The sequence below is a fragment of the Peromyscus maniculatus genome, chromosome 23 (assembly GCF_049852395.1).
Source record: "Peromyscus maniculatus bairdii isolate BWxNUB_F1_BW_parent chromosome 23, HU_Pman_BW_mat_3.1, whole genome shotgun sequence".
Classification (NCBI taxonomy): Eukaryota; Metazoa; Chordata; class Mammalia; order Rodentia; family Cricetidae; genus Peromyscus; species Peromyscus maniculatus.
Genome location: NC_134874.1, coordinates 54,856,234 through 55,000,412, shown reverse-complemented (window position 1 = coordinate 55,000,412; position 144,179 = coordinate 54,856,234). Strand labels below are relative to the sequence as shown.

Genomic DNA, 144,179 nt, shown 5'->3' with positions numbered 1-144,179 from the left:
AAGAGACCCTGTCTCAAAAAATAAGGTTAGACACATGTGTACCCAACCCCCACGGCTACATACAAACACGTACCACATACATCACCAGCAGCAACGAAAGAAACAAAGAAAGGAAGGAAGGAAGGAAGGAAGGAAGGAAGGAAGAAAGAAAGAAAGAAAGAAAGAAAGAAAGAAAGAAAGAAAGAAAGAAAGAGAGAGAGAGAGAGAGAGAGAGAGAGAGAAAGAAAGAAAAAGAAAGAAAGGAGAAAAAGGAAAAGGAAGGAAAGACTACAAGCTGCATGTGGTGGGGATATACCGTTAATTTTTTAAAAAGAGTGCATAAAATATTTGCTAATTGGTTTTATTGCTTCGGTTAGGTTTTTTGAGAGAGGCATAACATATCTGTTTATTGATTTTTATTGCTTTGGTTGTTTTTGTTTGTTTGTGTTTTGTTTTAAGGCGGGTTCCCACATTGTAGCTAGATCGGCCTTGAACTCTCAGTAACCCTAAATCTCCCCAGTGTGTGGATTCTGATGTGAACTACCACACCCAGTCCAGTGGAGAAGAGCTCTGGCTTCTCTGGAGGGGGTGGCGAGGAGGTCCCATCCCCAGCACCCACGGGATGGCTGACTATTGTCTGTCACTTCAGCTCAGGGGGTCTGACGCTTTTCTGGCCTCTGCAGTCACCACAAGTGTGTGGTGCACACACATACATTCATCCAAACACTCGCACATGTAAAAATACAGTTTTTTAAAAGAAGTGGTAGATTCGTTTCCATTGTGCAGAAATGGAATTAGATGGTGAATCTGAGTGTTCTTTTTCACAGCACGTGATCGGTGGAATGCAGTCCTGTGGAGGAAATGTGCACCCTCACTTCCAAGGGCCAAACAAGAAGAGGGGGCAGTCAGCTGTGTGGGAACACGGTCCAAGAAGGGAGTCGCGTGAGGTGAGAAAACTCTAAGAAGAAAAGACAAGAGTCTTGGGAACCTCACTTTCTTCAAAAACACAGAGTAATTCTTGGAGTTGCTTCCATGGTCTTCCCAGGTGCGGCAGATAGGAGTGAGTTCTTTCTACATCATTCATCACAACTGCCCTTGTTTTTTGTTTATATGCCTCTGTGGGAAAACATGTTTGCCACAAGGACAGGATGTGCAGCTTGTCCTTGTGATTGTATGCCTCCTTACTCATTTTTCTTAACCCTCAGAGTATAAATTGTCTGATGCTCTGAATAAAGTTGGCTATTGCATGAGACTTTAGTCCACTTCATGTTTAGGCTCCCTTCTCCTAGGTCCCACTGCCTCTATAGCTGTAAACAAGCTGACCCTTGGGATCTTTCTAGAAACTGGCTTTCATCAAGTACTCATTTACCCAACAGGGGCTCCAGAAAAGGTGAGATAACCATAGATGAAGGCTGACCTGTGGGCATTCTGGGAGCGGAAGGATACAGTTGGATCCCCAGGCAAGAGAAGGCCCGAGGTGTGTTTTAATGCTGCTTCTTTAAAATGCTGAGCTTCGGGGGCCTGGGGTTGGTTTCCTTGTTTGTTTGTCTGTTTGTTGTTTATTGAGATGGGATCTCACTGTGTTGCCCAGTTGACCTTGAACTCACGGGCTCCCTTCCTCCCATAGTGTCCCAAGTAGCTGGGACTACAAGTCCAATCACCGAGCCCTGTTTTAAAACGCTGGGTTCTCTGCACTCAAGCAGCAGAGGCAGGAGGCTCTCCATGAGTTCAAGACCCCCTTGGTCCACATAGCAAGTTCCAGGCCACCTGGGGCTGTCCCCAAACTAAAACAAAGAACTACTAGACTGTGAAGAGCCTGACAAGACGAAGTAGTGACAAACACAGGCTGGGCCACTAACCTGCTCCTGGGATCTGTCACCATACACGGGGTGCTACAGGGAACTGTCACAGCCGGTAGTATTGGGCAACGTGGGCTCGAAGTTCATACCGAGTGACCGCTTTGCTGGCTTTGGACAGCCCACCAGGTATGTGGCTGTTCCCTGAGACTGTCATGGCGTGAGCAAGGAAGAGTGGGCTATCCAAAGCCACGTTTTCTGAGCCAGAATTTGTGTTTGGCTGATCACGACGTCATGCTTCCTACAATGTTACTAAAGTCGGAAGGTCAAAAGGTATGGCTAACGCAGCTGGAGCTGTGCCACTTGGAGCTGAACTTGCTCTCTTGTGATCCGTCCGGCCCCATCTTACCCGTACCCCAGGCATCGCAATCAGTCAGACCGGCAAGATGGACCATCGAGTCCTCCCAACCCCAGCCCCTGGCCAGCAAGAGTTATTTCCTTTCTTTCTTCTTCTATTATTACTATTGTACCCTGGCATGTTGTTGGTTGTTTTTGCTCTTTTGGGGGGCCGGCCACCCAATTCCCAAATAAATCATTTTTTTTCTTTTTTTAAATTTTTTTATTTATGGACACTGGTATTTTGCCTGCATGTGTATCTGTATGAAGGTGTCAAGTACCCCAGAACTTGAGTTACAGAGAGTTGTAAACTGCCATGTGGGTGCTGGAATCGAACCTGGGTCCTCTGGAAGAGCAGCCAGTGCTTTTAACTGCTGAGCCATTTCTCCAGCCCCTGAAGATGCATTCTTAATTATAAATGCCCGGCCTTAGCTTGGCTTATTTCTAGTCAGCTTTTCTTAACTTAAATGATCCCATCTACCTTTGCCTCTGGGCTTTTTCCTTTTCTCACTTCTGTAATCTTAGTTTCACTCTTACTCCATGACTGGCTGGGCAGCTGGGTGGCTGTGCAGCTGTGCAGCTGGGTGGCTGGGTGGCTGGGTGGCTTGCCCCTAGCATCCTCCTCTCCTTGTTTTCTTGCTCTTTCTTCTTTTCCTCCCAGAGTTCTCCTTCTATTTATTCTCTCTGCCTGCCAGCCCCGCCTATCCTTTCTCCTGCCTTGCTATTGACTGTTCAGTTCTTTATTAAATCATCAGGTGTTTTAGACAGGCACAGTAACACAGCTTCACAGAGTTAAACAAATGCAACATAAAAGAATGCAACACATCTTTGCATCATTAAACAAATATTCCACGGCATAAACAAATGTAACACATCTTCCACTAACATTCTGCAACACTGGCTGGCCTTGAGCTCATAGAGACCTCCCTGCCTCAGCCTCTAGAGTGCTGAGAGTCAAGGAATGTGCCACCACACTCAGCCACAGTGGTGACTCTAGCCACCACAGTCACATTTCACGCTGTGCCTGCGAAACTTATTTATGGACCCGCCTGTCCTGCCATGAGCTCCTGGAGGGCTGGGTCCGGGTTTCTGCGGCTTTAGGATGTGAAATGCCTGCCACAGAGAGGCCACCTAATAAATGCTTAATTAATTAAATCAAATATAAATGCCTAACTAAGTAATGAATTACAATGGGTAATTACACACTGCCGGAGAATCGGGATGACCTGGAAACCCTGTGTGAGAGAAGCTCCCTTTAGCTGGGTCTGGCCTACTCTAGGGTCAGGTCAGTGTGATTTAACTGCAGACCCTTGTCACGTGACCTCCCAGAGCTCTGCCTTTTCTAGTTCCTAGCTGTCCCCTGGAAGGGCCCCAGTGTCCTCCCCAGGGCACAGGCTGCCTCCCAGGATGCAAGCTGATGTCTCTGTGGAGCCTGTGAGCTAAGGGCGCAGCCCTGTGGAGGACACTCCCTGAGCTTTACCAGAGATGCTGGGCTACTGGACCAATCAGAGCAAGTCAGTTTTCTCTCAGGGCTGGACTAACTTCAGGGTTAGGGTGAGCCCCTGGGGACTGCTGGGAGCCCTGGGTGCTGCTCCCCCAGCTCTCACTGCTTCCTGCCCTCAGCCCTAGCCTGCGCTTCACACCTCTGCAGATGTTCCCCTCCTGCAATCACACACACACACACACACACACACACACACTCACACACACTCACACACACACTCACACATGCACACACTCACACACTCGTACATACACGCACATTCATACACACCTACACACATTCATACACACACACATAAATACACACATATACACACACCTACATACATACACACACATAAATACACACATCTGCACACACACACACACTCGTACATAGTCATACATGCACGCACACTCACACACACCTATACATATGCATACACACACATACACATATGTACACACAAAAACATACACACACACACACACACACACACACACCTGTCAATGTGGAAACTGGGTTCAGGTCTCAGTTTCCTGGGGACACGTTCTTTGACTCTCTTTCCCACTGCCCGTGGTTCCCAGAAGTTCTGTCCAGCCTTCCTGGCTTCCGTCCCAGAGCCCACCACTCCACAGTGACCCAGGACACTCAGGATAAGGAACAGGTTCTTTCAGTGTCACACAGGCCCCCCCAGAGCCTGCCCAGAGGCAGTGGTCAGTACACAGTGCAGCCAGCACTTGGAGGAGGGCTGTGTGGCCCCGCCAAGTCTAGGTCATCCAGGAAGCAAGGATGGCAGCCAGGGACTCCGCTTTCCAGATGTGGTGGCCACCTGCTGTGGCCTCCGGTCCTCTCTGGGGACGGACACGTGTCCATTCTCCAAGACAACAGACAGCTTTGGAGCATTTCTTTCCCCGCTTCAGCTAGAGAAAGGAAAGCCAGAAGCCTGAGAACTAGGTAAATGAAGATCTCCCCTGCAAGGACACCAGCACGCTTGGCTAAGAGGACAGGATGGTTCATCCCAGGAAACAGGGAGCTCAGTGCTGTGACGGTGGCAGCCGGCAGCGTAGAAGAGGGTCCGAGCAAAGGTCCCCGCGGACCTGACAAAGGGAAATGAAGAGCTGGACAGCAGGACACCGACCTTTTCACAGCGTGCCTTCCATTAAAGGTTGTTCAGGTGCCATTTGCTTCCGAACCTCTGCTAAGTCCGACCGTTTCAGAGAAGTTATCTTTCAGGTCTTAGAAGAGCATCCAAAGCCCTCCGCTCCCACCGTGATCCATTCATTTTAGCCGTACCGGGCTGGGTGCTCACAACATGCCGCGCAGGGGGACACCATAATGGCATTCCTCAGATCACACAAAAACCCTCACAGATCCTAGTTGGCCTCTTCAGGGTCAACTTGGGAAATGTAAACACCGTTGCTTACCATGTACTCCGCTGTGCTCTAAACACGCTCTCTGTACCGGGTTATCTGATGTTCCCTGGCCCCAGACAGTGACATGAGATGGCAGGGAGACAGCTGAAGTGAGGCCAAGTCATATATTATGAAAAAGACAAGCCACACCGGGTCTCTGGGACTTCTGCTGGCAGTTGGAGGGAGCTAGTGCCGATCAAAGAGGGGCTGGCTGAGCAAAGGGGTGGCGGGTCTTTACTGCATTTCTGGGGTGGGCTAGCCTTTGGTAATTATTCACTGGCCATAGGTATCGCTTCAAATGAGCTTTTCTTTTGTGCAGGCTGTGTTAATTACTTTTCTGCTGTGATAAAGCACAGAGACCAAGGCAACTTACAGAAAAGGGAGTTTATTTGGGGCTTATGGTCCCAGAGTGATAAGATGTCATCATGGTGGGAGACAGGGCATGCAGCAGGCAGGGCATGCAGTAGGGATGGCATGCAGCAGGCAGGGCATGCAGCAGGCAGGGTGGGCAGCAGGCAGGGCATGCAGCAGGCAGGGCATGCAGTAGGGATGGCAGGCAGCAGGCAGGGCATGCAGCAGGCAGGGCAGGTAGCAGGCATGGCGGGCAGCAGGCAGGGCAGGCAGCAGGCAGGGCATGCAGCAGGCAGGGCAGGCAGCAGACAGGGCATGCAGCAGGCAGGGCATGCAGCAGGCAGGACATGCAGCAGGCAGGGCAGGTAGCAGGGATGGCATGCAGGAGCAGGAAGCTGAGCTCACATCCTCAACCACAAGCACAGTGCAGAGAAACAGACTGGAAGTGGGGTGCAGCTTTACGCTCCCACATCCCACCCCAGTGACGTACTTCCTCCAGCAAGGCCACACCGCCTAAACCTGCCCAAATAGCACCACACACTAAGGCCCAAGTATTCAATACCATGTCCTGTGGGGACGTTTGGCATTTAAATCGCCTCACAAGCACCCCGGCATTGCAGGCAGAGACAACCCAGAGCCTGCCGAGTTACATCATCTTGCAGAACCCTCAGGCCTCTGGGATGGTCTGAGCCTGAAAAGGCTCAGTGACTGTAGGTGCCTGAGCTCTGAGAAAGCTCAAGGTTGGGGTAGGAGAAATCTATCAGTCTCACCGGCCAAAGGAGAGACAACTCCGTGAGTCTCCTTGGCCAACAGCCCAACTCTGCGTGTCTTGGACAAAACATCCCTTAAATGACCAACATGTCTACATGCAGACCCGGGGAGACTCTGACCCATGCGCTAGGACTGTGAAGGAGACAGGCACAGTATGACAAGACTTCATCCCATGTCAGTCACCCGTCGGGTATCTGTGAGCTAAAATGAAGTTACTGTTTTCAGCAGAAGGAGGCCGCCAGAGTTTGCCAGGCAATCTGAGCACACGCCATCACTGCCCACAGGCCATCACTGCCCACAGGCCATCACTGCCCACAGGCCATCACTGCCCACAGGCCATCACTGCCCACAGGCCATCACTGCCCACAGGTCATCACTGCCCACAGGTCATCACTGCCCACAGGCCATCACTGCCCACAGGTCATCACTGCCCACACGTCATCACTGCCCACAGGTCATCACTGCCCACAGGCCATCACTGCCCACAGGTCATCACTGCCCACAGGCCATCACTGCCCACAGGTCATCACTGCCCACAGGTCATCACTGCCCACAGGTCATCACTGCCCACAGGCCATCACTGCCCACAGGTCATCACTGCCCACAGGCGCGGCCTCCAGCAGGCTGCTGGGAAGACGGTGGCCTTCGCGGCAGGGAGTTTGAAGTTAACGAGAACAATCCAAGCTGGAAGACTTGCGTAGGTTTGTCTGGTGACAATTCTCCCTTGTCATTTGTGCAGCCATCTTGAACCCCATCGATTTTCGCTTGGCTTGGTTACAGGAGCTCCCACTTGGCAAGTAAGAGTCTGGCCTCATGGCCTGATGGCGTGATTTCTGACAAAGCTGTTTACAGGGCCCAGAGCTGATCTGCTTTCTGTTCCTTCCTGTTGCTCCCTACCTGTCTCTCCATTAAGAGCCCAATTTTAGGCTTGGTGTGGTGGCACTCGCCTTTAATCCAGCATTTGGGATGCGGAGGCAGGCGGATCTCTATGAGTTGGAAATCAGCTTAGTCTACATGGGCAGTTTTCAACCTGTGGATCGTAACTTCCACAGGAGTTGCGTATCAGATATTTGCATTATGATTCATAACAGTACCAAAATTAGTTACGAAGTAACAATAAAATCATTTATGGCTGGGGTCACCACAACACGAGGAACTGTATTAAAGGGTCCCCGCATTGGGAAGGTGGAGAAGCACTGGCCTGTACAGTTTCAGGTCAGCCAGGACTGCAAAGTGAGAGCCTGGCTCAAACACAATAATAACCCAACACTTTAGAGAGCGCGATGCAGCAGATCGGCTCACTGATTTGCCCTGGTCACTCGGGGAGAAAGGGGTGAGGCTGAGGATGAACAGGGCAGCAGCTAGGCTCCCCCCTCTGCCCCTCAGGGTAAGGACCACATAGAAAGACACGAAGGTCGGAAAGGGTCATGGCCCCGTCTTCTGGGGCTGCATAAAGGCTAAATTGGATTCTGGGGTGACCACGGCTGAGCGAGGATGAGTGACAAGAAGAAATGATGGAAGGAGGGGGCAGGGGCATCCAGTGATGACCCAGGTCTAAGAGCAGCTGGTGACCAAGGACAGCGGGGCAGCCAGCATCGATGGACCCAATGGGGTGTCAAGGGCACATATCACCATCTGAGGCTGGAATGTCCCTCACAGCCTTACGCTCGAGTACCCCGGCACCAGCAGGTGGAGCTGTTTTAGGGTCCGAAGGCCACAAGAGACATCGTGACTTTGGAAGTCACACTCACTTCCGGCCAGAGTCTTCCTCTCTACTTCTGGTCCTGTCTGCCACAGAGGAGCCACGCCACACCACGCTCCCACCACGCCACACCACATCTGCCCCGCCATGATGGGCTGCACCCTCTGGTACCATGATCCATTAAGTAAATTCTATCACAGCAATGATAAAAAAGAAGAAGAAGGCCGGGCGGTGGTGGCGCACGCCTTTAATCCCAGCACTCGGGAGGCAGAGGCAGGCGGATCTTTGTGAGTTCGAGGCCAGCCTGGGCTACCAAGTGAGTTCCAGGAAAGGCGCAAAGCTACACAGAGAAACCCTGTCTCGAAAAACCAAAAAAAAAAAGAAGAAGAAGAATAACTAAATATAGTAGATGGGACACGTGGAAGGCACGGGAAACCCCAAAGCTGAAGGGCTTGACTAACGTGTGAGCCAGTACAGGGCCCAGGGAGCCCTGGGTGATGAGCAAGGTGACATCCCACGTGGACAGGCGTGGGAGGCCCCAGCATGGACTCCTGATGCAGGACAGATGCAGCCACCCGAGGCCACAGGGTGAGGCTGGCCAGGAAGGGGAGGCCTGGCCTTGGGGAGGGAGCGTCTGGGGGAGATGACTTCAGAGGTCTAAGCCCCATAGAAAGCTGAACCAGGATGGACTCACGGACCTGTGTGGTGAGGAAACGTTGCTGGGGTCGGGGTGGGGCGCTCTGTGTCCCTTCTGGACTGGGAAGCTGGGGTCCAGCACTCTGCCTAAACATCCCGGAGGGAAACTTCCTTCTGCAGTCACACCTGCCATGCTCTGGCCTCACCAGCTGGCCTCTTCTGCAGTCTGTGCACAGTCTGTGCTCAGGGTCACTTGAGTCACGAGCCTAATGCCACATCCCACCACGGCCTGCAAATTTGGGGGCACTGAACAGTAACATAACTACAGAGTGAGAACAAAGAAATCACGACCAGCATCCAGGAATCTCATGTCACCGTTATTTTCCAAATAAACAATTTCCTCTGCCTCCAACCACGACCCAGACCAGTGTGACCGGGGAAGCTTTCTATGTATTCCTAGCCAGGCGCTCAGATTTACATCCCATTGTGACAGGGACCTCTCACTGAACTTCAACGCACGCTTAATCAAATGGTCGACTGGTTGACCCTGGTGTGTCTTGAAGTGGGGTTATTTATGGATATGCTTTCTTGGGTAGGGTCACCGGGAGGCCTAATCTGCATATGGCTCTCAGAGGAGCTGGGCAGTTATTTGCATAAGAACTCAGTTGTTAGTCTGAATACCCAGCAGCCCGGTCACTCCCCCTCTGAGCTCTGCCCCAGGGAGAAGGGATATGTTGCTTGTAAGTCAGGAGACAACTACAATCTACTCCCACCACCTTTAGATAAAGCCATATCCTGAGCATTTCATGGGGCAGGCAGTATGAGAGAATAAGGCCCTTGTGACCACAAAAACTCAGAGTCCAAAGAGGAAGAGAAATACCATCAAAACAGAGCAGCAGGTGCCGGAGAGATGGTTCAGTGGTTAAGAGCACTGGCTGCTCTGGCAGAGAACTCAGGTTCAATTCCCAGCACCGACATGGGAGACTCACCGCCACATGGAACTCCAGTTTCCAGGGGATCAGACGCCCTCTTCTGGCCACCCTGAGCACTGCATGAGCCTAGTACATACTATGCAGGCAAAACACTCATACACGTAAACTAATAATTCTTTTTTAAAAACAGAGCAGCAGTTTCTCTTGTCTTCTTGGCTTATGTTTTTCCGGTGTCTTGAGCCTTCAAATGTTATGAAAAGCCCACTTTGCGTCCAGTAATTTTCTTTGCTCTGGTCTCTTTATTATAGTAACAGAGCCCCTCTTATCTCTTTAAAATCAACGTTTACATAGAATATCTATAAATAGAGACCATCCCTTAGCCCAGGGGTTCTCAATCTGTGGGTCATGACCCTCTTGGGTCGAACAACCCTTTCACAGGGCGGCATATCAGATTTCCTGCACATCAGATCTTTACATCACAATTTGTAACAGTAGCAAAATCGCAGTTATGAAGTAACAATAAAAATGATTTTACGATGGGGGGGGTCACCACACCGTGAGGAACTGTACTAAAGGGTCGCAGCATTAGGAAGGCTAAGAACCACTGCCTTAGAGCTGTTCTGGAAGCCAGTTTGCTGGCTAGACATTTTTCTCCTGGGTGTGTCTGCCAATGTGTTTATTACCCTTCCCCTTCCACCGTGGAAAGGAATTTCTGCTGCCCGTGGAATTTGTGGTAAGCCACTCTTTTCTTTCAGATTTTTTTTTTTTTACATTTTCATTTATGTGCATGTAGGTATGTGCATGTACAGTACTCATGAAGGCCAGAAGAGGGCACCAGATGCCGCCCTGGAGCTGGAGTTACAGGCATTTGTGAGCCAGCTAACTGAGTGCTGGGAACCAGACCTGGGTTCTCCGCAAAAGCCATGAGCGCTCTTAACTGCTGAACCATCTCTCCAGCCTTGGTCTTTTCTTTCGATACCTGAAAAGGCTTACAAGCTTCTCCTGGTGTGATTTCAGATGGAAAGTCCCCGGCCACGTAAACCCGAGCTCCCCTATAAGGAAGGGAGGGATCTCTGCAGGCACCTCCCGCTCAAAAACGCCGTTTTCTTTTTGTTTTGGTTTCTAGTCTACGGCTTTAAAAAGCTTAGTGCTGCTGTGTTTTGGACTGGGTTGCACATCGTTTGGGTTTATCTGTCTTGCCTCTCTCTAAGCCTCTCCAGATTTCTTTCTGGACTCCATGAATACCTTGCTAGGAAACAGAGGACCATCCATTCACACTGCCTCACTGTTTCCAAGGGTGAGTATGAGCTCAGTCTTCCCCCCCGCCCCCGTTCCCGTTGACATCGCTCACGCCGCTGCCTGCTGCAGGGTTAGGACAGGTGCTCAGCTCCTTCCTCGGCCTCTGACACCGCAGAAATGGAAGAGCAGTCAGCGCGCACATCCTTCTGCCTCTCTGGTAACAGCTAAATGTACAGCTCGGGTAGCCCCTTATTATGGCCTCCCATAGGCGCGTGTGCTGGACATCAGGTACCAGCTGAGAGCACTGTTGGAAAGGTCTTGAAACCTTTAGGAGGTGGGGTCCGGCAGGTGAAGGAGGGTCACGGGGTGAAGTGGGGGTCATGAGGTGAGGGGGAGTCATGGGGGCTGGCCCTTTGAGAGTTACACCCCACTTCTCTTCCTGATCGCCATATATGTGAATGAACTGGGCTGCAAGTTATCGCTGCTGCCACGGACTTACCGGCATCCGCGGCCACGCCTCCTCCACCGTGGTGGACTATACCCTCCAAAACTGTGAACAGGAACAAACCTCTCCTTCCTTGAGTTGCTTCTGTGGTATCTGGTCACAGCAACAAGAAAAGAAACACACCTCTGGATTCCATAAATATCCCCCGGCAGGGTAATCAGAGCGCTTCCGGCTTCTACAGAGCAGAGGGTAGGAGATCAATTGACCACCATGCCAATACAGCACCCAACAAGTTCATCATTTAGCTCACCACACCAGAGAGGAGAGAGGATGCTTCGGATGCACTTGCTTCCCGTCGTATCTGTGGAGACACAAGGGATGTGGTTTTCCATCGATCTTCAGCTAGAGCAGCGGCTCTCAACCTTGCTGACGCTGCGACCCTTTCATACAGTGCCTCACGTCGTGCTGACCCCAACCATAACATTATTTTCGTTGCTACTTCATAACTGCAATTTTCTTCTGTTATATGAATCGCAACATATTTGGTCACACTGTGAACTCTGAGATTCAGTTAAGTAAATCAAAACCTGAGGTCAGGAGGCGGAGCCAACGGCTAGTTGACAGGAAGTAGCCGTAGAGGGTAAAGAGGGAGTCAGGAAGACAGATAAGGAAGCATACAGGAAGTAGATGGAAGGGACGGAGAGTTTGGCCGCTCCTTTCGGGTTGGAACAGTGGCAGACGCTCTCTCTTTCCACGATGCTGGCTAAGGAGGAGGGTCAGCTAGCTGCTCCTCAACCTCTCTGACCTCAGCTTTTTTTTTTTTTTTTTTTTTTGAGTAAAACTGAAATGTATTATAAGCCACAGTCGTCCTAGGGACCTCCATGCTATATATATAGCCTCCATGGTTCTATGGGTTGTGGTGACCTCAGCTTTTTATTTGATTGACACAATCTCAGGGTTCACAGTGTGATCCCATATCCTGCAACAGTAATGCGAAGAATATCTGTGATTTCCGACGGTGCGAGGCGACCCCTGTGATTCATTCCCCGGCAAGCTGAGAACCACCGAGCAGAGGCTGTTGAGATGTGCTGGAAAGAGTTTCTGCGGTGAGGCCAAACTTAATGCTTTAGCAATGAGGGTGTGAGTGAGTGGGTGGGGGTGGGTGAGTGGGTGGGGGTGGGTGAGTGAGTGGGGGGGTGAGTGGGGGGGTGAGTGAGTGGGGGTGGGTGAGTGGGTGGAGGTGGGTGAGTGGGTGGGGGTGGGTGAGTGGGTGGGGGTGGGTGAGTGGGTGGGGGTGGGTGAGTGGGTGGGGTGGGTGGGTGGGTGGGGGTGGGTGAGTGGGTGGGGGTGGGTGAGTAGGGAAACTCTGGCTTTGCTTGGAAACATTTCTTGGAGGTTCTGCTGGAGCCCTGTCTGGAATAAGAAGTACCCAGGAGTCACCACCATGTGATGTAAGGACTCAGGAAAGACATGGCCTCTTTCTTCCATTCAGAGTTGTCGTATGCTTCTTTCTGACGTCATCTTGAAACTTCCAAGAAGCAAGATTGGTGAGGCACAGGGCGTCTTCATCTGCTCGGCATGTTTAGGGAAGGCGAGGGGTGCTTCCGGAGGCCTTTGGGGGCCACAAGGACAACACTGGATTTCCTTACGATCAAATGCGATGGAGAAGGAGCTGAGAGAAAGATCCAGTGAGCTGGCCACAACTTGGCTGTGACGTGGAAGGAAGAGATTTTGGTTTTTTTGTTTAAATTGCTCTCAGCAGAGCGCCTTTCCCACAAATTAAAATTAAGTGCTGATTTGGGAACCTGCATAAGGATCCCATTTCAAAACATAATGTATGAATTTTGTAGGACACAGCTCACTTTGAAGAGCCCAGGAATATGAGAAATTATATGCCTAGAGCCTAACCCCTTCTCGGGGGTCACAGAGCCAAATAAGTCTCTGTGGCCCTCACTAGTTAGAAGGTTTTTTTTTTTTTTAATATCCCCAAGGTGTTTTTAATAAAGTTGCTTCTGGTTCATAGACTTCGGTGGTCCTGCTCCAAGTTATTTGCTTAATTCCAGGAGCCAGCAGCTTCCCCCATGTTGGGCAGATGCATTTAGTTACTGTTTGCCATTCCTCGGAGAGCTGCCCAAGGTGCTTCAGAGAAAAGCACCCTTGGAGTCCAAAGCAAGGCGAGACCTCTAGATCCTTGCTTGCCTCCACGGTTCCTTCACTGTGGGCTTTGCAGTCTTTGTCCTCGAAGGCTCCTTACAGAACCTCACACACACAGCACACCATGGCAACACCCAGGCATGCCAGAGCAGCGAGCGTGGGGAATTCTAACGGACTTTCTGGGAAATGTGGGGGGAAGCGACCCAATCAACAAGGCAAGCTTTGATGTGCTTCAAGAAACAAGCGACTCTTGTCCCCGCTTCTGACGTCTCTTTTAACACGGCGTGTCTAAGCACCTACTTCCAAGGCCGAACAGGAAGTCTCTGAGTAGCTGTGGTGTCACGTGGGCAGCTACGGCTTGTCTCCATTTTCTAAAATCCCATTCGATTTTTTTTTTTCCTTTTAAACAAGCTCAAAGCCAAGCACTTAAATGTGGGGCAAATCTGCAAGGCCACTTTTACAAATGGTGTCATGAGCACCACTCAAGGACTCCCATTTTGGCAGGGGATGAAAGATTGCTCTACAAACCCGCCGGAGCATCTGTTAGGTGTCCCTCTTCTGGGCACCCCCTTTGAAGTTACAAACAAACAAACAAACAAAAAAAAAACAACTCCTGATCCTTTGACTGGTCAGCCTCAGCGCTGTTTCTGGTCTCGGTCAGAAGCTTGTACAGCTTGAGTGGACTGTGAATTGTACGCGCACGTGTGTGTGTGTGTGTGTGTGTGTGAATTTGTGTGTGTGAATTTGTGTGTGCAGTAGTGGAGAGGTCAAGGTAGAGTTTTGTTTTTTTCCTTGATGAAATCTGTGAGATGCCATATGGCAGGGTAATCTGAGAATGCCAGGTGTGCCTGCATCAGGAGCTAATGTACCGTTGCCATGGAGACCGGAGACCCTTCCACAGGGCAGGGCCTCTACCTCCCCGCTCTGAGGAGCCTGCCTGGCTAAGAAGAGCCTGTGCTTTGACTGCAGGAGAATTCAGCCTTGAGGGCAAGCCTTGAGCAGTTTCTGATTTCTTTTTCCTGGAGCCTGCCGGGGAGTTTGTGCCCTCTGGACGTACAGCTCCGCCTCCGTAGAGAGTAATCGTCTTTACATCTGTAGAGGCAGTACTTTGTGTTACACACACCGACACTGAAGTGTTTTATCTGTGTTTACAAGGAAACCAAAGGCTTTCGAGAAAGTGAGACTCGTCCCCAAGTCGTAACTCTGTCCGAGTCAGGATCTGAATCCAGAACCATCATGCTTCAGCTGCTAGTTTCCCACTGAGTCAGATGAGTGGTTAACGAAACCAAACCTTTTTTCTTTTCCTAAACCCATACCTTCCTCATAGATGGGAACACAGAAAGACTCTAAATACAAAGGAAGTGGATGTGAAGTGGCTGCCCTTTTAGCCACGTCGCTGTGACTTATTAACGGAACATACGCCACCGCCGCTGCCGCACTGAGAGTGAATGGCTGAGGCTTATCAATCATCTTCCTGTCATTCAGTCTTTCAACAAATATGTATTGGGACAGCGTGAATAAACAAAGTGGACAAAAGCAGCTGCCTGAGGGGACTCCTCTGTGCGGCTGTGTCCCTGGGAGTTGGTCAGCAGGAAACGGCTCGAACGCCAGAGCAGCAGACAATTCAGGAGTCGAGGCGGAAGCATAAATTACCCCCTGTGGAGCACAGCGCCTCAGTGCTGGACTCCGGAGACAGACGGTGCAGGCGCTGCGGCTGGGGGACAGCAGGGTCTCACCTCCGAGATGATGCTCTCCTTGGCGGATTCCAGTTCCGCTGACCTCCTAGGGCTTCTCTGGTGACCTATGGGAGGGACGCCCTTACTGTGAGCCCAGGTTCCTCATTTCATTCTTTACACTTGGCTTCGTTCATTTCGACTCAGCTCTTCCCTGATTCTGCGGAGCCATTTGTAAAGATTGTTTTCAAAAACCACCCTCGCGGGTCGGGGTGGGGGCAGGTCAATTTCTGTGGTGTAAGCACAAGGGCCTGTGTTACACCAGCAGGCGAGGAGCCTGGGGGCTCACTGCCCCCCACTCCCCTCAGCCCGGCTAGTCTAATTGCCCCAGGCTAATGACAGGCCCTTTCTCAAAAATGAGGTGGACAGCATTCCTGAGGTTCTCTTCTGACCTCCATATCGCATACACACACACAAGCACACACACACACACACACACACACATGCACGCACGCACACACACACACACACATGCACACGCACACACACACACAAGCACACATACAGATCTTGACAGAAAAAAAACCAGGAGGGTCGAGAGAGATGTCTGAGCAGACTCACATCATCCATAATTCCAGCTCCGAACACTTCACCCCTTCTTCTGGCCTCCACGAGCACTGCACACACATGATGCACATACATAAATGCGGGCAAAACACCCATATGCATAAAATAAAAATAAATATGCCTTTTTAAAAAAAAGCCAAGAAAATCACAATATCTTTTAAATCAAATCTGTGAAGTCACACTAGCCATCCCTCTGCCCACGCTGCCCACCTCGGGGATGTGGTTTCCACGTGGGCTTTGCAGCATGGTGTCAAACAGGAGTGAATCAGGACCGGGCAATTGTGCCTCTGTTGTGTTCCTCTGTGCGCAGACAGGCCTGATATCTAACTCACACACACAGAGTCCAATGTCAGTGCTTAACAAAACTTATAACACCATGAGCCTAATACATATTAATGATGTCATGACAGTGTTGTGTGGTAATTAGATCGGACTGAACACACTCAGTGGAAGTTGAATTCCTTCAGGCAAAGGCCTCGGGGCACAAACTGGGTGAAGAGAGGTGTGAAAAGAAAGGGATCAAGATTTAGGAAGTCACACCAGGGACGACGATAAGATCTACGGTAGAGGGGACTTCTGCCCTTCCTTCAGCCCAGCAACTCCAAGGGCTGTCACATGCACCTTTGTCCCAGGGTTTCCAGTCCGTGGAGATAGCAGAACTATACACCAAGGACTCTGAGCAGAGAAAACAGAGTCTGAGGATTCTGAAAGAATGAACTACTTCCCGGGATGCTGGGCCTGATGTTCTGAAGACATTCATGCGCAAAACAAGTACCTCCACCCACTCAGATGAGCAAGAAGAGGGGCCACCTCTTAGGCAGGAGTTCTTGCCAAGGAAGTCCATTCAAATTCTCTGGGGGTGGGGGGGAGATGTCAGGCAAGATGGCGGCGGGGGGGGGGGGGGCATGCTCAGCAGCTAAGTGCACCAGCTGCTCTCCCAAAGGACCTGGGGTCAGTTCCCAGCACCCACACGATGGCTCACAACTGTCCATAACTCCAGTTCCAGGGGATCCAACACCCTCTTCTGACCTCCGTGGGTACTGCATACACATGTGCACAGACGTGCTGCAGGCAAAATACATATGAGACCTCAAAGCCCGCCTCCACAGTGACACACTTCCTCCAACAAGGCCACACCTCCTAATAGTGCCCTCCCTATGGTCAAACATTCCAACATAGGAATCTATGGGGACCATTCCCATTCAAACCACCACAGTAACAGACCTTAGAAGGTCGCGTAGAGTGGCTAAGAGGCAGATGTCCATCCGTGGGTGCTTGTCCAGGGACTTCCCGCAGAGACAGACCACATTATTGTTGAGACACGTGACAGTCACCACTCAAGTTTCTTTTTATCTGGAGGCCTCACTTCGTAGGACCAGGTGCTTCTCTCTCCACCGCCCCCTCCACAACTGAGACGGCTCCCACTCTGACTCCGCCCGACTTCCACCTGGGATCTTTGTGGTACCCACCTCATCCCATTTCCATCAGTCCGTAACCTCAGAATTTGAAATCTGTGGAAACCATGAGGTGTGGTGTTGGCAAAGTCAGAGACTGAACCAAAGATAGCCATATTTCATGCAGGCAATGCCAAGCTTTGTTATTTTTATTTTATTTTATTTCAGATGAAGGACTGAAAAGAGAAGCCGCTCACAGCAGATCCCTGAATAGCTCCTGCCGGCTAACATCACCAGTGTTGAGTCACCTCCCCCCCCACACACACACACCTCTCAGAAACCGGGAGGAATCATACCAAGCTCTATATACACGTCATAGCTGAGGTCAAATTAGCACATTGTTCTATTTGCAAAATAGTGATGCAGCCAGGCGGTGGTGGTGCACGCCTTTAATCCCAGCACTCAGAAGGCAGTGGCGGGTGGATCTCTCTGAATTCAAGGCCAGCCTGGTCTACAGAGTGAGATCCAGGACAGGCACCAAAATTACACAGAGAAACCCTGTGTTGAAAAAAAAAAAATCGTGATGCAATCTGCCCTGGCATGAAGTGTAACTTTATTAAAGTATGAGACAGTTCCTGGGGCTGTGTTGATGCTATATAATACACTTAAGTGAGTTCCTAGTAACACAAATAGAGCTGGAAACATGGTGTGGACAGGAAACTAGGTTAGTCTTCATTTCCAAAGTGACCACTCAGGTTCTGTTTCCTGTCTCTGTCTCCCAGAGAGGTGTAGCTTCAGGAGCAACAATACACCTTGGCTGGCAACACGCCCCCAAGTTGATGTGAAGAGGTGCTCATTTGCTCCCATGACCTCTCACGCCCCCTTAGAAACACGACAGTGTTCACCTAGCTCTAGAACTTTCTGACATTCCAGTCTTTAAACTTCCAAAGACGGAAATGTGGGAGCTGGGGCAATGGTTCTGTAGGTACAGACGTTTGCCATCAAGCCGATTGCTGGGGAATAATCCTTTTGGACACTGTGAAGATTTGTCTCTCAGATTGGTTTAATAAAGAAGCCGACTGGCCAATAGCTGAACAGGATAAGGTTAGGTGGGAGAGCCAGACTGAGAATGCTGGGAGAAAGAAGGGCAGAGCTGAGGAGTCACCAACAGATGCAGAGAGAAGCAAGATGGGCATGCTGTAGTGAGAAGGGGACCAAGCCAGGTGGCAAAGCATAGATAAGAATATGGATTAATTTAAATGTAAGAGTTAGCTAGTAGCCGGGCGTTGGTGGCGCACGCCTTTAATCCCAGCACTTGGGAGGCAGAGCCAGGCGGATCTCTGTGAGTTCGAGGCCAGCCTGGGCTACCAAGTGAGCTCCAGGAAAGGCGCAAAGCTACACAGAGAAACCCTGTCTCGAAAAAACCAAAAAAAAAAAAAAAAAGAGTTAGCTAGTAACAAGCCTGAGCTACTGGCCGAGCATTTACAATTAATGTTAAGGTTCTGAATGATTGTTTGGGAGTAGCTGCCAGCAAGGAAAATTTCTCCTACACCTGATAACCTGAGTTCAATTCCCAGGGCCCCCACATGGTATAACAGAACCGAGTTGTCCTCTAACCCCTACATACACACTTGAGGGGACACACACACACACACACACTGAACATAAAAGAAAAAAATTAAGTTACATAGAATAATCTCATCTGCCAGAGTCCTGAGTAAGGAGTACTACTGCATGGAGAGATGGGCACCTCCTGTGGCCAAGTGTGCTATTACGCCTGTCTTGGTGTTGTGTTGCTTTAAAGAGACACCATGACCACAACAACACTTATAAAGGAGAACATTTAATTGGGAGCTAACTTACAGTTTCAGAGGTTTAGTCCACTGTCATCATGGCAAGAAGCATGGCAGCAGTCAGGCAGACACGGTGCTGGAGAAGGAGCTGAGAGTTCTACATCCGGATCTGCAGACAGCAGGAAGAAGGAGAGCCACCAGGCCTGGCTTGGACTTCTTAAACCTCAAAGCCCACCCCCAGTGACACACTTCCTCCAACAAGGCCATACCTCCTAATCCTTTCAAATAGTGCCACTCCCTATGACTAAGCGTTCAAACATATGAGCCTATGAGGGACTTTCTTATTCAGACCACCACAGTGTCCATTTGTCCATGGCTCACTGTGGCTGAGGAGGCAGGAGGAGGCACAAAATTGGGGCCAAAGCCAAGTAGCAGATCACACAGACACACACACACACACACACACACACACACACACACACACACACACACACCCAAGAAACACATCTTGGTTATTGGAAACCACTGGCACTTGGTCCTTGGGAATGATCTGTTAGCCCACACCAAGTGTAGAGAATAAATATTCAAAATCTGGCAGGCAGAGCTAGATGACCACGGGCCTGCAGACAGAGGCCCCCAGCAGCAGAATTTTCAAGTACAATAGTGCTGTGAGCATCAGAGAGGCAGAGCCATGCAAATGTGTAGTGCTAAGCTGCCTACCATGGGAAGTGGGAGGCAGCAGGGTGAAGCGATCCTGACCATCCCCCAATCCATCCTGCCTCCTGTGGGAGTGCAAGAGATGCAGAGGACCCTGCACTTGTCACCCAGAACCCCAGCTCACTCCCTAACCACTAAACCCTTCAAAGTCAACTTTGGAGATCAGTCAGGTGACCTGGTAGAAACAGTGATTCACTATCCAGAGGTCATTTTTATGGGACAGACTGTGTGTGTATGTATGTGTATGTGTATGTGTGTGTGTGTGTGTGTGTGTGTGTGTGTGTGTGTGTGTATGGTGTGTGGAGAGAGAGAATGAATCTGTGTTTGTTCATCAAAATGAAGGTGCAATATTTTATCATCCTCATAGAACAAATGGACTGTAGCTTAGTCTATGTGATACTGAACAGAAGATCAAAGCACTGTCCAATCTGGACATGAGCCTTGCCCTTTCACATGCAGATTTCATGTCTGTTAGAGGCATACATCAACTCGATGCATCAAACTAGGGCAGGGACAGACACACACACACACACATACACACACACACACACACACACACACACACACACACACACACACACACATACACACAGAAGAGTTTTCCAAGTGAATTGTCGGATGATATAGATGACCACGGTTTTTGAGAGAGATCCCCTTGCTTAGCAGGTGTTTGGAGAGCAATGTCTATGCTACTTTAAGAGAAGAAGAAAAAAGGAAAAGAAGACACAACATATAGAGAAGTCGTTAGATTTATAATCTGTGAACAAAGTCAAATTAAAGATCCCGAATCCATTTTTCCCCTTCTATGTAGCCTGAGGGCGATGGCCAAGAGAAATTACCATAGATGGTGTGAATTCCTATCTGAAATGTGTGAATTTAATATACAGCTGTAAATTGGGAAGCGCCTTTTGATTTTGCAAGTAGACTAGGTTCACAGGTGGAAACATTTCTACCCTACTGACAGCTCTGGAGGCCCGGGAAAGAGAAGGGTGACTTCAGAGACTCAGAATCCAACAGCTTACAAAAGCTGAGCTGTAGCTGGGGTGCGTGCCTCTGGGGACTGTGGTCCCCTCCCCATGAGTAGGCACAGTATGCTGGGGAGCCCACAGACAGACAGCCCAAGGAGTTCCCTTTAAGCCATAGGACAAAAGGAAATTCATTTCTGTAGCTGTCCAGGGCCCAGCTGGACAATGTGGCTTTAGCTCTGAGCTCTCCGCCCAGAAGAAGGTCAAGTCCACAGTCTTGTCAAGGTCAAGTCCGAGGCTTTGCTGTGGTGAGACTTCTGCAGGGAAGGTCTCAGCTTACAGGGAAGACACTTCCAGGTATGACGCCAGATTGGCGCTACCCTTTGCAGAGTAAGTACCTATGATCCTCAAACCCCAGAGGGTTGTAGGAAGAGGTGGCCTCAGTTCTCACTGAGCTGACTGCTTGTCAGTAACGACCAGCGTTAGAGAGAGACCTCCCCAGCACCCATACAAAACCATTGCGACTCGGACAGTAATGTCTGCTGGACTGATGTCCCCTCCCTCTGCAGCCCGCAAGCTCACTGCGGCCTTCACACGGCTGGAATATCCTGTTTCCCATGTGAAGTGCTCTCCATCCTCTTCCAGAGCGCCTCCCAGCCACACGCTCGCGGCTCGGACAGCAATCAGTATTCTCTGCTTGGCAGGGCTTCCTCCACCACGCTGAGCTTTGAGAGCGGGGGGCAGGGCCTCGGATCTGTTGTGCAATCAGTAAGTCGAGCTGATCTTATACACGTCTAAATTTTAGACTTACATCCAGATTCAAAGGAGACGGGAAAATGAGTCCCGGCTCGAGCCTCCAGCCCCTTGTGTAAGGTCCTACCGGTTACACATTACACTTCTGGGTAGGAGACCTTAGGGAAAGTCCTATGGAACCTGAGACCCTCACCATCATGCAATGTGGTTTCTTTCTTTATGGAAAGAAAACGGGATGAATATGTGTCACTCTAGTCTGTGTCTCTTAGGCAAAGTGCACAGAAATCACCGGGGCTCTCTCTGAAGGACAACACCAGATCTACAAAAAGGAGAAAACATGATGGTTGTAATTCCCTAAAGCTCCTCTTTATTGAGAAATTGAGGTTGCTGTCTAGTTTATGGATGCCCTACTGTGTGCTCCGTGAGGGAGAACAGACCCTCTCTTCTCACCGCCTCCTGGCCATTGCTGGGAAAACGACCCAGCCAAACACTTCTGTGTGCTGTGACCCTAGGTGAGCGGCCCCAGCTGGGGGCTTCGGGAGCTGTTGGACAAAGAAAGCAGTGTGGGCTAGCCTAAGTGTCGGCAGGGACGACAGCCGAAGGCAGTGTGGGCTAGCCTAAGTGTCGGCAGGGGACGGCAGAGCCGAAGGCAGTGTGGGCTAGCCTAAGTGTCGGCAGGGGACGGCAGAGCCGAAGGCAGTGTGGGCTAGCCTAAGTGTCGGCAGGGGACGGCAGAGCCGAAGGCAGTGTGGGCTAGCCTAAGTGTCGGCAGGGGACCACAGAGGAGCTCACACTTCACTCTCCGTGTCCTGCAGTTTCTGTGACACAGCAGAAAATACCGAGTGTCCCTTAGTGTTGACAGCTGCCAAAGTCGTCCCCATCCCACAGGTCAGAAATGGTGGCGAATGGTTCATCACCACATCTGCTGGTTTCAGACGACAGAGCCGAGGTGTTCGGAAGGTAGCTAACAGCGGCATGCTGATGAGGAGCCCTCCAGGGGGACCTGCCCTGGCCGCGGTTCCACCACATCGGGGATGCTCTCACTACCAGGCATCAACGCTAGGGAGGCCGGAAGCGTCCCCTAATAACCAACAACTGGCTCTGGCCTAGTCCACACCAGGACTAGCACACTCCAGCCGAGGACTCTTGTTGGACAGAGGTTACTCTGGCATCAGAGCTGGCAGACTCGTGCGTGGCAAGCACCTCACTTAATCTCAGCAGAGATATCAGAAATGATGGGCACATGTATCTCCATTTTCGGGTGGAATAAAAGGCACAGAGAAGGTAAGTCACTTGCCCAAAAACCTCACAGCTGAGAAGCGGTGGAGCTGGGGATAGAACCCAGGCCTGACCCCAGAGCTGACGTTCCCACGATGCCCGTGCCTCTCACTATCTGATGGGTACAGTAGGCATCTCACGGAGAAGCAGGGATGACTCTTTGGCCAGGGAGGCAGCCTGCGTAAGACCAAACATCCGTGGGTCCCTTCGACCTTGCTCTCCCAGTTCCATAATGCATCCCACCATCCTCATCCTCTTTGCAGCCGGTCACCCTCACAGTTTTCTGTTAGTAAAGCTCTGTCATGCTCTTGGAATTGTGAGAGTCAGAGTTACATTTTAAGTTTTAATTACTGTGCCTAGAGATCCATGAAACAAAAATGCCTCTGATGTGCAAGCCCCCTGCCCAAGGACAGACAGTTTCTGAAGTGCTGGAGGCTGGTGTTCATGGGAGATGACAAGTCACATGGTCTCACTCCCATAAACAAGTTTGTTTGACCCATCTGCACCAGAGGCGCTTGATCACGTGTGGACGGGAGGTCCACAGGCAGGAAACACACCAGGATGTACATTTGCCCCAGCCCCGCCCCCCACATTGGATGGAGGCTGGAGGCATGTCAGCTTGCCGCTGATTGGACATGATGGGAAATGCAATGAATTATGGGTTTTCCTTCTTAAGCCCTTGCCACACTTGATTCAGGGCCATTTCCCGGGAACCTGGGTACGGACCTGGCCAGAGTCTGTGCACCTGGCAATATTTCATTAAAGCTTGCTTCAAATTTGGCTTTAAACTCCTGTTAGTGGTCTTGTTTTCGATCGGTCGCATTTTGCAGGCTGTGCAAGAGAAGACACCATTCCTGTTCATGGTCAGCAACGGCCAGCAAGCAGCCATCTAGATGTTCCACTCTGACATGAGAGTCCCCGTCCCCTGCCACCTCCCCAGAGGACATTGACATGATAAGGGGAAACACAGACATGAGCTCAAGGATTGCCGATCGCTGACTGGTTTCTGAAAAGTGAAACTATCCTGATAATGACATATCCATGCTGTTAGTTTTATACGTCACTGTTTTATTCACCAAGCGGCACTGTTTACTGTGTGAGAAAAGCCACAAGGCACAACAAAACCCCCTATAAGAGTTTAGTAAGAGAAGGAACAGAGAGGTGTGTGCTTGGGCCTATGGAGATTGTGAAACGAGAGAGAGGAAGGAGAAAAGAAGAAGAAGAAGAAGAAGAAGAAAGGAGGAGAAGGAAGGGGAGTCTGTGACCTGTTTTTTTAAGGATTCCCCCGCACATGCGTGTATGGGCTCACATAGTTATGCCATGCATGCAAATAGATTGCATGCTCACGCTGCGCGCAAATTATACCATCACACTGTGCATGGATTACGTAGGACGTAAGGCCCCAGGATGACCTAGCCTCCTGCCTGGCTACTGGACAGGGCATGCGCGGCCATGTAATAACACATGTCCCATCTAGATGTCAGGAGTTTATGACTGTGGAGAAATGAATGTTTGATCCGGAATCAAACTTGTCCCAGGTATGGGCTGGAGAGGTGGCTCAGAGGTTAAAACCACTGGCTGCTCTTCCAGAGGACCCAGGTTTGACTCCCAGAACCCACATGGCAGCTCACAACCATGTGTAACTCCAGTTCCAGGGGATCCAACATTCTTTTCTACCCTCTGTAGGCACAGACATGCAAGTGAGACACCCACACACACAAAAATAAAAATAAAACAGCAAAGCAAACCCCTTGGCCAGGCCATCCAAGGACAGGGATGGCTGGGCGGAAGAAACCCAGTTCTCAGGCATAGAAGTGAGCGAGGAGGAGACAGACGCCCAGGTCATCCCCTTGAGAAGTGTGTCGTGGTGGCGGGGGTGGGGGTGGGGGTGGGGGTGGGGGTGGGGGGGGACTTAAACAATAAATTTCTTCCTGAGGACCAGTTGGGAGCACATGGCGGAGCACAGTCAGGGCGTGGGATTCTGGTACTCCCCAGCCCACTTCTAGAATGGGCCACTGCGGGTCCAGCAGACACACTGAGGGGCTGGGGCTGTTCATCCAGATGGGGTTGTGCATCCAGATGGGGCTGTGCATCCAGATGGGGTTGTGCATCCAGGGGCTGGCTGGGAAGGAGGTACCCCATTTCCTACACCAGACCAGGCAGTTTTAGAAAAGGAATTCAATGGAGATCATTGCCTTGCCTCCCACATGGTAGGGGCAGACACTGGTTTTTATTAAACTCCTGCATGTATATGTATTCATGTACAATGAAACGCTTATCTCAATTGTCTAAAATTTGATTCTCTTAAAATGAGGAAATAATGATCATTTTAAAAGGAATTTGTCAGATGGAGACTGATGTTGAGAAACGTTCCCACCGTTACAGGGTTTTGTTGCCAAAAGCATTGTGTCTCTTATTAAAATTCTTAATGTGGGCAACTTACATTTGAAGCAATTTTCCTATTTGTTTAAAAAAAAAAAACAAGTTTGGTGGATTTTGCACAGTTAATACAAAACTGCGACCTTCCAATTAAAGTGAGGGGACTGAGGAGCATCGAGAAGAACTGGAAAGTTAAACAAAAACTTCTCATAATTAGTGGGCACAGTTCACAGCGAAGCTCATTAAAAAGTTGATCTCTCACGGAAGCGCGGAATAAAACAGCTTTCCAGAGCGGGGGAGGGGAGAGAAGGGTGCGGGAAGGGCGGCTAATGGTGTGGGTGCGGGGCTGGGTGAGGGGGTAATGGCAGGTTCTGTAGCCCGCAGTAGAACTGCGGTTGGCGACAGCTAACCGAGGGATTTCACGGTGACTAGTCAAGAGGACCCCGAGGGTTCCTGACCCAAAGAAAGGCTTGAAAAATGATGTTCGGGGCTTACGGTTGCAGCCAGCGATTTCCGTGTGGACCTCTGCCCTGTCATAAAGCAACTGTGTGAGCGTTACAGCCACTGAGACTAAGCGCTGATGAACAAAATCAGTGTCCCCAAATTGTTATCCCCCCCCCAAAAAAAACCAATGAAACGCATTTACCCTCATGGCTTTCAACACAAATTAGTCATCACATTTGTAAAAATTTTGTGCCAATAACGTTCTTCTCCGCGTTCACAAACCTCACCTTTAAAATTTCTACATTGTGTTGTTAGAAATCATATACGAATGCTGTCAGTTACAAATGTTTCTATCGGCCATCAACAGAGTGGCCAGAGGTAAATGTCTGTGTGTGTTGGGGCGGTGTGCTGTGTGGGTGGAACCCGGGCCTTGCACACGAAGACAGGTGTCACCTACCACTGAGCTACATCTCCCAAGGTCACACTGTGCAGTTCTGTATTCGTTCCTGGAACTTCCTATGTAGCCCAAGCAGGCCTTGAACCCGTGATCCTCTGGGCAGCTCCCGAGAGCCGACATTAGGAGGGCACACTGCCAGGCTGGCTGGTTGGAAGCGCCGTCAGAGCTGGGGCAGACTGTCTAGGTTAGTGAAGAGGCTGGCACGATGCTGCCCCAGCAGTTGAGGGAAGAGTACTGACAGCCATGGCTGGGAGAAAGGAATAAGCGGCTTGATTTCCACAAACACCGCTCTCCTTACATAAAACGTGTGTATTTCTTCTGTAAAGTAACCACATGGAAAAGTACAAAGAAAAAGGTCAAAGAAAAAAATCTCTTGCTAAAGTTGATATTGTTGTAGTTTCAACCAAGTCTAAGTTAGCCGAATTCTTAAATCCCTCTATCACTATAGTTTCCCTGAAATACTAAAAAGCTCTTTTTGTGGCACAAACTCTTTTTGTGGTGAGTTTATGACGCTGAGTTACCCTGAAAGGCACAGAAAAAAAAAGTCTCTACTAAATAAATGCTAGGGAAAAACATTATCAAGGGTGGGGTGCCAGGTGCGCTCTTGTGGTCCGGGGACGCACATTTTGCAGCTCTCTACAGGATCTGATGGGAGTGGCATCGGTCATTCTCCGGCCTCGGCTCTGGGCGGTGACTAGCTGCCTTGAACAAGCCCCTCCCTTGTTACCAGGCTTCTGCAGGTCTTCCCCAGTCGCTGAGGCTGATGATGTTCTGTCCAATTAGCTGTCAGCACACTTCTTCCCTTTACCTTCACTGCCGCCGTGGCCTTCCTTTTTCTACGGAGACTCCACACCATTAGCTGCTTCAGTCAGAGCTAAACAAAAAGCTGTTCTCCAAAGCCCACTGCTAGGCAACGGAGACCCGCTGAACTAGATCTCCGGCGGAAAATACTTCTGAAATACAGATGAGAACAATTATTGCAAATTCACAATAAATTATTAATTTGGTTGAGGATAATACCTTGTAAAAAAATTTCAGGAAGAGTTGAGAATTGAAATGTGAAAATGGCAAATCTCAAACTTTTGAGCACTGACATGATGTTTGTTCCAGACCCTGGACCATTTTGGATTTCGAAGTTTCTGACTGAGTGTGCTCCGTTAGTAAAGTCTGTGCAAACACCCCCAAATGCAAGCAGCCCCAAACTCGGGATCACCTTTGGTCCTAAGCATTTCCGAGAAGGGACACCCAACCTACAGAGGTGAAACTTAGGTTGACCTATCAGAATTCAGCTCTCATTTCTTTAGAAGCCAGGCTCTCCCGGAGTGAAACCTGGCCTCAAACTTGTTTGCAGCTGAGGGTGATCCTCCTGCCTCCTCTGCCTTCTGAGGACTGTAGGTAGGCCTGTTTTCTTGTAGTGCTAGGGAATGAAATTGGGGCTTCACACATGCTAGGCAAGCAGTCCACTCACTGTGCTGTCTGGGCCCCTTCCTGCTGAATTTAAGTGAGTCTCTTCTGGTCTATGTGGATGGGTGACAAGGAAGACACCACCCGTGGGCACGATGAGTTAGTTACTCGTCCAATTCGCGTGCTTGAGTGCGCATGCTTGAGCAGTTCACCTCCACTGAGTGTGCCGGGCAGCGAGTGTTCTGTGCGTTCACACACACACTGTGAAAGTCCTTTGCTGGTGTTTGCTTTGAGAAACGGTGAGTGAAGCCAGCTCTCACTGTGAAGTCAGACTCATTTATCATCATCCATCCGGGCGGGGCTAGCTTGGAGTTCAAGCTCTGTAGCTCCAACTGAACGGAAACACTTCATCCACATCCATCATGGGAGGAAAAGTTATGATTAGGGAGAAGGCTTTTAAAGGCTAACTGAATTCATGAGAAGGGTTCTTACAGCTTCTTAGAAAACAAACTGCTCTTAAAAAACAACTTTGATGAGTTAAGTGCAAAATGAATGAGAAACATATGGGTTCTATTTCCCTAAAGATGCACGAGAGTTTAAACACTACAGGGAATGTGTTTGCAAAGTGTGTCTGAGAAGTGTTACAAAATAGATTTCAAAATGCTTGAAAAATAGCCCGAGGTAGTGGGCGAACCTCAGATGGGGCGCAATAGTTCATCTACCCCTAACTGCGGTGAGAAGTGTGAGTGCTACAGCCCAAGATTTATGTTGTAGAAGAGCAGTCATACTGTGGTTAGCTATTTGTGTGAGAAATTATTGAAGTCGTGCTAACCGAAAGGGAAGCATTCAGTGCAAGACTGGGCTGTGGAGCAGGGCTTCGATGGCACCCCGGGGCTAAAGACAACGATGCACACAGCCAGGAGAAGGAGGCTGAGAAGCCGAGTGCGCAACTGCTGGAGAGCCACGCCGCCTCCATGACGCTCTAAATGCAGCTCCCTGAAACTCTCAGGACGCTTAGTGCACTTTATAAAGCCTTGCACGACAAAAACAAGAAACCTGCACCCGCACTCACTCGGACACAGCAAGTGGCCAAGCGGCCGCAACAGCCCGGGTGCATTTACATCTCATGACCCGGGAGCTCCTGCTTCCCCACCCCCATCACTAACATAAAAAGCAGCAGGATGTGCTATGACAGCCTTCTGGAAACGTCCTGGTGAAAGAGCCCTGCCGGTGACCTCAGAAAGCAGGGCAGGGCTGGCGGGTAGCTGCCAGAGCACTCCAGAGGCTAACCTGAGCGAGCCTGGGTTCCAGTGCTCCTGCAAGACAGCCATGTACCTGCAGCAGGTCGCCGCTCTCCAGCCGGCCTCCTCTTCTGCAGAAGGCCAAGTGGAAATCTGATGACAATCAACGTACATCAAATATCCTCGGCACTGCGGGTGTCACTTCAGTTCTTCAAGGTCAGGTCTTAAACTTCAAGGTCAACTGCTGTCCACCTGAAGGAATCAGCCGAGCATCCCCAATCCAAAATGCTCTGGCATCGGAATGCCAGACAAGATACGGGCAAGTGGAGCCCACCACACCCAGCCTCGTGACAGGGCACACCCAAAATAAAGGGACAGTAAGAGGACTGCAGGGCCTGAGGTCACCTTCAGACCTCATCTATAAAACAGGTACAAAACACAGAGTCTGGGGCTAGACTTTGGTCCCGGAACCAAGACACGCACAAATACCCTCAAGTCCTAAAACGGCCCGGCTCCTAAGCACTTCTGGCCCCCAGCGTACGGGGTAAGGGATACTCAAGCTGCGGACCTAACAAACATTTTGCTCTCTGTCGAGCTGACTTGCTTTCCATCTTTAGCAGCATGCTTCACGCGGAGAACCGCAAGTGTGTTGGTTCCTAGATCAGAAAATCATTAAAATCTCTGGCCAGCTCTTCACCGCAGAGAGAGGTTTGGACCACCACTGGCTCCTGATTTCAGCTCCGGGCGGTGGTGAGCCACTCACACATACATGGAAGGCAGTATTGGGAGGGGTAAGATTGAGGGGGAGACCGTAAAGAGGACAAGTCACGGCCCCCTTTCCCACCTGTTTGGGGTCGGTGGGAGCAAGGGCTGTGACGAGTGAGAGCTGGAACCAGCCAGCTGAGACAGGGATCCCCGTTCCTCTGTCTGTTCATTGGAAAGGAAGTAGAGGACGTAGAGGTCGAGACAGCCAGGCAACGCTCACAGCTTTCTCAGCTTCTCGATCAACTCCTGGTCGCCTGGGAAAACCCACAGCCATGAACGCTGCTCTGCCCCATGCCATCTCCCGACTCCAGGCTGCACTGGCCCTCAGCCCTGGGCAGAGGAGCAAGGACTGGCGGGGTGCAGTGTGACAACCCGGCCCTCCCTGGCCTCTTCTAGGGTGGTACCACTTACCTAGCTCTTCCCAGCTTACACTTCAGAAGGACAAAACTTCCCTTGTGGTCACAGGAAGTAAAAAAACAGCCACAGAGCTGTTTCCAGGGACCTTCCAAGCTGCCACTGAGACCCGGTGTGTGGCAATGTAGCCATGTGCAGACCCCGGCTTCACACTTGGTCTACCCAGAGCACTTCTGGGAAGCAAGTGTCTTAGCTTCTCTCCTGTGGCGAGGATGAAAATACTCTGACAAAAGCCGCTTAAAGGAGAAAGTTTATTCCAGCTTACAGCTCAGGGGTAGAGCCCACCATGGTGGCGAGTTGGGGTGGCAGGGATGTCAAGCACCGGTCACCTTGTGGTACCCACAAGCAGAAAGCCAAGAGCAGCAGGATGCTGGTGCTCCATCTGATAACAGCCAGGATCCCAGCCTGGGACTGGGCCAGCCCACAGGGAAGAACATCTTCCCACACCAACCGACGTGACCAAGCCAGTGTCTCAGACGCTCACTCTCCGAGGCTAGCCTTAACGCTGTAATTCCTCCCAGACACTCCAGAAGCTTGTCCCCTAGGTGACTGCAGTCGGGATGGCGACGGCCACTAACCATCAGGCAGAATCACAGAGAACCCAGAGAACTGACACAGCCAGGTTCACACCCCACAACCTGACTCCTCCCATCCCCAGACAGCTTGCGTCATTTCCCATGATTCTCAGCAGAGGAAGAGAAGCCGTGAACATGACACAGGTCGGTAGGAATATTTGAAAAACAAATGCCATAGAAATGCTTGGAGCCCATAATTCTGTACCACAAAGAAAAGGATAAATTACATCTCTCACTTAGGAACCCAAAGCAACAGTGTGACATGGCTTGGCTCCAATTATATCTCATTAAAATTAGTGGGTGGGGCTGGAGAGATGGCTCAGCAGTTAAGAGCCCTGGCTGCTCTTCCAGGGGACCCAATTTTCAGTTCTCAGCACCCCACTGTGGCTCACAACCATCTCCAAATCCAGGGGATCCAATACCCTCTTCTGGCCTCTACAGGACTGTATACACATATATAAATGCAGGCAAAACTCTAACATAAAAAAATAGTCGTTTTAAAATTAATGAGCATATATAGAAAGATGCCCAGCATCAGTTGTTATTAAGAACAAGCAAATTAAACAGGTATTACACACTTACCAAAATGGTAAAATCCAAAAAAACCCACAACCACCAAATGCAGGTAAGGGTTTGGAGCAAGGGGAATACACATTCTCTGCTAGTGTAAGTACAAGATGGCCTTGGCCACACAGGAAGACAGTGTTGTAGTTCTTTATAAAACGATTCTTCCCATGCTCAGGGAAGAACTCACCACAAACTTACATAAAAACCTGTACATGAACACTATAAATATGCAAGCATGGTTTACAGCCATTTTATTCATAATCGCTGAAGTTAGAAGTCACTGAGACCTCTTTCGGCAGGAAGCATATAAACAGAGAAAAGTCAAATGTGTAACTGATGCATGGATGATGCACAGAGGTCTGAAAAGCTACGTATTCTGATCTAAATGGACTGAGATCTGGAAAGGGTAAACTACAGAGACCCAAGAGTCTGGCTGGAGGGTCTGGGAGGTGGTGGGAAAATGAACAGCAGGCGGCCCATGGGTTTTTGGGGCAGTGACATGATTGTCCATCAAACAGGTACGGTAGGTAGACACACTATGCTCTTGTCAAAATGCACACTACTACGCAGACTGACGCCCACTGCAAGCTCTGGACTTCCATACAAGAGCACTTGAACCACGGCAATGCCACACGCTAATGAAGGAGAGAGGATGGAGCCTGTGAGAACCATTTCTGCTCCCGGTCTCCTGAAAGTTCTCTAAAAATAAAGTCTGGGAATTCAAGAGTGGCTTTGAGAGTGTCATCAAATAAGACTCATGATCTGGAAAATTCACCATACAGAACATCCGTTATGCAATAGTATCACATAAATATTTATTGAAATAATTAATTGGAAAACCACACACATTACCACATCAACCTTAAAATTATTAGTACATTACACAGAAAACAAAAGACCAAGTTGCCAATATGTGATTTCATGAGGGAAGTCTGAGAAGGGTCATTGCCAGCTAGTGAGGGGTATGTTGTTCCTGTGGTCGCAAGGAGCACACGCCACTATATATCAAAATCCAGCCACGTGAAAAGCCACCAACAGTCAGCTGTAGAAATTTATTACGACATCACAACTTACATACACACACAACAAGGCTTGAGACCAGCGAACAGCCGTGTGAAAAGTGAGAGGGAACAACATCTAACAGATACAACTTAGAAACCTCTTCCTACTTAAATTAGTTTCAAATACTGGACGACAGACACTGGAACCGAATCCTAGCAGCAACCCCAAGCCACTCTGACTGCAGGGGTCCTGCTGCACACTGTGTCCACAGCGTGGCCACTGAGGGCAATGCTCCACAGCCACGCAGCCACACAGCCACGGGTTTTCCTAAAGTACTTAGTTCCCAGAGGGTGGACAGAGGAAACGCTAGGCTCCAAACTGTTTAACAGCATCACGTTGATTCGTATCTGCAGAACTCTGAGATGCCAGCAGAGGATGTGCTATGTGTGGATCTGCTCCACGGGGTGAAACACATTCAAGGAGGCGGGCCACGCAAGGGGAAGAGCAGCCTCACACTTCCCAGAGGGCCATTGGAGAATCTGGCTTTGCCAGAGGAGGAATGGCAAAATGTGTTTAAAAACAAAATTCAAGTTAAACTGGGTATGTGGCACACGCTTTTAACCCCAGCACGTGGGAGGCAGAGGCACGTGGATCTCTGTGAGTTCAAGGCCAGCCTGGTCAACATTGGAGTTCCAGGACAGCCAGGGCTACATGGCGAGACCCTGCCTCAAAATAAATAATAATAATAATAATAAAAAATTTTAAAATTCTAGTTTAAAAATTGAAAGTTAACAGGAGGAGGCCAGGCCAGCAGAGAAGATGGTGCCTGGAAACACAGACCTGCAGAAGCGGGGACTGGGGCCCTCGGCGCCCCTCCCCATGGTGATGCCTGCTCAGCTCACTGACGGCAGAGACAGCGTGCTTTTCGTCCACTCAGTCAAAGCGGAAGTCCCTGCATCAACCCCCATCTGTGGTGCCAAACGAACCAATCCACACCACTAGTGATGAGCCAATATTCAGGTTTTAGCTTTTGTTTTTAGTTTTCTCAAGGTTTGAGAAAAGCAAAGCAAAAAAAGTTTTATAGCATCATCTTAATATGGTTTTATTAACAAGGCACCTGAAATGAGAAATATGACCAAAACTAAAGTTTTCAGAAGAAAAACAACTAGTAAAAAGTCAAAGAATTACTACTAAGTAAATATGTAAAAATATATTACCATACAGATTTAATTTTTAAATACTTAGTTCCCACATTAAGAAACAATATCAAAAGCAAATGATCCAAAAGTTAAATAAATACGAAAATCCTAAATTAAAAGTATAAATAAGTAAACATGTAGTAGTTAAAACAAAGTAAACAAACCACGAAAACAATTAGTGGCAATGAGAACTAAGCACTGGGGTTTAAGTCCATCCTATGTCTCCTTCCACTCTGTCCTGTTCGCTCCACGCTGACGGACTCTAAGAGCCACATCAACAGTATATGCATGACACATGTAAACTATTGTACGCTCAAAACACTAAAACAAAACAAAGGTACAAAAAAGGTGGACTATTCCTGATTCTTTCCTCACACTTGCAGTTAAATGACCTTTTCTTGGAAAAGGCCGAGTCTCCTAACATCCTGTCCCAAAGCACAGGGCAGACCGTACGTAGTGTGACCTATACTTAATGAGACAGCAGTGGACAGGACTACTGTGGAGAAAGAGACCGAAGAAGACAGCACCAGGGAGGCCCAAGCCAGCCCACTGTGCACAGGACCTGTCCGGCTCTTCTATCTCAACTGTCTATGCTCGGGCGGATTCGGGATCCGGCAGTGTCTCCAAGGAAGGAGACTCCTGAACTCAGACACCCAGGGAGCCCAGTGATTCCTGCACAGTCGGGGTGCACAGAAAGACAGAAGAGCAACAGCTAACACTATGAACCGGCCTTGCCTGGACCTTCCTGGCGGCTGCTGGCTTTCGAGCCCAGGCCCTGCCTCCCTTCTCCGGGGTCCTGGTCAAGTGGCTCCTGTGGAGGCCCCGGCAGGTGCCCTGCAGTGTCTGAGGATTTCTGATGACACGAGGCGGAACCCAGTGCGTCTGGGTCACTGCTGAAAGAGCTGTGACGTCACTGACTTCCGCAGCCATTTGTCTGGGACATTTCACCAATATTAATTTACTTTAAAAAAAATATGGAAGCAAAACATTTACAGCAAACGCATTACATGGGTACATCTTATCATAACTCCATGTAATTGTGGCATGGAAAAATAGAAATGGGTGCGTTAAAATCCATCTGTAATAGCTTTATACTGTTTAAAACTTCTCATTTTAAAAGCAGTCAAAAGGAGAGGGCAACCCTCCCTTTCTGTACGTTCTCTCCCCTGACACAGACGGCTGTGTCTCTCCATCATGAGCTAAACCCGTGCTTCAGCAGCAGAAACCAGGAGCGACTGCTGTCACTGAAGAAGGTGTCCAGTCAGAGCTTTGCCTGCTGCACAGCCTCGGCCTGCCCTCTGGTCCACACACAGTGACCACCCCACCCCCACCCCCGGGCACAGTGAGCCCACGAAGGGGCTATCTCTGGAGCTTCTGGGAAACAACCACATACAATACACACTGGTCACGGGCTGCAGTCCCAACCACTCCTGCTTCCAAAGGAGTTGGACCCAACCACCTCTACTGGGATGGCGCGTCTGTCTGCCAAACAAACCAATCCCTACTGGATCCCTACTGGATCCCTACTGGATCCCTACTGGATCCCTACTGCATCCCTACCGGATCCCTACCGCATCCCTACTGCATCCCTACTGCATCCCTACCGGATCCCTACTGGATCCCTACTGGATCCCTACCGCATCCCTACCAGATCCCTACCGCATCCCTACTGCATCCCCACTGGATCCCTACTGCATCCCCACTGCATCCCCACTGGATCCCCACTGCATCCCTACTGCATCCCTACTGCATCCCTACCGCATCCCTACCGCATCCCCACTGGATCCCCACTGGATCCCTACTGCATCCCCACTGGATCCCCACTGGATCCCTACTGCATCCCCACTGCATCCCTACTGCATCCCTACTGGCTGGGCAACATGTCTGCTGCAGCCAGGACAGTGGAGGAGAGACATCCGCAGGGCCTCTTCCAGATCCTTTCAGGGGTTTAAGACATGCAAAGCCTTTGCCATCCGCTGACAGACACATGAGAAAAGAGGGCCGGCCGTAGGAGCACACACCTGACTCGGCTAACGCAGCTGCTGCAACGCCCCACCGGCCCCAGGGCAGACGCACAACTGTCTGCACAATTCCATGAAGAATTCAGGGAAATTAGGTTTAGACAGAGATAAGTAATGCAACACCTGGAAAGTTCTACCGACTCAGTGCTGCATAGAAGGGTTTGTTTGTTTGTTTGTTTGTTTGTTTAAGTACAACGCTATGAGGTGGTGATGGTCTGCAAGAGAATCTGAGCGGGAATATTTATTTGTTTGTTGAGACAGGGCCGTGCTACGCTACACAGGCTGGTTTCAGGCGGTGTGTGCGGGTGCCTGGGGCCATGGGAGTCAGAGGCTGCGCCACACTGTCCTTACCAATTCATCAGGTGGAGGACATTTGTGTTTCCATCCCTAGGGATCCTCCTGCCTTAGCCTCCCACATCAGTTGTTCCTTTTAAATGTTTATAGATAATCTGGGGGTGGGGCCTGGAGTCCCAGCCACTCAGGAAACTGAAACAGGAAGATCGCCGGAGTCCAAAAGCTGAAGACCAGCTCAGGCAACCAAGTAAGACCCTTCCTCAAGATAAATAAGTAAAGGCAAGCTTGCTCATAAGTCTCTCATTCTAATTTTTCAAGAAATATTCCTATTACAATTAAATCATGTCTTTTGATTTGAAATTTTATATGTGTCTCAGAAGAAAGAAGGCAATTTATAGGAATCAGATGACTCTAGGAGTTTAAAGACTTGGGCTTACGTTACCTGAAAAGAACATAACACATTTATAGGTTTTAGTAAGGAAAAGAGGGCAAATATCTTAAGCAACATACTAAGCGTTTTTTAAAGTGCCTCTAAGATGTATATACTTTAATACAGTAGGCCTGAGAATCAAGATTTCAGGCTATATCACAGACACACTTTTTAAGTTGACTATGAAACATGAACTGCCTGGTGATCCAAACAGACAGGCATAATTAATTACAGAGAACCAACACGAGGGAGGCATGGGGCTTGTGATTAGATCCATGCATCTTCCTCTCTGAGATCTTCCTCCTATCTACTGCCATGTCTGATGAGCATGTCAGATGTCTAGTGTACTCCCATTGCATGCACAAGTTCTTAGAAGGAAAACTTCCTACTTTTTAAATGAGCATTCGCTGTTGGGATTCTGTTTTCCTAAACCAGCTGTGTGAGAACCTTCAGAGACTTTATTTGTGGGGTGGGGAGAGGGCTCAGCTGTTAAGAGTGCTGAGGACTCTTGAGGAGGACCTGGGTTCTGTTCCCAGCATCCTTCTGGTGACTCACAACTGCCTGTAACTGCAATTCGAGGGGAGCCAACGCCCTCTTCTAGCTTGCTCAGAAACCGTACATGTGGTGTGCAGACATGTCAGCAAAATACTTGTGTACGGAAGAAAAAATGTTTGTCTTCCATTAGCCTAGAGACTAGACTTGTTTTGAACTCAGAGTCCTTATCTTAAACACTACAGTCAAATTCAACAAAAAAGCACACACACAGTGTCAGAAGTGGGAAGGAAACAATCACTGTGTTGATTTGAGCGAAGGGCAGGGTGAAGACGTGCTGCTAACAAAGGAAGTATGAGAGGCACAGCAAACCCAGACTGTGTGCCGGGGAAAACCATAGATCACAGACTAGTCCTTGATCGACATGAGCCAGCAGCTAACGAAGAACTGGCAGAGCGAGGAGTGAGAACTCTAACTCCTGTTAGACTGACACTAAGTATTAAATTCTACAGATAGGAAATTCATTCTTTCCTTCAGAATTGACGACTATCGTTCTCAAAATGACAATTCACGAATTTGACAGAAACCAAGTTTTGCTGCAAAAAGTGTGTGTGTGTGTGTGTGTGTGTGTGTGTGTGTGTGTCCTTTATGGTCAGAGAGCAAAGAACTGGGGAAAACAGAGACAATGACAAGGGAGAGGAAGAAAATTTTGAGGACTCCCTGCGAGCCAGGCCCCGCCCCAGCCCCGCCCCCTGGCTGGCGTATTCTGGGAGAATGAGGTTTGCTAGCAGGAAGTCAGCAGCCTCCATAAGCGTCTCATTCCTCAACTGCATCTCTCTCTAGCTCTAGACAGTTTTGTTTTGCTTTGGCCTTTGAGTGAAATTTCCTCTGATTAAAAATTGCAGATTTTTTTTAAATTTAAGGAATTCCTTCACATTTATAGACAAGAACACCAGAAACGAGACAGCTGACAAATCACGCAGATCCAAACTCAACCATCCACTTCTCGTACTTCTCCAAGTCCGCAGCTGAGACCGACTTGGCAATTTTCTTCAGTGCCAGCTCAAAGTCCCCTCTGGTGACAGGCATCTGCAGCTCCTCCTTGGACAGGGCCCTGATCTCTTCTGGACTCAAGCCGCTGATGCGCCGCCTCATTGCCATCAAAGACGCATCCCTGGAATCAGGCAGAGCAGTCCTTAGCCACGGCAGCACGTGCTTTCAACACTTCCGGTTATTACAAAGTTACGGCAAACGTCCCAAGGGCTGTTTTATATGTGCGCTTATGATGCCACTCAGCAGGACACACTTGAGTCACATCCTGAAGTGTTAGAAAAGCTAAAACCAATGCAAGAGCTGGGGAGATGGCTTCGCTGGAACAGTGCTGGCTATGTGAGCGCGAGCACCATGAGTTCAATTCCCACCATCCCCTCAAAATGCTGGGAACATTGGTACATGCTTGTAATCCTAGTGCGAGCCTCACACCATTGAGACCCTGTCTCAAAAAACCAGGGAAGGTCAGGTGCAGTGGTGCACACATTTAGTCCCAGTAACCAGAAGGCAGAAGCAGGCAGACCTTTATGAGTTTGGGGCTAGCCTGGTCTACACAGACAGCTAGAAAAACACGGTGAGACACTATAAAAAAAAAACACCGGGCAGTGGTGAGCACATCTTTAACCCCAGCACTCAGGAGGCAGAGGCAGGGGGATCTCTGTGAGTTCGAGGCCAGCCTGGTCTACAGAGCGAGAGCCAGGGACAGGCACCAAAGCTACACAGAGAAACCCTGTCTTGAAAAACAAACAAACAAACAAAAAAAAAGTACTCATATACACCATACAAAGAAAACCAGGTGGCCAGCACCCAAGAAACTGCCAAGGCTGACCTCTGACCTCATGTGCGTGTATACACGTGTATACACGTGTACACACACACACACACACACACACACACACACACACACACACACACACACAGGCTAGGAAGACTTGAGAAGTAAGTTTACTTTATCACAGAAGCCTGGGACAAACTCAGCTAGCACTCAGTTTTCTTTGATTCTCTGTGCCTCAGAAAGAGGCAGGAAGTTAGGAAGAAGAAGTCAGATTTGGAATACAGAACTGCATACTTGGGATGAATATTTGGCTAATGTTAAAATAACTCAAGCTGTGTATTAGTGAGTTTGCAGCCCAAGCAGCGGGAGTAAAAGGCAGGGGCATGAGCATGTCCACAAACCAGCAAGAGTTCCTACATGGGATGCTTGTGGGGGGCCAGCAGTATAAACTCGGGCGTCTCCGGACCTCAGTCAGCCCCGTTCGCCCAACTATAAATAAACAGGAAAGTTGAGAAGAAATGGCTGGGTTCTCCTCAAGACCTACTTGGAAGGACAAGCCAGTCACACCTTCAGGTGTGTGGTGTTTTACCAGAGACCGTGAAAACTATGGCAAAAATTATGGCCTTTGGACTCAGACACACCGAGAAAACTAGACGCCAAAGCGTCAGAAGACGCTGCTGAGACCAACTACACAGATTTCTCCATCTCAGAACGGAAAAGTCTCCTTCTCTTGGGTGAAGTGTCTTAAAAATTATGAAGTCCTTAAAGGGAAAGGGAAAGAAATCACTTGTTTCTTCCACCGATGAAATGGATCGACATCATTCATCTGCGTGTGGTCGCGATTTGCCCAGCAAAGCTACACAATATTGCTTCCGTCAGTATGGCTGGGCTCCAGCCGGAAGGTGATTAGCCAGAGGCTGCTCAGCCATTACTGCCAAGTAAGACACAACGGCTCTTAGGACAATCAAAAGTCTAAGTGAAGATGGGGATAGACCTCACTGGTAGAGCACAGGCCTAGCATGTGCAAGACCCTGTGTTGGATGCCCAGTACCGTAAGTGAGAGTCTGTAATTCTAGCACTGCTGAGACGGGAGGACCATGACCTCACAGTCTGGGCAACAGAGGACCTGGTACCCAGAGCAAAAATCATCATGTTATGGACTTGTCTGTCTGGCAGCCAATGCAGGTGTATGCTGAGGGAGAAACGTCTGCACAGTATTACGTGTATGTGTGTTTTCAGGGCTGACCATTTGGCACTGGATAACCAATTGGTGTGCTTCTCCACGGGGAAGACTCTTTCTCCTGCTCTCGGCATTCCTCAGGGGCCTTCCAGTTCCCTGTCTAGGGCTGAGGCCTGCTGACTTGGCCGCCTCCATATCAACACGCCTACTGTTGATCAGTTCATGTTTAACCAGTCATGGGTGGAAGAAAAGAGAAAGGAGAATGATGGAATTATATCATAGCCTCAAAAAACAAATAATTTTTTTGTAAAAGAAAGTAAAGCTAGTTGAAAAGAAGAAACACGTGCCCAGTGAGAAGTGGGTCGCTGCCTTCAGGTTTGGGGTCAATTCCACTGATTTTTAAGACTAGTTAGTCATCCTTGCCGGGCGGCGGTGGCACACATGCCTTTAATCCCAGCACTCGGGAGGCAGAGGCAGGCGGATCTCTGTGAGTTCGAGGCCAGCCTGGGCTACAGAGCGAAATCCAGGACAGGCACCGAAAACTACACGGAGAAACCGTGTCTTAAAAAACAAAAACAAAACAAACAAACAAAAGACTAGTCATCCTATAAAACTAACGTCTGGGTCCCGGGTCCCAAAGACACACCTGCAGACGTTAGTTATGTCGGCACCGGAATAGCCCTCAATCTTGTCCGCGATGTCCTCCAGGCGGATGTCAGGATCCAGCTCCACCTCCCGGAGGCTGATCTTCAGAAGCTCGGCTCTTCCTTTTGCTGCCGGAAGATGAAGCGCTTTGTGTAAGTTTACAGATCATTTTGCTGAGGAACCTATATGCATCCGGGCAAAGAGAGCAGTGTGAAAAAGAGTCAGAGCGGCCCGTCCCCCAGTGCTTCCGGTCTGCCACACGGCCCGTCCCCCAGCGCTTCCGGTCTGCCACACGGCCCGTCCCCCAGCGCTTCCGGTTTGCCACACAACGCAGAGGCGTTCTCCTTTCTCTACGTGGTCCCTGAAACCCGAAGGGAATTCATTCTTCTTAGAGATGCGAGGCCTGCTTGGAGAACCGAAGATCTGAGTTCTCCATGAAAGATAAACACTGGATTCCAAAGCCAGAACTGCTTCTAGGTAAAAACATTTAGGGGCGGGTGGGGTGGGGCAGGGGGGATGGAGGGAGAGGTGAGCAGTCAAGAGCACTGGCTGCTCTTGCAGAGGACCTGGGTTCAGTTCCTGGCACCCATGTGGGGCTCACACCGGCTGTCACTCCAGTGCCAGGGGATCTGACGCCACAGTCTGGCCACAGGCACTGCATGCTTTGACACAATGCACGTAGTGAAGTTTCTACTGAGAGTCAGTCCAGAGACACTTGCTGCCGGCATGGCTCCCTGCCAGGGCTGGTGCGGACAGGGCTCTCTCCACTGAGCTACCCGACACTGCGCTCTGCAGTGTGACAGACCTGCTTGAACAAGATGCTGTGACAGACCAAACGGGTTTACCTTGCTCTCTAGTTCTTAAGATACAAAATAAATTTCATCTCCCTCCACTGTTATTTTGAAAAATTTTAAACATACAGGGAAAAAAGTCCTTTACTTCTCCTCAAAGTTCTCTGGTTATAATAGTGCTACCCTATCTCCTTCTCCCGTCCACACACACCTGTGACTTGAGAGCTGGATCCACACAGTCACGGGCATGCGTCTCCTGAGAGCAAAGACATATCCAGATTTTTCACTATTATTAGGAAATACAATCGTGGTGTCTAAGTAGTACCTGACACACAATTCAAAGTGGAGGTCCCTGTTTGCCTGGCCACGTGGCTTCTAACCCACCTGCAGTCACACCGTACCCCATCATCGCCTCCCGTTAAAGTCAGACCCTACGGCTTTGTTTCTGTTAGTTTTCTCTTTCGTGACTCAATTCTTCCCCCAATTCAGAACATCAAAGCATTTCCATGAAGTCTGAAGAGGTCTGTTTACAGAATCTGATGGCAGATTCTGTATGTGTATGCATCTGGAGAGAACCAAGAACACCCGAGATGTTCTGGAAGAACAGCGACGTGGGAAGCATTGCCATTAACAATGTATAAGACAGCCTGCAAAGCCACAGGGCCCTGCCAGCGGACACTGTGCAAACAGGTCAGTGGGCAGAAACGAGAGGGAGGTAGAGTTAGACTCACTCTGGGTTATAACAGGTGGTTCAGGCAATAGGAAATGTGAACCTATCCTCAGGGAAATGAGATCCAGCTTTCCCTCATATATACATGAAAATCAGTGTCAATACATTATAAGGAAAATAAATGTAAAATTATGAGCATTTTAGAAAATAACCAGGATACACATCTTTAAAGAGGAGAACTGGGGCTGGACAGACGACTTAGCAGGTAGACTGCTTGCCATGAAATCATCGGGACCTGAGTTTGGATTCCTGCACCCACATCAAAATGGGGGCGGGGACAGAAACAGGGATCTTTAGGCTCGTTGGCCAGCCAGTCTACTCAGTCAGTGAGCCCCAGGTTAGTGAGAGACCCTGTCTCAAAATAAATAAGGAATGACGGAGGGCACCCGACCCCAACCTCCGGCCTCCAGAGGCGCGTGTACAGCACTCACTCGCATGCGCGCACACACCCCACATACAAGAGAGGTGCAGAGGAGAAGCTAACCAACCCTGCAGATAGTGCCTGAGTTAGGGACGCCCATTCGCGAGACCATGTCCCCAAACTTTCTTACGCTGAGGTCCTCACTCCAAGTCCTCGGAACGTGACCACACTTGGTGACAGAGGTTTTTAAAAAGATGTAACGAGGTCACACAGGTCTGCCCTAACCCAATATAGCCGATGCTCTTCTTAAAAGGTGAGGACACAGACCTACTCAGGAGGAAGGCCATGTGTGGACACCAGAGGAAGGTGGCATCGACCAGGCACAGACAGATGACTCCACAGCCTTGATTCTGAGGATCACAGCCGTCTCCTCACTTGCTCAGGAGACCGGACAGCATGAATTCTGGGGACACCCAGCCGGGTCACGACGCCCCAGTGGCCTTGCTGGAGAGCACCTGAACCCTGAACCGTGCGCTACTGCTGACAGGGCCCTCAGCTCCCTTCCTTGGCAGGCAGGCGCCTTGGAAGGAAATCCTGTCTTCTCCTGGGTCCGCAGACACCCGTGACTAGAACAGGACGAGAAGGCTGGCATCTCTGCCTTCATCCTGTGGCTCTCCTCCTGACTGTCCTATCTCTGAGCAGATCCCACCTGCCCTGCACATAGACAGGTTGGTCCAGAACTATAATTCAGGGTTAATCTGACCAAGATGTACCTAGTCTCTCATCCCCTTCAAGGTAAAGTCATCTACTGGCCACGCTGACCAGAAACACCGGCCCGTCAAAGGACTGAGGAAAGGTGGCCCTGTGCTCCCAGAGACCTCTGTCCGCCTGGGCCCAGAGGAGCGGGGGTGTGCCTTTCTCCTTCCTCACTCCTTCCCTGCATCCAGAGGCATCTCTCTGTCACAGAGAAGCTGGCTGTCCACAAAGCTTCCTTTTTTCCTTTCTTCCACTGCTAAAAACACGTTTCTGTATCATCACAAGCACTCACATCTGGGAGAGATCCCCACATGCACCACACCTGGCTTCCAGGACACCTTCATCTTGGACTTTGTGACTTACACAGCTGTGACAAGTGGATTTCTGTTGATAACTGCAAGTGGGCTTGGGTGCTTACCCCTAAAAACCAAACACAGCAGAACACCACAGGCACCAAGAAGAAACTACATCTACCTGTAGGTGGTAACACAGAGTCTCTAAAACACACTGGGCAAAAGCAGCAAGACAAATAGACACCGTTTGGTGACTGAATTTATGTAAAATTGCAAAAGAAATAAAGCTGTTTGGAAATATATTAAGTGATACAATTACGAGGAAAATAATAAATCACTTCTATAACAGGGCGGCAGCGGTTAGCAGTGGTCTGGAAGGGCGTGTGCCGGCGGGGACACCGTGGGGCTGCTCAGTTCTCAGGACGTCCTGTTTCTTTCCTAGAAGCAGCGACAAGAGGGTGGGACTTGCCGATTACCGAATAAACATAGAATGCTAACAAACGATCCTGCCCTCAGCTGTTGTTCACGCACACACAGCCTTGGGGGACCGAACAGCAAGGCTGGTTACCATGGGAAGACAGCAGGCAGGCATTTTTGGAAGTTTTCCAGAAGAAAAAAAAAGAGAGGGCACAACTTGGAAACCTTCACCTCCAGATACAGTGTTCTGGAGATGAAAATGAGCTGGAGCTTTGGGACAAGCGTGTTCCAGTCACCGGTGCAGAGCTGCGACGTGGTGTGGCAGTGCAGGCGGCTGAGTCTCTCCATGAAGTCCCTTCAGCTACGGCTGCAGGTAAGATGGCTTCATAGCGCAACCAGAAATTCCGCAGCGCGGTATGAAAAAGGAGCCGTTGGACATCCTACGATTATCAGTGGCAGGACAGAGAGCCGCAGCCAGGAGAGCCGGCATGAGGCCGAGCCTGGGAGCTGCAGTTCTACCATTAATTACGTTCCACAGCCCGGAGGCCAAGTCCCAAGAGTGATCAAGTAATGTGTTAGAGAATACACTTCCAAAGTTCATGGGCCAGGCTTCCCTTTCCAGCCACAGAGACTAACCGATGCCAGCCCAGCCCTCCTCTGGTAAACATCTCTAAACGTCGATGAAAACACGAGACCAGGTATTTTCATGTGGGGGGTTACCCGCCTGTATGGCTGTGCACCCCGTGGATGCCAGAGATGGCACTGGATCCCCTGGGACTCACGTCACAAATGTTGGTGTGGGGCCTCTCCAAAAGCAGCCAGTGCTCTTAGCCACTGGCCCTCTTTGCAGCTCCAATAATTTTTTTTTTTTTTTTTTTTTTTTTTTTTTTTTTTTTTTGGTTTTTCGAGACAGGGTTTCTCTGTGTAGCTTTGTGCCTTTCCTGGAACTCACTTGGTAGCCCAGGCTGGCCTCGAACTCACAGAGATCCGCCTGCCTCTGCCTCCCGAGTGCTGGGATTAAAGGCGTGCGCCACCACCGCCCGGCTCAGCTCCAAGAATTTTAAGATGGGTTTTTCTGAGTTTTGCCTCTGAGTGCCTGCAGGAACATCCTTTATAGGAAACCAATACCCAACTCCCTACATTATAGAGTGTATGATATAACTCACTGACATACTAATAAACAGAAAATGCACATAAATCAAGAAAAAGAAAAACCAGACAACAGAAACAGGTGGTCTAAAGGTCAGAAGGGGCTAACATAAAGTGAGAGGTGGCAAGCTATTTCGAGAGAACATTAAAGTTCTGAGGTTTAAAAGAATGCTTTATTCCCACAGTTTCTGTGAATCAGAATCTGGAAGCAGCTTATCTGGAAAGGTTTGGCTTGGGGTTTGTGCTGACAACTTCATTTGTTCAACTTGGCCGGGGCACAGTGCCCGACTCTTGTGTCAAACTTTATTCTGGAGCTCAGTATTTAAATTAGCAGACTTTGAGGATGGCAGACCACTGCCCCACAATGTGGCTGGCCTCACCTGATCAGCTGAGGGTCTATATAGCTTAAAACATCGGCCTCTCCCAGGAAAAAGGAACCTGGAGGCAGGCAGCTTTCTAGCTCAAGTGTCTGTGACATCAGCTCTTCCTGGGTCTCTAATGTGACAGCTCAGCCTGCACACTGTGGACTTGCCAGGCTCCGTGATCACATGAGCCATACCCTAAAATGATTCCATCCATCGGTATCTCTTTCTCTTCCTGTCTCCTCTTCTCTCTCTTCCACGCCCCCAACACACAGTACCCCAATACACTCTCTGGGTTCTTTTTCTTTGTATAACCCTAAGAGAAGACGACCTAGCTGCTTTCTGTTGCTGTGATAAACATCCTGACCAAAAGTGATGTCTCAGAAGAATGGGTTTATCTGGCTCACATTTGCAGGTCACAGTCATCACTGAGCAAAGTCAGAGCAGGAAGTCAAGCAGGAAGCTGAAGGCAGGACTGCTCATTACTCCATGAAGCATTATCTCTGACCAGCAACTCACAGCCCGGAAAGTTCAGCAGAAACATGTTGGCTCCCAGGCTCACCCTTAGCTAGCTCTCCTATACAGTCCTGGTCCAACTGCATAGGGATGGTGCCACCCACAGTAGACTAGGCCCTACATCCACTAATAATCAAGACGATTCCCCATGGACATGCTCACGGGCCAGTCTGCTGTTAAGAAGACACCCTTCTCAGGTGACTCTAGGCTGTGTCAAGTTGACAGCTAGAGCTCACGGGGACAGAGCTGGCAAGTGATGGCTGTTCCCATGTGGGCTTCGCCAGGGCTGCCTGAGTGACCTCATGTCATGGCCAACGCCCTCATGGGGGGAAGTCATGAAGCGAGGTTTAGAATTCCTTAGCAGCACTTCTGCCACACTCTATTCCTAGACACAGACCACCCAACCAATGCGGGAAAGAATTGCAAGAATTAAAGGCCAAGAGAGACAAAAGGGAATGAGTCAGCAATGAAGAACCCCAGCAAAAGAACAGAAACTATTTCAACTGGAAATGAAAGATGTGCAAAATAAACCCAAAATGGAAATCCACACGACAGATTTTAAGTAGAAAAGAGATGGCAGAGGAAAGGGTCCGTGAACAAAGACAGAGGGGGCTATCAGGAAAAGCGGTCAGAAGGAACAAGAGTGGCCCAGTGACGGTCACCGGAGGACCGCCATGTCCAACACACATGCAGAATAACAAAGAGGAACCCACGTACGGCCACTACTGAAACACAAAGGCACCAAATTAACAACAGTCGTTGCTACAGCAAAACCTGTGCCACCACGTCACGACTCGGCACTGATGCAGCAGAGGCTAGACCATCTGCCACACGACCACCCAACCACCCATGCTCACAGCGCCTCATTCACGATGGCCAAAAGCCAAAGACAGATTGTTGCAGGAACCTTAAAAGTTCTTATTAATAAAATCAAACCCGAGGCGAGTTATTGGGGTCCATGCTGGTAGATCAGAGAGACAGAACAAACCACAGCTATCTCACCTTGCCAATTCCTCAGCTGGTCCTGTTTCCTCCGACTGGAAGCTTCTGTGTCCTCATCCCAATGAATTTCAGCTGAACTGCTGCTCAAAAGCCTGAAGCTTAACCAGCCACATGCTTAACCAGCCAAATGCCTAACCAGCCAAATGCCTCTAGTTTCTGGTCCTCACGCCTTATATATCTTTCTACTTTCTACCACCACTCCCTGGGATTAAAGGCTGGCTTTCTGGGATTAAAGGCGTGTGTCACCATGCTTGGCTATTTCCAATGTGGCCTTGAACTCACAGAGATCCAGAGGGATTTCTATCTCTGGAATGCTAGGATTAAAGGCGTGTGCTATCACTGACTAACTAGTGGCTTGTCTGTTCTCTGACCCCAGGTAAGTTTATTAAGGTACACAATATTTTGGTGAACACAATACCACCACAACAGATGACGTCAGTGAGGAGGAGGAGGACAGTCTGATGTCAGTGGGGAGGAGGACAGTCTGATGTCAGTGGGGAGGAGGAGGACAGTCTGATGTCAGTGAGGAGGAGGACAGTCTGATGTCAGTGAGGAGGAGGAGGAGACAGTCTGATGTCAGTGAGGAGGAGGAGGACAGTCTGATGTCAGTGGGGAGGAGGACAGTCTGATGTCAGTGAGGAGGAGGAGGACAGTCTGATGTCAGTGAGGAGGAGGAGGAGGACAGTCTGATGTCAGTGAGGAGGAGGAGGAGGACAGTCTGATGTCAGTGAGGAGGAGGACAGTCTGATGTCAGTGAGGAGGAGGAGGACAGTCTGATGTCAGTGAGGAGGAGGAGGACAGTCTGATGTCAGTGGGGAGGAGGAGGACAGTCTGATGTCAGTGAGGAGGAGGACAGTCTGATGTCAGTGGGGAGGAGGAGGACAGTCTGATGTCAGTGAGGAGGAGGACAGTCTGACGTCAGTGGGGAGGAGGAGGAGGACAGTCTGATGTCAGTGAGGAGGAGGACAGTCTGATGTCAGTGAGGAGGAGGAGGACAGTCTGATGTCAGTGAGGAGGAGGAGGACAGTCTGATGTCAGTGAGGAGGAGGAGGAGGACAGTCTGATGTCAGTGGGGAGGAGGAGGACAGTCTGATGTCAGTGAGGAGGAGGAGGAGGACAGTCTGATGTCAGTGAGGAGGAGGACAGTCTGATGTCAGTGAGGAGGAGGAGGACAGTCTGATGTCAGTGAGGAGGACAGTCTGATGTCAGTGAGGAGGAGGAGGACAGTCTGATGTCAGTGGGGAGGAGGAGGACAGTCTGATGTCAGTGAGGAGGAGGAGGAGGACAGTCTGATGTCAGTGAGGAGGAGGAGGACAGTCTGATGTCAGTGAGGAGGAGGAGGACAGTCTGATGTTAGTGGGGAGGAGGAGGACAGTCTGATGTCAGTGAGGAGGAGGAGGACAGTCTGATGTCAGTGAGGAGGAGGAGGAGGACAGTCTGATGTCAGTGAGGAGGAGGAGGACAGTCTGATGTCAGTGAGGAGGAGGACAGTCTGACGTCAGTGGGAGGAGGAGGAGGACAGTCTGATGTCAGTGAGGAGGAGGAGGACAGTCTGATGTCAGTGAGGAGGAGGAGGACAGTCTGATGTCAGTGGGGAGGAGGAGGACAGTCTGATGTCAGTGGGGAGGAGGAGGACAGTCTGATGTCAGTGAGGAGGAGGAGGAGGACAGTCTGATGTCAGTGGGGAGGAGGAGGACAGTCTGATGTCAGTGGGGAGGAGGAGGACAGTCTGATGTCAGTGAGGAGGAGGAGGACAGTCTGATGTCAGTGAGGAGGAGGACAGTCTGATGTCAGTGAGGAGGAGGAGGAGGACAGTCTGATGTTAGTGGGGAGGAGGAGGACAGTCTGATGTCAGTGAGGAGGAGGACAGTCTGATGTCAGTGAGGAGGAGGACAGTCTGATGTCAGTGGGGAGGAGGAGGACAGTCTGATGTCAGTGAGGAGGAGGAGGAGGACAGTCTGATGTCAGTGAGGAGGAGGACAGTCTGATGTCAGTGAGGAGGAGGACAGTCTGATGTCAGTGGGGAGGAGGAGGAGGACAGTCTGATGTCAGTGGGGAGGAGGAGGACAGTCTGATGTCAGTGAGGAGGAGGAGGACAGTCTGATGTCAGTGAGGAGGAGGAGGAGGACAGTCTGATGTCAGTGAGGAGGAGGACAGTCTGATGTCAGTGAGGAGGAGGACAGTCTGATGTCAGTGGGGAGGAGGAGGAGGACAGTCTGATGTCAGTGGGGAGGAGGAGGACAGTCTGATGTCAGTGGGGAGGAGGAGGACAGTCTGATGTCAGTGAGGAGGAGGAGGAGGACAGTCTGATGTCAGTGAGGAGGAGGAGGACAGTCTGATGTCAGTGAGGAGGAGGAGGACAGTCTGATGTCAGTGAGGAGGAGGAGGACAGTCTGATGTCAATGGGGAGGAGGAGGACAGTCTGATGTCAGTGAGGAGGAGGACAGTCTGATGTCAGTGAGGAGGAGGAGGACAGTCTGATGTCAATGGGGAGGAGGAGGACAGTCTGATGTCAGTGAGGAGGAGGACAGTCTGATGTCAGTGAGGAGGAGGAGGACAGTCTGATGTCAATGGGGAGGAGGAGGACAGTCTGATGTCAGTGAGGAGGAGGACAGTCTGATGTCAGTGAGGAGGAGGAGGACAGTCTGATGTCAGTGAGGAGGACAGTCTGATGTCAGTGAGGAGGAGGAGGACAGTCTGATGTCAGTGGGGAGGAGGAGGACAGTCTGATGTCAGTGAGGAGGAGGAGGAGGACAGTCTGATGTCAGTGAGGAGGAGGACAGTCTGATGTCAGTGAGGAGGAGGAGGACAGTCTGACGTCAGTGAGGAGGAGGAGGAGGACAGTCTGATGTCAGTGAGGAGGAGGAGGAGGACAGTCTGATGTCAGTGAGGAGGAGGAGGAGGACAGTCTGATGTCAGTGAGGAGGAGGAGGAGGACAGTCTGATGTCAGTGAGGAGGAGGAGGAGGACAGTCTGATGTCAGTGGGGAGGAGGACAGTCTGATGTCAGTGAGGAGGAGGAGGACAGTCTGATGTTAGTGAGGAGGAGGAGGACAGTCTGATGTCAGTGGGGAGGAGGAGGAGGACAGTCTGATGTCAGTGAGGAGGAGGAGGAGGACAGTCTGATGTCAGTGAGGAGGAGGAGGAGGACAGTCTGATGTCAGTGAGGAGGAGGAGGACAGTCTGTTGTCAGTGAGGAGGAGGAGGACAGTCTGATGTCAGTGAGGAGGAGGAGGACAGTCTGATGTCAGTGAGGAGGAGGACAGTCTGATGTCAGTGAGGAGGAGGAGGACAGTCTGATGTCAGTGGGGAGGAGGACAGTCTGATGTCAGTGGGGAGGAGGAGGACAGTCTGATGTCAGTGAGGAGGAGGAGGAGGACAGTCTGATGTTAGTGAGGAGGAGGAGGACAGTCTGATGTCAGTGAGGAGGAGGAGGACAGTCTGATGTCAGTGAGGAGGAGGAGGACAGTCTGATGTCAGTGAGGAGGAGGAGGACAGTCTGATGTTAGTGGGGAGGAGGAGGACAGTCTGATGTCAGTGAGGAGGAGGAGGACAGTCTGATGTCAGTGAGGAGGAGGAGGACAGTCTGATGTCAGTGAGGAGGAGGAGGACAGTCTGATGTTAGTGGGGAGGAGGACAGTCTGATGTCAGTGGGGAGGAGGAGGACAGTCTGATGTCAGTGAGGAGGAGGAGGACAGTCTGATGTCAGTGAGGAGGAGGAGGAGGACAGTCTGATGTCAGTGAGGAGGAGGAGGAGGACAGTCTGATGTCAGTGAGGAGGAGGAGGACAGTCTGATGTCAGTGAGGAGGAGGAGGAGGACAGTCTGATGTTAGTGGGGAGGAGGAGGACAGTCTGATGTCAGTGAGGAGGAGGACAGTCTGATGTCAGTGAGGAGGAGGAGGAGGACAGTCTGATGTCAGTGAGGAGGAGGACAGTCTGATGTCAGTGAGGAGGAGGACAGTCTGATGTCAGTGGGGAGGAGGAGGAGGACAGTCTGACGTCAGTGGGGAGGAGGAGGAGGACAGTCTGATGTCAGTGAGGAGGAGGACAGTCTGATGTCAGTGGGGAGGAGGAGGACAGTCTGATGTCAGTGAGGAGGAGGAGGACAGTCTGATGTCAGTGAGGAGGAGGAGGACAGTCTGATGTCAGTGAGGAGGAGGAGGACAGTCTGATGTTAGTGAGGAGGAGGAGGACAGTCTGATGTTAGTGGGGAGGAGGAGGAGGACAGTCTGATGTCAGTGAGGAGGAGGAGGACAGTCTGATGTCAGTGAGGAGGAGGAGGACAGTCTGACGTCAGTGAGGAGGAGGAGGAGGACAGTCTGATGTCAGTGAGGAGGAGGAGGAGGACAGTCTGATGTCAGTGAGGAGGAGGAGGACAGTCTGACGTCAGTGAGGAGGAGGAGGAGGACAGTCTGACGTCAGTGAGGAGGAGGAGGAGGACAGTCTGATGTCAGTGAGGAGGAGGACAGTCTGATGTCAGTGAGGAGGAGGACAGTCTGATGTCAGTGAGGAGGAGGAGGACAGTCTGATGTCAGTGGGGAGGAGGACAGTCTGATGTCAGTGAGGAGGAGAGGGACAGTCTGATGTCAGTGGGGAGGAGGAGGACAGTCTGATGTCAGTGGGGAGGAGGAGGAGGACAGTCTGATGTCAGTGGGGAGGAGGAGGACAGTCTGATGTCAGTGAGGAGGAGGACAGTCTGACGTCAGTGAGGAGGAGGACAGTCTGATGTCAGTGAGGAGGAGGAGGACAGTCTGATGTCAGTGGGGAGGAGGAGGACAGTCTGATGTCAGTGAGGAGGAGGAGGAGGACAGTCTGACGTCAGTGGGGAGGAGGAGGAGGACAGTCTGATGTCAGTGAGGAGGAGGAGGACAGTCTGATGTCAGTGGGGAGGAGGAGGACAGTCTGATGTCAGTGAGGAGGAGGAGGAGGACAGTCTGACGTCAGTGGGGAGGAGGAGGAGGACAGTCTGATGTCAGTGAGGAGGAGGAGGACAGTCTGATGTCAGCGGGGAGGAGGAGGACAGTCTGATGTCAGTGGGGAGGAGGACAGTCTGACGTCAGTGGGGAGGAGGAGGACAGTCTGATGTCAGTGAGGAGGAGGAGGACAGTCTGACGTCAGTGAGGAGGAGGAGGAGGACAGTCTGATGTCAGTGGGGAGGAGGAGGAGGACAGTCTGATGTCAGTGAGGAGGAGGAGGACAGTCTGATGTCAGTGAGGAGGAGGACAGTCTGATGTCAGTGAGGAGGAGGAGGACAGTCTGATGTCAGTGGGGAGGAGGACAGTCTGATGTCAGTGAGGAGGAGAGGGACAGTCTGATGTCAGTGGGGAGGAGGAGGACAGTCTGATGTCAGTGGGGAGGAGGAGGAGGACAGTCTGATGTCAGTGGGGAGGAGGAGGACAGTCTGATGTCAGTGAGGAGGAGGACAGTCTGACGTCAGTGGGGAGGAGGAGGAGGACAGTCTGATGTCAGTGAGGAGGAGGAGGACAGTCTGATGTCAGTGGGGAGGAGGAGGACAGTCTGATGTCAGTGGGGAGGAGGAGGACAGTCTGATGTCAGTGAGGAGGAGGAGGACAGTCTGATGTCAGTGGGGAGGAGGAGGACAGTCTGATGTCAGCGGGGAGGAGGAGGACAGTCTGATGTCAGTGGGGAGGAGGAGGAGGACAGTCTGATGTCAGTGGGGAGGAGGAGGACAGTCTGATGTCAGTGAGGAGGAGGACAGTCTGATGTCAGTGAGGAGGACAGTCTGATGTCAGTGAGGAGGAGGAGGACAGTCTGATGTCAGTGAGGAGGAGGACAGTCTGATGTCAGTGAGGAGGAGGAGGACAGTCTGATGTTAGTGAGGAGGAGGAGGACAGTCTGATGTCAGTGAGGAGGAGGAGGAGGACAGTCTGATGTCAGTGAGGAGGAGGACAGTCTGATGTCAGTGAGGAGGAGGAGGAGGACAGTCTGATGTTAGTGAGGAGGAGGAGGACAGTCTGATGTCAGTGAGGAGGAGGAGGAGGACAGTCTGATGTCAGTGAGGAGGAGGAGGAGGACAGTCTGATGTCAGTGAGGAGGAGGAGGACAGTCTGATGTCAGTGAGGAGGAGGAGGAGGACAGTCTGATGTCAGTGAGGAGGAGGAGGAGGACAGTCTGACGTCAGTGGGGAGGAGGAGGAGGACAGTCTGATGTCAGTGAGGAGGAGGAGGACAGTCTGATGTCAGTGAGGAGGAGGAGGACAGTCTGATGTCAGTGAGGAGGAGGACAGTCTGATGTCAGTGAGGAGGAGGAGGACAGTCTGACGTCAGTGAGGAGGAGGAGGAGGACAGTCTGATGTCAGTGAGGAGGAGGAGGACAGTCTGATGTCAGTGAGGAGGAGGAGGACAGTCTGATGTCAGCGGGGAGGAGGAGGACAGTCTGATGTCAGCGGGGAGGAGGAGGACAGTCTGATGTCAGTGGGGAGGAGGAGGAGGACAGTCTGATGTCAGTGGGGAGGAGGAGGACAGTCTGATGTCAGTGAGGAGGAGGACAGTCTGATGTCAGTGAGGAGGAGGAGGAGGACAGTCTGATGTCAGTGAGGAGGAGGACAGTCTGATGTCAGTGAGGAGGAGGAGGACAGTCTGATGTCAGTGGGGAGGAGGAGGACAGTCTGATGTCAGTGAGGAGGAGGAGGACAGTCTGATGTCAGTGAGGAGGACGAGGAGGACAGTCTGATGTCAGTGGGGAGGACGAGGAGGACAGTCTGATGTCAGTGGGGAGGAGGACAGTCTGATGTCAGTGAGGAGGAGGAGGACAGTCTGATGTTAGTGAGGAGGAGGAGGAGGACAGTCTGATGTCAGTGAGGAGGAGGACAGTCTGATGTCAGTGAGGAGGAGGAGGACAGTCTGATGTTAGTGAGGAGGAGGAGGACAGTCTGATGTCAGTGGGGAGGAGGAGGAGGACAGTCTGATGTTAGTGAGGAGGAGGAGGACAGTCTGATGTCAGTGAGGAGGAGGAGGAGGACAGTCTGATGTCAGTGGGGAGGAGGAGGACAGTCTGATGTCAGTGGGGAGGAGGAGGACAGTCTGACGTCAGTGGGGAGGACAGTCTGATGTCAGTGAGGAGGAGGACAGTCTGATGTCAGTGAGGAGGAGGACAGTCTGATGTCAGTGGGGAGGACAGTCTGTGAAACAAACAAAGGACACACAGCTCAGGCAGGGGGAGGCAGGCAGACTGGGAAGGGTTCCAGAAGTCTCTTCAGGAGGACAAGGTGCATTTGCTCCTGGTGTGTGGTCGCACAGTGGTATACAGCTGCCATAGCTCAGAATCTTATGTGGATAAAGTCTCCTGTGTCTAAGCTTTTCCTCAGGAAAACTGGTTTTTAAAAGCAAAGAATTAGCCGGGCGTTGGTGGCGCACGCCTTTAATCCCAGCACTCGGGAGGCAGAGCCAGGCGGATCTCTGTGAGTTCGAGGCCAGCCTGGGCTACCAAGTGAGCTCCAGGAAAGGCGCAAAGCTACACAAGAGAAACCCTGTCTCGAAAAACCATAAAAAAAAAAAAAAAAAAAAAAAAAAAAAAAAAAAAAAGCAAAGAATTAACCAGAGAGGGAAAGACACACCTCAGCATGCAAGGGGACAGTGATATGAGTGACAGCTGACATCTCGTAACAACAGAGGCTGGGAGTGCCAGCAGCACTGGGAAGAGGCCCCAGATCTGTTCCTTCTGTTGACCACGGCTCAGAAGCCAGCTAGCAAGCCACTGAACAGGTTCGCCTGGAGTGTGCACTTCACGGAAATGGGTGAGAAATGCCGCCTGGCTCTGCAATCAGTTCTTCCCCAAGCTAACAGCTCCTAGAGACCAGGAGAAGAAGGCCAACTTGCAGCTCCCCTTGGGAGGGAATGAGAAGAGGGAGGTGTGTGCCCCATATTCCAGCTTCCCAGCACAGCCAGAGGACTTGACTGTGCTGGCCCAGGCTCCAGGCACAGAGGAGGAATGGGCACACCTTGGCCTGAGGGCTGCCAAACAGAACTCGGCAGCTGCTGCGGCACCAGACCTCTGGCACCTTGAAGAAACGCCTGCACAGCTCCTCAGGGAGGAGAGAGAGGAGCGGAGCATGTGTGTCTAATACTCGGCCTTCAGGAAAACTGCCCAGGGCACTGATTTCCGGCTTACTAGACTGTGGTGCAGGTAGATTATTCTTTAACTTTCTCCTTTTCTGAAAGCAGAATTCGAGGACTGAGTTGAAGCCTTTCTTCTTTAAGTGCAAATGCTGTGACTCTTCCACCCCCAGTGACTCCCCTGGTCTCCTGCACTGAAGATCACTCAGGCAGGGTCCACTTTCACTCAGCTGACATCACCTGGCCTTACTGCATTTCCATTGCTGTCTGTAAGATCCGTTGTGATGACTCCTTCATGCCTAACGCTGGTAACTGTGCTCTGTTGTTCTTCATTGTTCCTCTAGAGATTTGTCAACATTCATTTAAAAAAACAAACATTTGCTTTGTTAATATTCTATTTCATATTTCACTTACATTTTTCTAATTTATTTTCCCTGCGTACTGAGACTAATTTCTGTTTCAAAGGCTAACATAGATCTACTCAAACTTTTTAACACACACATTTACAGACCTTAAAACAACTACGATACAGGCCTGGCAGTGGCCCACAGAGGTAGATAAGCCCAGCGGCAGCGGATGACAGGGACATACAGGCCCCTCGGCAGCCGGCAAAGGTAGACAGGTACTGCAGCAGCGACAAGCAGAGGCAGGTAGGCCCGCGGTGGCAGCCGCCAGGGACATACAGGCTCAGCTGCGGCCACCCACAGAGGCAGGGACACCTCTAACCCCAACACCTGGGGAAGAAGCTATCTCCGTGGGTCGGAACCAGAACGAATCTGAACACTCCATCTGAGGACAACCTAGGGCCCAGCTGCTGATCCTGTGAAACCCAACAACTTGGAGGTGTTGGTGAGACTACCTCACTCAGCTGAAATCCATCCGGGAGAGGATTCAGATCCCTACAGTTTGAAGTCTGAAGAAACAAGATCAGCTGAGGAGTTGACAAATGAACAAAATGTGACCTGGGAACACAGAAGAAGGCACTGCCAAACCAGATCACCAAAATCATAAGTATATACTTCACCGACTGAGATCAGCTGCCCCTGAAGAAACAGCCCAATAGCACCAATTTAACCAAGAACTCCTACTGAACCAAGACTAAAAATTAGAACAAGGAAGGCACTCTCAGACACAGACACCACCTGCACCGAGCAGAGGAAGAGATGAGTAGACGCCAGTGCAAAAATACAGGCAACAACATAAAGACCTATATGGCAACATCAGAACCTAGTGATTCTACACCTGCAAGACCTAAACATACCAAGACAGAAGAAATCAACCCTAAAAAACAACTTTAAGAAGATGATAGAGGCCCTTAAAGAAGAAATAAAACATTCCCTTAAAGAGGAAATAAAAAATTCCCTTACAGAGGTAATGAAAAACTCCATTAAAGAGGAAATAAAAAACTCCCTTAAAGAAATGGAAGAAAAGAATGAACAAAAAATGGGAAGAAATCAAAGAAAGCCAAGAAAAAGCAATTAAACAGATGAAAGAAACATTCCAAGATCTGAAAAATGAATTTGAGACAATAAAGAAAACACATGCTGAGGGAATGCTGGAAATAGAAATCCTGACTAAACAAACAGGAACTACAGAAACAAGCATAACCAACCGATTGCAAGAGATGGAACAGAGAATCTCTGACACTGAAGACACAATAGAGAAAATAGATTCATCAGTCAAAGAAAACACTAAAGACAAAAAAGTTGTAACACAAAACGTCCAGGAAATTTGGGACACCACGAAAAGACCAAACCTAAGAATAATAGGGATAGAAGAAGGAGAAGAATACCAACTCAAAGGCACAGGAAATATATTCAACAAAATCATAGAAGAAAACTTTCCTAACCTAAAGAAAGAAATATCTATGAAGATACAAGAAGCTTACAGAACACCGAATAGGCTGGATCCAAAAAAAAAAAAAAAATCCCCTCGCCACATAATAATCAAAACACTAAACACACAGAACAAAGAAAAAATATTAAGAGCCACAAAGGAAAAAGACCAAGTAACATATAAAGGCAAACCCATCAGAATAACACCAGACTACTCAATAGAGACTATGAAAGCTAGAAGATCATGGACAAATCTTATGCAGACACTAAGAGACCACGGATGCCAACTCAGACTATTATACCCAGCAAAACTCTCAATCAACATAGGCGGAGTAAACAAAATATTCCAGGATAAAACCAGATTTAATCAATACCTGTCCACAAACCCAGCCCTACATAAAGCACTAGAAGGGAAAATCCAACCCAAAGAAGCTAAACACATCCATGAAAAATCAAGCAATAGATAATCCCACACCAACATACACCACAGAAGGACAACACAACCACAAAAAATAACAGGAATTAACAATCACTGGTCATTAATATCCATCAACATCAATGGTCTCAACTCACCTATAAAAAGACACAGGCTAACAGAATGGATAAGAAAACAGGACCCATCCATCTGCTGCATACAAGAAACACACCTTAACTTCAAAGACAGACACTACCTCCTAGTAAAGGGCTGGGAAAAGTCTTTCCAAGCAAATGGACCTAAGAAACAAGCTGGTGTAGCTATCCTAATATCTAATAAAATAGACTTCAAACTAAAATCAATCAAATGAGATCAGGATGGACATTACATGTTTATCACGGGAAAAATCCAAGAAGATGAAGTCTCGATTTTAAACATTTATGCTCCAAATACAAAAGCACCCACATTCATAAAAGAAACACTAATAAAGTTTAAAATGCACTTCAAACCCCACACATTAGTAGTGGGAGATTTTAACACACCACTCTCACCAAAAGACAGATCTATCAGACTGAAACTTAACAAAGAAATAAAAGACCTAACAGATGATATGACTCAAATGGACTTAATAGATATCTACAGAATATTCCATCCTAACACAAAAGAATATACCTTCTTCTCAGCACCCCATGGAACCTTCTCAAAAATTGACCACATGCTTGGCCACAAAACAAATCTCAACAGATACAAAAAAATTGGAATAACCTCCTGTATCTTATCAGACAACCATGCCTTAAAGTTAGACCTCAACAACAACAAAAATTATAGAAAACCCACAAACTCATGGAAACTGAATAATGCCCACATGAAACATCAATGGGTCAAGGAAGAAATACAGAAAGAAATTAAAGATTTCCTAGAAGTCAATGAAAATGAAAGTACAACATACCCAAACTTATGGGACACTATGAAAGCAGTGCTAAGAGGAAAATTCATAGCTTTAAATGCACACATAAAGAAGATTGAGAAATCCCATACCAATGAAGTAACAGCACAACTGAAAGCTCTAGAACAAAAAGAAACAAACTCACCCAGGAGAAATAGACGCCAGGAAATAATCAAATTGAGGGCTGAAATCAACGAAATAGAAAACAAGAGAATAATACAAAAAAAATCAATGAAACAAAGAGTTGGTTCTTTGAAAAAAATCAACAAGATAGACAAACCCCTAGCCAAATTAACCAAAAGGCAAAGAGAGAGCACCCAAATTCACAAAATCAGAAATGAAAAGGGAGACATAACAACAGACAATGAGGAAATCCAGAGAATCATCAGATCATACTTCAAAAACCTGTACTCCACAAAAAATGGAAAACCAGGAAGAAATGGACAATTTTCTGGATAAATACCACATACCAAAATTAAATCAAGACCAGATTAACCATTTAAATAGACCAATAACCCCTAAAGAAATAGAAACAGTCATCAGAAGTCTCCCAACCAAAAAAAGCCCAGGACCAGATGGTTTCAGTGCAGAATTCTACCAGAATTTCAAAGAAGAACTAATACCAATCCTCTTCAAAGTGTTCCACACAATAGAAACAGAAGGAACACTACCAAACTCTTTTTATGAGGCTACAATTACCCTGATACCCAAACCACACAAAGATGCAACAAAGAAAGAGAACTACAGACCAAGCTCCCTCATGAACATTGATGCAAAAATACTCAACAAAATATTGGCAAACCGAATCCAAGAATACATCAAAACAATCATCCATCACGACCAAGTAGGATTCATCCCAGGGATGCAAGGATGGTTCAACATACGGAAATCAGTCAATGTAATACACCATATAAACAAACTGAAAGAAAAAAACCACATGATCATCTCCCTAGATGCTGAAAAAGCCTTTGACAAAATCCAACACCCCTTCATGATAAAGGTCTTAGAAAGAATAGGAATACAAGGAACATTTCTAAACATAATAAAAGCAATTTATAGCAAGCCAACAGCAAACATCAAATTAAATGGAGAGAAACTCAAAGTGATACCACTAAATTCAGGAACAAGACAAGGCTGTCCACTCTCCCCATATTTATTCAATATAGTACTAGAAGTTCTAGCTAGAGCAATAAGACAACAAAAGGAGATCAAAGGGATACAAATTGGCAAGGAAGAAGTCAAACTTTCACTATTTGCAGATGATATGATAGTATACATAAGTGACCCCAAAAACTCTACCAGGGAACTTCTACAGCTGATAAACTCCTTCAGTAAAGTGGCAGGATACAAGATCAACTCAAAAAAATCAGTAGCCCTCCTATACACAAATGATAAAAGGGCTGAGAAAGAAGTCAGAGAAACATCACCCTTTACAATAGCCACAAATAATATAAAATACCTTGGGATAACACTAACTAAACAAGTGAAAGACCTTTTTGATAAGAACTTTAAATCTCTAAAGAAAGAAATTGAAGAAGATATCAGAAAATGGAAGGATCTCCCATGCTCATGGATAGGTAGGATTAACATAGTAAAAATGGCAATCTTACCAAAAGCAATCTACAGATTCAATGCAATCCCCATCAAAATCCCAACACAATTCTTCACAGACTTGGAAAGAAAAACACTCAACTTCATATGGAAAAACAAAAGACCCAGGATAGCTAAAAGAATCCTATACAATAAAGCAACCTTTGGAGGCATCACCATCCCTGACCTCAAACTCTACTATAGAGCTATAGTAATAAAAACAGCTTGGTACTGGTATAAAAACCGACATACGGACCAATGGAATCGAATTGAAGACCCTGACATTAATCCATGCACATATGAACACCTGGTTTTTGACAAAGGAGCCAAAACTATACAATGGAAAAAAGAAAGTATCTTCAACAAATGGCGCTGGCATAACTGGATCTCAATATGTAAAAGATTACAAATAGATCCATATCTGTCACTATGCACAAAACTCAAGTCCAAGTGGATCAAAGACCTGAACATAAATCCAGTTACACTAAACTTAATAGAAAAGAAAGTAGGAAGCACTCTTGAACGCATTGGCATCAGAGACCATTTCCTAAATAAAACACCAACAGCACAGACCCTGAGCACAATAATTAATAAATGGAACCTCTTGAAACTGAGAAGCTTTTGCAGGGCAAAAGACACAGTCCATAAGACAAAAAGACAGCCAAAAGAATGGGAAAAGATCTTCACCAGCTCCACATCTGACAGAGGATTGATCTCCACAGTATATAAAGAACTCAAGAACCTAGACATCAAAATACTGAACAGTCCAATTAAAAAAGTGGGCTAAAGAGCTAAACAGAGAATTCACAAAACAATAAACACAAATGGTTGAAAGACATTTAAAGAAATGTTCAACATCCTTAATCATCAGAGAAATGCAAATCAAAATGACTCTGAGATACCACCTTACACCTGTCAGAATGGCTACGATCAAAAACACCAATGACAGTCAATGTTGGAGAGGATGTGGAGCAAAGAGAACACTCCTCCACTGTTGGTGGGAATGTAAGCTTGTACAACCACTGTGGAAATCAGTATGGCGGTTTCTCAGAAAATTAGGAATCGAACTACCTCAAGACCCAGCCATCCCACTCTTGGGCATCTACCCAAGGAATGCTGATTCATACCATAAATATACATGCTCAACTATGTTCATAGCAGCACTATTTGGAATAGCCAGAACCTGGAAACAACCTAGATGCCCATCAACGGAAGAATGGATGGAAAAAATGTGGTACATATACACAATGGAGTACTACTCAGCAGAGAAAAACAATGAAAGCATGAAATTTGCAGGCAAATGGATGGAACTAGAAAAAAATCATCCTGAGTGAGGTAACTCAAACCCAGAAAGACAGTCATGGTATGTACTCACTCATAAGTGGATTCTAGATATAAAATAAAGAACAATCAGACAACAACCCATAGAACCATGGAGGCTATATATATAGCATGGAGGTCCCTAGGACGACTGTGGCTTATAATAAATTTCGGTTTTACTCAATTATTGAAAAAAAATAGCCAAATGAATAGAAACACATGAACTATGAACCAAAGGCTGAGGGGCCCCCAGCTGGATCAGGCCCTCTGAATAGGTGTGACAGTTGATTGGCTTGATCAGTTTGGGAGGCAACTAGGCAGTGGGACCAAGTCCTGTGCTCATTACATGAGTTGGCTGTTTGAAACCTGGAGCTTATGCAGGGACACTTAGCTCAGTCTGGGAGGAAGGGACTGGACCTGCCTGGACTGAGTCTACCAGGTTGATCTCAGTCCTCGGGGGAGGATTTGCCCTGGAGGAGGTGGGAATGGGGGGTGGGCTGGGGGTGAGGGGAGGGGGTGGGAGGGGGGAGAATCGGGGAACCCGTGGCTGATATGTAGAACTGAATGGTATTGTAAAATAAAAACAAACAAACAAACAAACAAACAAACAAACAAACCCCCAAAAAAACCAACTATGTTGGCTTCATATCACAATAGTTAGTGTGACGTATTCTTTCTACCAAGATAATATTTTCAATTTTTCCAATTTTCTTTGGTTCTTCTATTATCCAGAGCTAACTTGTTCAGTAGTAAAATATTGGGGGTAGTCTACACATTTTATTGTTAGTTCCTAATTCAACTCCATTACTATCAGGAATATACTCTGCAAGATGCCAGTTTTTAAGACTTCTATGAACTGAGAACTGAATATACACACGGAAAAATAAAAGCCTACCCACTACCCTGCATACAATTAATTCAAGGAGAATCACAGAGCTAAATATAGAAGTAAAGAGAAGAAGAAAGCTTTACAGCCTAGGGGTAAGCAGATACTTCCTAAGATACAGGAAGCCCTATTAATAAAAAACCAAACAAAAAACCTTGTAAAAGGTCTTTACAAATTAAAGCCAAATTAAAATACTTTGGCTATCAAGAAATATTAAGAAAATTGAAACTAAACTACAAACTGGAAGGAAAAATTATAAAAATATAAGTAAAGGGAATTTATATTTATATTTATATTACATTAAATATTATAAAATGAGAGACACACTACATAAGTTCCTGAAAAGGTGCTCAAGATGTACATCATCAGAGGAGCAGAGATTGACCATAACGAGATGCATTTCACATTTTACACCGAGCAGAGCAAGTCAAGCGGAAACACCGGCAACAGCAGCTACAGGCAGGCTGCGGCACCGGCAACAGCAGCTACAGGCAGGCTGCGGCACTACCTTCCCGTGCACTGACGATGACGGGCACCGGCGCATGCGCAGTCACTCTGGAGGACGGCTGGGTCTTTCTTAGAAAGGTGAGTACAGGTGCCTGATTAGAGGCGAGCAGAGCACCAGTCTTGTAAAGTTGAACATACACCTCCCCAACGACTGATCTGCCTATTCATCCTATCCAGAGACCTAAACACAGTCATCCATAAAAATATGTACAAGCTTTATAGCTCTACTCTGAAGAGCAAAAACTAGAAGCAACTCCTGGGCCCATCAGCAGGGAATCAGCACACAGTGACCCCATCACACGGAGAAGAAAATGCTGACAGGGACACTCACAGGTGCAAATCTCAGACGCTCTGCAGGACGAGTGTCTCCAGACACTGTCTGCTGTCACCACACTGTTGACACTAAGCTTAGCAAGAGAGAAACGGTCTGTGGTGACGGAGGACGAGGCAAATTGCTTATGCAACAGAGATTTAGGTGAACTGCGGAGGCACCCAGAAGCCTTCTGGGTGACAGAAAGTTCCCACATCCTATCTAGAATACTGCACTGATTCACCTGATGACATACTTCAGAGAACTCATCCAATCATAATACACAAGACATACACCTCTCACTACATATAGATTTATCACAAAGGAAAAAAATAAAAATAGCTTAAGAAAATGTCAACACTCAAGAGAAAACCACTTTTGAACATTCCCCAAGACAACTTTTTTAATATTTACATTAGGGTTACTGAAATCCAATTTTAGAAGTCAAACCCGAGCGCTGCCAAACTCATCAGCACAGACGCTGCTGTGAGGCTAGGGGTCTCTCTGCAGTGTCAAGGAGTCGCCAGGCCTGCTTCCATCACTCGGACTGGCCTCCAATGCCACAGAGCTCTGCAGACCAAGTCACAGCGAGACAGAGATGTGCATAAATAAAAAGAGAAGGGTTAACAGGAAATGACAGGAAGTTCCAGATCCAGTAAAAGGAAGGCGTCATACCTGTTGGGAGAGGGATGTAGATCCTTTTCTCTAGTCTCCTTCGCAAAGCTTCGTCGATGTCCCATGGGAAGTTAGTGGCAGCCAGAACCATCACCATTTTGGACGGATCATCATTTTCTAAGGCTCCCCCAACTCCTGTGCAGGGAGAGGGCTGTCAGTGTCCTGTGATGGCCATTTCAGCCCTTCCCTCAGCCAGCCTCTCCAAGTGTCAGCCACGGCTCTTGGTGGAGCCTCGGTGAGCAGCTTCCCACACCTGTGACCTTGATGGAGTGGAAAACCAGACACCAACACAGAACAGGACAAAGGAGCTAAAGAATTTGACACCCAAGGAGGGATCTTCCAGCCTTTATGGAGAAAACAGTGCATGTTGCTTCGGAAAATTCAGACGGGAATGTTTTCACTATAAGTTGCCTCTTTTTTTCCTTCTTAGTTTTGGGTTTAATTTCATTGGCTTTCTCAGGAAGTGAGAACGGCTGACACACTGCACAGTGTTTTATGATCAGAACAACCAAGAGTTTGTGTGCACTGACTGCTTCTTCACAATTAAAATTACAGGATTAAAAACTTTATCCCGGCATGGCAGTGCACGCTTTTAATCCCAGCACTCGGGAGGCAGAGGCAGGGGAATCAATGTGAGTTCAAGGCCAGCCTGGTCTATGTATCAAGTTCAAGAACAGCAAGATCTACAAAATAAAGAGAACTTGTCTAAAAACACAACAACATCATCAAAACCTTTGAGAGTAAAAACTGGCTCTGGGCAATACACAGGAAATGTTATTCATACATTAGCTCACAAACATGATGTTTATCAAAGCATATTAGCCCAATGCAACATGCATAATAAATAAATCATTACTAAATGTCTTTTTAAATCGTTCTTATGAGGAATAAATCTCTCCATCTAACAAGCAGCCATGATACTATTCAATGAAATCCTGCTGGCTGAATGTGTACTCAGTGATGCCCTGGCCCCAATTTTAAACACCTCATGTTTTCTGTAATGCTTTCCTCCCAAATAAAAATATTCCTTCCTTTCATATATAAGCAAGAGTTGAAATGGCACACTGACTGAGGGACAGGTCTCCTAGCACACAGCACCACTGTTGGTCTCTCAGTGCCTGGCACTGTGTACCATCTGATGTTAAGAACCCATCCTAAGGGTAGTATTTTGAATGAGAATGGCCCCCAAAGGCTCCCCAGTTAGAGGAACTTTTTGGGAAGGATTAGGAGGTGAGGCCTTGCTAGAGGAGGTGTGTCACTAGGGGTGGGCTTTGCAGTGTCAAAAGTCCAGCCCAGGCAGAGTCTCGTCTCCATCTCTCTCTCTCTGTGCCTGCAACTTGCAAATCAGATGTGAGCTCTCAAGTGTTTCTCCAGCACTACGCCTGCCAGGATCCTCACCAGGATAACAATGACTAACCCTCGGAAACCGTGAGCGAGACCTAGTCAAATGCTTTCTTCTAAAGTTGCCTTGGTCGTGACGCCTCTTCCCAGCAATAGAACAGTGACTAAGACATGGAGGCCACAACTGGTGGGTGATCAAACCAGCACGTGCTGAACATTTTAGACACGTTTGTATCTTTTCTTGTGGACTGCTTCGGCTGCCTGCTGCTGTCCATCACACAACTACCAGACTGAGCTGAGCCGAAAGAAGTGCTAGCGAAGCCCCACCTCCCCTTTCCTCAGGCTCCCCAAACGCTTCTCCTCTTTGCCCAGACACCTCCAGCCGTGTGTCACAGCCCTCTGCCTCCCGTGCCGCAGCCCTCCCCTCCTGACACTGCGACTGCTACCCCCAGAGGTCCCTCTGCCACAGAGGAACCTTGTGTGACTTCTGGTCAGCTGTTTGCCTCTGCCATAGCAGTTGGTCTCAAGACCTTTGATGCTCTTAAAAGTTCCTATCACAGTGTGGAGTATGTCTATCAGTGTTTTCTAGAAACAAAACACGGACAGGCGGGAGTGGCTCAGTGGTGCTGCCCATCAGACACAAGGCTCTAAGTTCCACCCGGCACCATAAGTAGACAGATGATAGACAGACAGACAGACAGGTAGAGTGCTCAAAGTATTAATTCATTGTAAAAATAAGACTCCATGACTCATCTAATTACAGTTTATCTTATGAGAAACAATCATAGTTTTCAAAACCTCCCAAGTCTTAATTAGAAGACCTTTTTTGTTGTTTTGTTTTTGTTTTTCCAGACAGGGTTTCTCTGTGTAGCCCTGGCTGTCCTGGAACTCACTCTGTAGACCAGGCTGGCCTTGAACTCAGAGATCAGCCTACCTCTGCCTCCTGAGTGCTGGGATTACAGTCATGGGCCACCACCGCCCGGCTATAGAAGACTTTTTAAATGGCACCACGTCTGAGTAAGTAAGAGCACAGCTGCACTCTCCCACCTGCTTCTGCCCTCCATCCTCTGGGACTCTGCGGGTTCTGTGGACCCTGGATCCTCTACTACAGACTTGGGAGAGGATTAAAGCAAAACCAGTAAACGGGCCTTGATGTTACTACTGAAACTGTGCAGCCCTTGTGGAGCCCTCCGGTGGTCTGGAGGCCCAGGGACTCCCAGTCACACCTCAGAGCCTTGGCTCTGCCAGCAAAATCCTTGGTGGCCAGAGTGGTCCCTTGCTCCATAGCCTAGAACCTGGACACTGGCACATGGTTCACTGCGAGTACTCAATGAGTCCTTCCAGATGCATGAACAAGTGGGTGGATAAGCAAGTGACTAAAAAGAACTCCCAGCTGCCTCCTGATCCTCACTGAGAACTTACAAAGCCTGGGTCCAGCCATGCTGGAAGGAGTGATCATGGGAGAGTCTTTAAATGTCAGTTACCGTCCATCTGGACAAGCAGCTCAGACTTGACTCTGCGACTTGCTTCATGCTCGTCCGATGTTCCTCTTCGACTGCAGATAGAATCTATTTCATCAATGAAGATCGTGGTGGGGGCGTAGAACCTAGCCTTGGTGAAAACATTGAAAGTAATCATTCAGTGATCTCATAAAGCACTCCGTATTTTTAAGTCATTCTAAAATAGCGGGAAATGAAAGCTACAATTTCTGTTTATTAAGTGCTACCCCTGTCTTGTCCCTGATAATCTTTTTAGGAAAAAAAATCCAAAATTAAAACTTACATAGTTGGTGACATTAGGTGAAAGATACACAGAGATTTGATACTATTTTTTATCAGGGACTATGGGGGTCCAGCCCCTCAATAGCCCCCTCCCAGGGTCCGGGAAGAATCTACAACCAGCTGATAATTATTAATCTTTGATGAGAAGAAATGAATCTATGTACACAAAACTCCTTAGTCCATATACTTTATTATTCTGTGACAGTTACAAGCTTATATTCTGCTCTCATATTTAGGTCATCTTTAGCCTGATTTCTCTCTGCACTTGTCTGCGATCCCCTCTAGGTTCTATCTTAATTCCTTCATCTAGTTCTGCCCCTTCTAGGTTCTCATCCATCTTGTTCCTTCCCATATCATCTCCTCTCCCGTCTCCTCTCTCCTCTCTCCTCTTCTCGTTCTACGTCATCTTGTTCTTCCCCATCTGGCTCTTCCTCATCTTCCATCTCGTTCCTCTAGTACTCTCCTGTAGCCCTTCAATCTACTTCTTCCCCATCTCAGTTTGTTCCTCTCAAGTTCTTACCCATCTAGTTCTTCCATTCTCTTTTTTCTCTCTGTCCCCTGTGCCCTGGAAGTCCTGGTATATATACACTTACAAGCAGTATTCCCTTAGCAGTGCAAAACCAGGCTTCCATGGTCAAATGGAGGGGTGATAAGAATTACAAAGAGGGGTACTAGTTGTTAATTACCATTTGTGACCCAAAGAGGAAGTGACTAATGAATTAACTAAAGGCTAAATACGGGTAATATCTAAGAAGAGGGATCTTATGTGCACAACTATAATCTTAAATGTGTTTGGTAAAAGATGTTAAAAATCTATAAGTTGCTTGGTCAATGGGAGAAAATAAAACTGTCTTCTTTTTTCCTGTGGCTCCTATCTGTCCAAGCTGTCTGCCATTTTTCTGCAGGGTGGGGGAAAATGTGCTCAGTCTCTAGGCAACCTGTGTACAGCTAGATGCCTCAGGTGATAGTTAAAGGGAGATCTGGAACTGGAGGTAAGGTTTGGGAAAGGAGGAAGTTAAGCTTAATTAGCACATCCACCAGGCCTTCTCAAACAGGTAGCCTGGATGCTTAAGTCTGTTCTTAGAGAGTACAGAGGTATCTCTGATAAGGTACTTTCTTCCATCCGGTGATGGACCTGGCCGGATGCTACCAATAATGATAATTACAGGGAGGCTTGAACTGGGAGTTCTGGCTGAGCATAGCTGTTAGCACAGAAGGTTATCTAAATATTCCTAGAAGTGGTTAGGTAAGTAGTTAGAGGTCTATAAAGTTAGTAAGGCTGTAAGAAAGGAGGAGTCTGAGCTAAATTGTGTAAAGCTATTACTTAATGTCTACCTGACCTAGGTGGTGTCCCCTTGTGGAATTTACCTTAAGTCAGGAGACTCGCCTGTGGGTTGTTATCACTGTTAATCCTCGGAAATTGGGTGACCACCTGGGTGGTGTTTCCTGTAGTCCTTGAAAGTGGCTAAGGGAGATAACTGGTTCCAGAGAAAGCCTTTCCTGAGGCTGTTCTCCAAATGCCTGGAATGTGTATGTCTAGAGAGTGATCAGTCCACACTGTTAGCCCTTCTTAGGGAAAAATCAATTGGGAAAACTATGAAGGCACACATGATTTTCATAACAGAATCAGCTGATATATAACAAGCCAAGTAACACCAAAAACTCCTTGGGATTTGGCTTCCTCTGGAGGAATTCCCTGATTCCTCCAGGTAGTGACTTTGCCATAACCAGCTGAGTTCTTATGATATTCCTGCAGCCCGCAGCAATTTTTTCTATGTTTTAATTATTATTCTTTTGAGACAGATCTTACTTGGGAATCCAAGTAATAGCACACTTACCATTTCAAACAATAGACGGACTAACTTCTCAGATTCACCTCTGTACTTCGAAGTCAGTGTAGAAGAAGAGACATTGAAAAATGTTGTCCCACATTCAGTGGCAACCGCTTTAGCTAGCATGGTTTTCCCAGTCCCTGGAGGTCCAACCATCAGCACACCCTGAAAATCCAAAGAGGGATTAAGCAACACACTAGATTTAAATGCTTTTCATAAACTACCATCAACTGATCACGCTGATGTACATGAGGATCCCCAGCAAAATGTAAACTCGGTTGTCATGGTGAGACTAGTGCATTTAGCAAGAGCAACAAGAAAATGATAAAAGTGATTTCTCCAAGTGTTTCAGGTCAGAAGTGGCCAGAGATAAGCTCATAAAAAATGGCTGAGCAGGTATGGTGCTCACGCCCATAATCCTGGCACGTGGGTAGTGTACATGGAGTGTTCGGAGATGGAGGCTAGTGTGGACCACAGAAGAGACCCTGTCTGGTAAAACAAAAGGTAAGGAGGGGGAAAGGAGGGGAGAAGGAAGAAAGGGGAGAGGAAACAGAAGCTGTGGCAGCAAAGAGCCCTTTTATGCATTCAGGGGGATTCACCTTTCCTGAACTCAAGGGGAGACAATCCTATAATTCTGTGGACTACTTAGAGCGACCCTCCTGGGGCTGGGAAGATGGCTCAGTGGTAAAGAGAATGCGCTACTCCTGCAGAGGACCTGAGCTCAGTTCCCAGCACCCACATAAGGCATTTCACAACCACCTTTATCTCCAGCTCCAGGGGATCCAGTGCCCTCTTCTGGCCTGCAGAGGCACCTGCACTCACATGCACATACACAGACACAGAGATACACATAATTTAACTTGTGTAACTTTTTATTTACAGAAATAGACACCCAAAAGCTCTTAAAACTAACCTCTCGCTCAGCCACTGAACCCCATGACTTGGAAGGCGGCAGCCCCGCTGCTCTAAGAGCTCCCCGCTCTCTTGCTGTGGGGTTGGCTGCAGCACATCTCACTACAAATTCACAAGCAGGTGTGGAGGGGGTGTGAGCTGCCCAGTGTACCAACATTGGCAACACACAGCTCCACGGCAGGCTGCCCTTTGTTATGACGAGTCCCCACGTTAAGACTGTCAGACGCACTCACCTTCCACGGCCTTCGAATCCCTTTGAAAAAGTCAGGCATCCACATGGGAAGAACAACAGCTTCCCGGAGCAACTTCTTTGCCTCCTCCAGATCTGCGATGTCATCCCTTGGAGAGAACAGTTGCACGCTTATTCAGGGACACCTCTGATTTATGGCCACTGCCAATTACTTTAAATTTATTTACTTATAAAACTATCTTATAGTAAGGCTGTATTCTAACTCTTACTATTAAAAATGACCAGTGAAAACACACTGGGTCACTAATTAGAACACGTTATGCAGTTAGCAAACTCTGTCAGCAGCAAATGGAATGTCACGTCCCCTGTTGGGTCCTGTCAGAACTGTTGTTACAGACGAGGCATTATCGGGAGATCGATGGGGAGGAGAGAAGAGCCACACAAGCCGGCCTTAGGACTTGTTTTCTTCTCTGCTGTAACTCAGGACTCTCACCAGTGAATGCTAGGGTTCCGAGACACAATGTCCCTCTCCAGGGCTTCCACCAGATCCTTATCGTATCCAGCGCCGTCAAATTTGGGGATTTCACCATCACTTGCACCATCTTGCATATTTTTCCTTCCCTGGAGGTATGGATAAAAAGGTTATGGTCAGCAATAAAAAAAAACTTTGATATCACTAAGTTTTCAACACACAATGTGACTGTATGTGCGTGTATACATGTGTGTCCATGTATACATATGTTTGTGTCCATGTGTTTATGTGTCTGTGTATGCAGAGAGCAGGGACCAGGGAGGAAATCCAGAGCCTAGCATGCTGAGCAAGCACCCTAGCACTGAGCCACCTTCCCAGCCCAGAGGCATCTCTTTAAAAATATTTTCTTCGGAAGGGTGTGGTGGTGCACACTTTTAATCCTAGCACTCGGGAGGCAGAGGCAGGTGGATCTCTGTGAGTTCAAGGCCAGCCTGGTCTACACAGTGAGTTCCAGGACAGCCAGGGCTACATGGAGAAACTCTGTCTCGAAAAACAATATATTTTTTCTTACTATTTAAAATAGTATCCTCTGGTTGCTTCGATGTCATCCTACCCAATTAATTCATCCCCAAGTAGACCATCCTCACATCTATATTCTTGGATACAGCTGCAGGTAGGACTTTGCCAACCTTTACTGGATCCAGCGGTCTGGAGAAGCCTGCCTCTAACTCACTGGATACAAAGTGTTGCCCTTCTGCTAGAAAACAGACAAGTGACATACAAGAAGAAAACTCATTACTGTGCACTTGCCTTACAGCAGAATACCTCACACAGTATCTCACTTGACATGCCAGCCCAACACCACAGACTGCTTCTCCTTTTCTATGGATAAGAAAATGGGTCTCAGAAAAGCCAAGGAGCTAAATGCTTCTCAGCCTTTTGACTAAGTGTAGAGGCTAAGTCCGACTCAACTCACCAGTAAATTTTGGGCAGAAAATGTGGCTCAGGCCTTCCTGTCTTCCTAAAGCAACATGTTTCTATGGCCATCCCAGTTCACAGCTGACTGTGTTGCTTCATACTTCAGAACAGAGGCTCCAGGCAAGATGGAGCTGGGATTTTTCCTGCACTTCCAGAGCCTTCCTTTGCCACTCTAGGCCACCACCTGGGACTCAGTGGTCCCCTTCAAGACAGCTCTCTGGGCCCCATCACAGAACTGCGCATCATGGTATCCCACACTGTAACATCCAAACACCCTCTCATCTCTGCCGCCTCTTTCTTCTGCTCAGCACCTTCCAGGCTCATGCCCAGAGGACCTTGTTTCACTCATAGTATTAAGACCTAAGGAAATGTTTGATCTACCTTAAATCCTTTTACTAATATTGTGGCTTAAAAGGAAAAAAGAATTCTAGGCTACTGCTCTATGAGCTCCTGGGCTCTGCCAGGATTCATTCAGTGCTGAGGAGGTGAATGTGGAAATGCTCCGCCTTCTCAGAGATTTCAACCACGGCAACAGCTTTAATGAGCAGAGCCGTGCCGTGTCCAGAGCATCGGCCCCTTCTGTCTGATCTAAAATTGAAAGGCAGAGGGTCACGATGAGGAGACAGCGGAACACGATGGACTTGTCAGGTTGTACTTCGGAGATAAACGGAGAGGCACAGGCCGTACCCACAGAGAACCAAATGGCTCCTCTGGCAGACGCTCTGGCCCTCTGAGGCACTAGGTGAAGAGCCAAACAGTGTTCTGGTGACCTGATGACGAAGACTGACTTCCATGGGCAGTCTAACAGTAGGGCTGGGCTGAAAGCTTCATAGGAGCCTTGCAGTTCAGATAGCACATATTAAAACCGACTCTTAAGGTAAGCAGACTTCTGGCACACTGACACAACCCGACCTCGGCCAATGTAAATCAAGCTCTGCCTCGGATCACATTTTACGACACAGCTACAAGCCACATTCAAGCCAGTCCCTGGGAGCTCTGTGGTCATTTTAGAGTGTTCTAGAAACAAAGCAGCAACAGGCATCAACAGAAACCAACCTATCTGGCTCCTACCAAGCCTTCACAAGCCTTTGTAATTGAGACTTGCCAAATTAAAATGAAGTTCACATTTTCCTTTCACATAAATGTCCACATAACAGGGAGACGTGAAGCACACCAAGAGGAAGGAAATGGCGTCTTTGTCTCAAAGAAACAGGAATCATGGTATTCTAAGAAAGTAGCTGTAAGCAGTGATTACATGGCTGGTCTGATCCCAAGTGTGGTTTCCGGGCAGGAGATGCAGATGCATTGCGTTGCCCTCACTGAGCATCTAGTCCTGGGGGGTGGGGGGGGGGAGGAAACGAGTCATCAATGTGAGTGAATGAAGAGCCTGGAGAAATGGGCAGCAGTTGAGTTTGGCCTTTATAAAAAAACAGCATGGATTAGCATAATGTGACCTGCATTTTGGATGACCCTCCCTGCTACCGTGGGCAAGAATGCTGGGGTGGAGAGCGTTGTGGGACTAAGTGATTGAGGTCCTGTCACGTCACGGGGTAAAAGCCTTTCACTACAGGGGAGGGGAAGTGGGTGTGAGACCCTGAAGGTCCTGCCCAGTACATCCATCCCGGCAGAGATGAACTCCCCCAGTGAGGGCCAAATCAAATCAAGATGGGGGAGAGAGGGAGCGGGAAACCTGGTGAAGCCAAAATGAAATCATCAGTAAAAAAGGGCAGCAACTGTCCTCCTAACAAACGTAAATTAGAACAGGAGCAGGCAATATAAACACTGTGTGCCGGAGGGAGGCTGCCGACCAACTGCACACGTTAATGAAATGGACAGCTTTAAGCAATAAAACTAAGACTACCACTTGGGACGTCGTGACTTATACCTAATACTAGGCTGGACTGTCACAGGGTGATCTCGAAGTCTTTCCTTAGATTTGCGCACGTTGTTTAGGTCAGAATTAGCAAGAATTTGGTAGTATGAAGGCTGGCATACTTTTTTCATTAAAGCAAAATACTTAGCATTTTACTAATTTCTCAATTATTCAAATCAAGACAACTTCCTTAAGGATCTTTTATGAGTAATGCCTAGCCATTCTATCTGAAGGAAAGGAGGCTCTAGGTGATGAATCAAGTATTTAAGCTGCAGCCAATGACTGGCACAGCCTGTCCCCAAATGCAAATGGTACCTGCATTTGCCTTGGCGGCTTCTCGCACTGTGGGACTAAGTGATTGAGGTCCCGTCAATTACTGGCTCTGGGCCCCGGGTGTTTTACGGAAACACTGTTGAATGAACTATACGGAGGAACAATGACCAGATGATAAATGGCTCACACGTCATGCCACTGGAGGGGGACTCCAGGAAACATGTGCCACGTGAGCAGAGGGGACACTAGTGAGGCAACACCACCCACCAGCCGCTCTGTCACTGCGGAGGAAGAGCCGGGGCCGGTGTGAACACACGAGAGGTGGATTTCAGGTCAGCACAGGATTTCCTGACAACGGCTCCTGTTCAACAAAGACACCGACTTTCTTGTCAGGCAGTGACGATGTACAGTCAAGAACAGAACGTCTGGCTGAACTGGAGATGGCCTGTGGTCTGTTCTGTTGCTTTTCCCATGTCCAACTTACTCTTCTCTACTGCCTGGCTTCAGTGGCCAAAAACTAGTGCAAAATTTCTTGAACATTTTATTATTTCCTTCCTTCTATCCTTCCCTCCTTCCCTCCCTCTCTGTCTCCTCTCCTTCCCTCCCCCCTCCCTCTTTCTCTTGGTGCTAGGGGTCAAACCCACGGCCTTACAAATGCTGGGTAAGCACTCTTAACACAGAACTACATTCTCAGCCTCAATATATCAATTATATTTTTAAAAATAGTGTGTGTGTGTGTGTGTGTGTGTGTGTGTGTGTGTGTGTGTACACATACATGTGTGCAGGTGCTTGAGGAAGCCAGAGACATCAGATCCTCCTGGAGCTGGAGTTGCCAAGCCCAGGTCCTCTAGGAGAGCAACATGTGCTCTTAACCACTGAGTCATCGCTCAGTCCCATAGTCTCTTCTGTGAAATACGAATTTTGTGTCATCTTTTTCCTGTTGTTATTCGTCTCCCACTGTCGGGTTGGCTTAACAGCTAACATCGTCTCCGCTCTGTGTGTCAGTGTCCTGGGAACTTAGCGTGTATCAGCATATTCGTTCTAAAAGAGGAATGAAGGAGGGATTCTTCCTTCCATCTCACAGACGAGAAAGCTGAAGAACACAGTCCGTAGCCTGTCTGAGCATGAAGCGCAGCCTCGGCACTCCAGCTGCGGGCAGCGCCTGCACTCAGCCTGTTCACCGGGCACACTGCTGCACTGCGGGCCGCTTCCAGCCCGCAGCGGAAGCAAACACAGGAAATGTTAGATGCCCCCAAACTGCAGCCCACCATAGCTCACGGTTCCACAAAGTCAAGCAGGCCGATAAACACAAAACAGCGCTTACTGATCTGGGTGCTGTGCCCTGCACGATCCTATCGAGACACAAGATCGTAACAACAAATCCCCAGCAAGCTGCGTGCTTACCAATGTGCACGTTCTTTACACGGTATTTATGACCACGTTTAGCATGCCACACTCGATTCTAGACACAGAGAACACAGCAACAAAGCAAACAGACAGAGACCTCTGCCCTCCTCACAAGGCTTAGGCTGAGGTTAGAGGCCGCAGTCCACAAGTCACACTTAGTGAAGCAGTTAGGGTTAGAACATCCCGAGCAGACGCGTCAAGTGTTGTGTTCACACGTTCCAAGAACAGGGGCACACAGAAGCACCCCAAGCAGTGGGCTGAGGGCACAATCAAAGAGGTAACAGCAGGCCGGCCAGCCGGGCCTTGTAGGCACTGGGGGGGACACTGGCCATTAGGCTAAGGGAAGGCAGGGGAAGGCTGTGAGCAGAGAACATAATGTGAGCTGCGTCCCCGGCTGCAGAGGGCAAACAGACCGGGGCAATGGCTTCCCTGGGTTCGGGCTTACACTTCTGTAGTGTACAGAATGGCCAGAGTGAAAAAGGAGGGAAAATGAAATATGGTTACTAAGATTTCACATTCAATTTTCCTATTTATAAAATACATTTAAACCAGAGCTCACAAACCCTTGGCAACTTGATAGCCTTGAAACTGGGAACAATTTAGCTCAACAAGAATATACAAATCCTAAAATCTAGAGACTGGAGAATGCTCACTGAGCAAGGGTGCAATCCAGTAAGGGAGCTCACCCTGAGGAAAACACATTGACGAGGCACACCCTTCCCATATCCTAAGAGCTCATCTCTCACAGACCAAGACGATAATAAATCAGAAAAGAAAACCAATGTGGATTTTAAAAAGACAGTGCCAACGCCTACATATGTGCAGTTCAGCCACAGTTAAAGAGATAAAAATGTCGCAGGATTACACAAATGAAAACCCAGAGTACTACATATTAGCTGATGTGAGACTAAAAAAATGGATGGCTGATTTAATGTCTGATGGCCAGAATAAGCCAGCTCTTAAAACACATCACTGATCAAAACAGAGCCAATACACATATGAAGCGTTTTCAGTCCCTAAATTATAAAGTACTTCTACAACACACCTTCAAGAGACAGCCATGCTGACCGTTGGCAACAGTGTGGAGACCTGCAGCTCGCATCCTGTCAGCTACAGTGTAAACTGCTAATTACACCCGCTCACAAAACTATTTAGTGTGACCGCCCAACGGCTGACTTACACACCTCCTATGAGCCCACCGTTCCGCCCCAGTGAACTCACTAAAAACAGATGCGTATACACAAAGAGGAAAACAAAATCTACCCAAATTGGCACTATTCAACAGATCCAGACTAGACAACCCAAAAACCTACTAGCAAGGAAACAGATTTAACTGTACGTAACAATATGTGACTATGAGAATAACTTAAGTATCTGCAAAAGCATGGAGGAATGTCACAAGCATACACTAATCCGAGAAAGAAAAGAAAAGAGTAAGAAAGAGAGAGAAGGTAAAAACAAAATTCACAAGAACAGAGGGCTGCAAACCAGACAACTACTAACTGGGCATCAGAAGACAGAATGGGGGCTACTATGGGCTTCCCAGGGGAGGGGCAGGGACTGGGGGCGAGCAGGACCATGGCACCCAACTTCCGAGGTGCCAGTGTTCTTTTTGACCTAGCATGGACACATTTATGGCAAGAAAGCTACAAGGGTTACTACAGAAACTGTTCCTTTTTGCCTTATGATAGACTATTATTACATTTCCAAGAACTCCATAAGCCAGTTGTAAAACACACTAAAAACCAAACCTCACAAACAGCTTTATATATATATAATCTCCTCACTTCCTGATTACCACTGCCTGTGCTCTAGCAGCTTCTTAAATCTCTTATGTAGGGAATGACCCATCTCATGGAGACGGAGTGGAGTGAGATGCTGACCCTGTCATAGTGGAACCAACCACACCACAGAACTCAGCACTGTAAGCTCGGGCTCGTTTTGTTGCTGTTGACTGTCTACACTGTAGCTAGAGTTTTTCTCTCTGGGTCCTGCCAAACCCCAGCAGTCCTGCAGCCCACTTATAAAATAAACATACAGACACTTATATTATTTAAACTGCTCGGCCATTAGCTCAGGCCTACCACTGACTAGCTCTTACACTTAACTCAGCCCATTTCTGTTAATCTATATGTTGCCATGTGTTCCGTGGCTTTTACCTGTTGCCTTTACATGATGCTCACTGGACAGCAGGCTGACGTCTCCTCCAGGCTTCCACCTGCCAGCCTCTCCTCTCTGTATATCTGGCCTATCCTATACTTCCCGCCTGGCTACTGGCCAATCAGCGTTTTATTTATTTACAACACTACACTTTCAGAAGTGAAGGTAAACATGTCAATGCGGAGCCAACTTAAAAGTACGCCACTGGAGGCTGGGGAGACAGTTCAGTGTCACACAGACTAAAGCAAGAAGACCCAAGTGCAGATGCCCAGCACCCAGGGGAGGGCTGGGAATGGCAATGTGCACTTGTAACCAGTAAAGAAAGGCGGAGGCAAGAGGACCCCAGAGCTCGCCAGCCAGTCAGCCTAGCAAACTAGACCCTCTGGAGCAGGCTTTCTTTTGGGCCACCAACCAGCACCCAAATCATGACACCGAGACTTATTAGTTACAAATGCTCAGCCTTAGCTTAGGCTTGTCCCACTAGCTCTTATAACTTAAATTAACCTGTTTCTCTTCATCTACGTTTTGCTTTGGGACTTTTTACCTTTATTCCATTCTGTATGTCCTACTCCATGGCCAGCCCTGGGCATCTCTCCCTTTTTCTCCCTTGTTCTCTCGTGTCTTCTTCTTCTCCTCCTCCTCCTCCTCCTTCTTCTTCTTTTTTTTTTTTTTTTGTTTGTTTTTTGTTTTTTGTTTTTTGGAGACAGTGTTTCTCTGTATAGCTTTGCGCCTTTCCTGGATCTCACTCTGTATACCAGGCTGGCCTCGAACTCACAGAGATCCGCCTGGCTCTGCCTCCCAAGTGCTGGGATTAAAGACATGCGCCGCCGCCGCCGCCGCCACCACCACCACCACCCAGCCCTTGTGTCTTCTTCTTGTTCCTAGATTCCTCCTATTTATTCTCCCTGCCCATCAGCCCTGCCCATCCCTTTACTGCCTAGTTATTGGCCATTCCCCTTTCTATTAGACCAATCAGGTGCCTTAGGCAGGCAAAACAACACATCGTTAAACAAATCCAACATAAACAAATGCAACATACCTTTACATAGTTAAAGTAATATTCCACACAACCCTCCCTCAAAAGATAAGGTAAAGAATGACAGAGACACCTGGTGTCAGCCTCTGACTGCCATACACATCTGCACTGACCTCCACACACATCTGCACTGACCTCCACACACATCTGCACTGGCCTCCACACACATCTGCACTGGTCTCTCCACACATCTGTACTGACCTCCACACATCTGCACTGGCCTCCACACATCTGTACTGGCCTCCACACACATCTCCATTGACCTCCATACACATGTGCACTGGTCTCTCCACACATCTGCACTGGCCTCCACACACATCTGCACTGGTCTCTCCACACATCTGCACTGACCTCCACACATCTGCACTGACCTCCACACTCATTTGCACTAGCCTCCACACACATCTGTACTGGTCTCTCCACACATCTGCACTGACCTCCACACACATCTGCACTGACCTCCACACATCTGCACTGACCTCCACACATCTGCACTGGCCTCCACACACATCTGCACTGGCCTCCACACACATCTGCACTGGTCTCTCCACACATCTGTACTGACCTCCACACATCTGCACTGGCCTCCACACATCTGTACTGGCCTCCACACACATCTCCATTGACCTCCATACACATGTGCACTGGTCTCTCCACACATCTGCACTGGCCTCCACACACATCTGCACTGGTCTCTCCACACATCTGCACTGACCTCCACACATCTGCACTGGCCTCCACACACATCTGCACTGGTCTCTCCACACATCTGTACTGACCTCCACACATCTGTACTGGCCTCCACACACATCTCCACTGACCTCCATACACATGTGCACTGGTCTCTCCATACATCTGTACTGGCCTCCACACACATCTCCACTGACCTCCATACACATGTGCACTGGTCTCTCCACACATCTGCACTGGCCTCCACACATCTGCACTAGCCTCCACACACATCTGCACTGACCTCCACACACATCTGCACTGACCTCCACACACATCTGCACTGGCCTCCACACATCTGCACTAGCCTCCACACACATCTGCACTGGCCTCCACACACATCTGCACTGACCTCCACACACATCTGCACTGGCCTCCACACATCTGCACTAGCCTCCACACACATCTGCACTGGCCTCCACACACATCTGCACTAGCCTCCACACACATCTGCACTGGCCTCCACACATCTGCACTGGCCTCCACACACATCTGCACTAGCCTCCACACACATCTGCACTGGCCTCCACACATCTGCACTGGCCTCCACACACAACTGCACTAGCCTCCACACACATCTGCACTGGCTTCCACACACATCTGCACTGGCCTCCACACATCTGCACTGGCCTCCACACACATCTGCACTAGCCTCCACACACATCTGCACTGGCCTCCACACATCTGCACTGGCCTCCACACATCTGCACTGGCCTCCACACATCTGCACTGGCCTCCACACACAACTGCACTAACCTCCACACACATCTGCACTGGCTTCCACACACATCTGCACTGGCTTCCACACACATACGCACTGGTGTTCACATGCACAGGCACATATACTTAGACAAACAAACATACATATATGCATACACCACACACACACACACACACACACACACACACACACACACATACACATATGCCATTTCTGTTGTTTTTACATTATTAAAAAAACACAAAAAATGAGTATTCTTCCAATATTTGAAAATTATCCTATTTGTCAATGTTGCCCAAGTTGTGGATGAAGGAGTAAAATTCCAAGATGCTTTCTTTTTCATGGCTTTACAACCATCTTACTGATGAAAACAAATTATCAACCAACGTTCACATCTATACTGCATTCCTCCATCAATGCAGTCACAGGTCAAACAGCGATATGAGCGTGGGCCGGAATCAGTGAAAGCATTCTATTCAGTCCATAGGGAGCACTGGACAATTGTTATTTCTAAATTATGGGCATATAGTTGTATATGCCTTATGTCGGTCAGATCTGTAATAGACTCACATGTGAATGTATGTGCATGAATTACATGTGAACATATATTTTTTCCAGAAAAGTAATTCTTAAACACACATCAGCACCCCATGTGAGATGGTCATTCATAAAATAACAACTATGGTTCATGCACCCTCTTACGTCACTGCTCATTTGTGCAGCTGTCAATCATCAGGCATCAACAGACTACCCCAGTCTTGTTTCCCACATCTCCTCATTCCTGTATCTCAAAGCCAACCATGAGAAGGAAAGCGTTCGCCATGGCCATTTGCCATATCTGATGTGATGAGACAATACACTGCAGGCCGAATAACCGAGCAGTGAGTCCAGTGAGTGAACTTGCCCTCTGCTTAGAGTCACATGTAGCCAGAATAATGGGATCATGAAGGACACTGCTCATTAACCACAGATTAGTTAAGCCAATACGGCTAGCCTAACACATTTGAGAATCGGCGTTTTCTAACAAATTTATTTTTATTATAATATAAAAATATTCCTTCTACTCCCTCGTATTTACTTTCAGTATATCCTTTCTAAACTAGAAAAAGCATTTGTTATTGCTACATAAATCTCTGATTCTCAAATATTGTTAAGAATATAACTCATGGTCAATTAACTCTCGGTGAAAACAACCAATGTTCCTCTATCTCATGACTAAAGCTACACATCCTTTTCACTAGAATTCAGGTTAAAGGGGGCAACTGACATTTCTCAGCAAACTTCTACGTTGACTCTAAGCTTAAATGACAGAACAGTCAATTCAATTTTCTGTGGGCTATAGTCTGGACAGACAGTCTTCCAAATGTCACATCAAAACCCAGCCCCAGTACACTGCCATTAGGAGGTGGGGCCTTGTAGAGGCCGTCACCAGACACTGCCGGGGGTCCCACTGCTTATAAAATGACCTGGTGTTTCAGCATCAGCCCAAACAGACTGAGACACCTGGTGCATTCAAACAATGCTCACAGCCACTCCCGCCAGCAATGACAGCCGGACAGATGTCAGTCGGAGGTCCTTTTCTAAGACAAAGTCTCACTACACAGCCCAATGGCACCAAACACACGGCCATCCCATCTCGGCCTTCTGAGTGCTGGCATATAGCCAGGTACCCTTTATTAGCGTCTATTCCTGACTACACAAAGTGCGCACCTAGGGAAAATGTACTAAGTAAATTAAGGTGCACACTGCCATTCGGACACCCCTGTGGCCCTCGGGATTCAAAAAAAAAAAAAAAACCAACAACAACAACAACCACCACCACGGCTTCGACAAGCAAGCATTGTGCATAATGGCTGGGGCTTACTCAACAACAGAGCTTTAAGCTCAGACCTCGTCTGAAGCCGACCAGATGCTTTAAAAGAAGTGGCAAAAAGATGTAATCTCACAAAATTTACCAGAATTTTTTATAAAAAGTGTTTTCTTATGACAGAAAAACGAAAAATTTTAAAAAAGAGACCCTTTGACAGTGCTCACATCATGATTTACAGCTCAGGTGCACAGTCCCGACCCTCTGAAGCCCAGTCCCACAGTCCCAGTCCCTTCAGGCTGTGCTCACGGACGGAATCGAAGAAAGCAGCCCCCAGTTCAACAGAGTCGTGGCACTCGGGGAGAGCACCGCCCCTACTGCTGCGGTGTGCCCGTCTATCAATCAACCCTCCACACGAGCTAAGAGCAAGAGACCAGGAACCCTTCCCAAGACCGATCATAAAGTCCTTCACCTGACGAGCCACTTCATGGGCCCACATAAATTCCTCTTATCCTCATTTTTTATACCTATGAAGCTAAGTGTCTGGAATATAGAAGGCTCTCAGAATTCTATACACAAAGTAATAAATCTACTAGATTATGAGAATACACAAGCATGTGTATATAACTAATTTTGTTTTGTTTATTTTCGTGGCAGGGCCTCAAGTTACTATGGAGACCAGGCTGGCTTGAACTCATAGAGATCCGCCTGCCTCTGCATCCCGAATGCTGGATTAAAGGTGTGTGCCACCACCACACTGTGCCTACACCTGGGCTCTTAATGGAGAGACAGGTAGGGACCAACAGGAAGGAACAGAAAGCAGATCAGCTCTGGGCCCTTCACCTGCTCATCACAAGTGTGCTGTAAACAGCTTTGTCCGAAATCACGCCATCAGGCCACGAGGCCAGACTGCTTACCAAGTGGGAGCTCCTGTAACTAAACAATTATATACTTACTTAACTAAGTATTTTCAAGGTAATTACTATCTTTATTTTGGGCAATACAGTCTGGTTTTTCCTGGACTATTTTATTGCATCTTTTCAAGCCTATTGTAACATACCAACCAAATGTTTTTAAAAAGAAGTCTCTAATACCCTCTTCATTTTCAGATCAGCCTTGTCTAGGAACCAGTCTCTGCTAACTTCTGGGTGGCTATGGTAGTCAGATCAGAGACAACTACACCTTTCATGCTATCGTGACACTTCCGTGTTTGGTTTTTAATAGTCATTCCTTTCATCTCTACGGTGACTCACAGTACCTCTTCTACCTCAGCAGCTGCAGAAATAAGAAGGGCTGATTTGCAGTGATGGTCTGAGTACTTAGCATGTCAGTGAGAGGGTAGGCCTTGGAGAGTTATTCTGAAACACTACAAATGAGAGCCATTTACAGCCTCCAGAGGAACACATCTGCCATCAACAACTGTCGCTTGGTCGCCTTGTCCTCGGTTTACAAGTCACACTTAGAACCCGAGATCTATTCAGTTGTGGATTTCTTTCCTCAAATCCAATCCAGACTCTACCAGTGAGTGGGGGGAGGGGAGGAGAGGTCTTCAGATTCCAGCCCTCGCTCTGAGAGGACCAGAGCTCCCTGTACCTTAGTTTTTTACTCTGAAAAGTGGAGAGGGGATGTCTCATGAATTCCTGATTCATGAATGGTGCCAGAGCCGTCCAGCAACCCACAGCCAAGGTTACTCCTGGTCTTTCTCTCTCTCTTGTGTGATGCTGCTGCAAAAGGTCCACTTTACTAAGTACATCTATACGTACGTGTGTGTGTGTGTGTGTGTGTGTGTGTGTGTGTGTGTGTGTGTGTGTGCAGTGTGTGTGTACTTTACTAAATACCTCTGTACCTCTGTGCACATTTACTTTACTATTGAAAGATAATCCTTTTGTACACTGTGAAGATGGGTCTCGACCTAAGGCACCTTCTGACTGGTTTAATAAAGAGCTGAATGACCAATAGCTAGGCAGGAGAGGATAGGCAGGATTTCCAGGGAGAGAGAGGAACTCTGGGAAGAATCTGATGTGTGTAGATTAAGCCATTGAGACTCAGAGTTGGACATACAGTATGGAGGAGAGGTAACGAGCCACATGGCAGAACATAGATTAATATAAATGGGTTCATTTAAGTTATAAGAGCTAGTTGGGAACAAGCCTAAGCTAAGGCCAAGCATTCATAATTAATTAGAGGTCTCCATGTCTTTATTTGGGAACTGGAGGTCCACCGACACTTTACTAAATACATCTGCAACATCTGTGAGTGTGTGTGCAGGTACTTTAGGGACCCCTGCAAATTCAACACCGATTACAACATCCCCCAGAGCCCGGCCGCACAGCCGGAACCACGGGGCCTTGCCTTGTCGTCTCTCCCTCTCGCTCTGCAGTCCTTGTCCCGACTGGCAGGTTTGTCGCTCTTGGATATCGGGTGCGCTCGGCCCACCAGTCCGCGGGCGCCTGCTCCCACGTCTTTCCTCAGGGGCCTCACTTCTCGGTTGGGACGTCTGATCTGAGGCGGAGCTCTGACAAAAGAGAGACAGTAAAATAAAAGCCAATCAAGGACAAGCACGGCGGCGGCGGCACCTCACTCAAGCTGCCCGTTTTCCCTCAGGTACAATGGCTGACACAATCACTAGACAGAGGGACACACATGGAGCGATTTCTCTGCCAAGAGCATCTGTCCATCACCAACAGAGGCCACACAGCCTGCGCTGCCTGTCCACCTCAGCAGCCCGACTCCACTGACGGTCTTAGATCAAGAATAGTTCACTTCGACGAAATTACAACCTTCTCATTAAAGGACGGGATTTAAAACCCAACTCCTTGCATAGTTTCAACGCTTTCTTTTTACAGCCAAGATGACTCTCTCCACTTAGCTGGAAAGGTCAGCATCTCACTAAGCACACTCCCAATGGCAGGGCTCGGCCTGACGTGGTCTTACAAACAAAGCGTTTCTGTGGGAAACACTACCCAGGCGCCAGGCCCCCAGGTGCGATTAGTCAAGTCAGCGAGTCCAGATGTGAGTCAGCGAGTCCAGATGTGAAGCCACCGTGTCCCAGCAGCAGGCTTTGCCAGTACAGCGCAGCTTCCCCGTCCAACCCTGAGCCTCCCAGGGTTGCTCTCAGCACAGCCGGGTGTGGACTCTCTGGGTGGGGACTTGGTCACTTCCTAGCTCCTCCCTCTTTCTCAAACCATCCCTCCCTCTGGTTCCCTGCCTTTCTCCTGCTCCCAATAAAGAGTTTCATTAGGGTTGGTTGCAGGACCACGTGCACCTGACCAATGACCACACCACTGAAAAGGCCCCTCCTTCCCCATTAACTCAGGGAAGAGGGGGGCCCTAGGAGCACCCCCTTCCATGACGGAGTGCCCACAGGTCAATCTTGTGAAATCTCGTGCACACAGTCCCAGCTGCTATGGGTTCAAGGGCACAAGAAGTCATGGCCCGCCTGGAAGTGAGCACTCCACAGTGCTCCCACCTCCCTCCAGCTCTTACATCCTTCCACCCCTTTGTCTGCAATGGACCTGCAGGCTTGGGGTTCAATTCACCTGCTCACCAGAGCTGCCTTCTGGCATCCTAGAAGGTAGCACGGTGACAATGAATTTGACGAGAGAGGAAAATGGACGACGCTCCGTCCCCTCAGGGAAATGGCGAAGTCCTGTGATATTGCAGTTCTTCTGCAGCGCTACAGTTTAATGTAAAGTGATTCCGTGGGTTACTGGGCTCCCTAGGTCTCTGGTTAGTGGAACAGCTTTGGAGGTTGTGAACCTTTGAGAAGTGAGGCCTGGCTGATGGCGTGGGCTGCTGGGGTAACTCTGTGCCATCTCTGTTTCTTGATGAAGAGCCGCCTCACACTTCTGCCTACCTGCCTTCCTCCCTCTGCCATGCCTTCCCTTTCATGCTGAAGTGAAATCCCCAGAAACCCGAGTCAAAATAAGCCTGTCCTCGTTAGGATTCTGTCAAAAGTAACCGCTGCAGAAAGCATATTCATAGCCGGGCGGCGGTGGTGCACACCTTTAATCCCAGCATTCAGAAGGCAGAGCCAGGCGGATCTCTGTGAGTTCAAGGCCAGCCTGGACTACCAAGTGAGTCCCAGGAAAGGCGCAAAGCTACACAGAGAAACCCTGTCTCGAAAAACCAAAAAAAAAAAAAAAACCCCAAAAACAAAGCATCTTTGTCAGAATCTGCTAAAAATGAAAATGCTGCTGAGAGCCGCACAGACGTCTACTGGCGACTCCCACGGACATCTCACTCCCCAGAGTGTAGTCCGGTTCCACATTCATTGACCAGCCGTTTTTAGCATACCCCTAGTGACACTGCTGGCCCCACGAGAAGACAGAGATAAGGAAACAAGAGTGTGACAAGGTCCACTGGGGAAGAGTTCACAGCAAAATGGCCAGAAGACTCTTGGGAAATGGAAGCTGTACCACATTATTGGTCCTAGGGCATTCTTAGTCGCTTAAGCGTTCTGTCAATGAAATAAAAACGTGAAGAGACCAGTGAAGAAGAAGACCTAATAATAATAAATTGCTGTTTGGAGTCCTGCAGGTCTGGGGATGCAGTTCAGTGGCAGAGTGCCTGCCCAGCATGCACCAAGCCCTGGTCCAATGTCTGACACAGAAAAAACAAAAGCTCAAGCCTCTTAGTACCTCGAAGCAATCCTTCTGCTGTTGTTTGGGAGAGAGGAGGCCTGCTTTACTTAGGTCTTCTGTTTTGAGGAAGAGACAGACAGTGGTCGGGTGCAGTTATGCTTTAGTATCTGTGGATCTGTGCATGCAGAACTGCCCTTCCTGCCTCAGTCAGGGGCATCGGCAAGGGGACCAATGGAGACGACCACCCCTCCCCTCAGCATGCCTGGGGTCCCTCCCGCTGCCAGCAGCTGCGTAAATGACTGTCGTTTGGTCCAGCCATCTAGACTCGACTCCGGCATGAAGCCTCTGCTCCCCTCCAGCAAGGCCAGCCCTTGCTGCTGCATGCAGGCTCCGAAGCCCTACACAGTCCACTCTGTGCACACATCTTAGCCATGTCCTAAGATCCCTTCTAGGCTGGTTCACGGGCTGCCTTCCCAGGGCTGCCCTGGGCTTGGCCTGCCCGGCACTGTTCTGAATGACGTGCTCAACACGCTGTAGGTGGTGTCTGTGGCCAGTCCCCGTCCAGTGGGAAGTGTGCATGTGCTCTGTCTGTCTTCAGTTCCACCTCGCTGCAGCCGGATAGTACATGTGTAACAGACTCCGTCCCTGTCCCAAAGGACACCTTGGATCCCGTGCTGTACTCCTCTGTTCATCACTGCATCGCTGCACAGTGTCGTGCTCACTGTGGGGCTCTGTGACGGCTTCCAGGCTGCGTAGCAACAGACTCAGGAGGCTTCTTTAAAAAGAGGCCTGAGTGGGTCTGCGCACCACTGACCTCGGCCCTGATGTCAAACAGAGACTGACACTGCACTGGCATGCAGCTGTTCAAACACAGAGAGCAACCAGCCTTCATCAGCATGGGGACTAAATACCAGCCTCGGGTGCTGCACTGAACTACCGTTGAGAGCAGCGGGAAGAGACAGGAGTTCCGAAACAAAACGGACAGTCCACCCCGATAGAGACCTGCACCGTGAGAGCCACTCTATACACATCAGCAAGGATGAAAGGGAAGCGGAGAGATGAACAAGGACAGAGCTGTAAACGGTCTGCACACTCCTTCAAGAAAGGCTTCTGGAATGCCCACGCTGTGCCTGCGCACGTGGTGCTGGGGAGGCAGCGGTGACCAAGCCCAAGGCCCCAGTCCTTCAGTCACGTGACTTGGGGCCGTCTGGCAGCAGTTTGTACAAAAGGATAAAGTCCAAGTTGGACTCTCGAGTCATCTGATAAAGCCCGTGGAGGGTCAGGCGGAACTGCCAGCCGGTCCGCACCCCTGCTGTGCGGGGCTGCCCGGCACTCTCCAGTCCGCACCCCTGCTGTGCCGGGCTGCCCTGCACTCTCCAGTCCGCACCCCTGCTGTGCCAGGCTGCCCTGCACTCTCCACTTAACTCTACTTCATTCTCCCCCCCCCACCTCACCCCACCCCGTGGGGCCACTGCCCTGCTGATCTCAGTCACAGAGGAGGAAAGTGAGGGGGAGCTGGCTAGCTTGTCCTCGGGGCCACTGCAGGGGCAGAGCTAAGAGGAAACACCCACCCCCCACCCCCACCCCCAGGCACAGCTAGCCTGTGCAAAGGCAGCAGCCTTCCTAGAGCAGAGGCCGCTGCGTGGCAAGGACCTCACTCTTGCTGTCAGCATCCAGAGGGTACCAGTGAGGTCCAGATGAAGCGCATCAGGAAGAGCACAGGGCGGGGACTGGAGACAAGGGGGGATGTGAGAGAAGAGGCCACGGTCACAACAGGAAGAAGAGCAGCAGAGCCGTGTGAAAGCCACGGCAGCTAAAACGAGGGAAGAGTTCCCACAGAGCTGGGACACAGCAAGTGTCACAAGGTGAGAGTGAGTCCAGAGGGGGTGGGCGGCGTGTCCACTAGTGAGCAGAGGGAGAGGACGGCGTGTCCACTAGTGAGCAGAGTGAGTGGACGGCGTGTCCACTAGTGAGCAGAGGGAACGGAGGAGAAGGGCAGGCAGGTCATCCCAACAGCAGACAGCAGCTTGCCAGGAGAAGGCCAGCCAGGCAGGGAGTCTTGGGCCAACATGTCACGTGTCTGTCACTCTGACGGCGCTGTCCTGTCCTCCCCCTATAACGTCTACTTTCAGTTGCCTTTCCAGAACAGAAACACCAGGTGTAGGGGCTGGAGACAGGGCTCAGTGGTTAAGAGAACGGCTGCTCTTGCAGACGACCTGGTTTCGGCTCCCAGCACCCACGTGGACGTCCTGACGCCCTCCTCTGGCCTCCTTAGACACAGGCATGCACGTGGTGCACAGATGTACAAGCAGGCAAAGTATTCACACACATGAAATAAATCTTAAAACAAAAAATTTAGGCACTGGCTGTAGTAAATACCTAGAATTCCGAAATTCTAAATTCAAGCGGCTACTGCATTTTGTAGCAGGAGACAGATGTTTCCTACAGAAAGCTTATGTAAGGGGCACGGGGAAACCAGAGAGATCAAAAACAAGGCCCAACAGCATGCCCTCCCCCTTGGACACCCGGCCCCCCTTCACACAGCCTTTCCTGCCGTGACCTTCCTGTGAAGGACAACCGTCAACCGTCAACGGTCAACTTGCAGGAGGGGCCGCTTCTCTACACCCCACTGCTCCAACTGAGCCTTCTGGCCCCACGGCTGCACCAGCGCCGCGGCATCACCAGCACCACTGCACCATCAGCACCGCTGCATCAGTGCTGCGGCATCACCGGCATCACTGCATCACCAGCACCACTGCTCCTGAGACCCAAGGGGTACTAGCCCTGCACCAGGTGCTTCTCACCCAAGCATCGTCTCCGCTGCAGCCTCCAGGACAGCACTCCAGGCAGCACGGGCACCTACCTACCCTCTCCCCCTCTCCCTGTAAATAACTAACACACACACACACACACACACACACACCCGCCGCAGTGGGACGGCTGCGTCCACCTGACCCGGCTGTCACTCTCTGCCATCCACTCTCTCTGCGCATGAATGGTACAAGCCTGGAATCTCAGACCCAGAACACGAGACAGGCAGACCATGAGTTTGAGACCAGCCCAGGCTTCACAGCAGATCGTGTTTCAAATATCCAAATAAAATGTTAGGATGCGTGTTTTTGAAGAAGTGCACTGAGCTGCGGGTGAGCTCGTGATGATTCTCAGCCCTTGAATTAACTGGGCTTTTGTTTTGTTTTGTTTTGTTTTGTTTTGTTTTGTTTTGTTTTGTTTTGTTTTGTTTTGTTTTAAATGAATTCCATCTGGTTCCCAGCCCTGGTCCTAGAGTGGCTGTGTTCCTGGGAGGTTGTGAAGTGAAATCATACGCCAGGTGAAGAACTCAGTGAATGTCATTGATTATTGAGACAAATCACCCCTCACCCCTACATTCTCCTAACAATCTGAAATCAAAGGCCACCCCCTATTCCTGTAAACAACAGAACTGCAGAATGTTAAGGAAATGGCACCGGTGTCAGGGAGCAGCCTACTGCATCTTATGAAGAACAACCTTAGATGTCTGTCCACCTCGCTGACACTCTTGGGTAACCGCCATTCTTCTCCTCGTCTGTTCCTACCTCTAACTCCTCGTCAATAGCTCCGTCGGATACTCAGTTTCTAGACCCAGTTTTCTCTCGTCCTCACTATCTCATTAGTCACCAAGTTTAATCCATGTCACCCAGTGTGCTTTCATCCCACCTACAAGACCAAATTCTTCCAGGGCAGGGGCCAGATCCACCTAATGTGCACCAGACCTGGTGCAGAGCTTGGCGGGTAAGAGATGCCCGTATCCTTGAGGCCAAATTCTGGGGGTTAGTTATTGCCCCGATAATGCCCGCAGGGCTGACGATAAACGCCTGGCATGCGGTGAGCATTTACAAAGCACGCGGCAGATGGGTCCCGCAGCACCCCTCTCCCCGGGTTTGACGCGGGAGGGTGACTGGACCAGTGCTGCTGCAGACGGCCGGCCTCTCCCACGCCTCATGCAGGAATCAACTGAGTCAGAGCAGAGGTGAAGGACGCACTAACAGGAAACTTAGCTTTCTCTCTGTGGCCTTAACTGAACCTTTTCATTATTAAATGAGCTTTTGTTTTGTTTTGAATGCTGACAGTTACTTAAGCTAGCAGGGAAACATGCTAACAGCTTTAATGTTAAATCTCTAAGAACCTGGGCAGGGACTTAAAACTGGTCTCCTAAGTGTACACGGAGAAACACTGTACCATCTCCCCAAGCTCACGTGCACGCACGCGCACGCGCACACACAGAGGCCAGAGGTCAAGTGTATTCCTCAGGGGATCACTGATCTTGGAGCTCACTGACTGAGCTAGGCCAACTGGCCAACGAGACCCAGGGCTCTTCCTGCCTCTGCCTCCCAGCACTAAGATTATAGGTACTTCTTCCTCGTGGCCAGCTTTTATGTGGTGCTGGGGATCCAATCTCATGTTGTCATCCTTACAAAGCTAGCCCTTTACACAACGGGCTCCCTCCCCAGCCCCTCCCTCCAGGTCTTGATGAAATCGCATTAGAAGGTCTATTAGGGCTTTAATCACAAAATTACCTATACAGAACAAGCTGAATGATTAACTTCAGATTCACATATACAATCTCACTTGCCCTTCCCCCACAAGGCATGATTGGTTAGAATCTACCACATGGGCATATAATTTGTGTATCCATCATAAAGAACACCAATAGTCCCTCAAAAAGTAAAAATAGGGGCCAAAGAGATGGCTCAGCAGTTAAGAGCACTCACTGGCTGCTACTGTAGAGGACCTGGGTTCGCTTCCCAGCACCCACATGGTGGCTTACAACTGTCTTTAACTCTAGGTCCAGAGGATCCAATGCTCTCTTGTGGCTTCTGAAGGCACTGCACACATGTGATCAAGAGGTACACAGACATACTATTCAGGCAAAACACCCATATGCATGCAATAGAAATAAATACTTTAAAAATTAAAAATAGAACCACTATATGATCTAGTAATCCCCCTTGTGAATACATATCTAAGTAAAACTCAGTGGGGTGTTGAAGAGGCATCTGCATTCCTGTGTCTGTTTCAACCCTATTCATAGCAGCAAGACATGGAAATAACTTCGATGAATGGTTTAAAGAAAATGTGAGCGGTTATCCAGCTTTAAAGAAGAGAGTTCTTTTATTTGCAAAAAAAAGAAAAAAGAAAAATAGATGAACCTACAGGACACTGTGCTAAGTGAAATAAACACCTGCCGAAAGACAAATAATGGGACCTTACTTACATATGCGTCCCAAACAGTCGGACCACAGAACTAGAGAAGAGAGCGGTAGCTCCCAAGGGCTGACGTGAAGGGAACAGGCCTTCTCAGGCCATTTGTGCCACTGAACAGACTACCAAAGACCGAGTAATTCAGAACGAGTGGAAACGGCTTTCCTCACATCTGGATGCTGAGAAGTCTAAGTCTGAGGAACCCACGCCTGCAAGGACATTGGTGTGGCATGGTTCCATGATGGAAGGTACTCCACCTTCTGGGTTAACAGCACTCATCCATCCCTGGGCCCCACCCTCAGGACCCAATCCCTCTTTAGAGATCCAGCCTCCCAGGACTGCTGCCCTGGGGAATACGCTGCCAACCCATGAGCACTGCAGGCTCTCAGACCACATCCCAGGACGACATTGTCACAGTGAAGCTCTAGTCATCTGAGAATTCATTCTGGACATCTAGCATACACGAAGGTGACCACAGCTAACCATCTGTACTATATACTTGAAATCTGCTAAGGCAGATCATGTGTTCTCACTACAAAAAGAAAAAAAAAGGCAAATTATATGAGGTGAGGTGAGTTTAATTGCAGTCATTATTTCACAGTCTAATCCAATCAATAAGCTGTATATCTTAATTACAAATTCTACTTCAGTAAGGCTAGATGAAGATCTGCCATATTTACTTTTTAAGATGAGCAGAGAATACTGAAGGGCGAGAGCACTGGTCTGAGGGCAACACCTGCTGTGTCAGCTGGAGGACTTGAGCGTGAATTCCATGCACACTGTTGTGCGTGGTTCCACGAGTGCCTGAGACTGCAGTCGTGCGGGTACCTGAGACAGGAGCATCACTGGGGCTCGCTGGCCTCGGCCCAGTCCAGCTTCGGGAAGAACCTTGTCTCAAAGGAATAAGGCAGAGTGACAGAGCAGTGTCGTAGTCTCATCTCTGTAATGGTACACACACACACACACACACACACACACACACACACACGAACATTCACATGCACACTCACACACATTCACATGCATACTCACACACATTCATATGCACACTCTCACACACACACTCACACGAACATTCACATGCACACTCACACACATACACATTCACATGCACACTCTCACACACACACTCACAGGAACATTCACATGCACACTCACACACATTCACATGCACACTCACACACATTCACATGCACACTCACACACACACATTCACATGCACATTCACACACACACTCATGCACATGCACACACCACTCATACATATACACACAAAAAAAAAGAAAACGTATTTTATTGACTAGATGCTACACCAAGTATTATTCCAGCTACAGACAACCTTAGATTCAGCGTGAGGCCTCACAAGGAGAGATCACCTTGTTAAAGAGAGTGCACTTACTAAGCCTAGACGTAAAAGATTGTCAAAATCGTTTCACTAACGTAAGAAACCTACTCACAAATGACACAATTGGAAGCTCACTTCTTCCGAGTTTAACTCTACTCTAGCCTTGACCTCCCATCACGAACCATTTTCACAGCTCAATTTTCTCAAATTTAAGGCAATGTATCTAATTTATTCAAAAGATTGCTTTGATTTGTCTAACAGCTGCTGGTGATTTAAAACATGATCGTGATTAAACTCAGCAAATCCACAACACATAAAGTCTAACTTTAAAAAACACAGCAAAACCACTGAGAGCAGCCGCAGAGTACGCACAGCTGTGACGTCGAACTGGAAGATGGAGAGGAATTCTGGACTACAGTTCCATAAACTGAACCAGACAGAAGTACAGACAGGCTGGCCACATTAGCAGCCAAGGCCAAGCACATCCACTTCATCTCTGAAAGGCTTTGTAGGAAAACAGTAAATTACATTTCTCTATTGACTAAAATAATAATTTCAGTGTGATGCTCCCACAGGGATATGTCTTAATTACATTTAAATTATTAATGTTTATTTCATTAAGCATTTTCAATTTCTTTATTCTAACACCACTAGTGAGAATTTAACAAGCAGATATTAGGACATAGACTATATATCAAAATGCAGCCACAAACGCCACTGGATGTATGTGCTGAAATCACAGACCAAAGTGGAGACAAAGGAGACCGCCGGCACCGAGGAGGTCTGAGTTCGAGTCCTGACTTTGGAAAAAAGCAAGCTTAGCCTCACTCTCACTGTCTGGACAGCAGGGTCTCAGCACTAAATCAGCATGCTGGAACAGTCCGTACGTGGTAGGGCCACTGGAGGACTTACATAAGAGACCGCTTAGAAACAGCAAGTGACCAGTGGTGACTAGTGGCCCCTTCCCCTGAAACGAACACCAGCTTCCTGGATCGCCAACCCTGAGAACTCAGCATTTTCTCTGCTGGGGTTACCCGACATGGTCCAGAAAACCAAAGATTTCTGCAGATTTTCAAGGAGAAAATATAATTACTTGAGGTTTTCTGAATGAGATAGTTGTTAATCATGTCAGTCTTTCATTATGTATCTGAAAGAATACCGTAGTTCTTTTTTTCAAAGCCGACCACTGATTCTAATTTAGTTCCTGTTGGCCATCACCACTGAATTCTGTTATTTAACCCTGTGAGATGGAGACTCCCCGACAGCAGAGACCCTGGAATCAGTGCGTAGAGCAGTTCAAATAACTACAGCTGCAGAGCAAGTGGACATCAGCCTGCAGCTCAGATCCAGGGCCTTTAAAGAACTTGTCAGCCAGGCATTATCTCCAGGTGCAATTGTTTGTTTCAAGACTTGAAGACAACAGAATTTTTAAAGGTGAAAAACAGTGTTCAGTTCCAGCTTCCCATGGCCTTTAACTGAGAGTACATGACTACCTGATTGCCCTTGCATCCTCTCAATGCACCAGACTGGGTTTCTTCAGTGACGTGTGCCTTACATACACATCACTAAAGCATTCTCCACCGTGGCAGGCCATTGTTGCTTACAGGCAGAACCTGTTCCTGAAGTCTTAAATTATGACCCGCATTACACACACACACACACACACACACACACACTATAACCCACAACCTCTTGAGTTGGCCTGTGTTTTCAGGTGTTACAGTCTGAATGTCCCCACTGGTTCGTGTGTTATATGCTGGGTCCCAGTGATGGGGCCATGTGGAACCTTAAGTAGGGCGGGCTGGAAGGCTGCTTGGAGCAGAACTGACCTTACCCCCAGGCTTCTTTCACTCTCCCTACCACACACACACACACACACACACACACACACACACACACACACACACACACACACACCGTCTCCAGGCAAGTATAAGCACTCCTCTGCCACATGCTCCCTCCACACAGGCGTTCTGCCCAAAGCATGGCACCCAGTGGCCATGGACCACGCTCCCTGAAGCCCTGAGCACTAAGCCTTCCTTCGTTGTTTTTATCAGCTATTTGCAGTGACACAAAAGTAACAACACAACGTGGGAGTCAGTCTCTTCCCCAGGTGACACGCATGCTCAGATTGTCTCTAGTCCACAGAGGACGCAGAAGCACACACCACGTACAAGAGCTATACGTGAGGGAACTGCCCTAAGGCTTTTGGTTTTTTGGGGTTTGTGTGTGTGTGTGTGTGTGTGTGTGTGTGTGTGTGTGTGTGTACGTGTGTGTGTGCACATGTGTGTGTATATGCGCACGTGTGTGTGTGTGTGTGTGTGTGTGTGTGTGTGTGTGTGTGTGTGTGTGCGTGCGCGCGCGCGCGCCATGAAGGCCAGAAGATCCCCTGGGGTTGCGATTTGCAGGTGGCTGTGAGCCACCCAGTGTGGATGCTGGGCACCCAAGCTGGGTCCTCTGCGAGAGCAGTACACACTAGCCATCTCCCCAGCACTCACATAGGAAAAACTGTTTTCTTCAATTTAGTGTGGAGAAGAAAGTCTGTCCATGCATTTATCTTTCCCTTTCATTAATAAAGAAGGATTGGAGATAAGTATCAAAACAAAAGCAGTCTATGTTACGGGCATGTCAGAAGGGCAAACAACAGGAGGGGCTGAGTTGGGCCCTGTAATGAGGGCAGTTTCTAGACGGGCAATCATCAATGGGAGATGTTAGCCACGATTCTTATCATTTGAGTCACAAATGCTAGTTACTGTCTGTAGCACTACCTCCTGAAATTAATGATGGTGACCTAACCACTCAGAGCATGCACTCTAAAAGGGAGATTTATTGTTAGCTCTTAGCTTTAAGCCAGAAGTATATTTGGGAATTAATGACTTCTAGGAAAAAATGAGGCATTCCATTAATTACACGTACAGAGACAATGTGGTGTTCTGACAGACCACAGTCTCTTTCTTTCTTTCTCCCTTTCTTTTTTTTTTTTTCTTTTTTTTTTTTCTTCAGTATTTACTCTGGAGCTTCCCAGAGAACAATCATGACTCCTGAAATGGTACCCTCTGAGGGGTGAGGGGTACCTAAGTCCAAAGCACATCATTTTCCTTTAAAAAAAAAAAAAAGAATTTTCATCTAGTGCCTGCCTTTACTAGGGAAATCACAAACCACCTGTAACTCAGTAGAAGAAATTCTAAAAGAATTTAGGTGGGTGAGATGGTACAGAATGTCATCCTGGCACTTTGGAAGCTAATTCAGGAGAATCACAGAGAGGGACCAGCCTGGGCTATATGGCAAGCTCCATGACAGCCTGGTCTACATAGCAAGGCCGTTTTAAAACAAAACAACAACAAAAATGAACCATTCTTCACAGTCCTTTAAATGCTTTTGGAAAACTTCAAGAGAGCAGTTAGTTGAACAGATGGCCCCAGCTACTGGCCAAAGGAACAACATGGTTTCTCTGTGGGACAGCACTCTGCCCCCAGCCCCACTTCACGAGACAGAAGGGCAGGCCAAAGCCCTGATCTCAGGTCCTGCTCTAACGGACTCCGGCCAGCTCTCCCAGGCCTCGGTCCCTAACTCGTAAATTTAATGGAGTTGTTCAGTGTTGAACTCCTTCCACGGGCAAGCCTCTGTGTCAGCAAAGGACATTTGCTGCGTGGTTTCTAAGTAAACAAAGTCTTGGCCCTGGCCTGACATCGCTTGCCCTCTAATCCTGAAAAGACAAGCGAATCCAACATGCCACCTGCAAACCCAGGCGACCAGAAAAATGCTTCAGTCAGCTGACAGGGAGCTGAGGAAGAGGAGCAGCTCAGAGGTGTGAATTAGGGAAGTCCTTGGAGAAAGAACGCCTGTGCACAGACAGAAGCCAGGAGAGAGGAGAAGAGAGCAGTGGGGTGGACAGGGTTGGAGGACTGGTGGGGTAAGCCTTACCCGCCACCCCAGGACCCGACCTTTAAGCAATGACAGGTCAGCCACTATTACAGGTGTCCTTCTACACCAAGGCCCTGGCAGCCCCGCCAGATGAATCCAGTCTCCCCACTGCTCACTGGAAGGGGTCAGTCTTCTCCAACAAACACCAAGGTGTGGTGCTAGTCTAAAAAACTTCTCTTAAGTGCTAAGCTGCCAGGCAGGTGACCACCGTAAGGCCACAGAAAGCAAGGGCAGGACACAGATTTGCCTCTTCCTCGACCAAACATAAGCTCTGGACCCCACAAAGAACAAGCATGGTAAGTATATTAAGCTTATGAGCCCCCAAAATGCTTCTGCGAAACTGTTCAAACAAAGCTTCACTCTGAGTGCGGTTATCTAGATGTTCCTATCAACCGCGTCTCACTTACCTGTGCTCTGCAGGGACAGGGGGTGGCCAGACGGCTGGATCTCTAAATGGTTCATCTTGACAAGACACAGGGAAGTCTGGGGGCTTGTCGACTTTAAAGCTTTCTAACGTGTTGACGATACTCTTAACTTGTTCGTATTCCTCCAAGAGTTCCTGCCGTACCTTAAGAGAGGAGCCGTTGCGTTAGAAGTGCAAATAAATGAATTATACGGAGTGTAAGCTTTCTTAGTGTCAGTCAACGTGTACAAAATGAGTCACAGAAGCATGTGATAAACAGCTCTTCTGAGTGATGGAGCAGAGCAGCGGGCAATGGGGGAGAAGGCTGCATTGCATGCATCTTCACAAAAGGAAAAGCTGTGTGTCTAATAAAGAATGTGCTATGCCAGGCGGTGGTGGCGGCGCGGCGCACGCCTTTAATCCCAGCACTCGGGAGGCAGAGGCAGGCGGATCTCTGTGAGTTCGAGGCCAGCCTGGTCTATAGAGCAAGATCCAAGACAGGCACCAAAACTATACAGAGAAACCCTGTCTTGAAAAACAAAAAAGATGCTGATTATTAATATAGCTTAAAATAAGCATTTACATTGGTAACAAGTTATTCACCCTAGACATCAAAAATACTATGTTAAATCTTTCACTATTCTTAGAGATTAAAATAAAATTGGTCAAAATTGTCACCTCCATGGTTCCCACCCCACTGTCACTAAGCATGAAGTGCTTGCCCTGAGAATCTGTCCCCTGCCCGATACAGCAAAGGATCACACACCACCCAGCCTACTTATGATCCCCTTTACCTCGGCCTCTTTTGGTCTTCAACTCTTTTGAGTCCTGGATAAGGTTTAGTTTGGACTAAGTCAAGATTTCCCTACATTTAAAACACATAACTGAGTACCTACACTGTGGAAAGTACTGTCTTCACATCTGGCACCCATGCTAATTCTCAAAAGCAAACAATGACGGGGGAAGTTGTATTTATAAACTCATTTTTAACAATTCTAGAAATTCTTTAACCAGAAAGCACACTGAACCCCAAAGCAGAGCAGAAGAATTCTCCCCAGACCAGTACATTGAAAAGAGCAGGAGGAGGCTGTGGAACCAAAGACGACCCCAGTGAGGGGGCCCTGCTAGCGTGTGTGGTCATATAACACAATACACCAGGGCATCACGTGCCAGGCCCAGTGTGAAACACGCACACCAGTATCTCAAGAGAAACACGCACCACATGAAACACAAGCAAGCACCCAGCCTGTGAGAGGCAAAAAAAATGGAGACCCAAGAATCTCGGCCCAGGCTCCAGCAAGTGCGCTGCTCTTACTCAATGCAGTTTGGTAAATCCTGTGCTGGAAACTAAGCCAACTCCTCCTCAACACTTAGTGACGCCCTCATCTCTGACTTGTGGAGAGAGGAGGGGGCCTGGAAAGACACCAGAGGAAACGAAGCTTCAAAGTGCTGTCCGACTTTGTACTTTTAATTTTAAAAGGATTTTAAGTTACAACAGTAATTGGGGAAATTGTAATTCAAGTTTGCGTTAACTGTCCTATTATATAATCAAGTTGTAGAGTCAAGAAGACAGAAACAATGTTAATGTCTTGATTAGATTACCAGCCCATTTGTATTTGTAAGGAGACTTTCAAGGAAAACTTTTATGAAATAGGTCAAAACCACAAACAAAAATCAGAGAGGAGACAGCAACAAGAGATAGCTAAGTTTAAAAATTTCAAAACTAAGAAAGCCTTCAACTACAATTAAGCATCCTCAAAGATGAAAACGTATGGTCAGAAATACACAGACCACTGAGAAGGTGGTCTACCAGACCCGCACGTAGAGTTGAAAGACCCCCGCTCCATTATGAGGACATGGGGCTTTGGGCCAATGAAATGCTCCCCCCCATAACTTAGCCTAAGAAACGCCATTCTGCAGGAATCAGAAAAACAGGAGTTCACAGCCATAGCCAGCTACCCGGCCTTGACAGAGATAGCTATGGCCAGCCTTGAAAAAGATAACTGTGGTCAGCAGCCTTGGGAGTAAGACAGTTGATATTTTATGGCGGGCCCCTGGCCTTGAAGAATAAGCAGCTGGCCTGGACAAGGCCAAATCAGCCACACACATGCGACCCCAAGTTCACCCTGGCCTTCTTTGAAACAACCAATAGGGACCCTGTAACTATGCTTCTCGCTTCTGTAACCGCGCCTCTGCCCCTGGGATCCCATAAAAAGTCTCCCTTGCCCTAAGAAGGTGCGCAAGTCCTCCAAGAGACTTCGCCCCAGGTACCTGGTCTAAATAAACCCTCTTGCTTTTGCATCTGATCTGTGGTTTCGGTGTGTTCCCTGGGTTTGGGGTCTCTCCCGGAGAAAGATCTCAGCCGGGGGTCTTTCATTTGGTGGCCCGTACGGGGATTGAGACCCCTCCCTGGGACCACCGACCCACCATCAGGAGGTAAGCCGGCCGGCCTTGATTTATGTCATCCCTGTCCAGTCTGAGGGTTGTCTGTTTGTCTGAGTGTTAAATGTTGTTTGTTTGTCTCCGCGCCTGCGTCTGATAATCTGTCTGTGTCAGTGGATCTGAAAGGGGGGACCGACGGGTCTGGACTTCGCCACTGAACCCTGGGAGACGTCCTAGGGGAATCTGGGAACCTGGAAGACGTTCCACGGTTCATCTGAAGTGCCCTCTGTGGCACGGTCTGAAGACCCCTCCGGGGGCACGGTTTAAAGACCCCTCTGGGGGCACGGTTTTTCTGGTTTTGCTTTCGGTTTGGAACCGAAGCCGTGCAGCGAGTGTTAGTCTTATTTATATTGGTCTGTCGTTTTTTGTTTTCTGTTTAACCGTTCTCCTCCTAGAAACAGCCATAGGACAGACTGTCACCACCCCCTTGAGCCTCATGCTTAAACACTGGTCAGACGTAAAGACACGAGCCAACAACGAAGGAGTCGTAATCAAAAAAAAAAAAAAAAAATAGATATAAGATGGCCTCATCAGGGAACCTTTAACCTCAGTCTTATTTCACAGGTGGAGAAAAAAAGTTTTTGCTTCCAGTCCCCATGGCCACCCGGACCAGGTCCCATACATTGCCATGTAGAGACTCCTGACAACAGAACCTCCCCCATGGGTTAAGCCGTTTCTCTTCCCCTCTGCCCCCCCCCCCGGCGGCAGCAGCGCTCGCCGAATCCCGGGGCCGAGGAAGCCAGATCGGCGGATCCCTCCCACTCCCTGTTCCTCCCTAACCCCACACCAGCAAGTCTTTTCCTCTCCCCGCAGGCCGCTGCTCCGGCGCAGGCGGGCGCGCGGGCAGGCTTGCAAGCGGGTGCGGGAGAAGAGAACGCGCAGGCGGGTGCGCAGGTGGCAGCAGGTTATGGCGCCGACGCGCAGGCGGGGCCGCCAGGAAGCTAGGGCGCCGGGACGCCCCCTGCCCAGTCCCCGCAGGCCGTCAGCGGTGATGGCGGTGGCGGCGGCGGGTGCCGGAGCTCCCCGCGCCTCCTCCCGTCCGCGCGGCCGCGGTGCGGTCGCGGGGGTCCGGGGCGGCGCTGGGGGGGGCTCCCCTCACTCCCCGCTCTCCCCGGCTGTCCATGTCTCCCGTGCGGGCGGAGGAGTCCGCCCCGCCGGGCCGTGGTTTTCCGCGTGGCGCCTAACAGCCGACTTAGAGCTGGTGCAGACCAGGGGAATCTGGTCGCGGGGACCCGCGGCGGCGCAGGCGGGGCCAGGGGCGGGGCCGGCGACCAGCCGCCATGGAGCGCGGCGGCCCCCGGCGCGGCTGGCCGGGACCCGGGCGGCGGAGGCCCGCGGCGGCACAGGCGGGGCCAGGGGCGGGGCCGGCGACCAGCCGGACCCGGGTGGCGGGGAGCCTGCGGCGGCGCAGGCGGCCTCGGTCCCGGCAACGCCCCACAGCCGCTCGCTCGGAGGGGCGGTGGATAGCGCGGAGGGCGGCCGAGCGGCGCAGTCGGCAGCGGCGGCGCAGGCGGACATGGGATGTAGCAGGGGCACGCAGGCGGGGCCGGGGATGGGGTCGGCGAGGGACCGCCCCCTGGCCGGCGACCCGCAGCGATGTGCCACCACCGGCTCCGGCCCAATATGAAAAAGGTGACTAGGGGGCGGCGTCACCCATGGACGCCGAGTCACCCCGCCCCGAGTGTTACAACCCCCCCGACAGCGCCGGAGGGACCGGCGGCTCCTGCAGCGGCCCCCAAACAGCGGAGGATGAGTTCCTGCTTCCTCCCCAATTGCTGGTCGCCTACGAGGAAGGCGGGACAAAGCAGCGAAGGTAGGGAACGCCTACATCTCTATGGCCAGTTGCTCTTAGCGGGTCTCCAGGGGCTCTAACCCCCTACCGATTGGGCTCAGGTTACCAGAAAGAGACGCCGGCAGCGCGTTTTTAAAAAAGACTTAGAGAGACATGGAGGGAGAGGAAAAACAAACAAAAAAGTCCTGGCCACTGTAATGTCTCAGGGACAGGTCAGAGAGGGAGTTAAGACGTTAGGACGGGAGACTTAAAAAAGACACTGCTTGACAAAGACAAAGTGCTTACTGTAAACAGAGAGGACATTGGGCTCGTGACTGATCAAAAAAAAAAAAAAAAAAGCCTCAAGGGTCTCGGAGACCTAAGCCAAGGGTCCTCAATCTGGAAGATTGGGAAGGTCACGGCCAGGAGCGCCCCCCCCCAGCCCAGACTAACTCTCAAGATGGGGGGGCAGCCAGTGACCTTCCTAGTGGACACCGGGGCTCAACATTCAGTCCTGACCCATACCGGAAGCTCTCTCAGTGACCGCACAGCTTTGGTCCAGGGGGCCACAGGTAACAGGAGGTATCAAAGGACCACCGAGAAAAAGGTTCAGCTGGCATCTGGACAGGACCCAAAGGGACCCCCCTACAAGTCCTAGCCCTTTGAACTGTTCGTGGACGAGAACTCAGGCTTTGCAAAAGGAATGCTGGTACAGAGATTGGGGCCATAAAAGCCCGGTAGCTGCAGGATGGCCCGCCCCCCTGTCTGCGTGGGGAAGCCGCTATTGCTGTTTTGCTCAAGGATGCAGGGAAACTGACTTTGGGACAGCCATTAACTGTGTTATCCTCCCATGCGGTAAAAGCTCTGGTCCAGCAGCCCCCAGACCGAGTGATGTTCAGACCAGTTGTCTCCCTCAACCCCGCAACCCTGCTGCCTGGTACACGGATGGGAGCAGCTTCCTCCAAGAAGGAGAACGGAGGGCCGGAGCAGCCGTCACCACCGAATCGGAGATAGTTTGGACCTCACCACTGCCACCTGGAACATCGGCCCAAAAGGCAGAGCTGATCGCGCTGACCCAGGCCCTCCGGATGGCGGAAGCCCGGAGGACCAGGAACTAACAAAAAAAATGGGGGCGGAATGGAGCCCCGAGCGACAAGCTTACATCATAGATGGACAGAGGCCTTGCCTACCAAGAAAAAAGACCGCTAACGTGGTAACCAAGAAATTCCTGGATGACATCTTTCCCAGGTATAAAATACCCCAGATATTGGGGTCAGACAATGGGCCCACCTTTGTCTCCCAGGTAAGTCAGGAGGTGGCCAGGCTACTGGGGATTGATTGGAAACTTCATTGTGCATACAGCCCCCAGAGCTTAGGACAGGTAGAACGTACAAATAAAACCATTAAGGAGACTTTAACCAAATTAACGCTTGCAACTGGCACTAGAGATTGGGTGCTCCTACTCCCCCTAGCCCTTTACCGAGCCCGGAACACTCCTGGGCCTCATGGCCTAACCCCGTTCGAGATCATGTATGGGGCTCCCCCACCAATTGTAAATTTCCTTTACTCTGATATCTCCTCTTTTGCCACTAGCCCTCCAACTGATGCAAAAGACGGTGTAAAAACCCCTGCCTGCCGGGAACAACTGAACCGCCCGGTGGTGCCTCACCCATTCAAGATTGGGGACTCTGTCTGGGTCCGACGCCATCAATCTAGGAACCTAGAGCCGAGGTTGACGGGACAGCGGCTTGGGTCCACACGTCGCATGTAAAGGCTGCCAAGGAACCCGACGAAGCTGAGGGCACCGAGACATCTAGTTCAACGCTCTCCAAACCCACTAAAGATAAAACTCACCCGGGGGTCCCCTTGATCCCCCTAATAGTCCTCCTGACATTGGGAGGGGCATCACCAGAGAGCCTGTTTCCCTGACGCTGGCCCTGTTACTGAAAAAAATTACCATGGGCGGAATAGCTGCTGGGGTAGATACAAGACTGCAGCCCTTATAGAGACCGGCCAATTCAGACAGCTCCAAGTAGCCATGCTCAACAGAAAAGATTTAAAAGATAGTTCCAAAGGTCACCATGGTTTACGACCCTTGTCTCCACCATTATGGGCCCCCTAATCGTCCTCCTGCTCATTTTATTGTTTGGGTCATACATCCTCAACAGATTGGTGCAATTCATCAAGGATAAGGTTTCTGTTGCCCAGGCTTTGATCCTAACCCAGCAATATCAGAGGCTCAGACAGTCAGAGATAGAGTTAACCCCTTATTCTCCATCCTAAAATGAAAGATTTCATTTGGTACAAAAGAAAATGGGGGAATGAAAGACCCCCGCTCCATTATGAGGACATGGGGCTTTGGGCCAATGAAATGCTCCCCCCCATAACTTAGCCTAAGAAACGCCATTCTGCAGGAATCAGAAAAACAGGAGTTCACAGCCATAGCCAGCTACCCGGCCTTGACAGAGATAGCTATGGCCAGCCTTGAAAAAGATAACTGTGGTCAGCAGCCTTGGGAGTAAGACAGTTGATATTTTATGGCGGGCCCCTGGCCTTGAAGAATAAGCAGCTGGCCTGGACAAGGCCAAATCAGCCACACACATGCGACCCCAAGTTCACCCTGGCCTTCTTTGAAACAACCAATAGGGACCCTGTAACTATGCTTCTCGCTTCTGTAACCGCGCCTCTGCCCCTGGGATCCCATAAAAAGTCCCCCTTGCCCTAAGAAGGTGCGCAAGTCCTCCAAGAGACTTCGCCCCAGGTACCTGGTCTAAATAAACCCTCTTGCTTTTGCATCTGATCTGTGGTTTCGGTGTGTTCCCTGGGTTTGGGGTCTCTCCCGGAGAAAGATCTCAGCCGGGGGTCTTTCAGAGTTAAATGTCAAATGCATTTCAGTATTCCGACCAATCAGAAGAACGTGTGAATTCTCCGGCTAACTTCCTGCCTCTGCTTCCTCGAGTTGACAGAACCCAGCCGCCACGGCCCACGGGACACTTGTGAGCTGTCCTACCTGATGCCACCTCCCTTTGACAGCCGGGTCTCTCACCGACTGGCAATGTCTCTGGATCTGTTGTATTACTCCCTGGTAATACACCATCGACGAGTCATAATTTCCCAGAAGCGCATACTCTCGCCCTTTCTTTGCGTTGTCACAGATCTCTGCCAAATTCATCTTCTTTCAGATCCCTGCAGATAAAATACAATGCTTTTTGTAGGGTTCTTAGCACTGATTTTAAAACAATGATCAATTTTGTAACATGTGCATCAACTGGTTTGAGAGTCAAAATAGACATAAAACCTAACTAAATTTCCAACTCTGCAAATACACAGGAGGTCACAGAACATCCAGGGAGATAACAGGGAGAACCGCCTAGGTGATGGACGACTGGCTGATTTATGAGGAAAAGTGGACATGAGTGCCCCTTGCTCATTTATTACTGCCACCAACTCAGTCGGATACATCCACGAGATTCTGTTCCTCTCGGCTACTTCTTTATAACACCGAAAGACATATGAATATCGTTAGGTATCTTAGCATGTGCTGTTTGGGCTGAGACTCGTGGACCCTAGGAGTAAGATTTTCATACCGCAGGTTATACTTTGGAGGACAGCCTATGGATGTCCACCACCATCCAGATGCCACAGCTGCATCATACAGCAAAGCTAAGTATGAATCCAACTGTGAGAGATGTCTGAATCTCAATTCGTCCTTCTTCTTCGGCATGCACCTCTTCTGCATAGGGACGAGATGGTCAGATAACTCTCCTGAGCTGGCTCTCTCTCCCACCGCTAGCTATCTCCCCATCCTAACTGATGCTATCCTAGCGGAACCGTCCATCTGAGGCCAGGAATGCCCTCCGAGCCCCTGGGTTCTGGGCCAGTCCTTCCGCTCAGCAATGCTGGCTTTTCTCTAGACTTTCTCAGAGTCTCCCAGGCACCCAAGGCTTCTCAGCATAGGCACTTTCCTCCCAAGACCATAAGCATACTAAGTCCTGAAACACAGAGGAAGGGACCCTAGGAGAGTACAAATTGTCCTACTATCTCCTGGAAGAGCAAGCCAATTAAATGTCTAATAAAGAAAGTAGAGACAGGGTTTCTTTGTATAGTTTTGGTGCCTGTCCTGGCTCTCACTCTGTAGACCAGGCTGGCCTCGAACTCACAGAGATCTGCCTGGCTCTGATCCCAAGTGCTGGGATTAAAGGTGTGCGCCACCACTGCCCGGCTGTACCTAGTATGTGGTCGCAGAGAGACAAACACTGGCAGAGGCCTCCTTCTCTTCCCCCACTATTCTGGGTCTCTGTGCAGAAGATTGCACAGAACTAGGGTGGCTTTCCTAAGGACAGTGTCAGCTTTAAAGTAGGAATTTGGAGAGGCATTCCCTAGGTTTTCCAGACTAGCCAGGAAAGTTAAAGGGTCTACAGCCCTACCTACACACCTTTAGGTTGAGTCCTACCCAACCCACACACACATCCTCTCCCCTCACCACTCCATCTAGCTGAACTTTATACATGTTTTTTTTTTTTAGACCTTCCTCCTATAAGAAAGGAAAGGGGGGAAAAACTTTATTAAAATAGGTAAATAGATTGTGTTAAATATTTTATCTCGTGAAACTTGGTTAGGTGGCTGGAGGTACAAGTCCCTAAACTACCTCTTTTATTTATTTATTTATATATATATATATATATATATATATATATATATATATATATATATATATATATATATATATTTTACAATACCATTCAGTTCTACATATCAGCCATGGGTTCCCCTATTCTCCCCCCTCCCTCCCCCTCCCCTTACCCCCAGCCTACCCCCCATTCCCACCTCCTCCAGGACAAGTCCTCCCACCGAGGACTGCGATCAACCTGGTAGACTCAGTCCAGGGAGGTCCAGTCCCTTCCTCCCAGACTGAGCCAAGTGTCCCTGCATAAGCTCCAGGCCTAAACTACCTCTTACTGTAGCCAGGGTGAGTAAGATTTCTTGAAGCGGTACTGAGGTTCAGAATGGGAGTGGAAAAATGGGGCACACTCAGCAGCCTCCTGTACCTTCTTTTTCTGAGCCCTTACGGTCCATCTGTCACAGGGTTGTGGAGAGTGTGCTGAGGGCACAAGCACCTCACTTGGCTCCAAAGCATGATGCTCTAAGGTTTGGGATGCTCCCACTGGGAGGGTGAAGCACCATTCCAGAGGAAGAGCCACACAAATGCCTTAATTTGAGGCTGCATCTGCCCCTGCTGATGAGTGATTCCACAGTTACTGGTTTTGTCAGCTTGTCCTTCCCTGCCTTCTGTCCTTCCATGAGTAGCAAGAGGGTATCCTGGTGAAGCTTCCCTTGAAGTGGCAGTTTCATTATTGAGAATGCAAGGTAGAGCATCTTATGAAAAAAAGAAAGAAAGAAAGTAGAAATGTTCCTCCTGCCTTCCTAGGGAATTACACTTTAGTTTGGGTAGCCGGACTCTCCCAACATAGACAAAGGAATCAATCAGCTCTGGGCTCAAGTGAGAGACCATGCCTCAATACATAGGGTGGAAAGCAAAGGAGGACCCTGATGTCACTCTCTGACCACCACGTGATTTGTTCATACACATGCCAGTGCACCTACACACAAGCACACTCCCAAATATGCATACACACATGCATTCACACCACACACATGCATTCACGCCACACACATACACTTAAAATTTTTCAAAAAGAAGTGCCTAGAAGATCAGTAAACTACTTCTCTGAGTCTATCCAGGAGAATGTTTCCAGAGAAAAGTCAACCTTGGGGAGAAGGCCTGCCCAGAATGTGGGTACCAGCATCTCACAGGCTGGGGACCCAGACTGAAAGGACACATATTCTCTTTGCTCCTTGGGTGCCACAGCTCTGTCACCATGCCCTTCTGCCCTAATTCGCTACCTCAAGAAGAACCGGAAGCATGAAGCCAGCCTGCCATCGACTGAGCCCCCAAACCATGAGCATCAAACCAGCGCCTCTTCCTTTAGGCTGCACATCGCTCATACCTGTCACAGCCAACAGTCTTGACTCTGTTTATGACTAGCTAAGCCTAAATGAGGAGACCCGGAAGCACAAAGTTCCCCATGAATTCTGTTCTTCTAGGGCTGCTGTCTGGCAAATTACTTATATTAAATCTGCTAACATGTACAGGTATACCATTATGTAGGAAAAATATTTTGATATAACGAAAGGGCTGGCGTCCTTTTTTTTGTAAAGGTTCGGACAAACCTTTAAATTCTAAGGACTAACAAACAAAACAGAGGATAATAGATAAACAATTCTGAGATAAAACGTTCTATATTGTAGAGTGATCAAATGAAAAAATACAGAGTTAGCTTCACAGTAACCCTGTAAAGCAGGTCTCCTAATAAAAAGCTTAGGACTGAGGTAGTGTTTCCTGCTCAAGCACCAGCACCAGGCCGCTGACACTGGTTTAATGATGCTGTATACAGTCCATCTATTCAGTCTTTTCTTACATGACCAGGTGTAAGCCGGTTTGGTCCTTCCACCTAATGTGAGCAAACTGCAGCCAGGTGACTTCCGGTCGGCACAGTCACTGTTCAGAGAGTATTTAAACAATGCATTCTGCAGATTAGTCAAGACCAATTAATGATTAAGCTGAAAAGAATTTCAACAACACAGTTAAATGGATCTCTAATATGGAAGTTTGCATCAAAGTCTGGAAATGATGCTAAAACCAGTCTGAGAAGTCTCAGAATGCTGACAGCCACTATGAGAGCCAGACAGTGGTGGCGCGCGCCTTTAATCCCAGCACTTGGAAGGCAGAGGCAGTTGGATCTCTGAGTTCAAGGCCAGCCTGGTCTACAGAGAGAGCTCCAGGATAGCCAGGGCTACACAGAGAAACCCTTGAAAACAAAAACAAAAACAAAACAAAAAGAATGGAGATGTCACTTACTTCTGCCCATGTGGACAGCTGAACACCACTGACAGTGTGTAGAAAGACTAACTGCATAGCAAGACTTCTCCTGCAGGCTTGGCTTTGACATAAGCACCTGTTCCGTCCTGGAATGTGTAGGGTGGATTCATTAAGAAATGTGACCGAGTTTGTGGCAAAAGCAAGCCCTTGGTGTTCATTAAGAGTGGCCGAGGGCAGTCGCTCTCCTTCTGACAACTTCCCACCTCTGTCCTAAGCTGAAAACCCGCCTGCTGCTAAGCCACCAGGCGGCTGTGTGGCGACGGCAGGGGAGGGGGTTGCTCCTGCTCCTGACACAAGCCTACGGAACTGACAACAGCTAATTCCACAACGGAATTCCAGACGCTGACCCCGCCCAGACCCTGACTACGGGACAGACACACATCTGCAAAACACCAAGGAATCAATGACAGATAACCACAAGCTTCACCTGGCTCCCATTTTCATGGCATCATAACCATGTCCACCTGAGCTCATTTCCACTCTATAGATGTTTACAAGCATCCTTCTAACCTAGCTTCGAAGATTCAAGTTGTATGGAATTGATGCTCTGGTGTCTTGAAAACACTGTATGTGTCCTCGAAGCCCCCAACACACAATGTTGGTTCAAACTCACTTTTCAATCACTTCAAGCTCAGCGATGACTTCCCAAGTAAACAACTGAGCAGTATTGCTAACATCTGCCGTCTCATGAAGAGCCAAGGAAAACCACTCAAAATCATTTCTTTGGGTTTCTAATTGATTAATGGTGCCCTCAACGCTTCGAGCAACCGTTCATGCCAATAGGCTAATCATTTTAAACAAGTTTATTTTCTCCAGACACAATTCTGTGCCTGCTGCAATCCAACTCCCCATTGGTCAACAACTTCCTGGCTTGGCTAACAAACGAGCCGTCTGTAAAGTGCCCAGCACGGCTTCATTTCCACTTTTCAAATCTGTGAAGAGAGAGACTCCAAGAGGCATCCATGTTAAAGCTTGCTGGTTCCACCGGCCTTTGCAACCTTAGGGTCCGTTGTGCTGTGCTCACTCTGGGACAACGGTACGTCCCCACCGTCCCCTCCAGCACAGCCCACCGTCACAGCACAAGCACACTGCTTCACCCTCGCCTCACAGCGCTGCTCTGAATGTTCCAAATGCACGTTTCCACCTCTTGTTCTGACAGGAGTGCGCACTGATAACAATAATAATTTAGGTGTCAAGTTCGGCACCGCGACCCAGCTGACAGCGGATCACGCACGTGTACAGTGCCTGTGCCAACGGCATTGCTCTCTGACACGAGTACTTAACTCTGCCACTCCAGAGAGGCAGCCATAAGCAGTACATCCCCAGCTGAGGGTGGCTGCATCCCAACCCCACTGAGGTTCAGACACTGAAATCGGAATCTCCTTCCATTTCTGTGAGTTATCAACTATTAGAAAAGGGCAAAAGTCACCCCTAGTTCATGGGTATTTCAAGAAGAGCTTGCTGGGTACTGGCTCCTGGACTGCAGTTTGCTGGAGCCTGCTCAGAGCTCCCACCTTCCATTGGAGGGCAGGAGGGATGAAACCCCAAAGAGGTAGCAAGGAAAAACACGATAAAGAGAAGAAATCATGCCTGGAGAGGTGGGTCATGACTTTAATCCCAGCATTCTGAGGCTGAAGCAGGTGATCTCTGAGTTCGAGGACAGCCTCATCTATATAGTGAGTTCTAGCTAGGCAAAGCTACAGAGTGAGACCCTGTCTCTAAAATAAAGTAAAATGGGAATAAATCAATCAAAAAATTTAAAAAACAGAAAAAAAAATACAAAACACTTCAATCTGGCCAAAAGGAGATTCTTCCGAAAGTTCAATAAAATTAAGAAGCTTCTAGTGATGTCGGCTAGGAAAAAGGGGGAAATATTACCAAAATCGGGAATGAAGGAGGGCTAGCACTACAAACTTCAAAGAGAGGGAAAGGCCAAAGAACTTACTGAAACAGACAAGTCTGTGAGGTCACAACAGACCAAAGCCATCCGGAAACAGTAAGAGTGACCTCAACTGTCCTGTGTGTGTCAGGGAAACCGAGTTTACCATTGACGACCTCCCCAAAACACTCCAGACCCAACAGCCTCACATGTGAGTAGTGAAGACTGTCTTTGGCTGTTTTTACTCTTTACTCTTTGGGGGCCCCGACACCCAGCTCCCAATAAATCGCATAGGGAGGTCATTATTACTTATGAATGCCTGGCCTTAGCTTGGCTTGTTTGTAGCCAGCTTTCCTTAACTTGAATTATCCCAGCTACCTTTTCCCACTGGGCATTTACCTTTCTCTTATGTCTCTATGTCTTACTTTCACTCTTATTCCATGGCTGGCTGGGTGGCTGGGTGGCTGGGTGGCTGGGTGGCTGGGTGGCTGGGTGGGTGGCTGGGTGGCTGGGTGGCTGGCTGGGTGGCTGGGTGGCTGGGTGGCTGGGTGGCTGGCTGGCTGGCTGGGTGGCTGGCTGGCTGGGTGGCTGGGTGGCTGGGTGGCTGGGTGGCTGGGTGGCTGGCTGGCTGGGTGGCTGGGTGGCTGGGTGGCTGGGTGGCTGGGTGGCTGGGTGGCTGGGTGGCTGGCTGGCTGGCCCCTGATGTCCTCCTCCTTCCTTTTCTCGTTCCGTGATCCCTCTTGCTTTTTTTCTCCTATTTATCCTCTCTGCCTGCCAGCCCCGCCTATTTCTCTCTCCTGCCTCGCTATTGGCTGTCCAGCTCTTTATTAGTCCAATCAGGTGTCTTAGGCAGGCACAGTAACACAGCTTTATGGAATTAAACAAATGCAACATAAAAATTATGCAATACATCTTTGCATCATTAAACAAATATTCCACAGCATAAATGAATGGAACACATCTTAAAATAATATTCTACAACAAAAGGCACTCTCCAGAAAGAGGCAAAAATATTTTCAACTCATATTTGAAGACTGTCACTGATTGTAAAACCGGACATAAGAAAACTACATGCCAATATTCCTCATGGTCATAGATACAAATTATTTACTTTTGAATCAGTTCTGCACTATATACCAAAGGTCTTCCTTGGTCTCTGTGGACAGCCTCAAGCTCTTCTAAGTGGTTGTGGAAACTGCACCAGTGCCTGGTCATGAGTTGGACACGCCTAGGTTGAAGTCTGGCTCCTGACTTTGGACAAGCTCTCCAAACCCACTTCATCACCGCTAAGTAACAGTAACTGCTTCGCAGCATCCTTGTGAGGCTTAAATAAGGACTTTAATGCAAGCTGCTGTGTAGAGCACCTCACACAGGTAAGTATTCAATAAACGGGATCATTCTTATTGAAATTACTGTTCCGATCACACAACTGTGAGCAAACGAAGGTGCGCTGTGTAGGAGACGGCCATCTTCTAGTCATCTCTTTGGTCCCACTGCCTGGCATAATTAGCTGGCAGTGGAAGAATCTTACATTTCTTTTAATGAATACATTTATAATCCCTCAAATCTCTACACTATATAAATCTCTCCTTCATCCTCACAGCCTCCTTCTACAAAAACAAAACAAAAAGCATTACTTTAAAATTTAAAGATGTCAGCACAGTTGAGAGAAAAATAAGTTTAGTGGTCCTGGTCTTATTTTTGCTGTTATTTCTAAAAACATACATTCAATAATAAGTCTATAACACCGTCAAGAACGTCCCAACTTACCCCGTATAGTACCAAATGTGAGGTTATCTATCTATTGGAAACCTTAAAGGGTGCTGAGGGCCAGTTTTCCAACCTGTCAGCTTCCTTCCCACTAGGCCTTTCACTCAGCTCTTGTGGCTAAGCTGTGTTCCACAGCAAGGCATTTAAAATAGCGATAATAATTTTTTGAAAGATAGGGCACAGCATGTTTCATTCTGAAAACACGCTCCTCAGAAATTCTGGAAAAAAAAATTTAGGATAACCAAGGAAAATATTGCCACACGTTGTTTTTTAAAAACTATTTGCTTTAAAAGTTAACTAACCATTTAAAGTTTAACCTAGACTTCAAAGTAGAACCAAAATATGTGTAGGCAACGTTCAGGCTGGTGAATGGGGAGCGGAGGGGGAAGGGACGGTCATTAGTCCACAATATTGAACCTCATAGCTAAAATGCAAAACGGTTTTTTTTTTTAAAGAAAAAAATACCAGACCCCGCCAGATAACAGTAGCATCATTCATCCGCTCTCACTCTTATCCTTTTAAATATCACTGTCCTCTGAACACACATTAATGAATGGGTTTAATAGGCCAACAGCGCTGAACTACTTGAAAATCAGCAGAAATACCTAGAAGTTCACGGGGAAAGGCAAAAGGCCTTTTAAGGACGGGCTCGTCGGGTCTCTCATCCACCCTGTGCCACACGGACGGTTCTGCACCCAGAGGCAGCGCCCTCGGAGGCCCGGGCCCCGCGAGGTGGCGATGGGGCGGGGCCGCGAGTGCGGTGGCTGCGGGGCCCGAGCGCAGCACCCAGGCCCACGGCTCACCTGCGCTTCCCCAGCCTTCCCGACGCACCCTGCCCGGTTCAGCGACCACCCCGGAACCCCCTGCAGACAAAGAGCCCCATTAACGCTCTCGGGTCCGCTCCCGGTTTATCAGTCGGTCGCCGCGCTCGGGACCGCCGGGCTTTGTAGTTCTCGGGACCGAGTCACCCAGCCGCAGCGGCGAGCCACCGAACTACAAGACCCATGATGCCCCGCGACCGAGGCGCCTGTCCCCGCGGCTCTCAGACTTGCCCTCCGGGGGAGCGGCCTAGTGTCCGGCCGCCAAGGGGGATGCGGACTGGGACTGCCCACCTGGGCGCCGCAGCCCGGCTCTCCGGGTCACGCCGGGCCCTCGGGCTCACCACCTAGGTCCTGTAGGTCAAGGCTGTCAAGAGGTGGGGCGCCCGCCAGCCGCCGCCCGGAGTCCGTTAGTTCGCGGCCTGGGCGGGGAGGCGGCGGCGCACGGTTGCCATGGCAGCCGCGGCCAGCGCTGCGGGGAGGGTGTGAGGTTGAGTCAGCGCCGGGAGGAGCCTGGGGAGCCGCGCTGTGGGCAAAGATGCGCAGGGGCGAGGGTTGCAAGCACGGAGACCTCACCTGGCGCGACGGCGAGCCCCAGACCCCAGGCAGGGCGCGCTGCACCTGCCACCTTCGCGCAGGACGTGGGCGGCGGCGGCGGCCGAGCGCTCGGCTCCGCGCTCTAAGGACGCGACCTCGCTGAGAGCCAGCCTGGTGCACTGGAGGCCGCCCGCAGCCCCCTCCCGCCGTGCTCCGGGGAGCGGAGTCGGGGCGAGCCATTGCAGGAGACAGCGAGTGCGCACAGCCTGCGGGAATATTCGGGACTCGTCGGAACTCGTAAATGGCACTGAACCCCACCCACCGAGTTCGAAGCTATAATGCGCCTTAGGCAGTCGTTCGCCGACTCTCCGGGATCGTCGGTGTAGAATGGGCCGGGATTAACAACCTGGGCTCCTCACAGGGCGTCCAGGTTAAGTGCTTGGCAGCTGAGGACTCGGGCACCTCCCCTATAGTCTGCAAAACAGAGATATCCCTCCTCCGTTCCTGTAAGAAACTTCAGTACTGAAGAAGCAGTATCAAAGTCTGACACCTCACAAGTAGCTTTCAGATACTAGTTAATCCATCCACTGGTGATAAAAGTCCAAATATTTGGCTAGCTGTTGAAGGTGGGTTGGCTGAGGGGGAGGTTGTCCTGATTAAAAAGTGCTGTATCTTGCTAAAGATTTAGGTCAGGGAAGTGTCTGTAGTTGTCAGGACTCGTGGAACGGAACAGTTAAGATCTGCACGTTTTACTGTATTCAAATTTACCTCAAAGGGGATGTAATGCCAGAGCTCTGATAGAAACCCTAGGGGTATTCTAGGCCCAATCTCCAGCTCTCATAGATGAGGAAATGAAGAAATTAATAAAGGAAGAGGTGAATTACTGGCCTTGATATTTTCCCATAATGTCTTTTAAGAAATTAGGGCTGGGAATGTAGCTCGTTTGTTAGTCCTTATCTGGCCTTCAGGAGCCATGGGATTGATCCCCAGCACCACACGCTGGCACATACCTGTAACCCCAGCACTCAGGAGAATGCAGGCCACAGGATCGGGTGTTCAGGATCAACCTCAGCTACACAGAGTTAAAGGCCAGCCTGGGGTATGTGAGAGCCTGTCAGAGAGAGAAAAAAGGACGGATCAAGTATGATGGAGCTGGGTGTAGTGGCTCACAGCTACCTGTAATTTCAGAACTTGGGGAGACTGAGGCAGGAGGCTTACCTCAAATGTGAGGTCAACCTGGGCTACAAGGTGAGACTGTCTGGAAAAGGTTGGGAAGAACAAAAGGGGGTTGAAAGAGCACGCTGCGGTTTGTCAGAGTCTCCTGTCACGGGGTCTGGTTAAAACTGGCTCAAGTCTCTTGCCCGCCTCTGTGGAGATGCCCGGTCTAAGACTGTGCTGTCCATGAGGGACACAGTCTCGGGGTCACCTCTGCTTCAGAGTTCTTTGTCTGACCACTTCCAGCTTCCTCACATCTTACTGCACCCTCCCTCCCTCCCTCCCTCCCTCCTTCCTCCCCTCTCCCTCTCTCTCCCTCCCTCCCTCCCTCCCTCTCTCTCTCCCTCTCTCCCTCTCTCCCTCCCTCCCTCCCTCCCTCCCTCCCTCCCTCCCTACCTACCTACCTACCTCTTTCCCTCCCCTCTCTCTCTCCCTCTCTCTCTCCCTCCCTCTCTCTCTCTCCTCTCTCTCTCTCTCTCTCTCTCTCTCTCTCTCTCTCTCTCTCTGTGCCCCCCCAAAAATCAATGCCTTCTCTTTGCTTGTTTGCAAAGCACACTTTTCTGAAGGTTTGGAGTAGGTGGTTTTTATACTCACACACACACACCCCTAAAATTAGAAATCCTTCCTCTTAAAGCCCCTTGTTTCCTCCCCTTGTGTCTTCATCCACCAACTCCTCTCCCTTCAGCAGAAGCCACAGCTTGCCCCTGCCCACCATTTCTACAGTGAGATCCGCGTCCTCTCTTTATGCAGCATTTTCCCATCTCCCAGCCAGGGTTTTCATGACTACCTACCATCACTAACCTGGTTACCAAAGTATTTTCCGACACAGACAGAGAAGGTGCCCCCCCCCCAACGGATCACTCGTGCCAGGAATTACAGGGTTGTTGTTTTTACTCCCCAGGGGCTGTGGAGATGGCACAGTCCATGAAGCGTTTGTCTTGAAAACACAGCACAAGGCCTCGAATTCAGTGCCCAGAAGGAATGGGGCGGGGGGGGGGGGGGGGGGGGAGCCAGGTGTGGCCTTGCAGCCCCGGGGAGGCCAAGCCTAGCCTCCGCGGTGAGTTCTGGGCCAGTGAGAGACTCTGAAAGGGAAAAAGTAAACAGAGGGATGGTGGCACCTGAGGAACAGCTGTCTAGGCACCGATGACCTCCATGTGCGTTTGTACACACACACACACACACACACACACACACACACACACATTTTCACATCATAGCATATATCCCCATATTCTATTGATTTAGTCCATATGCATATGACCTGTCTATCTTCATAGTGGTTGTGATTACCACGTGGTTACCACATCTGTGAGAGTGCTTTGTCTAACAGAAGTGTGAAAGCAGAGGAAAATAGCCAGAAGCTGTTCGAAAGAGAAAGGAGTGAAATCAGAACTCTGTATGTGTCTAGCTTATAGAAAAGTGACAGCGTTTAATTCATAAAGTCCAGGGCAAAATCCAGGGCAGCAGAATGACATCTTTAGAGAAGCGGCACTTGGACCTGTCACCTGCCACGTTTTCTCCACAGCTCTGAATATCTGATGAGCATGTAGATCCTGTTTTACTAGAGAAAGTGATACTCCCAGCTGAACACGTGTTTTTGGAGTAGGAATGAGGGTCACCCGATCCATCTATCCCTCATAAGGTTTTCCTTGTGACCATCACTTGTCGCTGCAAGGCAGCTGGCCAGGGTTATAGTGCAATCTCTAGCCGTGAAAAGGACACCGAAGACAAGATTCTGATGCCCGGCTGCCTTGATTTCCGGTGCCAGGACCACAGAAAATCAGCTTAGTGGGACAAGCCACTTGGGAATGGGTGACAACAGAGACATCACACAGCTGCTCGTGTGAGCTAGGGTGGGTGGCCGTGAAGGCCATGAGCCACTGAGACATAGCCCAAAGGCCCCAAGGAGCTCTGGAGGAATAAGGACCAACAACAAACTGTTTCATATTTCCCCAGATACTTTGTGTCTCAGTTACTGCTCTATGGCTGTGAAGAGACACCATGACCAAGGTTACTTATACAAGAAAACATTTAACTGGAGTTTCAGGGTTCTTAGTCCATGATCATCACCACTAGAAGCGTGGCAGCAGGTAGGCAGGCATGGCACTGGAGCAGTAGCCGAGAGCTTGTACACTGAGACAACAACCACAAGGCAGAGAGAGAGAAAGCTAACAGGACGTGGGCATTTGAAACCTCAAAGCCCATCCCCAGTGACACACCTCCTCCAACAAGGCCACGCCTCCTAATCCTTCTCAAACAGTTCCACCAACTGGGGACCACCTATTGCAATATGTGAGCCTATGGAGGCCATTTTCATTCAAACCACCACACTCCTTGTTGTTAAAGTGATCATTAACACTGTGCAAAACCAACCCCAAAACTGGAGTTGGGAAGTTAATGTTAATTAATCTAGCACTCTTATAAGGAGACATGTCCGATGCAGTCATATGTTCCTCTTGGGGTCTTAGTCTTCTTGGCCTTAGTTTTTGATGTTGTTGATCAGCCATTGTGGTGACCCATGACCCTGGTTCTCTTCAGAGCCCCCTGTCTGTCGATTGCATTCTTCCCCAACTCCTCTACCAGTTCTAAAAGTCTCACCTCCACACCTATCCCATTTCCAGGCTTTCACCTCCCAACTCTCGTGGATGCTCTCTGTCTGGTCCTGATGCCCAGCTCTCAGAATCGCACCAAGCAGGCCCTGTGCATCCTTGCCTGGTTCCTTTGCTTCTGTTCACCTGTGTGGCCACCCTGGCCATCCGGCCTGTGCTGCAGAAGTTAACTGAGGCTTTACATGAGCTCTTCTCAGATATCATTTCTGCTCCTAATCATCTCCACTCACAGTATCTCCTGCCACTCACTCACTCATCAAGAAACCTACTGTCTCTCTGTCTGGTGATAGCCATCTATTTTTTATTAATTGGCTTTTGGAGTTTCTCCTTACTATATTTGAAACTTTTCTGTATATTTTTGGGTATTCCCCAAATACCGAGAGGGAGAGAGAGAGAGAGAGAGAGAGAGAGAGAGAGAGAGAGAGAGAGAGAGAGAGAGAGAGAAGAGAAGAGAAGAGAAGAGAAGAGAAGAGAAGAGAAGAGAAGAGAAGAGAAGAGGGAAGGGAAGGGAAGGGAAGGGAAGGGAAGGGAAGGGAAGGGAAGGGAAGGGAAGGGAAGGGAAGGGAAGGGAAGGGAAGGAAAGGAAGGAAGGAAGGAAGGAAGGAAGGAAGGAAGGAAGGAAGGAAGGAAAAGGACATGTGTATAGGGGTGCACATGTGCATACATACATGTAGAGGGCCAGAAGTCACCCTCAAGTATCATTCCTCAGGTACCATACACCTTGTTTCTTTGAGACAGGGTCTCTTCTCTCACTGGCCTGGAACTCACCATGCAGTTTGGGCTGGCTGGCCTGGGAGCCCCCAGAGATCTGCCTGCTAGAGCTGGAAGTATAAGTGTATCACCAGGCCCAGCTTCTTTCATACGGGTTCTGGGGCCTCAAACTATGTCTCCATGCTTGTTCAGCAAACACTTACCAACGAATACATTTATAGGCGGTCCCTTACTTTTCCTATAGTACCTCCTCCTAAGACTACGGTAGTCCCCGTTGTCTGGGGACGATTTTGTGCAAAGGCCACCAGTGATAGTGATGAATCATGTATGCTGTTTTTCCCCAAAGACATGCTGTGATTGAGTTTAGTTTATAAATTATCCATGGTAAGAGATTAACAATAATAATAATAGACTAGAATAATGATACTATAATGAAATTACCTAAAACTTACAAGTTGTATGGGGTTTGGTGGCCCGCACCTATAATCCTTAGGAGGCAGAGGCAGGCAGATCTCTGTGCATTTGAGGCCAGTCTGGTCCACATAGTGAGTTCCAGACAAACTCGTGTTACATAGTGAGACTCTCTGCCCCCCCCCACCTTTTTATAATTTTCTCTGGAATTTTCCATTTCACACTGTGAACCTTTGTTGACTGTAGGTAAGAAAGCCACCTCAGGAATAAATGGAAGTAACTGTATACAAAACATCTGTGACCACTTAATATAAATACCCCTGGAGCTTGGGGAGATAGGTCCCCACATGTATTCAGCAGGGGGTACCGGGCAGTCATGGCTCTGTGAGAGGAGGCAGTAGGGAAAAGCATTCAATGCTGGAGCTTCTGTCCCAGGCTGGAGCATTTTCCTCACTGCATCGTGGCCTGCGACACAGGTCACAGGTCATCAGTGTGGCAAAGCTCATGTAGCTGGCCTGGATCCAGGTGAACCAGCCTAGGCTCAGACTTGCGGTCCTCCTGCCTCAGCCTCCAGGAATGCTGGGATTACAAGTGTGTGCTGCTGTCCTGGCATTTTAGTAGTTCCAACGTGAGCCACAAGGTCCAGGGGAACAGAAAGGTGCGCAAGTCAAAATCCCACACTCTCCCAGGTCAGGGAGCTCAGGAAGTCAGGAGCCCTTCACTGCTTCCGTCCTCAAGCCGCCCCTCCCTCCCTCCCACTGTGTGGGTAGAGCAGGCCCTGGCAAAGCAGGCTTCTCCTTTGCCCTCTACCCCCCCAGGGGTCCTGCTGGGAAAGCTCAAGGCCAGGAGAGAGGAGGCTGCTAGCCTGATGGCAGGTCTCCTGGCTGCATAATCCTGTCTCCACCCTCGCCCCAAGCTATCAGCTCAACCAGGCCGTGTCCGTTCCTACAGTCCGCCCCGTGGCCCCGCCGCCTCCTCCAAGCTTCTGGGCTCTGATAACCCCAGCCTCCTTCCCAGCCATGGTTCTGCAGCCTTGGAGGCCACCGCTGCCTCTTGAGGTTCTTACATACAGCTTCCTTTTAACAGTTGTCATCTGTTCATTCAACTCCTTACACAGAATTCTCTGTTCAGAGCCTCTGGTTTCTTCTTTGCCAACAAGCACTGTGAAATAAAGCAACGTTTTCCACTGTGCCGTCAGACCAAATGCTAGAAGCAGTTCCACCGTAGTGTGGAACACGTCCTAAATAGACAGGTGTCAGGGGGCCAGAACTGACATGGGGAACCACTCCAGACCTTCAGGCTTATGACAGATGAGACCCAGTTCTGTGATAGTCCAACCACCGTTGGACCCCAGGTCCGGTCCAGCCTGGGCTAACTCTGAGACTTGAGTGGAGTCTGACCTGCCTCATTCGTGTGAACACTCAGCATCCTGACCCTGCATTCTCCCCAGTAGCAGACAGAAGAAGGGAAGAAAACCAGTGACTGCCAGGTACCCAGAAGGGAAACGGGACATGACGGATGCAGGAGATGGACTTCAAATGCTAAGGAGGGCCAGGGGCGGCTGTGGTGGGGCTGGGAGCGGTGATTCCCGGTACCCATGTCAAAACGCTGGACACGGCCGGCCATGTGCATCTGTAATCCCAGCACTCCGGTAGCCAGACCAGAGGTGGGGCTGAGAAAATCTACCAGAAGGGCGTGTGCTCCCACAGCCGCAGGAGCAAGAGAGGCCCTGCCTCAAAGCCAGGCAGGAGAGAGCCGCCCCCTGAAAGCTGTCCTCGGACCTCCACATGCACACCACAGTGCGCTGAAGAGACGTTTCAAAGGACAGCCTTGTCTCCGGCCTGATCCAATCAAAGAGAAGACTGTGCTCTGCCGCAGGCCATGCTCACTCTTCTGCCTGCCAGAGGCGAGACTCAGATGTTATTTAGTAAGCGGCACTGTTTAGCGTAGGTAGGAGAGAAGCCACGAGGCACGACAAAACCCACCGTAAGAGTTTATTAGGGAAGGGAACAGAAGAGGTGTGCATAGGCCTGTGGAATGACCGTGCAGGGAGAGAGGGGAGGAATAGGTGGAACCCGCTTTTATAGGTCGTGTGTGTGTGTGTGTGTGTGTGTGTGTGTGTGTGTGTGTGTGTCCCTGCACACGGCATATGATGGGCTTATAAAACTATGCCACCCATGCGCATAGATTTTGTGATCACGCAGCTCACAGATTACGTAGGACGTCGTAAGGCCCTAGGATGACTAAGCATCTTGCCTGGTTACTGGACAGCGCATACACAGTCATGTAGCTGGGGGCGTGGCTGGGAATTCTAACATCAGCCATATATTTTCCATGAAAAGAACTGCCTCCCATGGTAAGAATTTGAAATATTCCCTAAGTATGCCAAAATAAACTTAAAAAACAACAACCAAAAAAAAACCCTTCTTGGCAGAAGTTCGTAAGGGTTCTCCTTATATATATGGTTTTGTATTTACGCAAACTTAAAAATTTGAATAGAACACCCAGAAGTTGAGGCTGGTAAGCAAATGGGAACTGTGGTGGTGTGAATGGAATGGCCCCCACAGACTCAGGCAGTGGCGTTACTGGAGGCTGTCCTTGTGGGGTAGGTGTGGGCTTGATGGAGGAAGTGTGTCACAGGGGACAGGCTTTGAGGTTTCAGAAGCTCAAACCAGGCCCACTGTCACTCTCTCTCCCTCTCCCGCTCTTCCTGCTGCCTGTGGATCCGGATGTAGGACTCTCAGCTACCTCTCCAGCATCATGTCTGCCTGCATGCCGCCATGCTTCCCGCCATGACGATAATGGACTAAACCACTGAACCTGTGAGCCAGCCCCGGTTACATGTTGTCCTTTGTAAGAGTTGCCATGGTCACGGTGTCTCTTCACAGCAATGGGAACCCTAACTAAGACAGGTACACAACGTTGGAGTGTCATGCCTACATAACTCGCAGGATCGATGTCCACCTGACGGTGAGGGCTGGAGCAATGGACCCTCCACTGGGAACAGCAGTGAGGCTCCCTTGTGCTGCTGGAAGCTAATATATTAGTCGAGGGATGGCTCAGGCAGATGTTGGCAACTGTTACTGAGTTTGTGATGTGAAAACTACCTCCCACCGAGCTGAAAGCGTCCACTGAAGCACGGTCCAGCAAAGGCGGTGTGTTGCAGAAAAGCAGCTTGAGACGGGGGTTTCCTCTTCATAGACAGCAGTGCTTTGCAGCCAACCCTAGTCGCAGACCACTTCCAATCTCACTGGGAGAAGAGGAACACTACAGCTCGGCATCTGACTTCCCAACCCAGGCAGCCTCTCCCACCCCAGCATCCTTTGCAGTCTCGTTTTTTCTGGTGACTTGTTCAGCTATCAAGAATTGGGAGGGATAGGCCTGGGAGGGAAATTCCACTCCCTTGCGTAGATCTAGTTTGTCTGTGGATTTGTGTCGTAGTGGTTTACGTACATAAACGATACAGAAATCCTAACTGTGAGCGTATGTGAATCGTTCCTAGACGGTGACCATCCAGGCAATGGTGCGTTGTCGATCTGTTCTCCTTGAGCTCTCTCCTCAGGTTCAGGCTGCCTCACTCCTTTCCCAAGTCTCACCTCAAATTTCATATCCAAAAGCCCTCACTGGCAGTGAAAATTTGAACAGCACTTACCCACCTCGTCTTCAGGCATTTTCCCCCAGAGCACTGCGTCACACGTGGAATGTGAAACGTCTGCCTCAGGCCAACATGTCTGAACACTTGGTCCCCAGCCCCTGGCTCTGCTTTGGGAAGGTGACAGAGCTGATTATGTAAGGGCGGGACCAGAGGATTATAGATGCACAGCCATCCCTCCACCCCCCTTCCCCCGTGATTCCTGTTCTGAGGGCTGTAGTCATGGGGCCAGAGGGTTCTAGATGCACACACACCCATGTACTCCACTCTAGCCTGACAGCGCTGCTCAGTCAGCCACCAAGATGTGTGGGAGCCACCTCGGGCTCCAGGCACCTCAGTCACACGCGGCTCTCCGCCTGCATGCCTTCCCCAGCACCATGGACTGTATACTAAATAAACTGCCAGCCCAAATCCCCCTTTTAAGGATTGCTTCGGCCAGATATTCTGTTATAGCCACAAGGAAAGTCGTTTAATAGAGAAAATGGATACTGAGCAGGCTAATTGATATGATAAACCAGACCACGTGGTTTGTAAGCCTTTGGAAGGAAAATGTGGAAGAATTTGGAACTGAGGGCTAAGGAAACTCTAGAAGGCCGTGAGCAGAGCTTGCTGGGACATTCCGGTGGGAGTGAAGAGTGACAAAGACCAGGATGTTGATAGAAATGTGGACAGCGAGGCCGGCCTCCTGAGATTTCGGGGAGGAATTGGAACTCTGTTAGGAACTGGGCTAGGGGCCATTCGTGTTACATCTGGCAAAGAATCTGGCTGCATTCTGCCTGCGTCCTGAAATTTAAGTGGGGCCAAATCAAAAGCAACGCGAGCATTAGTTTAGCAGAGGCAACTTCTAGAACCCAGCGCTATCCAGGCTGTGTGGTGTGCGGTCCCTCCAAGCATAACATGGCTGCTGCAGTCTTGAGACAAGAGCTGGCTACCCATGAGAGGCCTCACAAGATTGGGCCCACTGCCATTCCATCGTGGGAAGGGAGGAGGGCTTGCAAGTCAGCGCACAAGGAGACCTGCCCCTCTCCGAGGACGTACGCTTGAAAGGATGGGGTGGGACGGTCTTCAGTGGTGGCCTTAAGTCGTTCATACTCCTGTAGGCCATCCCTCACCCATGCTTCTGGGTGTAGCTCCAGTTAAACTTTGGTTCACCAAGCTAGACTCGAGCGTAGTAATTGCCTGGTCTCTTGTTGGTGCCCTATTGGGGGTGAACAAGATTGTTTTCTCAAGTCTCTTTAGCAAAAGTTAATACAACCGCTGATACAACCTAAGCAGGGATGCAAGAGATGAGCTTGGGAGGGGTGCTCCCTGGTCCCTGCTGTGGATGGTAAGATAGATGACTGAAGCTAAGTTATCTGAGGGCGGACCCTCGGCAGAGGCGGTCCTCACCAGTAGTTCGAAGGTTTTTCCGGTCTCACCCGGCCCTGTGGTCCTGCAGCTGCTTATAAAATAATCATTCAGAGGCTTACATTAATTATAACTGCTCAGTCAATAGCTCAGGCTTATTACTAACTAGCTCTTACACTTAAGTTAACCCATGATTCTTATCTATGTTTAGCCACGTGGCTTGATACCCTTTCTCAGTTCTGCCTTGTCATCTAGTTTCCTCGGTGTCTGGCTGGTGACTCCTGACTCTGCCCTTCCTCTTCCCAGAATTCTCCTAGTCTGCTTGCCCTGCCTATACTTCCTGCCTGGCTACTGGACAATCAGCGTTTTTATTAAACCAGTGTACAAGAGCATTATCCCACAGCATTTCCCCTTTTCTGTTTAATTAAAAAGAAAGGTTTTAACTTTTAACATAGTAAAATTATATACAACAAATTGTTATCAAGCAACAATTACAGTTATAATATCTAGTCTATTTGTATTTGGCAAAATTAAAGAAAATATTCTATCTATACTATATTTATGAGTCTAAGATTTCATATCTAATTTGTCTTTTATCAAAACCAAGAAAAATTATAACTGTCTAGTCTTCAACTACATCAAAGAACCCAGAAGGATATATTACCTAAGTAAACAAGAAGTACATTGTAAGCAACTTCCAAAAATCTAGAATGACAGAGACATTTGGCTGCCAGGACAGTCACCCAAAGTTCCTCTGCAACATTGGGGCATCCATCTTCAGCCTATAGGCCTAAGAGTTTCTCAGTTGCTTCTCCCTGTGCCCTGCAGAATGTCTGGTAGTCTCCTCTGCAAAGCAGGAATCTGCAGAACCATCTCGCTTTATTTTGGTAAAATTTAGTGGTCATTTTTCCATGGGTCCTGCATGTCCAGTCAATACAACATTTTGTAAAGCAGTCCAGGCAAAAACAGTTTCTTGCCCAAATGGCTAACTTTTGCAATAAGGGAATCAAACTCCATATGGAGTTTCTTCAATGCTTATCATCTTCTCTGAAGTAAATTGGTGCTGCCAGGAGTAGACATATCTCAGTGTCCAGAAAAGTCAAAGTCCTTAAAACATCTAAAATGCCATATTCTGTAGGTTTTTGAAGTGTTTAAAGATTACCTACCTAATTGAAATATATCTATGTATACCTAGAAGACTTAATGAATATGAATATAAGTTTGATTATCATAGATGACTAATTATTAATCTGTATTTCTTAATTATACATGACAATTTTAAATGAGCTGCACAAACATAATACCTTAAACAAGAGTAGAAATATACATACAACATAACAAAATTAACTTTAAATTTGTAATAAACTAAAATCTATAGCAATATAAAACATTTCAAACAAATTGTTGCTCTTTAAAAGCAGATTCAATTATCTACCCTTTTATCCTATCATATCTATAATATCCCCCTTTCTTTTTTAGAAAGAGATTGCATTTATAGTCAACCCCCTTTAAATAAAAATAAACATTTATAAATAATATCTTAGAAATTTGGATATAGTTTCTCATACTACTCCCTGCTGGCTGGGGGCACTGGTAGTCTTATGGGGACACAAAAAAAATTTTAGGATTATGGTCAGGTCCTGACTGAAATAGTCTGTGACACCATGTTCTCTGAGCCAGTTGCCTTGAATCATCTGGAGCCCTCTCAGGGGATTTTGCCTAATCAAACAATATTAGCCTAGAAACAGTCCACAGGTTCTCATCTATATATATATATATATATATATATATATATATATATATATATATATATATAGGTTTAACTCAGCAGCCTTCACAATCAAATGTCTTTATGCAGTTAAAAATCCCAAAGACAATATAATCCAGATTCTGTGTGTGATTTCCATCTTTATGTGGCTTATTTTTTATATTACTTTTACTATCTCTTTAAAGACTTTATTTTTTTTATTATCTATGTCTTTATATAACTGCATAAACTCCTTTTCCTCTTTCTTCCAAGCCTACATACATTTTTACACACTGTAAACCGTTTAGAGTTTTATTCCATCTGAATCTGTCTTATTGTGAACCTATAATCCTTATCAAGAGAGATTTAAAACTGTTAAGCTTCGTGGCTAGGATGAAAAGCGGCAGCCTTTGCTGCCGATTCTGCCTACCTCAGCTTCCCAACATGGTGGAGGTGCCCAGGAGAGTCACGCTTGCCCTGCCAACTCTGGGGTCCCCGCTGCCACCAGGTAGCATGCAGCTGGCCCATAAACCTTTTTTGTCTCTATGAGTAAAGGCTAAATCCACCATGCAGTGTGCTGTGCAGCTTGGAGACACTTCTGTGTCCTGAGGTGGGAATCTGCCATGCTGTAGGTCAGGCCCACGTGCTGTGAACCCGCCACAGCCAGGGGACATGCCACTGTACTGCAGCCCACCATGAGTGGCATGAACTAGGAAAGTACTCTCAACTACATTTATAATCTCTTCTTAAGCTCTCTCAGGTTTTAGGTGGAAACTCTTGCCACCATATCTGGATGACATTTGTAGTCAGAAGGTTATCTCTGGTCCTGCCTTTCCCCCATGGTCCCACAGCCACTTATAAAATAATCACTCAGAGGCTTACATTAATTATAACTGTTCAGTCAATAGCTCAGGCTTATTACTGACTAGCTCTTACACTTAAATTAACCCATGATTCTTATCTATGTTTAGCTACATGGCTTGGTACCTTTTCTCAGTTCTGCCTTGTCATCTTGCTTCCTCGGTGTCTGGCTGGCAACTCCCGACTTAGCCTTCCTCTTCCCAGAATTCTCCTTGTCTGCTTATCCCACCTATACTTCCTGCCTGGCTACTGGCCAATCAGCATTTTATTAAACCAGTGTACAAGAGCATTATCGCACAGCACTCACCCAAGCAGTATGAACTGCACACCGTCTCTCTGTAGTAACAATTGTTTCTATCGTGCCTGGTAAGGTCTGCAGCGGAGGCTGTTGTCTAAAGACAGGGTGTCCAGGGGAGCACTCCAGGGTAGCCATCCTCTGTGTTGGATGGCACACCTCCTCCATTCATGGAGTCTATCATGGAGTATAGGAATGCCCCTAACAACAGCTGATGGGCAATCCCCCAGTGTACCCAGCCTTAGGGCAGTAAAATGAGCAGGCTGTGCCCTCAGTTGAGTGGCCTTTGCTGTAGGTGGTAAGACAAGCAACCAAGGCTCAGCTGTCTGTGCTTTAGGAACTTACCCACATAAGGGGGAAATCACAGAAAACAACGTGTGATGCCTCCTCTGGCCTCTGAACCGGAAGGAAAAGTGGGAAGAAAGGAGGATGGGATGGAGGGGTTGCCTTACCGTTTCTCACCAGTTATAAGTGGCATCGGAAAGGTAAAATACAAATTACATTTGTGCTGACTAGTTTCTCGTGGGAGTGAGAAACATGGGAGTAATTGACCAGTGAAGAGGGAAGAGTGAGGTGAAGGGGTAGATGATGCCCCCCAGGTCTGACCTTCTAAAGTATGAGGGGAGTCCACGATTCGGCATGCAGACAGGGGCCTTAATAAGGAATGCCAGGCCCAGTACAGGAATCTGATAGGAAAAACTTGGCACCCAGACTTCTTGACTCGGGAAAGACTTCTGGGCCTCCCGCAGCCTACCCTGTGAGGCTGCAGGACTTGGGGCTGAATGGGACCAGTCTGAATGGCTGGGAGGGGAAAAGGCAGTAATGACTGCCTCCTTAAGAAAGGGGCTGCCTCATCTGAGGCACTGTGAAGAAAAACAGGCTCTGGTGGCCTGGCTCTTGTGAGCCATTAGGGACACTTGGTTATCACTGGTTGAGGCCAGTCGAGGAAGGACAGGTGTTACTAAAGGGGGACTAAGCATGAATGGGGTAGTACTTAGTGCTGTGTTCACAGGAGAGTTAAGAAACAGGCTAATTCTGCAAGGGCCTTGGGATTTGTTTGTTTGTTTGTTTTTGTTTTTCAAGACAGGGTTTCTCTGTGTAGTTTTGGTGACTGTCCTGGAACTCACTCTGCAGACCAGGCTGGCCTCGAACTCACAGAGATCCGCCTGGCTCTGCCTCCCGAGTGCTGGGAGAAATAGCTTCCTGACTCAGTGTTAGTGGCAAAAGCCACGTGGCTCTTTTAAGAGACCTTGCTGCCAAACACTTAAATGGGGTTTGTGAGCAGCAGCAGGTGGCAGTGTGGACCCAAAACTCCCCAGATTTGGAGAGTAAATGTGGCTTTCAGAGCTTGCGGTAAACATGCCTCCCCACTGAGACTAGCTTCTCTGGGACCCAAGGATTGGGGCAGAGCCAGTGCCAAAGTCCTAGCCAGGCTCACTTAGCAGCTTAAATGCTCATGTGACCAGAAAAAAGATAGAGATATGCAATAAAGACAGATTAAAAGACAAAAACAAAAAAAAACTCAATAGGGGTTACAATGTGTTTGTACACATAGGCTTGGGAGAGTAAAGGGAAGGTATAGACAGCCATGAAAAAGAAGTATATAGTTTTAAAATAGTAAAGTCCTTAAAAAGGGAGTAAAGCAATATTTTTTAGAAAGCCATGTAAAGATGGAAAATGCACAGAGTCTGGATACTGTACTTTATTGTGTTGTCTTTGAATTGTCTGGCAGCTGAGGAGGAGCAACAGCTGCTAAGAGACATTGGATTATAAATGTTGCTGGGTTCATCCAACCTATATATTTTGAAAATGCCTTGACTTCAAAATTTAAGTCAAAAAGTGTTACTTTGGAGAAGAGGTTATGCTTTTGTTTCTACAGGAAATGAGAGACTGTGGATTCATTCTAGGTTAAGAAAAATCAGATTTGATGGAGGAAGACCCACTGAAAAACCTCCGATGGGAACAGATGACCCAGATGATCCAACACTTCAGAGTGCCTCTGTTGAAGTTTCCTCTGAGTCTGCATCCAGAACAGCTTCAAAGCTGCTGACTCAGATGATCCAGCCTCACAGACTACTCCAGCCAAGACTTAACCATTATCCTAAATTTTCTCAGGGTCCCCCAAAGATTACCAGTGCTCCTAATCAGCAGGAAGTAGTCTAAAGAACTAAATCCACATTCCCAAAAATAGATTATGGATAATTATCATTCCTTGGGGGAGTGGTTTTAAGTTGTTATGGATAATGGTCAGGAAAAATCTAAACAAAGATTAGATTCAGGGATCTTGTTCTGAAAAGAAAAAGGAGGATATAGAAATGATAGCACAACAGGGTAGAACTTTAATCCAAAAAAAAAAAACAACTATTAATCTTACATATTTTACATTGGTATGGATTTTAGTTTATTGATATAAATTTAAAGTTAATTTTGTTATACTCTATGTATATTTCTACTTTTGTTTAGGGTATTATGTTTATGCAGCTCATTTAAAATGTAATATATAATTAAGAAATACAGATTAATAGTCACTTATAATAGCAAACTTATAGTCAAGTTAGGTATGTTTTCAAGATCATACAGAGATATATTTCAGGTAGATAGGCAATTTTCAAACACTTCAAAGACCTACAGAATATGGCATTTAAAATGTTTTCAGAACTTAGACTTTCCTTGACAATGAAATACATCTGCTCCTGGCAGCACCAATTGCTTCAAAGAGGATGATGGGCATCAAAGAAACACCATATGGGCTTTGTTTTCTTTATGGCAACAGCTAACCATGTGGGTGAAGAAACTGCCCTTGCCTTGACAGTTAGCAGTATGCTGTCCAAACTGGACCAGCCAGACACAAAAGAAAGCAACTGCAGAATTTTGCCAAGACAAGGTGGGACAGTCTTTCAAAAACCCTGCTTCACAGATAAGTCTGTTAGATATTCTAGGCCTGTAGACCAAAGATGGATGCCCCAACAGTGTAGAGGAATTTTGGGTGACTGTCCAGGCAGCCTTATATCCCTGTCATTAGGTAACATTACATCCTTCTGGAGTCTTTGATGGAGCTGAAGACTAGATAGTTATAATTATAATTTTCCTTAGTTATAATAGAAAGTAAATTAAATACAAAACTTTAGACTCACCAAGACAAGATAGATAAATATTTTCTCTAATTTTGTCAAATGGAAATGGATTGGATATTGTTACTGTAATTCTTACTTAATAAATGTTTTTGTTTTACTATATTAAGATTAAAATCTTCCTTTTTAATTAGACAAAAAAAGAGAAATGCTGTGGAATAATTCTCTTGTACACTGTAAAGATTTGTCACTCAAATTGGTTTAATAGAATGCTGATTGGCCAATAGCCAGGCAGGAAGTGGTGGGTGGGGCAACCAAACTAAGAGTGATGGGAAGAGGAAGGGCGGAGTCAGGAGTCACCAGTCAGATGCAGAGGAAGCAAGGTGAGAATGTCATACTGAGAAAAGGTACCAAGCCACGTGGCTAAACATAGATAGGAATTATGGGTTAATTTAAGCATAAGAGCTAGTTAGTAATAAGTCTGAGCTACTGGCCGAGGATTTCTAAGTAATATTAAGCCTCCAAGTCAATTATTTGGCAATAGGCAGGCAGGAAAGAAACATTCCACCTACACATTGGATCCTTAATATTTGGGCTCTATTGGATATAAAAACCAAGTGTACCTTAGTTCATGACAAGCCCCAGAAGCATCAAGGGCATGGACGGCGTGGATGGATGTGGAGATGGAATGTTTGCAGGTAAAGGATATCAGCGTCATCCTAGGGTGGCCAGTTGCCTCCCAGAGTACACTGTTTAGACTTCCCCATTATGGAAGAAGTAGACTGCAGGTATCCCAGGTATGTCACCTGTGTTCCAGCTGGAGATGTTCTTCCTTGTGGTGGTATTCTAATTGTACTGAAATGTGATTTTGATTGTATGTTAATAAATAAAGTTGTCCGGGGGTCAGAGCTATTAGAGCCATAGCAAGAGTGTGGCGGTGGTGGCACACGCCTTTAATCCCATAGATATCTGTGTGTTCAGGGATACAGTCAGCATTGGAGACATATGCCTTTAAGACCTAGGGGGCTGTACATTCAGACAGTGACGAGGCAGTCACGTGTTTGGGTTTACAACCAATGAGAAGGCAAAACAAAATACTATAAAAAGACGAACAGACAGGATATAGCTCTCTTTCGGGAAGCTGGGACACCGCAGGAGGAAGGGTGAGATTTTAGCTCTGAGCTCTGACCTCTGACCTCTCGGCTTTCTCTTTTACATTGGTTCTGTGTTTCTTATTTAATAAGACTGTTGGATACATCTACACTTCCTGCAAAGAAAGTATGCTTGAGTGGAAGTGGACACTGTAGAGGTGCCCACTCTTCGTAAGATGGTAAATATCCAACACAGCATAGAGTGAAATCACAGAAACTATTAAGAAATTGGGAAAGATATTTTATTTGCCAACCCAACATCCTTGCAGCAGGCTGGTGTGGCCAGTGAAGAAGTCAGAGGTTCATGGAGAATGACCACGGATTACAGAGAGCAGGTTAAAGCAGCAGCCCCACCGTGCCACTGAGCCTGGAGTTGCTCTTTTGAAGGAACAATTCATGCAAGTGATGGGCCTTTGCTCTCTCTAATATCCCCTTAGCTGTTGAATCCCAAGACCGATTCCCGTTCTCCTAGAATGGACAGCTGTTCACCTTCAGACTATTCCTTCACGACCTTCACAGCCCCACTGCTTGTTGGTCATGGGATGGTGGCTGGGGCCTGGCTCTGTTAGCTTTCCCAGCTTCTGTGTGGAGGTTTCATTACACAGAGGATGTAGTGAAGGCCTCTGGGTGTTTTCATAGAAAACACCCAGAAGACTCACAAGTCCACACAAGATACCAGAGACAAGCACGTCGGCAAAATTCTTGGGAGGATTATAGTCTGGTATGACACCCAACAATGTCTGAAGCAGCGTGTGTGTGTGTGTGTGTGTGTGTGTGTGTGTGTGTGTGTGTGTGCGCGCGCGCGCGCGCGCGCGCGCGCAATGGAAACCAGCTGTAGATGTTTGGAGGGCTCTGAGGATTCTAGTGTGTTTTTATACCCCACCTTGCTCAAGTTGACTATCTGGCGTCACTTGACTTTAAAAAGCATTCCATGTGGGATAAGGACTGACACACTCACCAAACTGTTGAGCAAGGCCAAATCCATGTAGGACAGGAACCACAGCTGTGTGACCGAAGCCTCCATGCTCTTTAGCGCTGGAGTTACTAGAAGCTCAGAGGGATGCAGCTGGAGGCTGTGGCAAACAGTACCCAGGCAGGCTGAGCAGACAGTCCCAGTGGGGTTTCCATCCCAGCCACAGAGGGGAGCAGATGTGCATATAGGGCACAAAATGAAGTTACTAGCTAAGGCACTAGAGTCGGTAGATCTACTGCAAAACATCTTATCCAGCTGGGGTTGGATTGAAGTTCTCTTGGCCAAGTCTCTTCCTAGGTGACACAGAACCAAACTGCTTACAGTGGCATGCATATTTTCAGCAACAAGATAATGCCTGTTATATTATAGGCAGCCTATATTGTTTGGCACATTGTCAGGCTTTATATAATTATATATTATGTTTCTAGTTATTTATAATTATAGCTTGCATACCCCACCTTGCTCAAGTTGACCATCGTATGTCACTAGATTTTAAAGAGCACTCTCTGTGGGATAAGGACTCAAACAGAGACTCTCTGTATAGCTCTGCTTGGTCTGAGACTCACTCTGTAGACCAGGCTGGCCTCGAACTCACAGAGATCCACCTGCCTCTGCCTCCCGAGTGCCGGGATTAAAATCAATACCACTATGCTCAGTTTACATTATGCTTCCTTGAAATTGCTTTTCCTAGTTGTTCAGCATCACTTGTCTTTGAGGTTCACCCATGTTGGTAAATAGAGATTCAGCAATTCACTTTAACTGCCGAAAACGTAGACAGTTCTTTCCTGCATGCGTAGACATGTACAATACTTTTCCATTACATTCGAGCTCATCGCTGATGGGCGGGCGAGGCTTTCGCCTGCCGCTTTGTTAGCCTCTCTTAGTTCTGCGGGCCCTTCGTCCTTCCTCTCTTACTTTTGTGGTTACGTGGCTTCCTCTAGTGGCAGGCTTTGCTTCCTTCTTTTGTTTTCCATCGGGTTTTATTTTGTTGTTACCATTTTTTTCCTCCAAGAAAAGTTTTCTCTGTGTAACCACCCTGGCTCTACTGGAACTCACTCTGTAGACCGGGTTGGCCTCGAACTCACAAGCTCTGCCTGCCTCTGCCTCCCACACCACACTAAAGGCCTGCACCACCACACCGTCTGTTGTTACCATTACTTATTGTTACCATTATTTGTTGTTACCATTATATTTAATAGTGTTCCTAAAGGCAAACGGATGTGCACATCACTACCTCGGTGTTAGAAATTCTGAGTTTGACCGTGAGTTTTCTGCTTGCAGGTGATTTCTTTTTACTCATCAGCATCCTTTTCGCCCAGCTTGAAGAACTCACCTCCTTTCCTTCCGGGCAACATTTGGTGTTTTCTCCGCTGGCCACTGGCCAGGGCTCCCCTCAGTCTGTTGCTATTGGAGCGTCTTTGATGGAGTGGCTTGTAGCATGACAGCTTGCGTTACCAAAGCCAGCCGGGGGCTGGACTTTCTAAGCAGACAAAAGCTAGACTCTGAAGCCGGGCAGTGGTGATGCACACCTTTAATCCCAGCACTCAGGAGGCAGAAGCAAATAGAGTTCTGTGTTCGAGGTCCAGCCTGGGCTGCAGACAAGACAGTCAGGGCTACACAGAGAAAATCTGTCTTTAAAAAAAAAAAAAAAAAAAAAAAAAAGCCAGACTCTGAGGTAATGTACTCATGGAAGTTAGTCTTCGGCAGTCTGTCAGTTAGGAGGGAGCTCAGACCCCACGCATGCTCAAGGGAGGCTGATTGCACCAGGAAATGGGGGTCACTGGCCATCTCTCATTCCCCTCTCCCACAGGCAGGACCAGTTGAACATGGTGGTTGGTCTACCATCACAGACCCACCTCACTCTAGCCTTAGTAAGGCGAGAGGTTTGTTTCTCAGTCCAAAGTCTGCAGGCAGGAGACCTAGGTGGGCTGGCCTGGCAGATCCATGGTCTGGAGTCCTGTGCACCCCCTCGCCCACTGACCTTGCCTTTTCCTTAAAGAAGAACTGCCCTGACACTTGCCATCATGCTGACCCTCCAATTTTTCCCCCAAACAGTGCCGGGACAATATGGTCAGACGGGAACCTGATCATATCGCCTCTGCCCTCTGTGGAACAGTACTCAAAGCTGTTAACCCACAGCCTCAGTTCAGACATAGACATGGAGAGACGCCTGCAGACAGTCTAGTCATCTGCCAAAACGGAACCATGAGGTCTACAAAACAACACTCACCCTCCCTGGGCATCACGTGCTCCCACGGACACAGAAGAACGCCATCTCCAGGAGACGGGACAGCGTGTGTTTGTGACGTGCCTTGCTAGATCCTCCTTGCTTCCTATACCCAGCCTCCTCCTGCTCTCAGAGATCTGTGCTCACACCCATCTCCCCCTCGTGGAACTTTTCAGCTGACCAGCTCCTCTTTGCCTTGAAAGACTCTGCTGCGACACTGCCATTGCATGATCCCTGGTCTTCTTTCTTGTGTCCCATAGCACCCCAGGTCTCCCCCATCCTTCCCATAACATTTAACGGATTTTCATGGTTTTATTTCTTGTATATGTTATGGGAGAGTGTTTTGCTTGTGTGTGTGTAAGAACATCATATGCATGCAGTACCCACGGAGACCAGAGATGACTCCAGATGCTCCAGGACTGGAGTTACAGAGGGCCATGAACTGCCACGTGAGGGGTGGGAATCGAACCCAGGTCCTCTAGAAGAGCAGTCCATGCTCCTAACCACTGAACCATCTCCCCAGCCTCAACTTATGCTGATTTAATTACCGGCTCACTTCTCTGTTTTCCTGGTCAAATAATATGGACACTATAATATGGTCAAATATAATGGAGACTATGTCTTAACAATTTCACACTCTCAGCCCCATCACGAGGTCAGCCAGATACTCAGAAACTCAAAATATAATATGGACAGACAAACATACAAATACCAGGCAAAATTCTCAACATTTAAAGAAAATCTATTGCCTCTACAGTATTGTGCTGGGTAGTGCTTGATAGTACTACATAGGAATTATGTAGACATGGCCCACATTTAAAAGCCATCTTGAATTAGTAACTTTTATGTCTCTAGGATAAAACACCACAACCAAGGACAACTTGAGGAAGAAATGGTTTATCTTAGCTTATGGTTCCTGAGGGGGAATCCGTCTGGCAGGGGAGGCAGAGGAAGGGAGGCAGGGCAGCTAGAGCAGAGAGCTGGGAGGTCACCCCTTCATCCACAGGCAGAAAGCAAAGAGAGCCAACTGGAAGTGGGGTGAGGATACGGGCTCCCAAGCCCACCCTCAGTGGCATCCATCCTTCCTCCAGCCAGGCTGGACCACCTCCCGAAACAGCACCACCAACCGAGACAGTGTGTTCAAACACCCCAGCCTCGGAGGGGTGCTTCTCATTTTAAAACACTGCACATCTTACACCTACCGCTAAGTCCGGTGGAATGTCTCACTGACGGTGGTTGAAAGAACTCATTTCACTCCCCTGTCTGTGAATTATTTCCCTGTTTTCAGCTCTTAAGAACCTCAGAGGTTGCTATGCTAATCCAGGTCTACACTCAGACAGAAGGCCTGGTGTGGGGCAAGCGACGAGCTTTCAAAAGAGATTTTTTTTTTTTTTTATTCAATACCCTCACCCATGCTGCTCATCCTGGCCCTCCAAAATAGCCCCAGGCAGCCAAACTGAGGTCAGAGGGCACACTGTGGACTTTGAAGGACATTAAGAACATGCCCAGGGACGACTATGAGCCAGAAAATCCCCAAATGCAGCCGAGAAAAGACAGTGAAACCAAAACAGACTTGGTGCCTTCCCCTCAGACAGGGCGTTGACCCTAGGAAGCTGGGTCAGCTGAGGTCAACCCTGTCTGGCAAATCAGTGAAGAGGTCAACCCAAAACCAGAGGCAGAGCATAGTGCGCGGTAACGCCTCACACGGGGGTCATCTGCCAGTCGAGCACGGGACCCAAGTGTAATGACGTCTGCTTCCACTGGGCTGTGCTCCTTAATGTGTCTCCTCTCATTTCAGTCTCGTGGCTCTTGGGGTACTGGCCCCATTTTGTAGCTGGGGCAAGTGAACCCCACTCTCCATGGATGACTAGAACTTCCTGGGCCTCTAGTGTGTCACAGGATCTGTGGGAGGCACAGAGGTCCTTGTCCTCATGATAAGCACTAGGGGACCAAGAATGTTAAAGGTGTTATATATATATAACACCTGTTCTCCATCCAGATGTGGTTTATAGCCTGATGACATTTGTACTATCTGTGTGGCTAAGACCATACCAGATCCTCCCCCAGACCTTCATCATGAACTTGTTTTTCTCAGTCAATCTATAGAACCCATCTTTATGGAATATATCACATGTACTTTACAAAGACTTTCAATGCAGTTGTGTCTTAAGCTTTATTATGCACATGGGATTGAGTTAGTTATCATCCGGAAATTGTGCTGTGCTTAAATATGCCTAAAATAAATTATACAGTGTCAGACTCTCAAAGTTTGAACCAACACCCGCTATGGAGTCGTATTGGACCTAATTTCCTGGCCTCCCCTGGATCAGCACTCTGCTGGCCCTGGTGTTTGCAGAGACCACCACAAACACCAATTTATAACAGCCAGAAGCCTGGATTCTAACCCCTCAGGCTGCTGTCTGCCAATCTGTGACCTTGGACTGTTGCTCAGCCACCCACAGCTTCCTTTCTTTGCTTCTAGAAGATGAACACAATTGTGGGGATATTACCAGTACTATGTGTGAAATGCTGTGTGATGGAGATGGTGCCTAGAGCTGGCAGGCTTTAGCCTTTTCCCTCACTGTTGGGGGCAATCCTCACCCTCTTGTTGCTCCTGCAGGACATCTTAGGGCAGCCATTCAGTCATTTTGCAGCTGATGTCCCCCATCTGTCCCCTTGTCTATCTCTACAGGTGCACTGGCAATGGCCAGTGTGTGTGTGGGGGGGGCAGGGCTTGCCCACAACAGCATGAGTCTGCTGTTACAGACCTTGGGGACCCTCGGGCATGTAAGTGTCTAGATTCTACCATGAATGATTGACTTTTATCATTGCTGTGACAAAATGCCTGATAGAACAACTTAAAGGCAAGGATGAGTAATTTTTTTTTATTTGTTTCTTTATGGGTATGAGTGCCTGCCTGCATGTATGTATGTGCATTATGTGCATGCAGTACCTGTGGGGGCCAGAAGAGGGCACTAGATCCCCAGGACTGGAGTAAAGTGGTTAACTTTACCTGACACCGATTCTAGAAATCAAACCTAGATCCTCTTGTAAGAGCAAGTGCTTTTGACTACTGGTCCATCTCTCCAGCTCCTATTGATGTGGTGCATGGCTTCAGAGGGTTCTCATGGTTTTTTAACTCTATGTGTTTATGGTGATGGTAGCATGAGACCAAGGATAGCTTTATGGCTAACCCAGAAACAGAGAGAAAAGATGGAGTGGAAGAAAGGGCAGATTGGGATCTAACTGTGAGGGCACATCCCCAGTGACATATTTCTCCCACCCAGGCCCCAGCACATACTGTCACTACCATACTGAACTGTACCCATGGACTAAAACATGTATGGGGAAGCCCCCTTGATGGAATCACCTCACAGACGTACTCAGAGGCGTGTTTACTGATGTCATAGCAGACTGAAGTCAGCTTCATCAAATTGTAATGACCCATTAAAATCTAAGTCTTGGGCCAGGGAGGAACTGGGCATTAGTCTCTGGTCTCCTCTAATGTGCAGCTTAGGCTGGAGCCTGCTGCTATGGAGACCACATTTGCATTTTCCATGGCTACTGATCTCAGTTTTAAAAGGACAGCTTGTAGCTCTGGGGGAAAAAAATCTATCCCCTTGGTGTAGACACGGAGGACATAATGCAGTATGTCTGAGGTCACTTGGGAAAGACACCCAGAAACTGGACCTTGAGCCTGAGCCCCAGTGATCCTAAAACCTCTCCATCACAGTATCCAGCAGGCTTCCTGTGTACCCTATACGGCTGTTCGTTACTGTGGCAAAATACCAGAGGTAGGACCAGCAAGACAGCAGTGACACATCGCTTGCTGTGATGCCTGATGATCTGAGTTCAAGTCCTAGGACTCACAGGGAGGAGGAGAAAACCAACTCTGAAAGCTTGTCCTCAGACCTCTACACATGGGCAGTGGGACATGCTGAGAGTGTGACCTCTGACCTCTACACATGGGTGGTGGGAAATGCACCCCCTAAAAATTTTTTAAGAAGCCTGAAATGATTAACTTAAACAGAGAAGATTTTCTGGCTCATGGATTCACTGCTTCCGGGCCCGCTGCGTCAGGCCTGTACACCAGGGTGGATGATAGCGTGTGTGGTGAGGGAGACCTATTTACTTCATGACATCCAGGAAACAGCAACAGACCCAAAAAGGCCGGGGTCCCAGTACCTCTTCAAAGACACATCCCCAACATCCTGACGTCCTCGCTGTCTCCTCTCCTAAGCATTCCACCAGTTCCCAACAGCACAGTGACCAAGCTTTTAAGCCCTGTATTTCTGAGGGACACTCATGACCCAGACGGCTGCGCCTCCTGCCTATCCTGCCCCTGCTGGACGGAAGCACAGCTGATTCGTATGTGCCAGACCAGGAGTGCACAGTGCAAAGCCTGGGGACGGGCAGACCCTGCCTCCTCCTCACGGCTCTGGTCCAACAGCCATCTCTAAACACTATACACAGTTCTTTCCCAAGTCACAGACGTCAGAATTATTTTCAGATTTACTTATTTTATGTGGATCAATGTTTTGCCTGCATGTAAGTATGCACACCACATTCATGCAGTGCCTATGGAAGCCAGAAGAGGACATCAGGTCCCCTGGGACTGGAGTTACAGATGGTTGTGAGCCACCATGTGGGTGCTGGGAACTGAACCCTGGACCTCTGCCAGAGCAGCCGGTGCTCTTAACCACTAAGCTATCTCTCCATCTCCTAAGACATTAGAAATCTACATAACTTTTTTTAAATCCTAGAGGATAAATTTGTAGCCAACAAATGGCTAGTTATATAATTTCCACCACTCATAACAAAGAAATGGTCATTCAGTGTCTCATCTGAGTTTCTTCCATTGAACTCTGTTGTAAATTATACACATTCTATACGTTTCCCCCTTAGGATTGATCCATAGAAGCATAAATGTACATTACAGATATAATGTGTTATATTTCTTAGGAATAGTTTCTAGTCAGGCATGGTGCTACATGCTGTAACCCCAGCACGTAGAAAAGGAAGGCAGGAGGGTCAAGAGGTCAAGGCCAGCCTTAGCTACAAGTCCAGTCTGGGCTACAAAAGAGAGAGGTGGGGGTTCAAATTTTTCCTAAAGAAGGGGGCTTCAGAGATGGCTTTGTGGTTAAGAGCACGTACTGCTCCTGCAGAGCTCATGGCTCCCGACCATATCTAACTCCAGTTCCAGGGAATCTGACGCCCTCTTCTGGCCTCCTCAGGCACTGCAGGCACATTGTACACTTAACATGTGCATGCAGGCAAACTTCTACACATAAAATGAAGATTAAAAAAAAAGTCTTGCCGGGCGGCGGTGGCGCATGCCTTTAATCCCTGCACTCGGGAGGCAGAGCCAGGCGGATCTCTGTGAGTTCGAGGCCAGCCTGGGCTACAGAGTGAGTTCCAGGAAAGGCACAAAACTACACAGAGAAACCCTGTCTCGAAAAACAAAAAAACAAAACAAAACAAAACAAAAAGTCTTTAAACTTTTTTCTCAAAATACACTATTCGACAGTATCTAGCTCAAATTCAAGATGACAACTGTAACCTTTAGGTCAACTTTATGCTTCACCAGTAGCAGTTCTTATCTACTCATGTTGGGATTTGCTTCTCCCCTCAACTATGAAGAAAACAAACAATAAAAGGCTTTGACTTTTAGAGAGCTCTTCTTAAAATGGGCACCACCCTGGCTAGGTGGTGGTGGCGCACACTTTTAATCCCAGCACTCGGAAGGCAAAGCCAGGCAGATCTCTGTGAGTTCGAGGCCAGCCTGGTCTACAGAGTGAGATCCAGGACAGGCACCAAAACTACACAGGGAAACCCTGTCTCAAGAAAACAAACAGATGGGGTTGGGGATTTAGCTCAGCGGTAGAGCGCTTGCCTAGCAAGCACAAGGTCCTGGGTTCGGTCCTCAGCTCTGGGAAAAACAAAAGAAAAGAAAATGGGCACCACCCCCAAAGAGACATCCCCCACCTCCCACCCCGACCCCCGCCCACTGTTCCCTTTTGAGATGCTTGGGATACATTGAATTATTGCATTTGATCCTGTTAATGCCCGAGTCATGAGCCCCTAGAGATCACCAGGAGTCCAAGTTCATATGCAAAAGCCAAAAGCCTTTATTGCAAGCTCGAGCTTGGGCTTCCCGTCCATTCTGACACAGCGTGTGGATCAGGGAGAGCATCGAGCTCAGTTATGGCAGGGAATTTAAGGAACAAAAAATGGAGGGTAGGAGAATTCTGCATTCAGATGGGGGTTGAACTCCTGATGGGGCAGGAATTGGGCAACAGAAGTTTTGTCAAACAGGGATTGGTACTGGCGTTGCTGCGAGGAAATTGGCAACTCGTATACAAGTGATGTGAGCCGTCCTTTATATTCTAGAGCATTTAGTACTTGTTTGTCTCAATTCTGATTGGTCCCCCAAAGGTGCAGTTTGTGCCTTTTCCTGGTTATTGTGAGGTGAGGCCTAGTCCCAGTATTGTTAGTCTGCAGCCTGTCATGGCTGCACCGATGTCAAGTTAGGCCTCTTCAATCCCATCTTGCATATGACTGCAAACAATTGTGGGGGGTCCCATTACAAGGCCTGAAGAGTTTAGGGGCAGAGGGGCTTCTCTCCCATCGGAGAAGGTTTTGTAACACACACAAGAGCCTATAGACAAATACCTCTGGGACCCCACAAAATCAGCAACTAGGCAGCATTTTATTGGCATCCGGTGAGGGGGTAAAGACAGAACTGGGCGGCTCTGGGGGTTCAGAAACAACGCCGGCTTCCTGGAGAGCCCCCACAAGAAAGCAGGCAACAAAGAAAAATATTTAAAGAACGTAAGACTCCCACGGGAGAGTTCCCAGCTGCGGAGGTGGAAAAGGGATGAGGAGCCTGCTGGGTGTGAAAAGGCAGTTTTTAATGAAAAACTCAACAGACTACATCAGCCCGAGTTTGGGTAGATCATCCTTAAAAATAATTCCAATCAGATATCCCATATACAGAGAGGACAGTTGGGAGGCTTCATCATTTTCTTCATAATATCATAAAGATCCAAAAATAGACCTGCAGATAAGGGACTCTCCTTTCTCTCAAATTCATTAGAGTATGGCATCCTCATCACGCAGAGGACTTGCTCCACATCAGCGCCTCTCAGCCGTAAATCCTGAGATGGTCTCCGAGGCTCCTCCGCCAGCCTCTAATTACAGTTCTGCTGTTTATTCTCGAACCTTCCACGTTCTTGTGAATGAGCTGCAGTGTGTGTGGTGGGTAAGCCCTTGGACACTAACTAGCCCCAGGTGTCTGAACCTGGCGTTCTGACCTTGGCAATGATGTCACCACTCTGCCTTGGGTCCTTAGGTGTGGGATGAGGGAGACAAGAACAGCAGTCTCTCTGAGTTGTTAGGAGGGTGAAAACAGTTATTACAAGGGAAAGCAATCAGGAAAGTGTTCCCCCATGCAGTGGGAAGTCAACAAGTGTCTGCTCTTATTACCACCACACTGTGTTTCTTTTAGCACCTATAAAAATAACATCGTTTAAAGGAAAAAGTTTTTTTTTAAATGCTTGGTCTAATAAAAGACTGTTTTCAGATTTGTGAATATATTAATGTGGAAAGACAAAGTGCTTAGTTACACATTCATGATGTCCTTTTGGAAAGTTCTACAATCCTAGAATCCAAATATCACTCCACAGCAGAACCCCTCACCTAAAGCAGTTTGTATTTTATGGGATGGACTGAGCACACCCCCCCAAAGAAACACTGAACACAAATGCAAACCAAGCTGAGCATGTTAGCAAATGTTTGGAACCCAGCACTCAGGAAACTGAGGCAGGAAGCTTTCGAGGTTGAGGACAGCCTGAGATACATAATGAGACCCTACACACACACACACACACACACACACACACACACACACACACACTTGTAATCCAAAACAGTCCATGACTGTGTATAAGCAGTTCAGACTATAAGAGTTATAAACACGCAAAGGAGAAAAAAATTGTATCCTATTTCCACAGTGGCCAGAGAGTGCACTGAATTACCTGGAACTGGAGTTACAGATGGGTGTGAGCCACCCTGTGGGTGCTGGGAACCAAACCTGGGGCCTCTGCAAAAGCAGCCAGTGCTCCTAACCACTGAGCCATCTCACCAGCCCCAAGGCTGAGCTTTGTAAGAAATGTAGTTCTGCTTATAAAGTTAAAACGGCTATGTTTGACAGGTGTGGACTTGAATCAGCAGATTCAAGATACAAACCCCCTGGCCTGGGAGGCGGTTGTGGATCACTAGTGGGGCACAGCGCCAAGGGTTTGAGCCTTCTCTCTACACACACAATAAAGTTGTAAAACCTATGCAATGTTGCCTTGTTTTATTTGACAGGTGGCTGTCACCGATCACTCCTGAACCCGTCATTCATCATTGCTTATTGCTTTTTATGTAAATCTAAATGTCTTCAGGCAGGCAGGCAGGGCTTGCCCTGAGGCAGGGGGCTGCCTCCCTCTAGCCTCAGGCCCGTGGAAGTTTCTTGGCTGTAGAACTGTTGGAAGTGTAAAGGGTGGGGATAGCAACAGACTGAAGGTAGACTTGTCCTAAGTTGAGAAGCCAGGACACAACACGTAGAAATCGCGATAACACTTGACAGCCAGAAGTGGCGGAGACAACTTACTCCCCCGAGTCCGGCAGAAGAGGGAGCCGTGCGGATGGATTCACCGTGCCCACCCGAGTGACGTGTCGCACCGATTACATCTCTGATGTCCCAGTTAGGAGTCGCCATCCATCCTGGGCTTCCTGTTGTAAAAGGCCCGTGATCCTCCTCAGCGCACACTGGCATTTATGTCCTCTCAGTGTGTGCCGCTGTGTGGGATAATCAGTTACATTCTCTGACCGTAAAGAAGAGGGGAGCCATGGGGCATCCCCAGCTGCCACGATGCACAAAGAAGGCTCTTGCACGCCTCGCCTTTGCCAGGGTCAGGGAGGGCCTCACTGGTGTGCACTCTCTCAAGTCTGGCAAAGCCAGGGGTCCAGTGAAGGCTGGCGCTAATCCATGTTTGCCTTCTTTCCATTCAGCGTGGCAAATGACCTCTCCACACGTCACTAAGAGAGGACATGTGTCACGTACCTGTTCCTATCCATCCTCTTCCCTGCTACCCCACCCTACCCCATTCTGTCTGCTCACCTCTCTGGTCCCTTCTACCCTCAAACAGTCCTCTCTTTCACGTCACGTGAATTACATTGTGCTTTCTTCCCCCCCCCCCCTTCCTTAAGAGCTCCTCCTCTCCTCTGATGTTTACCTTTCTATTTACACACACACACACACACACACACACACACACACACACCACACACACACACCACACACACACACACACACACACACACCACACACACACACACACACACCACACCACACACACTCAAGCTTGGTTTGGTCACTAAGCCATCTAAAAAGACAAGTAATTGTGAAAAGCAAAGAAAGGAGACCTGAAGGACATGGCCACATCAGGAGGCGGTCTGGTGACACACACCCCAGTTGACACCTCCTTCCTTTCCGGGCTTTGCCTTTTTTTTGTCCTCCATCTGTGGCCTTAGTTGCAGCAGCTGGACCCTCTCCACCTAACAAGCTTGCTAGGGAGGGAGCCTGGCTTCTGGTCTCGGGGCTGAGGCCTGCAGGACTCATGAGGACGGCCCCCATCACAGTCACATGTGGAAAGTGAGGAGCCAGAGCCCAGAGACTGAAGCTCCGACCCAGGGTTTGGCAAACTCTGTCTGGGAAGGGCCTCATGGGGAGTGTGTGTGTGTGTGTGTGTGTGTGTGTGTGTGTGTGTGTGTGTGATTGTGGCTGCCACAACCACCTACAACTGCCATTGGCTCGGGAAGGCAGCCACGGATAGTATCAAATGAGACAGAAATAAATGAACAACAGGACTGGGTTCCAGTGGAATTTATTTATGGACACATCACATTTTTTTTTACATGTCATTAACTAGCATTCTTCTTTCTACTTTTTCCCCCCAACCACATACTAAAGGTAAATCCAATTTTAGCTCCTGCACTAAACAGAAACAGGCCAGAGGCCAGACTTGCCTCCAGGGCAGAAGCACCAACCCTTGGTCTCCGCCCCACGCAGACACTGCTAGGCCCTGGATGCTTGAGGAGGTGCAGCATCTCAGGCCACCTTGATGGGGAGCCAAGGGAGGGACATGAGACTGGGTGGAGCCTCTGGAGGCTGGTAGCTCATGAGAGCATCAGTGAGGCTGCTATCTTCACTGAAAGCTTCCAGATATGGGATGATCCTTGCAAATGCGGAAGCTGTAGCAAGAAGAGGAGTCATTTGTACTCAGAAAACAAAAACAGGACTTTTTTAGGTCTAAGGACGGGCCCCAGTGGTAGTGTGCCAGCCTCGAATACCCAGCCTCTGGACTGGGTCCCTAGCAACCACAAATGTAAATGCTTTGTTTGGATACTGGGCATGTAGACATCAGACCCAGGACCTTAGGCATCAAAATACTCAGTCTGAGAGCTGGAGGGTTGCTCAGTGGTTAGGAGCACTTGTTGCTCTTGCAGGAGCCATAGGTTCAGCTCTCGGCACCCCAAGTCTCACAACTCTGTGTAGCTCCAGTTCCAGGGGATCTGGCGCCCTCTTCTGGCCTCCGAGGACACTGCACACATGGTGCATAGACACACGCAGGCAAAACACCCACAGACAAAATAAGATAAAACTAATTTTTAAGAAGTTTGTTTTCACTCTTGGGCTGGGGAGAAACTAGCTCAGAAGGGGAGACTGGCCTAGCATGTGCGTGGCCCTGGGTTCAAAGCTTTGCAGCATACATTTTATTTTAATCCTGCTATTGTTAGTATAATAAGAAAAACAAGTTTTCCCAATGACAATTCAGTCTGTGACCTGATTTACTAGGGAGGCTGCAGAATGTCTGTCCTGGGATCTTTAAACAGCCATCCGCTTTGGAGGTCTGAGGGGAACCTACCTCGTCTTTAGAGGCTAAATGGACCTGCGGCAGCCTCCTCTGCCTCCATCCTTCCTGGGTAGAACAGGGAGGACATGGACGGGGTGGGGGAGGGTGGGAGAGCAACTCTGTTTTCCTTTTCTCCAACAACAGACACAGTAGAGATTAACTCCCCAAATGCCTGTGTAATCCCAGACACCCAGCCGGCTCCTTTGAAGTTGCCTGCGTAAGGAGGCTGTGGCCACATCTGAAGGCTGGGATGACCCCAGTCACCTGAGCTGCTGTGGCTGCGGGGAGACACTCTGCAAAGGAAAAAGGCACCCCAATGTGACAAGCTTGTCTGGGGAAGGGCAGACACAGCACTGGGCTTTTCCCTGGGTGGGCAGATGCGGGAAGGAGGCCAAGGGGGCACAGCTAGACTTCCGGTCCCTCACCATCAAGTGGCCCAGTCTAGGCTCAGGACAGGGGGCCAGCCATCTTCTCTCCACATTATGCAGGGTTGGCACAGTTGGTGGACACCATAGAAAGCATACTTCGGTACAGCTTGCTCTCTCTGCTGAGATTTAGTTCTTACTTAAATATATACTGTCAACTGATTTTAAAAATTGTTCTATACGTGTGAGTGCCTGTGTGTATGTACATATACTATATAAGTGTCTGTGCTTGTAGAGGCCATAGGAGGGTATTGGATCATCTCTAACCAGAGTTACAGATGGTTGTGAGCTGTCACGCGGGTGCCCGGAACTGAATCCAGGTCCTCTGAAAGAGCAGCCAATGCTCTTAACCACTGAGCCATCGCAGTCCCATAGCTGACTTTTATTTTAAGATGTATTTATTATGTTCCACCTGCTGGCCAGAAGAGGGCGCCAGATCTCATTACAGATGGCTGTGAGCCACCGTGTGGTTGTTGGGAACTGAACTCAGGACCTGTGGAAGAGCAGCCGGTGCCCCCAACCTCTGAGCCATCTCTCCAGCCCCCTCTAGCTGATTCTTTAAATGACACATTTTACTTGGCTTAGTGTTGCA

General features: G+C 48.7%; 2 protein-coding genes and 3 long non-coding RNA genes across 11 annotated transcripts in view; 3 read left to right on the top strand and 2 right to left on the bottom strand.

Moving 5' to 3' along the window:
* The window catches only part of LOC121825364 (uncharacterized), a 3,531-nt gene extending 1,227 nt beyond the window's left edge, over positions 1-2,304 (top strand). The window contains exons 2-3 of the long non-coding RNA XR_013047531.1: positions 807-926; positions 1,356-2,304. This is a non-coding gene — a long non-coding RNA (uncharacterized LOC121825364). The remainder of the gene's footprint in view (positions 1-806; positions 927-1,355) is intronic.
* Positions 2,305-11,241: 8,937 nt separating this feature from the next.
* Positions 11,242-12,199, bottom strand: LOC143270498 (uncharacterized). Its single transcript, XR_013047677.1, has 2 exons — positions 12,070-12,199; positions 11,242-11,950 (listed from the first exon to the last, which is right to left on the bottom strand). It is a non-coding gene; the product is annotated as an uncharacterized LOC143270498 (long non-coding RNA).
* Positions 12,200-31,535: 19,336 nt separating this feature from the next.
* On the bottom strand, positions 31,536-112,093 carry Katnal1 (katanin catalytic subunit A1 like 1). 6 transcript variants are annotated; one of them, XM_076560660.1, is made up of 11 exons: positions 111,971-112,093; positions 102,998-103,173; positions 95,779-95,939; positions 82,634-82,796; positions 69,319-69,446; positions 68,869-68,974; positions 67,730-67,888; positions 65,595-65,721; positions 62,770-62,904; positions 39,835-39,961; positions 31,536-37,357 (listed from the first exon to the last, which is right to left on the bottom strand). In XM_076560660.1, the coding sequence occupies exons 2-11, from the start codon at positions 103,157-103,159 to the stop codon at positions 37,159-37,161; spliced, it is 1,467 nt and encodes a 488-aa protein (XP_076416775.1). In that variant the 5' UTR covers positions 103,160-103,173; positions 111,971-112,093; the 3' UTR covers positions 31,536-37,158. The 6 variants fall into 6 exon arrangements, with proteins under 6 accessions (XP_076416775.1, XP_015853753.1, XP_006979678.1 ...); XM_015998267.3 differs by lacking the exon at positions 111,971-112,093 and adding an exon at positions 111,689-111,847; XM_006979616.4 differs by lacking the exon at positions 111,971-112,093 and adding an exon at positions 111,380-111,541.
* LOC121825492 (uncharacterized) lies at positions 39,957-43,268 on the top strand. Its single transcript, XR_006067819.2, has 3 exons — positions 39,957-40,310; positions 41,114-41,314; positions 42,029-43,268. It is a non-coding gene; the product is annotated as an uncharacterized LOC121825492 (long non-coding RNA).
* On the top strand, positions 98,217-102,787 carry LOC143270497 (uncharacterized). Of its 2 annotated transcripts, none has more exons than XM_076560661.1 (2): positions 98,217-99,848; positions 101,581-102,787. In XM_076560661.1, the coding sequence occupies exon 1, from the start codon at positions 99,124-99,126 to the stop codon at positions 99,841-99,843; it is 720 nt and encodes a 239-aa protein (XP_076416776.1). In that variant the 5' UTR covers positions 98,217-99,123; the 3' UTR covers positions 99,844-99,848; positions 101,581-102,787. The 2 variants fall into 2 exon arrangements, 1 of the variants encoding a protein (XP_076416776.1); XR_013047676.1 differs by lacking the exon at positions 98,217-99,848 and adding an exon at positions 99,855-101,235.
* Positions 112,094-144,179: the final 32,086 nt, after the last annotated feature.

Bases quoted from the DNA above. Each gene is read 5' to 3' on its own strand.
- Katnal1 (XM_076560660.1), bottom strand. From the start codon at position 103,159: ATGAATTTGGCAGAGATCTGTGACAACGCAAAGAAAGGGCGAGAGTAT. The intron at 65,722-67,729 runs GTAAGTGTGCTA...GTTTTCACCAAG, and splicing joins TCCGTCTATTGTTTGAAATG to GCTAGGTTCTACGCCCCCAC. The intron at 37,358-39,834 runs GTGTGTCTTTGG...GCCTGATTCCAG, and splicing joins GACATAACTAACGTCTGCAG to GGATGCGTCTTTGATGGCAA.
- LOC143270497 (XM_076560661.1), top strand. From the start codon at position 99,124: ATGGCGCCGACGCGCAGGCGGGGCCGCCAGGAAGCTAGGGCGCCGGGA.